The following is a 121,896-nucleotide window of genomic DNA, read 5'->3' as shown; positions in this document are numbered from 1 at the left end:
CCCACGCAATCGTCTGTATAATATCTCCCTTTTTACTTTCTTTATATGATAATTTTAAAGTAAATCCTAGTATGTAACATGTTTAAGAATGGTCGAAAGTCTTGGCATCTCACCCTTTACTATAGTACAGCTTGTGTAGCCAGATCTTAGTTGGACTTTGTGTGTGTGTGTGTGTGTGTGTTTGTGTGTACTCATGCTTGTGCACTGCTAGATTAGAAGCAGGCATGGAAATAGTGAGGCACCAATGTCGACCCTTTGCCATGAAAAGCCTGTTCTCTGAGCTCCATGTGGTGACACCAAGGTTGCCATTGCACAAGCCTGCCTGCCTCTTCTGCACTCTGTAACACCAGTGTCTCTCAGTGTCCCACCAGGAAGCCATTTGTCAGTGGCATGTGTGGATCTCCAGGAGGCACAAGGTGACCTTGAAGGCCGAACACTGACCATATCACTTCTGACTTCTGTGCACCTTCCCCGTGGTCCAGCCTGCCGTGGCAGTTCCAAGCTTCCAGGAGCTGAAGAGAATGGATGCAACTCAGGTGAACAGCTCACTCCTCTTTTCCTTGTTAGCATCTCTTAGCTACACAAAGTCGGGGGCAGGGGGGATTCTGCTGTGACATTTCCACACACATATGCAAGGCATTCCAGTGGGTTCTCCCACTGCCACTCTCCTTGACTCCTTTTACTCTCCAGTCCCTTGTTCTGTTTCCACTATAGTCTTCTTTTTTCACCCCACTGTTTATTGTTACTCCATGTTTCTTCCTCTCCTCCTCCTCCTCCTCCTCCTCTTCCTCCTCCTCCTCTTCCTCCTCCTCCTCTTCCTCCTCCTCCTCCTCCTCTTCCTCCTCCTCTTCCTCCTCCTCCTCCTCCTCTTCCTCCTCCTCTTCCTCCTCTTCCTCCTCCTCTTCCTCCTCCTCCTCCTCTTCCTCCTCCTCCTCCTCTTCCTCCTCCTCCTCCTTTTCCTCCTCCTCCTCCTCCTCCTCCTCCTCTTCCTCCTCCTCCTCCTCCTCCTCTTCCTCCTCCTCTTCTTCCTCCTCTTCCTCCTCCTCTTCTTCCTCCTCTTCCTCCTCCTCTTCCTCCTCCTCTTCTTCCTCCTTTTCCTCCTCCTCCTCCTCCTCCTCCTCCTCCTCCTTCTTCTTCTTCTTCATGGGTCATGGGGCTTGACCCATGCCCCTGAGCCACAGCCCCACTTCCTGTTTTCTAGTGCTTAATTGGAGATAAGAGTCTCATGAACTTTAGTATCTGGGCTGGCTTTGAACTGAGGTCTTCAGATCTCAGCCTCTTGAATAGCTAGGATTACAGGCATGAGCCACTACCCCCAGCTTTACTCCATGTTTTCTGTGACATGTAGGAGTTTGGGATTTTGGTAGTCATGATTTCTTGTTAATAGTCTTTCTTCATTCATTCATTTTTCTTCTCTATTTTTTTTTGCCAGTCCTGGGCTTGAGCTCAGGGCCTGAGCACTGTCCTTGGACTTTCTCAAGGCCAGAGCTCTACCACTTGAGCCTCAGCACCACTTCTGGCTTTTTTCTATGTATGTGGTACCGAGGAATTGAACCCAGGTATTCGCCCATGCTAGGCAAGCACGCTACCACTAGGCCAAACTCCCCGCCCATTCGTTCATTTTTCTCTCCTACATGGTTATTTTTGTTTTCTTTTTCTCTTCCAGTAGCTTTGAAGGTCTACATTTAATTTTTGTTCCATTATTGGCCACCTATGCTGTGTTAACACACAGATAACACACTTCTGCTAGCATCCCAAGTTTTTGCCTCTGTTATCGCCTAAGCAGGCACAGCTGTCCACACCTCGGGTTTGATGCAAATCATCTCGCTGCTGCTCTTGTCTTCCTTTCTTTTTTCATTTATGCAGTTATCACTAACTCTGCCTGCCCTTCTTAGTTAGGAAGCAGCTTGGTGTGCCCTCTGCAGTCCTCTGCTGACCCCAGGTGTCCTTTGGGTTCCAGGGCTGATTTTATGACCTCATTCCAGACGATTCTGGGTAAGGTGGTGATCCTGCCCCACCTCTGCCCTCCAGTGTCAGGGCTGGTCAGGGTTAGCACCCACCACTGGTGGCATTATGTGAGACTATAAGCACCCCTTATAAATAACAGCTCTCTCTGGCTTGTCTACTGCCACTGTTGTCACGTGTCTTGTTAACTTTCTGAAAGTCTGCTACGTTTGGATGGAGATCTGTGGGCCGTGGCACACAATGACTGCAGCGTCTGCCCTCTCAGCCTGGGGGTCTGATGCACCATTGTTCTGCTCAGTTCTGGGAATGGGACCATGAGAGGTTCTGACTCAAAGTCCATTTCCTTCAGAAGATTCTGCAAAAAGACCACCTGCCATATCTCCTAGCATTTGGAGAGACCTAGGAGAAGGGACGTGGCACTTTGGTTCTCTTTCCTTTGTGAGTAACCTGTTTCTATCTTTTCTCTTCCATCATTATGTCTCCTCCTCCTCTCCCCCCTCCCTCCATTGCCTTTGGATTTGAGATTTTTTTTTTACTAGGTAGCAGCTGTTTATTTGTTCTTTTTTCTATCTGCTCTGTAAATGACTACGCTAAGAACATGAAAACACACATGCTCAGAGGTGTTTTGATCTCTTTGTTTGCTTCCTTCTACCTACCTTTTTGTCCTGGAATACTGGAGGTCTCCCTGGAGTCTCCCCTCAGTCTGCTCCTGTGCTCCTTTGCTTTACCTCATTATTTCCATTTTTCTGGGTCTTTGACCTGTACATGGGGAGATTCATTCATGCAGACCCAAAGCCTTCTCAGCAGAGTTTTGGTTTGGCTCTTTCTCAGATCAGCAACAAAATAGTTAATATCTGTGGTCATTTTCTTATAGCAAACTTTTCTTGTTTCATGGAAGAGATACTCCCCTGTACATCAACTCAAGATTATGAATTTGAGCATGTAAAAATTATTCTCTTCAATATCTTACCTAACTTTGTTCTCACAGTTACTCATTTATTTATTCATTTCTGTGCTTAGCTCTTAGGCTTATCAGTTATCTTATCATTTTCTTTACATTAAATTTGTTCAGCGATCTCCAAGCCTTGTCTCTTTTTCAATATATTTTGATGAGTTTATGATATTTTCATCAATGTATACAATGTATCTCTTTTTGTCAGTCTTGGGGCTTGAACTCAGGGCTTGGGCAATGTCCTTGGGTTTTTCTCAAGGCTAGTACTCTACCACTTGAGGCACAGCACTACTTCTGGCTTTTTCTATGTATGTGCTACTGAAGAATTGAACCTGGGTCTTCATGCATGCTGGGCCAGCCCTTTACCAGTAGGCCATGCTCCCAGCCCTACAATGTACTTTGATCACATTCAGTGTCCTTACCCTTTTGGGGGGGGGCAGGCCTGGGTGCTGTCCCTGAGCTCTTCAGCTCAAGGCTACCACCCTACCCTTGAGCCACAGCCCCATTTCCAGTTTTCTAGTGGTTAATTGGAGATAAGAGTCTCACAGCTTTGTATTGCCTGGGCTGGCTTTGAACCATGATCCTCAGATCTCAGCCTCCTGAGTAGCTAGGATTATAGGTGTGAGCCACCTTGCTGGCCCTTTACCCTTTACCCTTTCTTGTCCCACTACTTCCTCCCACTAATCCCTTCCTTTGTCTCCCTTCTACTTTCACATGAGGGAAAATGTGCAGTATTTGCAGTATTTGTCTTTCTGAGTCTAGCTTTTTTTTTTTAAATTTGTTGGTCATGGGCTTGAATGCTGGGCCTGGGTGTTGTCCCTGAGCTCTTCAGCTCAAGGCTACCACTCTACCACTTGAGCCACAGCTCCACTCCTTGTTTTCTGGTGGTTAATTGGAGATAAGAGTCTCACAGACTTTAGTGTCCAGGCTGGCTTTGAACCAGGACCCTCAGATCTCAGCCTCTTGAGTAGCTAGGATTACATGTGTGAATCACTGCTGCACCATTGAGTCTGGCTTATTTCGTGTAACATGATGATTCCTAGTTCCATCCATTTTTCTGCAGATGACATTATTTTATTCTTCTTTATGGCTGAATAATACTCCATCGCATGTATGTACTATATTTTCTTTATCCATCCATTGGTTGCTAGGCACTGAGGCTGTGAGTAGTGCTGCAGTAAATGTGGAGGGGCACTGTATCTGGGGTGTGCTGTAAAGGGAGCACATCTTGGCAGTGCTGTGAGTATGAGCCCTAGGCTCTTCTCTCAGACTCCTGGAGCAGGTCCCTGCCTTTACAGGAACATCCTTCTGAGCACCACCTTCCTCCAAGGATTCTGAGCAGCCTTCTGCTAACCATGTGCCCTGTTCTGCTCCAGCTTCCCCTGCTCCTGAGCTGGCAGCTCCTGCCAGGCTTTGCAGATGGACCTGAGGCTTCTGCCTTGTGCTCAGTCAAGCACAGCACCTTCCGTGTCCTCCTCCCTCTGTGTGTCTCCCAGGAACGAATAGGCATGGTATGCCTTTCTGGTGGATTCAGTGTTTGTGCTTCTCTCTGCTGCTGTTTTGGAACCAGAAGAGCTCGATCCCAGAGCTTCATTTGCTCTTGAACTTGTCTCTTCAGAGGCCCCCCCTCACTTTTTCACAGCTGCTTATGGTTCCACTGCAGGCCAAGGCTCTGCTGGAAGCTGCAGAAGAGGCTGTTGGTTCTGTTTTCTTCATGGATGCCAGCCTGCTCCTCCCCCGTGGGTCCCAGGCTGAGTTCCTGGTGAACACATTCCCTCAGTGATGGCTTGGGCTTTCTCAGAGATGCACCTATATCTGGATCCTAGATCTGTCACCTGAGTTCCAAGTCCCTGTGCCACCTGCCACCTGGACTTCTCCATCTGTGTTCCACAGAATCCTTCACATGAACATGTTTAAGCTCTGGCTCTCTCAGCTTTCTCAATTCTTGTGCTGTAGAGTCTTCTTCAACCAGAAGGGGTGGGGGCCATCAGGGGGGAACTCAAATTACTTTACAAATTACTCCATGAACTTATAAATACACAGAGGGCTGAGTGGTTGAATGAGCTGTCACAGGAGGTGAGGAGGCAGGGCAGGCCCATAATAATTTGCAGCATCTGGTCTGATGCATTTCCTATTGAACATACAACTGCTGGTTACAGGAGCCAGTGCTGTTCCGAGATGTGTGTGTGGACTTCTCCAGGAAGGAATGGCAGCTGCTAGACACCACGCAGAGGCTTCTGTACAGGGACGTGATGCTGGACAACTACCGGCACCTGCACGCCCTGGGTGAGTCCAGCCCCCAACCCCACCCATGACATCCAGCACCTGCATGCGCTGGTGAGCCCAGATGACTCCCCCTACCCCCGACATCCAGGACCTGCACATACTGGGTGAGCCCAGACGACTCTCCCTACTCCCGACATGCAGCACCTGCATGCACTTGTCAGCCCCCTGTGACTCTCAGGAGCCCAGTTTCCTGTCTTTGGATCCAAATCCTTACAGAATAATACCTTGGAGTTTGGGGTCCTAAGGCACTTTCAGGGCACTGGAGAGAATATTGCGTTCTCACTTCCCCGGTAGCAAGGTTTTCACCAGAGGCCCACCTCCCAGGGCAGGACAGCCAGCTGTCCCCCTCCAATGGGACACTGGGTGGCTGGCTTTGGTGAAACCCAGAATGACCCTGTCATTGTGTGCTTAGCTCTTCTTGTACTTCAAAGAACCTGAACCCTAAGCAATTTTGCAAGTCCCCTGTTGTTTCTCATCCAGGACTCTGTGTTACCAAACCTCAGCTGATATGCAACCTGGAACGAGAGGAGGAACTGTGGATAATGGAGAGGGAACCCCCAAGTCACAGCCACTCAAATCAGATGCAGTCAGGTAGGAAGACGAGGGAGAATCTACATCCTGGCTGGCCAGGGTGTGGATTCTGTGCAGTGATTAGAAATCCCCTGTGCCAGGCTCTGGGCTTTGAGAAGGGAGTAAAGGGCATGATGACACACTTCAGATCTCAGACCTCTTCCGCATAGACATTCTTTTGTGTCCTTGAGTGTTGGGCGGGAGGGGGGGGGCGGAGAGGGAGGCGGTTTGGTGCGGGGACTTGAATTCAGGGTTTAAGTGCTGTCCCTTAACTTTTTTTTCTTTTTTGTCAGTTGTGGGACTTGAACTCTGGGCCTGGGCATTGTCCCTGAGATCTTCAGCTCAAGGCTACTGTCCTATCCCTTGAGCCACAGCACCACTTCTGGTTTTCTGGTGGTTAACTGGAGATACAAGTCTCATGGACTTTAGTGCCCTGGCTGGCTTTGAACTGTGATCCTCAGATCTCAGCCTCCTGAGTAACTAGGATTATAGGCATGAGCCAGCATGCTAAGGTTGGTGTTCTATCACTTGAGCCATAGCTCCATTTCTGGCTCTTAATCTGGACTTTTGTGTGTGTGTGTGTGTGTGTGTGTGTGTGTGTGTGTGTGTGTGTGTGTGTGTGGTCTGGCTTTGAACCACAACTCTCAGATCTCAGCCTTCTAAGTGGCTAAGATTGCAAGTGTGAGCTGCGGGTACCCAGCTGGAATGGAATTTTGAATGAAGGGAAGAAGAGAGCTAGTGATTGGGCAATTTCTAGACTAGAAGAGTGAATTCCAAGCTTCTGAGACAAGACTGTTTGGTGTGATGAGAGGAAGTTCAGGGTGGTGGAGTAGCTTGCAGACCTGAAGAGAAACTTAGAAAGAAAAAAATTTGGGGTCAGGGGTTTTGCCTAGTATGCATGAAGACCTGGGTTCGATTCTTTGGTATTACATATATAGAAAAAAGCTGGAAGTGGTGCTGTGGCTCAAGTAGTAGAGTTCTAGCCTTGAGAAAAGTCTAAGGACAGTGCTCAGGCCCTGAGTTCAAGCCCCATGATTGGCAAAAAAAATAGGTAAGTTAACAGGTCACAGAGAACACCTTCAAGTGTCGTAGGAGAAGGTCAGTAATGCAGAGCACAGGATCAACAAAGACAATGCACCATCCGTCCAGAATGCTAGGAGGCTGGAGGGTGCAGTCCCAGAGCCCTGGTAGCAAGGAGGTAAGGAGGAAAGAGGAGATTCCAGTGTGGAGGTGCACAGGGACAGCCAGCACGGCCCCTTGTCTCTTGAAAATTATCCCAAAGAAAATGGAACCAAGCATCAATTCCATTCTCACTAGATGCAGCTGAAATTGCAATGTGAAAAATAAATAATAGAATTTAAAGCTGAAAAACCTGCCAAAAGCAGTGAAAATCAGGCTTACTCGTGAAGCTAGAGAAACAAATGGTGTAGGACAGTGCTCTAAAAAATACATTAGCATGTATTGTATAGACTGTACTTATCAGATGGGCAAATTTCACTTTTAAAAGGGTTAAGGACCATGGCTCAAAGGGATAGAGCTTGCCTCACAAGTTGGAGGCCCTGCAGGCCAGTGCTGTAACCATTTAAAAACTGTGATCAGAATGAGTAAACCTCACTGCAGTAGGACAGAGAGTGGCAAGGACTCACTGCATGGCCTGGGGATGCTTGTGTCCTGAGTAGAATGCAGGACACATGAAGCAAAACTGCAAGGGAACGTTGTGACTCAAATGAAGTAGCCCTTCTTATAGGAGCAGACAGACTTGGAAACTTGCAGATGATCTCTTGAACTTCTGCAGTGAATGTTAGTACAAGAATCTAGCATAAAATCCAAGCATATAGGTTTTGTGAGCTATTGGCTTTTTGTTTATCTACTGGGGGAAAGCCATCTTTGTAGAGGAAACCAGTACTGAGACTTGAATTCAGGACCTCACACTTGCTTAGCAGACACACCTATCACGTTAGCCATATCACCAGTCCTTTTTGCAGTCATTATTTTTCATTTAGGATCTCATGTTTTTGCTTAGAGCTGGCCTCAAACTGTGATCCTAATACCTAAACCTCCCAGTGGCTGGTATCACAGGCACGCATCATCATGCCCAGTTTGTTGGTTGAGATGAACCCTTGCTACCTTTTTGCCCAAGCTAGCCTCAATGGTCCTCTCTATCTCAGCCCAAAGTATCTGGAATTGCATGTGTATGCAGGTCCAAGGAAAGTTATAAGACTCTTTTAAGTGTACAGTTGATGTTGCTGCATAAAGTGTGAGCAAAGAAGATAACAATGATCACCCATAGATCAAATTGCTTACAACAAAGACAAACGGTAAGCCAGGCCCAGTGGCCCATGCCTATAATCCTAGCTATTTGGGAGGTAGAGATCTGGAGGATTGTGGTTTGACAACAGTAGGATTTCATGTGTTCCATCATCCCTGCTATGCAAGGAAGCACAAGGCTACACTCAAAAGCAAAACACTATCTCAAAAACAACCATTTCACAAAGGAAAGACAGCCTCAAGTGGTACAGCCCCTGCCTAGCAAGTGTGAGGTCCTGAATTCCAACCCCAATATGACTAAAATAAAATAAAATCCCGCAGCCAGGAGTTCGGCTTAGTTGTAGAGATCTTGCCTAGCATGCATGAAGGCCCGGGTTTGCTTCCTCAGTACCACATACAAGGCAGAAGTGATGCTGTGGCTCAAGTGGTAGAGCTCTAGCCTTGAGAAAGCCCAAGGAAAATGCTCAGACCTTGAGCTCAAGCCCAGGACTGGCAAAATAAAATAAAATACAATCCCAAGGTTAATAAAAGCCCTTGGAGCCCATTGAGTAGCTAAGTGCTTGAGTTATTACAGGAAAGAGAAGAAGAAAACAGCATAAATCCAGCAGTAAAAGCTAAGCGCTAAAGACTTCCATTCATACTAAAACCTTCACAGAGATGCACAGACTTGATTCATCACATCCAAAATGGAAGAGGGATGAAGGTGTCCTTGGGGAGGTGAATGGATAAAGAGAGGTAGCACATCTGGCCAAGAAAAGAAAGCTGTCAAGACACACGGGACACAGAAGAAGCTTAGAAGAGTGAAAGCAACCAGTCTAAAAATGCTACATACAGGATCCTCCAGCCTCACGAAAAGCCCGACCTTTGAGGTGGTCATAAGGATGGGTGCTGGCCAGAGCTGGGTGGAGGACAGGGAGCTGTTGGGTGTGATCTGCTCCTCAGACACCTGTCACTACATATCTGTCCTGATCACAGAGCATGCCGGACTTCGTGTGGGCCCCAGGGGAAGTCAGGGCTCAGGGTGGCAATCGTGTGCCCTTGTCACAGTTAACCTGGATACACAGAGCCTCTCCCACCTTCCATTCCACTTTACCATAAACCTCAAGCTGCTCTTAAGAAAATCAGCTCGTTTTTAAAGAATCAGTTTTGTGGCAGGGAACAGGTGGATACCTGCAAACCAGCACTGAAGGAGGGAACGGAGATTATCCTCAGGAGGGATTCTGATTGTTACACCAGCATCAGAGTGGGGAGGTAAACTTCTCTCTCTCCTCTGTGTTTTACACACTCATATGATGTGGTTTCCCAACCACATGGAGATGTCTTCAAACTTTAGGACACAAAGGCTTTTCCTAATTTTCATTTGGAGATTGGAGTACAGAAAGGAAGAAAGGAGAATGGTCAGAACTATGTAGATGGAATAAGGATGCTGCTCTGACTGGTCTGAGAGAAGAGTAAGGATCTCATCCCTGGTGAGGGTCCACATTTAATGCTTGCTCTGACCCATGCAGAACCTTAATCCTCTTTGTCTTGTTGTTCAGTGTTTCCTGTCTTTGCCTCATTTTGAATACCTTCCATCCTCTGTTCCCAGATCACTATTCCTTGTGTGTTTTTAAATGTATTTTTGTTATAAAGGTGATTACAGAGGGGTTACAGTTACATAAGTCAGGTGATAAGTACATTTCCTTTTAGACAGTGTCACCCCTTCCCTCATTCTCTCCCAGTGTCTTTGTGTTTTATTTCAAGTTCTCTTGAAATAAACATGTTTATAACAAGCCAAAGCTACTACTATTTAGTTTCAGCTCTTTCCCTTTTTCTACTACAGAGTGTGTCTTTGTATTCCTATTACTGAACCAAAAGGCTTGAAGAAAGGTTTTCTTAGGACTGCTCTCTTCCCCAGAGAGTGTTTCTACAACCCTAGAATCAATTCAGCATACAGGAAAAAAAATCGTAAGGACTATGTTAATGTTGGGCTCTTGTGGATCACACCTGTAATCCTAGCTACTTGAGAGGCTGAGATCTGAGGATCATGGTTCAAAGCCAGCCTGGCACAAAAGTTGTGAGACTGTTATCTCCAATTAACCACTAGAAAACTGGAAGTGTCACTGTGGCTCAAGTGGTAGAGCGCTAGCCTTGAGCTTAAGAGCTCAAGAACAGTGCTCAGGCCCTGAATTCAAGGCCCACAACTGACAAAATTTTAAAAAAAACTTATAACATATAGTTTATTTTTCATATTTCTAGAATCCCGGAGTGCCAATAACATGAAAGGAGAAACACAAGAAAGTGAAGAGAAATATTTGAGACCAGTTTTATTTACCCACAACAAAACACAGAAAAAAGAAAGAAAGAAGAGCTTAAGAGAATCAGTTAATAAAACCACAAATTTGGTATCCTCAAGAAAAATAGCCTGTACATGCAACTCATTTGGAACAAGCTTGAAAAGCATTTCAAAATTAGTTATCAGTCATGGAAACCATGTAAGCAAAAATTCTACTGCTATCAGAGGAGGCAGATTTCTTGACACTGAGCTGGAGGAAGCCCACACAGGAAGGAAGCCCTGTAAAATGCATCCAAACCAGAAACCTCACAGTTCTGATGAGGCTCTTGTTCATCATCGGAAAAATGTGTCTTTGGAGCCGCTTCTTGACAATACTAATTGTGGGAAGGCCTCACACAGAAAGACAGCCTTTGTTACAGGTGAAAAAGTTCCTACTACAGAGAAACCATCATCAGGTAAGGACTGCAGACTAGTCCTTAGGAGAACATTAGAGCTTGATTCTAGTCCCAAAACCCTTAAGAAAAGAACATCAAGTGAGTCCAGCGAGAGTGCGAAATCCTCGTGCATCAGCTCAAGACACAAAACAACTCGTGATAAATGTAACAAACAGATGGAGGCCACTGAGAGGAAGTCACACCTTCCCCAACAGGAAAGGATGCTCACAGATGGCTGTGATGGCCATGAGCGAGCCTGTGTCAGGGCCAAGGCCACTGACCATGGGGTAAGTGAGGAATCTCTCCATGAAAAATCAAGTGACACCACAGGAATGCCCAGGACGGGCCCTGGACAGGACAGCACTTCTCAGGAGCCACTCCCGACTTCCAAGGAGAGAAAAAACGCAAGAGGGAAAAACTCTAAAGGTAGTAAAGATAAGAAAACCTCTCTCTTAGAGTCTGAACCCACTCCACAGGGGAGACCACGTTGGGAGAGAGCCCCTGAGGAGGGTAAGGAGAGTGGGGATGCTGGAAAGCGGGACACCTGCTCAGGCCAGAAGTCCCAGGCCTATGGTCCACGTGGGAAAAACTCTGGAAGCAAAGCAGGCCTCACCCAACACCAGAGCACACATAAGGGGAAAAAGACCTTTGAGTGCAGCGAGTGTGGGAAATCCTTCTCGGTGAAGTCCAATCTCACGGAACACCAGAGAACACACACAGGAGAAAAGCCACACAGCTGCCTGCAGTGTGGAAAGTCATTCTGCCAGAAGTCAGCCCTCACGGTGCATCAGAGAACTCACACAGGAGAGAAGCCATACAAATGCAGCTCGTGTGGGAAAAGCTTCTGTGTGAAATCAAACCTCACTCAGCATCAGAGAACCCACACGGGAGAGAAGCCCTACAAATGTAGTGAATGCCCACGATCTTTTGGTGTGAAATGCAACCTCGTTGTGCATCAGAGAACTCACACAGGAGAAAACCCCTACAAATGTCCCACGTGTGGGAAAACGTTCCATGAAAAGTCAGCACTCACAAAACACCAGCGAATACACACTGGGGAAAAGCCCTATGAATGTAACGAATGCAGAAAAAACTTCAGCCAGAGGTCAGCCCTCACGAAACATCAGAGAAAAACACACAAGAAGAAAACATCCACCAATACCTGCCCTATGCAGAAAGAATCCTGCAGCCAGCCAAATGCCCTGAGTACCAGCGAAACTGGAGCACAGAAACCTTAACAGGCCAGCATGAGCCACAAAGGCTTCATAAACAGGCTTCATGACTAGGCGCTGGGAAACTAAGGTCGATGTGCAGGCATGTGAGTGTCTTGATGGTGTGAATACTTTCAACAGTACTAAAGAACATGGGTGGAAATGACCTGTGGGATTTCCAGCAGAGGGGGAAAAAGATGAATCACTAACATGGAACCAAGTAGAGCATCAGGAACTGTATCCAGTTTGGTTACCATCTTAAGTCGTTTAGGAATGATGCTGGGTACCAGTGGATCACTCAGGAGGCTGAGATCTCAGGGTCACGGCCCGAAGCAAGTTGGGCAAGTCTGTGAGACCCTTATCACCAAAAAGCCAGAAGTGGAGTTGTGGCTCAAGTGGCAGAGTACCAGCCTTGAGTGAAAAAGCTAAGGGACAGTGCCCAGGCCCTGAGTTCAAGCCCTAGTATGGGTGGAAAACAATTTTCCCCCAGAAACTGTCATAGGCTTCCTCCTTCGAGGACCTCCCTCCAACTCACTTCCTGTGGAAGCAATGACTCTCTTTGTCAGCCTCGTGCTGAAACAACTGATCTTTATTCTCAGGTGGAGGGGCTCTAGTGGGGACAGCAAGCTAACTCCTGGGCAGGCACCAGGTCACCAGGTACACTGCAGGCTGGAGGAGCCCAGCATGGCTTGCTGCTCATGCAGGATGGGGCAGAGGCTCTGTGCCTCCCACTGCAGTCTGAGGAAGCCAGCAGATGCAGGTAGCCACACCAAAGGACCCAGGCCATGGGAGAGGAGGTAGGAGATGGGAAGGAGCCATGACAAATTCCCCCACCCCTCTTTCCTCAGGATGCTCTCAGACAGAGCAATCCACACAAGTACTTGGAGAGCGCAGGGGACAGAGCAACGGGCTGCAGCTTGCTGCGGCCGGTCCCTTTTCCCTGTTCTCCCTGAGGCTGCATCCCCACAAGGTGTTAGCATGGACATTCTTGCCACAGGCTCTGGTTTCTCCCAGGCTAACACTAGACACTCCTGGGGAAATAGGGAAAGAATAAGAAAATAAGTTGAAAAAAAGCAGGAAAAGAAAACATCATTATAGAAGATGGTTTTTAGCCATAGGCAAACAGTTAAAAATCTAAATACATTTCTTTGAGGAACAAAAACAATAAATCTAAAGGCAAGCAATAGAAGCTTGTTCGGATGGTTAAGGAAAGAGCACACTTGTTACTATAAAATGAAATACAGAGTTGTCAAGGATGGTAGCTCATGGCTGTCCTCCTAGCACTTAGGGAAACTGAAGCAGGAGGATGAAGAGTTCTAGACCAGCCTAGGCTACATAGTTACATTGTCTTAAAAACAAAATAAGTTTTATAAAAGACAATATGTTATGATGTTGTTGGAAAAGCTAAGAGCCAGACTCACTGGCAAGTTGTGCCTCACACGGTCCAGTATTGAAGAACCTGCCACTGCTATGCCACCCTCAAGTGGCCAGAACTTCACAGAGCGGCATCCTCTCCTGGGGTTGCAGTCATCAGAGATTATTGCCTCTGCCACCCAGGGCTGTGGAAATGGAATCTCCAAGCAGAACTCGATTTATCTCATGGCTCACGTCCAATCCATTCTACAAAGGTCAGATATACACATCTGAGCTGGGAGAGAGGCTGGCAATTCCAGTCGAACTCCTATTCTGGAGAGGCAGGGCTTGTCCCTGTGAGCTGCCCCCATGAACTGCCACCCACCTCCCTCCTTCCTGTGACCTGACCCTATGGAAAAGGGTCATTGAACAAGACAGGGGTCTCCTACAAGACAAAGCAGATCAGCCCTCAAGGGGAGGATGAAAGATAGTGGGAAAGAATAAAGAAAGGCTCATCAATAATTCTGTCACAGTTGACTTTGGGAAATAGAATATAAGCTGTCTAGAGGAAATACAAGGGGAGCTACCTACAAAATTAAATTTTTCTAGTGGCTACGTTCAAAGCAGTAAAATAAAATATCTGAAATTAATTTTAATGATATTTTATTTCATCCAACACACCCAAAAGGCTTCAATAGATAACCAATATGGAAGTTCTAAGTGTGATCTACTAAGTCTTAGAAATTCAGTGTGTATTTTAGATATTAGTCCACTTCAACTCAGAGTAAGGCAATATCAAGTGTTCAATAGTTTGTGGCTGGTGTTTGGGACATTGCTAAGATAGAGGAAATTAAATCAGGACTCAATTTTATATCATTAAAAAATGGATCCCACTGGGGCTAGGAGTGTAGCCTAGAGATAGAGTACTTGCCTAGCATGCACAAAGCTCTGGGTTCGATTCACAGATACACAAAAAAAAGCTGGAAATGGTGCTGTGGCTCAAATGGTAGAGTGTTAGCCTTGAGAAAGCCCAAGGACAGTGCCCAGGCCCTGAGTTCAAGCCCCAGGACTGGCAAAAAAAAATGGATTCCAGGCTTGACTTAAGGTTAAAAATATAAAGGCCAAGCATCCATGACTCATGCCTGTAATTCTAGCTACTCAGGAGGCTGAGTTCTGAGGACTGAGTTCTGAGGCTAAAAGGCGAGGGAGATTTTAATCTCCATTGAACTACTGAAAAGCTGAAAGTGGAGCTGTGGCTGAAGTGGTAAAGCACCAGCCCTTGAGTGAAAAAGTTCAGGGACAGTGCTCAGGCCTTGAATTCAAGCCCCAATACCAGCACCAAAAAAGAAAAAGACAAAAGAGGACCAAATCTTCAAATAAACCCCAGAAAATATAGATGAAAACATAATACTCTGTTGTATGAACTTTGCCTCTGATGAGAGTTCTTTCTCCAGACCAAGCATCCGATCAAGACTGAATATCCTTCTAAGCACTGAGCTGCTATAGACTCAGTATATGACTGACCAACTGCTATCATTAAACAATTCATAGAAGAGCAAATACTAAGTGTCCAAAGATGCAGGTCCCCGAGAGAGTGAGAGAAATACAGATCCAAGCCCTCACAGCCCCTCATGTTAGTCACATAGGCCAGCAAACAGAGTGTGTGTGAGCTAACACCTCTGAATGGGAAGGGACGCGCTTCACCACAGCCCTAGCACCTTGTGGCAAAACCGTCTGTCCGGATCCCAGCTCTGTGCCTGGGCGGTTCCTCACCCTGAAGTCCCACGCTCAGAAATCCACCCCGTGGAGACAGAAGAGCAGAATGGAGGTGGATGTTCCAACCCACCAGTGCTCATGATCACAGTGGGGAAAATCCTAAAGCAAGGTGGAGCACAGGAATGGCCCAGAGACAATTGCCTCTGCCTCCCGTTTTTATTCTCTCTTCCTGGGGGCACACTAATCAGGCAGCGGAACTTTGCATCTGTCCTCTGGGGCTTCCAGCATGGATGAATTCACTTCTTCCATCTATTTTCCCCCCACACTGCATTGTGGGAGGACTCTGTTTTCCTGCTGCCATGACAACATAACCTAGAGGGTAACATGTAAAGAAAGAACCTTAGCCAGGCCCAGGCAGTCCGGGCCTGTGATCCTAGCCACTGGGGAGGCTAAGATTTGAGGACAGTCAGGGAGACTCTTATCTCTAATCACACACACACCCCAGAAGTGGAGCTGTGGCTCAAATGGAAGAGTACAAAAGCTAAGGAAGAGTGTCCAGGCCCTAAGTCTGAGCTCCAGCACACAAAAAAATAATAAAAAAAAATACTTGCATATCAGTTGGTAATTGGCAGCTGAGTCAGTCCCCTGATGGTTGTCACTTCCCAGCGGCCCTGGCGTCTTCCTTCAGCTCCCTCCCCTCCCCTCGCTGGGGAGCAGTGGGAAAGGAAGGCGCAGGACTGGCCGCGTGGTGGAAGGGTAGCAAGTGTGTATTTGCGGACCTTCTCCAGGAGCTGCTGTCCTGAGCTGCTGGGACTTGTTCCTCACTGATTGCTAATATTGTCCACTACTAATTAAGATGGCTTGCTTCCCTTGGAACCGTGTTCTTATTGCTGGAGACGCAGCTCCTAGGGTTAAACCAGCTCAGGCTGGCAACTTCTCTCATTCAAACGTGCACAGCCTCCCTGAGGTACACATGAAAAGCCGCACACCCACCAAGTCCCAGCGTGGTTACTGTGCTTTAAAGCATCACTAAGCTAGGGTATAACAGTACAAACCTGTAATCTCAGCAATTCAGAAAGTAGTTAGGAGACTGGAGGTCCCAGGCCACCTCAGGCAAAAAGACAAAACTTTCTAAAATAAACGCAAGCAAAAAGAGTTGGCAGCATGGCTCAAGTGGTAGAGTATTTACCTATCAACCATGAGTCTCTGAGTTCAGTCCCCAATACCACACGAAGAAGAAGGAAGAGGAGAAGGAGGAGGAGGAGGAGGAGGAGGAGGAGGAGGAGGAAGAGGAGAAGGAGGAGGATGCTTGGCGGTGTGCTATCTTGAAGTGAACCTCATTATTAGTGTATGTGCAGGGGGCACTCCAGACTGAAAGAAAAGCCTTGTAGAATGCTGGCCCCCAAGGTCAGAGTTCACTTGCTTAACCTACTTAATAGCTGTATGGCCAATGACTTAATCTCTCTGTGCTCCACTTCCACTTGTGAAAAATGGAGGTAATAATAATAATTCCTAACTCAGAGGGTTCGGGTGAAAGTTCAATTAGATGTGGTGTGTAAAGCCCCTAGGAGTAAATAAATTACTGTAAAAACCCTTCAAACAGTGCCTGCCCTCCACCCCAGCGTAACATTGGTAAGTGGTAGCTATTATTTTTATTTACTCTGTTAGCTAGGAAAAAATTTGAAAGCCTCAGTGGATATGCTTCTACATCTTTCTGCCCTGTTACACACACACACACACACACACACACACACACACACACACACACACACACACACACACACACACACACACAGTTGGGGGTGGTTGTAAGTGGTGTCTTGTGCCAGCAGGGGGCGTGAGTTTCTCACAGGCAGCCTGGACCAGAGCCCCTGGGACTCTTGTGTTTTCACCCTCACACAAACACCACAACCCCTCATTCCTGGAAAGAACGATCTTCTCCAATTAAGTTACTGTGAGTTATGTGAGCCCCCGTCTGCAGGAGCCCAGGCTAGACTGGCTGTCTGCCTTCTGCCCTTTGCTTCCCGCTAAGAGAACCAAGTCACCATGAATTTTCTTAATGACGCTTTATTCGCCTGTTCCAGCCATTTTTCTTCCCTTTCTTTCTGAGGCAGAGACAGTGAAACGTGGCGGAGAAGACACAGGCCTTGAGGTTAGACAGAACTGGCTTTGGATCGAAGCTCTAGTTGTCTAGGGAATAACCCAAGCAAATGTCACAGTCATGGGTGGGTGTCTCAGTGTCCTCGCTTGTGGAAGAGTATGAATGGGATTTAGAAGAGTGTGAGGTTGAGTCAGCTGAGTTTACAGAATGAGATTCCTGGGGGAAGCTGTCCCTACTGGGTAACACATGTGGGAAGACGAGGCACGAGTGCAGAAGTCACACTGGCTTGGGAATCAGCTCCATGGTTGGGCCTGGGTCTCTTTGCACCACCCAATCTCAGTCTTCCTCATGTGTGAAACGAATACACCAATATCTACAGAAAGTTGACTGTTTTAAGACTGAGACTCACAACCAATGCCGGTTCTATTGCTGTTGGCAGGTATATGTAGATTGTGTCATCTCCCCAGTCTGGTGGCAGTGACTGTCACAATCATTGTGTGTGGAGATAAAGACCTTCCATTTACCCATGGTCTATTTTAATTAATGTCATTAAAAATGCAGAGGTTAAGTGCCAGTGGCTCATGCTTGTAATCCTAGCTACTCAGGAGGCTGAGATCCGAGGACTGTGTTTCAAAGCCAGGCTAGGTAGGAAAGTCCATGAGAACTCTTATCTCTAATCAACCATTCAAAAGCCAGAAGTGGAGATATGGCTTAAGTGGTAGAGCACTAACCTTGGACAAAAGAAGCTCAGGGTTAGTGCTCAGGTTGAGTTCAAGAGCTCTAATCCTGAGTTCAAGCCCCCCCCCCACACACACCCCGGAAAAAATAGAAAAAGAAAAGGCAGTGAGTAAGAAATGGACATGTGTACATTCTAGGTTCTTAGGGTCCCCTGAGAACTAGACAGCCGACATCTCTGTTGTCGTGGAATTTAGCACTGATGTCAGAGTCAGAAACTAGACAACACCGTAGGAGAGCTGGGGGGAGAGGCGGGGGCGGGGGCTAAGGGGAAGGAGAGGGGTGGAGGGGCTGGATTCGTGGAGACAGTGGCCCGGGAAGCCTGGAGAGGGATGGAAATGGATAGAGGAAGCTCACAGGTGAGGGCTGGGGTGGGCCTCCTTGGGGCAGCAGGGCAGTTAGGGCCCGGAGCAGAGGTGGGAAGATGCTGTATGCGCAGTTTGGGAGACAATCAGAATGGGGGCAGAGGAGTGGAAATGGATGAAGTCATCGCAGTAGTCGCATGCCAGGTTGTCCAGAGCATTGCCGGCCATGGGGAAAGTCCCCACCTCTCTAAAGATGGCCTGCCTTACAGCATCCATGTGTGCTCAGGGGCTGGGGGAAGCCACGAGAGGAAGTGTACAGGTGTCAGTCATATCCGCAGTGGTGACCAACACCCGAGCCCAAAGGGTTGCTTTGTCTCACATGTTGGAGGTATCAGATTATAGTGGTGGGTCCCATGGCTTTAGGCCTGAGCCCACACATGGTGAGTACCTGCCAGAGGAGGCCTGCCCACCTCATGCCCAGATTTGGAAGGGAGTGAAAGAGGCTGGGATCCCACAATCCCACAATGGCCTGAAGACCTCCCACTATGTCCTGCCTCCCAACATCACCACGCTGAGACCTTCAACACGAAGCTTTCGGGGGATGTTTACAATCCAAACTACAGCTCTGCAGAAGCAAAGACGCTAGGGAAGAGAGAGGAGACACAGGGTCCCCTGGCTAAGTAGCAGAGGGGCCGGGGTCCATAGAGAGGGGACAGAAGCCAGAGCACAGCGGAGTGGCATTGATGCAAATGGCACTGTCATTTTCCTTTTCCCCTCAGCACACACTATGGAAACAAGGTCATCAGTCCAGCAAGAGGAGGTGAAGGCAAATGATGAGAGATGCCAGAATGCTCATGGGGGAGGGGAGCAGGCTAGCTGGGACACATGTACAGAGGTGCTGTCCTTATGGAAGGACCCGCCCCAGTCATCGCTGACCCAGGAGTGGACTAAGTGATGAGCTTGATTAAGAAGATTTGGGGGGCCGTGAGTTTGGCCTAGTGGTTAAAATGCTTGCCTAGCATACATGAAGACCCGGGTTCGATTCCTCGGTACCACGTACATAGAAAAAAAAAGCCAGAAGTGGTGCTGAGGCTCAAGTGGTAGAGCTCTAGCCTTGAGAAAATCCAAGGACAGTGCTCAGGCCCTGAGCTCAAGCCCAGGACTGGCAAAAAAAAAAAAAAAATTAAAAAAAGAAGAAGAAGATTTGGGATTCGGGGCTGGAGGTGTGGCTCAGGTGGTAGAGTACCTGCATGGCAAGTGCAAAAGCCCTGAGTTCGATCACCAGTACAGAAAGGGGTGGGGATGGCAATTTTCCCAGTGAGAGAGAAGGGTGAGTGGGTGGGGGGTGGGGGGAGGCCCAGTGGATTGGGGAACTGGGAGGACGATTTCAGTCTGTTCCACTTTCATATGCCATTTTAGGGGAACTTAATATAAACCACCCACATCATAAACATGGGAAATAAAATAAGAACACTTAAAAGGAACCGAGCATCTACTACCTGCCAAGCACTGTACTGAGAGTTGTATGTTTGCTAGCGCTCATGTAGCCACCATTGTTAGAAGAATGCAAAAGGAATAGGCCAGACTCTTCAAGAGGCGTGGACTGTTTATTGAGGAACGACGAGGGGCACAGACCTTCCCCTGGGACTGGAGGTTGTGCGTCCCAGCTGGGATAGAAACTGGGTTTTATGAGATCTGAGCAACTAGGCAGGAATGAATGCAAAAGCCATTAGGTCAAGGGAGGTGGTGGGGGGGTGGGCTTTCTGGCTAGACCCATGATGGGACGTTTACAGCCTGGCTTCACAATCAGAATGGGGGCAGAGGAGGGGAATGGAGTGCGGTCACTGTAGGAGTCAGGCAGTCTGCACTTATCTTTGGTGGCCTGCCTGGAATCTGTATACATCTGGGAAAAAAAGTCAATCCATATAGGATCCTCGTATACACAAAAAGAATGGGCCTCGAGGGGAGCCACACGGAGTTATGAGAAAAAGCAGATTCCCATCAGTCATGAACATCCATTAAGGCTGGATAGACAGATATTCCCCCTCATCGTACGGTGTACATCTCAGGGAGATCCAGCCACCAAGCCCACAGAGCTGATGTGTGTGTGGCCAAGTCTGGGGTCTGAGCTCCTGTGCACTGCCAAGTGCCAGATACCACCAGTCAGCTGCTCCTACTGGATCTCAGCCTGAACACAGGATGTCCCACCCTGAACACAGGATGTCCCACCCCGGCTGCCCAGTAGAGAGCCAGAATGATGATGGAAAGATCGGGAATGCTTCCTTGTGTGAGCGAAGCTGTGGATCTGTGTCTACGCTCCTTAGGTAGAGGATACCTATGTTGCCATAACTTGGCCAACCAGACTCCAGCACTCTGACCTACGTAAGTTCTAATCAAGAAGAGGAGAAAAGCCAAGGGGCACTGGATTCATAAGCTTTGTTACATAACAACTCTTGTGTACAACTACTTCAAGATAATGAAATAAAGACAAGCTGTTGTATGGTGAGAAAACAGAGAAGCCACATTTTGAGAGGTCAAATCGGGAGTCTTTATTAAAAGGCTAGTGACTCACTGCATGGTGGACTCGTCTCAAATACCAGCAGCCCTAAACAGACCCTTTTTTTTTATTATTTTTGCCAGTCCTGGGCTTAAGCTTAGGGCCTGAGCCCTGTCCTTGAACTTTCTCAAGGCTAGAGCTCTACCACTTGAGCCTCAGCACCACTTCCGGCTTTTTTCTATGTATGTGGTACCAAGGAATCGAACCCGGGTCTTCATGCATGCTAGGCAAGCACTTTAACCACTAGGCCAAACTCCCGGCCCCCCCTTTTTTTTTTTTTGCCAGTCTTGTGGCTTAAACTCAGGGCCTGGGCCACTGTCCTTGAGCTTTCTCAAAGTTAGCACTCTACCACTTGAGCCACAGCACTACTTCCAGCTTTTTCTGTGTATGTGGTACCAAGGAATGGAACCCAGGGTTTCATGCATGCTAGGAAAGCACTCTATCACCCACATACCCACCCCATTGCACCAAACTTTTAAAGGCAACAACTACAGGCTTGGGGTGGAGACCAGGCCTTCACAAAAGCAGACCTTATCTGGATATCCTCTGGCAGAAGCTCAGGTACCAGAAGAACTTTTCCACCTAGGGAAGATAGGCCTCAACCTTCGTACAGGGTAGACAGGGTATACTTAGAGGCTACTCAGAGGTTGGTGATTCAAGCCATTTAGGGAGCAATGAAGAAAGAAGTGATTCTCTGTGCGCAGCATTCCTAAGGCCATGACATCTGCATTTCTCCTGGAGCTGGGTATCTGCATTTAATGAATGGCTTCCCTCATCTCTAGATCTTCCAGCACTGGGTGAATTCCGTCCCCCCAGCAAAATGGGTGTAAGGAGTCTTAGACCCAGCCTTGCTTCAATACATACTACAAAAGAAGAGAAGACAAAGCTGGAACCCACCTGGCCACCTAAATACCCCGTGGGCATCGGCAGTCTTCGATCTTTTCTATACCTGGGTCTCCAGCTCCAGCTCCGCAGGAGTGGTTACTATGACTGGCCCTCGAAGAAAAGGCTAAGAATGGTGAAGCAGAGGTGGATGATTCACTCCTGGGAGTAGTGTGGACTGAGTGGGGCTGGGGCTGTGGTGAGGTGGGAGAAGGAACCCAGGACACACAATTTAAGAAGGCTTCTCTCAGGCTAATATGAGAACAGGACCAGCTCTAAAATAAAAAGGGGAGACAAGAACAAAAGTAGCCCTCAAAAACAACAAAAAAGAAAACTTAAGGATAATCTTCCCCTCACACAAACCTCCTCCCCCTCCAAATTGATTATAATGGTCATTTATTTGCACACAGTATTGTGCAGAAAGTGAACCACCCAGGTCAGCAGGAGCTTTCTGCTCCCTGGGTCCTTTGGGGATCCTGTCACCTTCTCATTTGGTGGCTCCATAATCCTGTCACCATCACAGTCAAGGAGAAAAAGGAGGAAGAGGAGGGGGAGGAGGATGAAGAGGAGAAAGAGGAGGAAAAGGAGGAGGAGGAGGAGGAGGAGGAGGAGGAGGAGGAAGGATCCTAGACTTCACAACCTGAGGTGTCATACATTTCTTCCAGGGCAAGAATACAAACTGGTATTTGTTACCAGGGAAACTGATTTGGAAGGCAGGGACAAGGGACGTTGGTGGACAGGCAGGGACACTCCCAGCGCTTACAACTCAGTGGTCCAAGCCCATGCAGTGGGCAGAGGATGGAATCTAAGGGAGCCGAGTGGAATCCGAGTTACAGGCTCCAGGCTGGCATAGCTGTGTCTTTAATCTTTCTGAGCTTTGGGTTCCTTGTTTTTAAAACTATGCAGTTACCCCAAGTTACTCAGGAGGCCGAGGTCTAAGGGTCACCGTTTGAAGCTAGTTCACACGAAAGAGCCTGTTAACTTAGCTCCAACAAACAAGCAAAAAGCCAGAGGTGGAGCTATGGTGTAAGTGGTAGTGTGCTTGCTGAGAGTGAGAAGACTACCAGAGTGCCTGGGCCTGAGTTCAGGCCTAGTTCAGGCCCACCCCCCCCTCCACCCCCACCCCCACCTCCACTACCAACCCCCCCACCAACAAACCCCCACCCCCACCACTACCACCACCACCCCCACCACCAACCCCCCCCACCAACAAACCCCCACCCCCACCACTACCACCCCCCCCACCAACAAACCTCCACCCCCACCACCTCCACCACCACCCCCACCCCCTCTCCACCCCCACTCCCACCACCCCCACCCCCCCCTCCACCCCCACCCCCACCCCCACCTCCACTACCAACCCCCCCACCAACAAACCCCCACCCCCACCACTACCACCACCACCCCCACCACCACCAACAAACCCCCACCCCCACCATCACCACCACCACCACCCCCACCCCCACCCCCACCTCCACTACCAACCCCCCACCAACAAACCCCCACCCCCACCACTACCACCACCACCCCCACCACCTCCACTACCAACCCCCACCCCCACCACTACCACCACCACCACCACCCCCACCACCTCCACTACCTACCCCCACCACCACCAACAAACCCCCACCCCCACCATCACCACCACCACCACCCCCACCCCCACCCCCACCCCCACCTCCACTACCAACCCCCCCACCAACAAACCCCCACCCCCACCACTACCACCACCACCACCACCACCACCAACAAACCCCCACCCCCACCATCACCACCACCACCACCCCCACCCCCACCCCCACCCCCACCTCCACTACCAACCCCCCCACCAACAAACCACCACCACCACCACCACCCCCACCCCCACCCCCACCCCCACCTCCACTACCAACCCCCCCACCAACAAACCTCCACCCCCACCACCTCCACCACCACCCCCACCCCCTCTCCACCCCCACTCCCACCACCCCCACCCCCACCCCCCTCCGCACCCCCACCCCCACCCCGGTGCCGGAGGCTGCTCTGGAGAGGGAACGTGGCAGCGCTCTGGGAAGGGGTCGTGCTGGTCTCTGCTCGGCGTCGCTGCTCGGGTCGCCCGTGTCGTCTCCGGAGGCTGTGCCTGGAAACCAGACGGGGGAAGCGGAGGCAGCGCGGCGGCCGTCGGGTCTGGAGGAGGAAGCGGGCGGCCGCGGCCGGGCGCCGTGGGGCGGGGCGGGGGAGGGGCCGGGGAGGGCGGCGCGGCCCCGACCGTCCACGCCGGTCCCCAGCCCAGCCGGCCCACGGCGGAGCGCGCGGGACCCCCACTGGGCGGAGGGGCGCCAGGGTCAGAGCTTCCCCCCCGCACTGTGTGCGACTGAATAATAATAACGGGTAAGAAGGAGGAGGAGGAGGAGGAGGAGGAGGAGGAGGATGGAAGCTGCCCGGCACCCGCAGGGAGGGACAGCGCGGTCCCGGGTCGGGCAGCCCGCGGGGAAAAGGCACCCTGTCTCTTTAAGAGGCCTCCGCCGGGGGGCGGGGCCTGCCGGCGACCCCCGGCCCGCGCTAGCAGCGGGGCCCGCCTCTTTTTGAGTGACGGACCACTTGCCCAATTGAAGAAAGAAACTCCTAGCAAGACCGCAGAACGGACTAATAGACTCCCAGGAAGGGCCGAGGGGGGGCGGGACCCGGGAAGGCGGGGCGGGCGGAGGCTGGTGGGGCCGCGGCCGCGGAGACCCGGGCGCTGGAGCGGGGCCTAGGTCTGCGCCCCGGTGAGTGGAGGGCGCGCGGGGGCCGCGCGGGGATCCACCGGCGGGGGGCGGGGGCGGCAGGAGCAGCGTCTGGGCGAAGGGGAGGCCCCGAGGCCACGGCCCGGGCCGCTCCGGGCGGGGGTCTGGACGGCCGGTGCCTCGGGCCTCGGGGGTCGCGGCCTGGTGGGGCCGCGGGGTGGGGTGGGGCCGGGCGGCGGCACCGGGGGCGGGGGCGGGGGGCCGGGCAGGATGGGGCCCGGGGCTGAGGACCGTGGGGACGGGGTGCCGGGGTTCCGGGAGCCTCGGGAGCCGCGGGGCCCTGCGCGGGTGCAGCCCGGCCCTGGACGCGGGGCGGGCGCTGCGTCCTCCCCGGCCCGGCCCGGCCCTGCCCCGGCCCCGCGGCCCCAGGCTCGCCCCGCCGCGCAGGATCCCTTCCACACGGCCCAGTGTGGGGGCTGCAGCCCTGGTTCCCGGCCCCGGGTGAGGACGGTGCCTGGCTCTGCGCCTCCAGCATCTCACCCGGGTCAGGCCCTGTCAATGGTTACTAGAAAACAGCAGGCCTAGGTGTGCAGGGAGGGCGGTGTGCGGCTGGGCACCTGTGGGGAAAGGACACCAGCTGTGTGCGCGTGCGCGCCAGAGGGCCAGACCACCCTGGACAGAAAGCCCAAGACCTCCTGCAAAACACAGCAAAAAGACCTGGAAGCATGGCGCGAGTGGAACAGCACTTGGGGGTGAGGCCTCGAGTTCAAATCCCGGTACTGCCAAGGTGATGACTAGTGGGGTGAAACAGGCCGCGTATGTTATTCTAAATGTCCAGTAGCTGTTTTGGGAATATAGACGGCAGATGTAATTAATTGTAGTGCTTTTTCACTTCGTGTAGTCCAAATGTTACCATACCGTGTAATCGGTGGGACAGATAATTTAATGGCCTAGCTCTTGGGGATGTGCATATTTTGTAGCCAGGACAGCCCATCGCTCACTGTAATTTAGCATTGCTGTGTGCCATGTGCCATGTGTCTAGTGTTTCTTCGCCACTTGGAGGAACAGCTGCGTTTCACTGATGAAAATAATGAGGTGCCCATGTTAGGACTGTGTGAATGGAGAAGGTAGACTGAGACCTGGGTCCGTGAATTAATTAGGCTACCCTGGGATCTGCCCGCGGGTTCTCTACCACTTGAGCCACTTACCAGCTGTTTTTGAGCTATGGTCATGAGACTTTGGGTTCCAGGCCGGTCTGTGGTCCTCCTGTTTGTGCATCGGGAGCCCTGGTTGAGATGGAATCTCATGAACTTTTCTTTATTGGGGCTGGGCTCGAGCTACCATGTCCAGTTGAGGCTGGTGATTCTTTCTACTTCCTAAGCTGCTTCTACAGGAAGTCAGGTTTAGTCTTCTAATGGCACCACTGTCTAGCATGTTGTAGCTTGTTCTGTGCTTTGATAATATCTAGGTGCTATCAGTACCATCTGCCCCAAGTGGCTACAGGCAAGCGTATTTAATGCAGTTGAAGAAAAATAAAACCTGCACTAGACCTGTCCCACGTTGTCTGTGGTCCAGGCACTCAGAGGCTGAGGCCGGAAGATCCTACAAGTGTAGGGATTCAAAACCACACTAGGCAACATGGCAGGATGCTGAGAAAACCCTCAACCAGACACGTCCTTCTCTGACGCACTCACTTCCCTCAGTCTAGCCAGCCTGGTCCCCAGATCTGGCTGGAAAAGAAAACTTTCTACACTTTAGCATCTCCAAGGTTCTGGGGACATTAAACTTGTTCCCAGATTGACCATGTTCAGTAGTCGTTGAGTATCTCCCCTAGGCCACCAGACGTGATTGGAGAGTATCAGTTGCCATTCATCTTCACGTGCTTAGCACAAGCACTTGGAAAGACAAAGCCAGGCTACATAAAGTGACCTGTAAGTGTGGTAAAGAACCAGAAGACACTGTGCGCCCAGAGCTACAGAGTAGCCTTATGGCCAGGCTACATTTTTATTGATGACTGACGTGTGAGCTGTGGGCCTCTCTTCTTACTCTGCTTTTTAAAATGCTCAAAGCTGGTGCTCTGTCACTTGAGCCACAGCCCCATTTGTGGCTTTTTGTTAGTTAATTAAAGTCTCACAGATTTTTCTATACCTGGACTCTCTTTGAACTTCAGTCCTCAAATCCCAGCCTCCTGAGTAGCTAGGATGACAGACGTAAGCCACAGATACCTCACGTTTGCCATTTACTTGGAGATGTGTCTCATGGACTTTTCTGCTTGGGCTGCCTTCAAGTCGTCACCCCCCAGATCTTGGCCTCCAGTGTATGTGGCAGTACCAGTGTGAGCCACAGGCACCAGGCTGAAGTTATGGGGTTATTGTGTTTTAATACTGAATTTGAACTCTTACAGTTTCCCAGCCCTACTATGTAGAGGTCATGTGGTTTATTTCCCTACCTGCCTGGCTGCTTAAGGCATTTGTTGGCTTAACTTGAGTCACAAGAAAAGATTACCAGCCACTATGTTGGCTGGTTCTAGAACTGTAATAAAACTTCCCTATTTTCCACAGGAACAGTAATGACAATAGAATGCCGCCATCAAATTTCTGTGCTTTGTACTGATTTTCCTCTGATGGCCTTTCATTCTTTCATTTTGTACACAATATATCACTGGCAGGGAGAACTTTTTTTTTTTCTTTTTTCTTTTTTTGGTGCTGGTACTCGGGCTTCAACAAAGGGCCTGGGCATTATCCCTTAGCTTTTTTTGCTGAAAGGCGGCACGCTGCCACTTGAACCACAACTTCATTTCCAGATTTTTGGTAGTTAATTGGAAGTAACAGTGTCGCAGACTTTCCTGCCTGAGCTGGCTTTGAACCATGATCCTCAGATCTCAGTCTCCTGAGCAGCAAGGATGACAGATGTGAGCCACCGGCAGAGCAGGTGTTTTTATCCTGGGGAGGTGTGGTTCCAGTGTTTTTGCCACTCTGAGTTCATGCAGTGAGACTTCTGCTTACTCTGTGCCGGTGTGGAGCTCTGTGATATGTGGAGCTTTACATATATTATTCGCTTTAATGTTCACAGTGCTTTGTCAAGTTGGGCTGCTTGGGTCTCATCCTTCCTTTACTGATTAGGGAGTAGTTAGAGCTTAGAGCTGGGATCCAGCTCCAGGCCTGTCCCTCTCCGCTAAAGGACAGTGCTTCCCAGGATGTGGAGTTGGGAAAGGCCCACCCCTGCAGAGAGAGAACTGGGAGTGGGTCTGGGCCTTTGGTCTTTAAGTGGTGGCCTGGTGTGGCACTGCCAGCTCCTGGACCTCCATTCCTTTTTTTTATGAAGTGAGAGGGAGGACTTGGCCTAATTTATGAGAACAATGCTGGGTTGTTGTGGCCTCTGCTGAAGGATTCCAGCCCACAGCCTGGGTTTCAGCTATAACCCATGTGTTTTCTCAGCCCACCACACCCTGCCTTCCCCAGGCTCTCTCCCTGGCAGCCAGTGTTCTCTGATCCCTTGGGCAACTTTGTTTTTGGTGCTGGTTCTGGGGTTTGAACTCGGGGCTTGGGCGCTGACCCTGTTCTTTTTGCACAGGGCTAGCATGTTACCACTTGACCACAGCTCCATTTCTGGCTTTTCTGGTCATTTATTGGAGCTGAGTCTCATGAATCCTCTGTCCAGGGATGGCTCTAATCTGCAGTCCTCAGATCTCAGCCTCCTGATTAGCTAGGATCACAGGTACCTGGCTGTTGAACAGTTCCCTAAACCTTGAAGTCGGGCATCAGTAGATTATAGTCACGCCTATAATCTTAGCTGCTCAGGAGGCTGAGATCTGAGGACTGAGGTTCAAAGAGAGCTCAAGCAGAAAAATCTGTGAGACTTACCTCTTACCAGCAAAAAACCAGAAGCAGAGCTGTGGCTCAAGTGGTAGAGCCTTGAGTGAAATAGCTAAGGGGCAGAAGCCAGGCCCTGCATTCAAACTCCAATACTGGCACACATACCAATCCATAAATAGCTCATAGTTATTTATTTTTCCTCAGCCTGTGTTTGTTTGCATTTCCCATACAAGGAAAGGTCTGTCACCACTTCTGCCCTCTGAATCTGCCACCTGGGTTATTGAAGTTAGAGATTTAGAAAGGTCTAAGTGATGGGCAATCCCGTCAGGGAGTGGAATTCTGTGGGTACAGCTCTGCACTGGGTGTGAGCTGCAGACAGTGGACAGTGGGGAAGGAGAGTGGGCTGTAGAGGCCTTGGCCACAGGTCGATCCTGGAACAGGAGCCCTGACTTGGCCTCCATTAAGCGTCATGTACGGAAGGTTTAACAACAGCATTGATGTTACACAAACACACAGGCTGCTGGACCACTTGTGTGGTCACAGGCACGGCTTAGGTGGAATCGGGAGGGGTTTGTACGAGACCAGGGCAATGAGCAAAAGTGTGGCTGGGGAGCTATCAAGAGGAGTGGTTCTCTGGGGCTGGGGCTTGGAGATGGGGTTGGTGTTTTGGGGTTGCGCAAGCACAGAGTTCGTAGCCAGGCAGAGGTGCAGACCAGGAAGAGCAGGGTGTTTGAGACACCGGTGGTCTGGTGAGCTGAAAGCCAGTTCCTCCGCAAAGCCACCATGAGGTAGGTGTGTGAGTACAGGGTCCCCACAGGTGTCTGCCAGCCAGTGGCCCTTAGTTGGATTTGGGAGAGTTGGTGGGCAGCAAGAAGACCCCTTCACTGCGGGTGGTGTGGGTACAGCCCCGAGGCTGTACTGTGCGCTGCTGCGTGGCCTCTGCAGAGAAGATGGTGTTGTGGTCGGAAAGAAGGGTGACCTGCAGTCACCCTTCGAGGAAGGCTCTCACCCCGTGTTGCAGGAAACGCTGAACCAGACGTGCCCAGGCCTCCCCCACTGAGTCACAAGGAAAGAACAGAACAGAAGGCACTAGCCATGCCCTTGAAGGAATGGGGGAGGCAGAGCTGGAACCTTCTGGCATTCTCCATCACAGATTCCTTCTGTGAGGGGAAAGCTCCTTCACCTCCTCACTAACATGGGGTCTCTAAGCCCTGAGGCTTCGCTCAGATGACTGACAGCGTTCCCAGGGGGCTTTCCTGATGGCACCTCTTTGAAGCCACTGAGAAATGCGGCACGGAAGCCCAGCTCTGTGTTCTCTTGTTCCTCTCTGCTGTGTCCCTGCAGAGCTAGGCTTCAGATCTGTGTGGGCCTCTCCTGTTCCATGGCCTTTAGAATGTTCCAGAGTATTGTTATATTTGTTGGGCTGCACAGAGGGTGGGAGGGGGCTGGGGGTGTAGCTCAGTGGGAATTTTGCCTTGCACGACTAAGGAAAGGGACAGATAAAAGAGGGAGGATGGGAGGAAAAGGGAGGCCCAGGCTGAGAGGAGCCCCTTTGGCTTGGAAAGGGGCCCTGGGCCTGGATGTGGAAGCACCTCTCCCCCTCCTCCCCTCCCCCGGGCCTTTGCTAGAGAGCTGCTCTACCGCTAAGTGGCAGAGCCTCAGAGTGGCTGTTTATAACCTGAGAATTTTGCAAGGTTGCAGTTGTTTCAGCCTAATTTCCGCTTCCTTTCTAAAGTGAAAATGAAGAGTTAAGCAAGCTCATGTTCGAAGGAGGCCCTTTATGCTGGGATTACTAATTACCTGGAAATGTTTCCATAGGGAAAAAACAGAAGAGATGTTTCCCCCTTTTAACTAGACTTTTGAGTGCCAGTGGGGTCCTCCAGGAAGTCTCCTCCTGTGTGAGGCTGATGAGGGTAATTACAAATGTGAGACCTGTGCTTGGAGGGACCTGCAGACAGCCTCAGGGCACTGCTGCTGGGAGCTCTCCCCAGCTTGTGGCAGACACAGCTACTTCCTGTTCCTAATGGAGCCACGTGCCATGCTCAATATTGACACCACAGGCCCGGCTGTGCCTGCCCGGGGAGGAGCCAGTGAAGAAGGTGAATGGTATGATGGGAGGATAGCAGGGTCTTTCATAGACGTATGGATGGATTGCGAGAATGGGCTGGGGGGCCTCTTTTCTATGGGCTTTGCTGGGGGAAGGAAAGCAGAGAATGCTAGAGCTGCTGACAGCTGAGCTGGCCTTTGAAGCCTTTTGACTGTCATTGGAAGGCAGGGGAGGTATGAAGGTGTAGAGACATGAAAGAATACAGCCAGGCATGATAGGGCATGCTTGTAATTCTAGCATTTGGGAGGTCAGCGCGGGAGAATGGTGTTAGAAACCAGCCTGGGCTACAATTGCAAGTTGGAGGCCAGTCCAAGCTACATAGTGGTATCTAGTCTTAAAATATAAATCAAAACCCCCCACATGAGGTAGGGAATCAAAGGACACAGAAATGGCAGGTGGTTCAGGAAGAGTGGCTCGGCTGCGGATGGAGTATCACAGAAGGAAGCATACATGGCTTTCTTTGGACCTGGAGGACTTTTTTTTTTTTTTTTTTTTTTAACAGCAGTGATCTCTTGTGAGCCGCATGGGTCTCAGCACCAGTATGCTTTGTTGTTAGATACAAAACAAGACATTTCTGCAGAAGACTACCATGGCTCAGGTGTAGAGCCACCTGCTTTCACCGGGGGCCCAACATCACCAGACCAGGGGTTGACTGTGTAGTGTGGCCAGCTCTGGGCTCTGCAGACGCCCCTGAGTTTTCTCTGCCTCCGTTGTCTTGGCAGGGCTGCTGCGTGAATTGTGTGAGTTAATATGTAAAGGCTGGGCCAGGGGTGTGGCCTAGTGGTAGAGTGCTTGCCTAGCATGCACAAAGCCCTGGGTTTGATTCCTTGGTACCATATACACAGAAAAAGCTGAGAGTGGTGCTATGGCTCAAGTGGTAGAGTACTAGCCTTGAGAAAGCTCAAGAATGTTGTCCAGGCCCTGAGTTCAAGCCCCAGGACTGGCAAGGAAAAAAAAACAGGTAAAGCCTTGTTCATGACAGCGTTGTTAGCTAGCATTCTCTTCCTCCTCCTCCAAGGAAATATGGTAGAGAGGGAAGGGAACTAACTGGCATCATAAAACCTAGCCAGTGTTGACAAAGCTCATAGACCCTCCTCCCTGGTAATGGTGAGGGTGCCCAACGTCTCCTCCAGTGGAACTTGAGTCTCCCCTCTGCACTGGAGGAATGCTTCCTGGGAGCTGGGTGGTGCCAGGCTGGGTAATGAAAGTAGGTACTGCAGAGTCACTGGAGGACTGTCTACATGGTTTGCCCTCAATCCAGTAGTGTCCGTGGAGGCCAGTGACAAGTCTCTTCTGCTGTCCCTTATAGATGGACTTTCTTCACAGCTTATGCCCCACTTAGTCTTGAGCTTTTTTTGCGGGTGATGAGCAGAGGTGCAGACCCCCTTAACTGAAGGGCTTTCCTTGGCAGGGCACAGGGCTTGTCAGGTGGCCTGGCACAGGAAGTGTGGCATGGATCTGGCAAGCCTGCATTGCCCTCTTTCTTGTCCTGGGGTTTTGTGCTTTCTTCTTCCAGGAGTCTGCCTGGCTGTGTATTTCTGCAGTGGCCTCCTGTAGCCCTGTGAGTTTTGCTTCTCTGTATCTTTGGCATGTGCATGGCTCGGGCTTTGCCATGGTTCTTGAAAGCTCTAAAACTGTGACTTTAGTGCTCTGGCATCCAGTATCACTTTGCTGCTTTAACCTGTGTCTTTTCAGTTCCAGAGAAAGAATTAAATTAGTCCAGCTAAAGTTGGACGCCTACCTCCGTCCCATCGGCTGGGCTGGGGCTGGAATAGCTGACCTGTGCTTTGTCAGGGGTGAAGACTGGCTGAGCACGGGAGTCTTTCAGATCATCTGCGTAGTTGTACATGTCCATGCTTTGCACAGGGGTGTGAATTTCTGGAACAGCCACGACTCACTCAGTGTCTTGCTGGGTGTGTGTGTGTTCACATGTGTATATTCACTGGAGCTTGATGCATCTTACTATATATGAGTTACGCCTTCAAGTTTTAGAAATGACCTGCCCTCGGTGCAGTCCTGCTTTCCAGATGCATCGGCTGCACACTGAGGATGCAGCTTCCTGCTGTGCCATCCACAGCCCTGGCACCAGCCTGGCATGAGAACTCTACAGTGTTTCTCCAGAAGCTGTGCTGTGGGCTAGCTTCTTTTCTGGCCTATTGTGTGCTTAGGAACCTAAAAGCTGCACGTGAATGGTTCTACCTGGAGCTGTGCGAGCTGTGGCAACTTTAGGAGTGTCGGGCCTGCTCACTGGAAGCCCTTTAGACTCGATGTGGTTAGAATGCACAGTAATTGAAGCCTGCTCACGGGGCGGGGTGACCCTGGTCAAGGTGGCTCCAAGTTCTGTCCACCCTGCCATTGGTCTGCTGATGATCATGGCCCTTCACCGAGCTGTGAGCCTCACAGTGTGCGAGTGTGAGCATGTGCATGTGTACACGCAAGTGTGTGTGCACTAGGACTTGAACTCAGATCCTGGGCATTCTCCCTTACGTTTGTTTTTTTTTTTCTTCTCTCAAGATTGGCCCTCTACCACTTGAGCTACAGTTCTACTTCTGGCTTTTGGCTGGCTAATTGGAGATAAAAGAGTGTCACAGATTTCCCTGCCTGGGCTGGCTTAAACTAAGATCCTCAGATCTCAGCCTCCTGAGTAGCTAGGATGACAGGCGTGAGCCATGGGCACTGCCTTGAGCTCCACTATTGAAATGAGGTGACAGTCTTGTGCTGCTGGGAGCACGGAGGAAAAGGAGGAAAAGCACTTTGCAAACCATTTCTTTCTCTTTCACATGTACATGTCCTGGCTTGGCGGTTACTTTTTACAGCTCATTTCTGAAGCAGTCCACCCTCTGTGCAGCCTGTGGGTGTGCAGGGATGGACTTTCTCCCTGTCACGGAGAGGTTTATACCCATCAGGCTGTGAGAACTGACATCTGTTAGGGCTGAAAATTGATGGCATACAGGAACAATAGCTTAGCCACACGTGTGCCTGCAGAGGCTGGTGGTCTGTTCGTGAGGACCAACTGCACGAGAAAACCTCCAGGGTGCAGAAAGGTCTTTTTTATTAAGAGGATGGCTGCTCCTGGACCTGTAGGCAAGAAGTATAAGTACACATTGAAATGATCCATCAGCCAGCGGCCTCCTTCCTCAGACCCCAGAGAGCGTGCGCACAGTGCCACTAAGCCACTGAGTTGCCTTGGATACCAGTCACGTGGCCCCTCTCCCAGACTTGCTCAAAATGATTTATTTCCTTTGATTTTGGAGAGACGTGGGGGAGGGCTCAGAGGCACTTGCTGGCCGCTTCCTTAGCAGAAGGGTCTTTGTGGGGAGCCTCCCCTGTGCCCAGCACTGCCCTGGAACCCTCAGCCCTTGGCCTTGGCAGTAGGGACAAAAATAGCATTTCCTGTCCTGATTTTTCTTTCTGGCCTTGGCACCTTCCCACAGAAAGGGGGCTCCACATTGGTCCTGGGGGGAAGGAGATGTAGTTATGAGGAGGGAGGAAGAGGGATGGGAGGGAGGGACAGACATACAGACAGAGGAGGGAACTTGGGCCTGGTGACTGGCTTGCCTGAGTTGCCTGACTGCTTCAGCTGACCCCTGAGCCAGGAGAAGACTGTCAACTCTTTTATCTGTCTCAGCGTGTACTTCCTGCTCCAGGATGGGAATTGGTAGTAAATCTGCTCTTCTACACTGAGTCATCCTGACCCCTGAACTCCTGACCCAGGGGCAGAGCTGGCCACTGGCTGAGCTGACCTAGCTCTATGCTAATTCTGCCCCGCTTGCTGATCCCATCTAAAGAGACAGCGGCCTAGGGAGAGGCTGAGATGTGCTCTAGAAAGGTCCACACCCAGTTGGTCCCTGTGTTACTTTGGTCATGTTTGGTGACGCCCTTCTCCATTCTTACCAGGCGGCTGTGACTGTGTATGTGACGCGGAGAAGTAGAGCCTCCTGGGAACCATGCCACCACCATCTGACATTGTCAAAGTGGCCATTGAGTGGCCAGGTGCTAATGCCCAGCTCCTTGAGATCGACCAGGTATGCTCCCGAGAGGAGCTGCAGGGTGGAAAGGAGGGGGGCATCTGGGGTCTGGCACATGATGTCTGCAGCGGCGGGGTGGGGGGGAGGCTTCCTCCTCCACCCACTCTGGGCCCCCATGTGGCCCGAGGGTGCTCTCCAGTCACATCTGGCCTGAGTGGCTTGTGGCTGCAGGTGAAGGGGCTCTCCCCATCTCACTACGTATGTGTGTCTTTCAGAAACGGCCCCTGGCGTCCATCATCAAGGAAGTCTGCGATGGGTAGGTTGAGTGACCTTGTTTTCAGTGGTGGCAGCTAGCACTGAAGGAAGCCACTGGGCCTAGAAGAGTCTCCGTAGGCTCTCCAGAAGAGCAGGGCCTGTGCGGGCCCTTCCTGGACCCCACCCTCAGGGAAGGCCCTGAGATCTGTGAACCTTGGTTCATTCTCTTCAGTTCAGGAATGCCCACAGTTTGGGTGCTAATAAATTAGCTCATTGTCACAGTTCCACCCAGAGCTCCGTTTTCATTCTGCTGAGCCCTAGACAGGCTACTCGATCTGTTGAGCAACTCTTCATTTTTACTTTATTTGTTTAGTTTTGCAGTTCTGGCATTTGAACTCAGTATACTTTGTTAGGCAGGTGCTCTGCCACATGAGCCAAACTTCAGCTCTTTTTGCTTCATTCTATTTCTAATAGTCTTTCATATTGGCCTTGAACTGCAATCCTCCTATGTATGCCTTCTGTACACCCTGGATTATCTAGGCTTGTGCTGCTCTGCCTGGCTTGTTGGTTGTTTCTAGAGGAATGATCAATGGCATAGACTCTTTGTCTCACACAGGTGGTCATTACCAAACCCAGAGTACTACACGCTCCGATATGCGGATGGACCCCAGCTCTACATCACTGAACAGGTTAGTACGGAGCCAGGGGCAGCACGGGCGTTGCTGCCAGTGACCCACCCAAGGAGACAGCACTGTCCAATGTACTTAGCTCCGGTTCTTGAGTGAGGAGCTGCTTTTTCTGGACAGAAGGTCTCCGAATTGTCCCTCAGAATTGAGCACCCCCCCAGGCCCCCATTCGCTGCAGGGATTCCAAAGTGTACAGCTGTTCACTTGGGCAGTCTTTGCCTAGAGCCTAGGTACAGCCTGCATCCTTTATATCATCTTCAGATGGCTTGTGGTACCTACTAAAATGGGAGTGCCAAGTAAGGGTTGTTAAGTTGTATTGTTTAGGTTATCATGATGCAGAAAATCTGATGTTCAAAAGCAACATTTTGCTGGGCACTGGTTGCTCATACTTATAATCTTTGCTACTCAGGAGGCTGAGATTTGAGGGTTACAGTTAGAAGCCAGCCTGAGCAGGAAAGCCATGAGACTCTTACCTCCAGTTAACCAGCAAAAAAGCCAGGAGTAAAGCTGTGGTCAAAGTGGTCAAGTGCTACGCTTAAGCTTTAGTGCTTGAGCAGGCCATGAGTTCAAGCCCCAAGACTGGCAATAAACAAAAGCAACTCCTTCCCCCCTACACATATTTTTAATTAACCACTTAACTGGTTATCTATGGATGGAACCTGAAAACAAGAAAAGCCAACTATAATTTAAAATGACCACAAGCTGAGTGTCAGTGGCTCACGCCTGTACTCCTAGCTACTCCAGAGGCTGAGATCTGAGGATCACAGTTTGAAGCCAGCCTGGTCAGGAAGGACCTTGAGACTTTCATCTCTCAAAAGCTGGAAGTTACTGTAGGTCAAATGGTAGAGTACCAGTATTGAACAAAGAAAACTCAGGAACCACACCGAGACCCTCAGTTCAAGTCCCAGGACCTTCACACCCCAAATATGAAACAAAAAGTCGTCTGTTTTCCTTTTGTTTTTTTAGATTTTACTAACATTGATTTTTTACATCATATTTCAAATGTCAAGTTTAACAAATATTCAAGAATGGATTCTCTATATGTAATTACTGGCACATAAATTTAAGAACAAAATTAATTAAGCTGAGAGTTTGTATGTCGTAGGTAAATATCAATCTATATAATATAACATGTCATAGAGTATATATCCCATCATAGATTTTTATGTGCATGTAGTTTTATTAATATCTCCAAGTTCATGTCAATGACCTTGAGTACCGAGTATTGAGTCATTGCTCTTGTACTGTTTGGATCTAATATCCACATATCAAGAAGACCGTGCACCTTTTGTTCCTTTGGTCTTGACTAATCTCACTCAGCATGATTTGCTCTAGTTCCATCCACTTCCCAGCAAATGCCATTATTTTATCTTGTCTGTTGGCTATGTAGAATTCCATTGTATATATGTGCCACATTTTTTGTATTCATTCATCTGTAGTGGGGCATCTGGGTTGTTTCCATCACTTGGCTATTGTGAATAGTGCAGAGATGAACATGGCTGAGCAGGTGTCCTTATCATAGCCTGGGTTGTGATGTTCAGGGTAGATGTCCAGGAGTGGTATGGCTGGGTCATAGGGAAGGCCTATTTTTTAAGGAACCTCCAAGCTGTCGTGCAGAGTGGCTGAACTAGTTTACATTCCCACCAGCAGTGTAGTAGGGTTCCTCTTTCTCCACATCCCACCAGCATTTGTTGTGGTCTGAGTTCAGAATATTGGCCATTCTGATTGGGGTAAGGTGCTATTGTTTTCCTATTTTCTTTGTCACATTTTTGTTTTCTTTTTGCTCCCCAGACACGAAACGATATTAAAAATGGGACAATCTTACAACTGGCCGTCTCCCCGGTAGGTCCTCCTCTTGCTTAGGGAGTCCATTAACTTAACAGTGCATGCTGGTCAGGAGTGTAGGGGAGGCACAGAAGTGGAGGGACCAAGGGTGGAGGGAAACACTGGGAGAGCAAAGGTGACATCGTCCAAAGCAAGAAATGCTCTCTTTACGTGACTTCCATAACTGTAACCCTTCTGTACATCACCTTTATAATAACGATAAAACCATTTTAAAGTGCATGCTGGGAGTTAGTGGTGCATGCTGGATATGCAGTAAAACACACTACTACAAAAACAGGTAAAACATTGGCTGAGCTCAGTGATGTACGCTTTGAATGCCTACACGTTGAGAAGCAGAGATTGGAAAGATCATGGTTCAAGGTCAGCCTGGGCAAACAGGCCAGGCATAGTGGTGCAGGTTCTAATCCCAGGTATGGTGGGAGACATGAGTAGACGAATCACTGCTGGAGGCAGCCACACAAGATCCTGTTTAAAAATAACTTAAGCCAAAAAGGCTGCAGGCGTGGCTCAAGTGGTAGAGAATCAGCATAGCAGGTCCAAGACCTTTACACGTGTTAAGGCTAGCGCTCTACCACTTAAGCCACAGTGCCACTTCCACCTTTTTCTGTGTATGTGATACCAAGGAATCAAGCCCAGGGCTTTGTGCATGCTAGGCAAGTACTCTATCACTAGGCTGCACTAGGATGCCAGGGACATCCTAGCCTGCTCTTGTTTTCTTAATGAGGGAGAGCAGACCCTCTGAGAGGGAAGTCAGGCCCGCCAGCATCGCAGGCGGTGTGTTGTTGCCTTAATGCTTGGTTTCATGCATCATAGCCAATGGGGTACACACAATGTGGTAGGCACAGCCAGTGGGGTAGACACAGCTGGTGAGGTAACCCCATTTGCAGACAGGGAAACTGAGGACACAACTTGTTGCTTGTCATACAGCTGGCCGAACCTGCTCTTGAAGCCTGGCCTGTCTGACGCTAGACAGGCCCCCATTTCTCCGGACTTCATCCCATCCTCCAGAGCTGTGTTCCTTCCCAGTGGGGAAGGAGCTGGCCAGCAGCAGCCCAGAGTGTTGTCTCCAGAGCAAAACTGACATTTAGACTGGAAATGTCTGTGCATGCTACAGCCAGGGCTCTTCAGATTTTTCTAGCTCCTGACCTTTTCCCCACCTTAGGACCTGGTGGATTTGCGCAGCACCGAAAGTCATGTGCAGTGACAGCCTTCTCTGTCCGGGAGAGGGGCCGGGGGAGGGCCCTGGCCTGACTCCTTGGCTGGCAACAGAACTGGGCTTTAGTCACTTGCCAGGCACTGAGAGGAAAGATGAGGGGGGAACATTTTTGCCTTTAAGGCTTTTTAGAGCTGAAAATGTTCAATTAAACAATAGGGAGGGAAGGGGAAGAGAGAGAGAGCAAAGAGAGGAGGAGGGAGGCCCCACTGGGCAGTGTCCTGTGGTGGAGGGAGGGAGGACTGTGCCATCTTTATAAAGAGGATGTCCATCCTCATTTCCCAGGACTTGGAGAGAAAGTTTTGTTTGTTTGTTTGTATTGTCAGGCTTATCACATTGTAGGATTAGAAGGGACCTGAAGGGTCATCAGATTAGGTTCTGTCTCTGGTAATCTCCTAGGACAGTGACAGGAGCTCTGTCCCTTCCCAGATCCTTCTGCTGCTGATGGGTTAGTGTTAGAAGACTCGAGTTATGACAGGGTCTGCTTCTCTGGCTCACTCTGCCTGCTCCATAGACCAGAGGGACATAGACAATATGCAGATTGGTTTTGGTATCCTGGAACTCCTTGATTGACCCCATAAACTTGTATTTAGCAACTTGTAAGCCGTGCGAAGACCTGATTCCACAGAGAGGCCCCATGGGCTCTCCACGGCAGTCACCTGCCACAAGGAGCAGATGGCATGTGTTTTGTCCCTGATCTCACAGTCCCGGGCCGCACGCCAGCTGATGGAGAGGACCCAGTCATCCAACATGGAGGCCCGGCTGGATGCCATGAAGGAGCTGGCCAAGCTCTCTGCTGACGTAACCTTTGCCACCGAGTTCATCAACATGGACGGCATCGCTGTGCTGACCAGGCTCGTGGAGAGCGGGACAAAGCTCTTGTCCCAGTGAGTGTTACCAGGGATATCACACTAAGCGCCTGCTGTTTGCGTTGCAGGAGTCACATAAGGACTCACTGAGCCGGGGGCAGTGGACTAGGTGAGCCAGCAGAGGCTCATGGGGCTTGCACAAGTCAGGTGACGGTGTGAACACTGGCATGCCCCCTAAGCAGAAAAATAGGGGCTCTAGAAGTCAGTCCATAGCAGACCTGGCAATTGTATAGGAACGCATGGCCTGCCAGGTGCCAGTCGCTCACACCTGCCATCCTAGCTACTCAGGAGGCTGAGATCTGAGGACTGCACTTCAAAGCCAGCCTGGGCAGGAAAGTCTGTGAGAAGACCCTTATCTCTAGTTAATCACCAAAAGGCCAGAAGTAGAGCTGTGGTTCAAAGCGTAGAGCACTAGCTTTGAGCAAAATACAGGGCCTGAGCTCAAGCTACAGTGCTGGCACTAAAAAAAAGAAAGGGAGCCGGGTGCCAGTGGCTCATGCCTGTAGTCCTAGCTGCTCAGGAGGCTAAGATCTGAGGATTGAGGTTCAAAGCCAGCCCAGGCACAGAAGTCCATGAGACTCTTATCTCTAGTTAACCACCAGCAACTGAAAGTGGCACTGTGGGTTCCACATGGTATAGCTCTAGCCTCCAGGAAAAAGAGCTAAGGACAGTACCCAGGCCCTGTTCAAGGCCCATGACCTATCAGAACAAACAGAAAGAAAGGCAGGCAGGCAAGATAGGCCTGACAAGGGTCCAGACGCAGACTGGACTGTTGATTATCTCCCAGGTGCCCCCTTCCCTCCCCACTCCAGGCCCCTCCCACCACGTGTGCACAGACACCTGCCATCATGTCTGTTTGCTGCCCATTTCTCCACCATCTGCCTGGACCCCCTCCCCAATATGCACTTCAGGGAGAAGGAGACCGGAACTTGGTTCCCCTTTAAGTACCCCTCCCCCTCCCCCTCAGAGTGGAGTGATTGTGGCAAGGCTGCACCTTGTGGCCAGTGGCAGGTGACAGATACTTAGGGTTCTGTGTGAGCCCGCAGAGCCTCAGCAGGCACATGGGGAGTCGGAAATCTTCTCAGCTGCATCTTCAGCAAACCAATCAATGGATCTTAGGCATTTGCTTTACATTTTGGATCTTCCAGCTGCATGGAAGTCCGGAGCCTTCAGGAGCCATCAACTGCCCCGCAGTCTCCCAGGAGTGTGGGTTAGACTAGCCAGGCCTTAGTTTACCATCCTACCTTGCAGTGTTCGTTACTAATGGGAATATGTCTGAACATGCTGGAACGTAGAATAGGGTTTGTTAATTACAGAGCACTGAACATCTGTATGAAGAGTACAGGTGTGGGGGGAGGAACTGGAGACCGCACCCATAATCCATTCCTACCAGTGTTACCACGAGGGCTCTGCAGGCAAGGCAGCCTGTCCTGGCCACGGCGCTGGGAGGCTAATCTGTGGGACGACTCCGTTTTACTGAGGCGGAAACTGAAGGTCCAAGGGATAGCTTTCTTTGCTAGTAAGTGGTCGAAGAGCAACTGAACCAGGTTGAAGCCTTGTACTCCTTCTCCATGCTGCTGCAGGTAGTATGGGACACGAGTGTAGTCGGAGGAAAGTCTTTGGGAAAGACTGGAGTCTCTGTTCTGTGCAGCAACACGGAGAAGGCTAGCGTCACAGCCAGAACCCGCTTGTTCTCAGCGAGCAGAACCTCAACTGAATCTGCTCTGCATCTAGCCAGGGCGACACACAGACACCTCCTGTGGATTGTGCAGCTGATGGGTGTTTACACTGAAGTCTGCCTTGTTGTAGTTGCTGTCACACTTGTGTTCCTAGATCTGAATCTTTGTATTATTTTGTGTGTGTGTATGTGTGTGTCGCACATGTCTCAGCTACAGTGAGATGCTGGCATTCACCCTGACTGCCTTCTTAGAGCTCATGGACCATGGCATTGTCTCCTGGGACATGGTTTCAATCACCTTTATTAAGCAGGTGAGGCCTCCACTGCTCTGTCTCCTTCCTCCTTCAGCCACCAGGTCTGTGGACACTAGGGAAGACAGGGATAATTCCCCGGAAAACTGTCAGTTTTGTCATCCCTGAGGCCCATGCTTCTCCTCCCCAGGCTCTGATCTGTGGCTCCTGAAAGTTCACATTCTACTTTACAGATGGATTTTCAACCTGAAGCGTTCTAACTTGACAAACTCATTATACGTTGACGGTACCACACCTAACTGAACATCCTGAGATCAGGCTGCTGCTCTCAGGCCTCTGGTTCCCTGTCACTGAGGCAGGCCTAACTGGGGCTCAGCATTGGAAGGGCCTGTGGTCATCACTAGCCCTGGATAAGAGCAAAAGTTCTAAGTAGTTTCTCCAAAGTCATGTAACTTGTGTGACCCTGAAAAGCAGAAACAGAGCGAGTAGAGCCAGACCACAAGTCAGCAGCCATTGTCCTCTCAGGGCACAAAGTAGAACAGGCTCTAAACTGAAGGTGACCCGAGTAGAACCATCGGTGGGTCTTGGAACGAAACAATCAGCCAGCTGCTATCCTCCCTGAGTCTCCAACCTGCTTCCCTGCCTCTTCCTTCCTGATGGATAAAAAAGTGTGCTTGTTACACGTGCTTTCTATTCACAAATCTACAAGGTGTAGCCTGTTTGAGTTGTGGGGGGGGGGCACTGAGCGGGTAGAAGAGTACTTCTGGTTCTGACAGAATGGGTAGCATCCATTCAGAAAACTGAGCTGAAACCAGAGGCTAGTGTTAGATCCCCCGTCCTAGGACTGCCTGGCTTGGTTTGGAACAGTGGGGACTTTCAGCACAGGGGTGTTTGAGCCAGAGCGGACCATCCACGTGCCTACAAGATCATTGAGGATTGAGAAGACAGGAATATGAAGATGTTTGAAGGTCTTTTCCATCTCCAAGTCTGACAGTGTGGAGGGAGGAGGTCTACGTCAGGAGAAAAGTAGATGAAGATAAAGTGAAATCCCAGAATTGACAAACTCTTTCTTTTCTCATGCCCACATTCTTATTTTGAAAACAGATTAAACTCAGTTCTGGAGAAGACATAGTCAAGTGGATATTGTATCTGAGATGGGGGGGTGGGGGGAGCTGTCCATACCTAGGTAACCCTGGCACATTGGCTCATTAACCTGACAACTGCCACGTTCAGGCAGCGTGCTTGAAGACAGAGCCTTAGGACTGGTGCTAGACTGGGTTGAGTGGCTGAGGGCCTGGTTTCCTTGGGCCCTGACTCTTCCACTGAACATGCCCCTCTCTGGGTCTAGATTGCAGGGTACGTGAGCCAGCCCATGGTGGACGTGTCCATTCTTCAGCGGTCCCTGGCCATCCTGGAAAGCATGGTCTTGAACAGCCAGAGTCTGTACCAGAAGATAGCAGAGGAGATCACCGTGGGACAGCTGATCTCACACCTGCAGGTGTAAGAGACCCCGCCCACCCTCCCCTCTGTCTGTTCTTTTCCTCCTCCTGTCTCGTGTAACATCCATGCTGCGCTGATTCTTCAGGACCTCTTCCACACAACTGTCAGAAATCCTCATGTAGTTCAGGCCCACTGCGCCCTGCTCTTCCTGGAGAAACTCACTCCCCATAGTCCTTACGCTCATCTGGAGACTTTCTTACTCGGTACCACCTGCATTAAAGGCTGCTTCTCCCAGTGGTCCAGTAGGCTCTGTTTGCACCTTTGAGAATGACACATAAAATGCTGTATTCTCATTATGTGTTCTTCTGAAACTTTAACCCCTTAGGGACAGGCGTTCTTGCACTCTGATTTAATAGAAGCTCATTTTGTATCTGTTGAATGAACCTTCTGAACCCTCAGGGTACCATGGCACCATAAAGCGTGGGTATATGTGTGCAGACCCAGGCTCTGCAGCATGCAAGGAAGGTCTCTGTCATCAGCAAGCTACTTCACCTTCCCCAGCCTCAGTTTCCTCCTCTCGAGATTGGGGTGGATCCCACCCCCACTTTGCAAGCTGTGGGGCCCAAAGGAGATGGAAAGAAGCACTAGCAAGTTTACCTCTCCAGGCTAAGTGTTCATTAAATACAGGGCTTCTCCCCACCACTTCCTTTTCTTTTGTCTCAGGAAGGCAAAATTGACTTGTGCACAGAAGAGTGCACCCTTGGCAAGCAGGCACCTTTTGTTTATTTTTAAGCCCGCTTAACACATCCCAGCACATTTCCACAACGAAGCCCTGTAGAGCCTTGGAGAATGTTTTCTTTCCCCTCCGTTCTTCCTCTTGCTCCATTCCTTCTCTCACTTCCATGTGGGAGGTGGTCAGAATGTGGCCAGCTCCCCTCGAGGGTTCCGGGGGACTCCGGCACCCCCAGATTTAAGGGCTGATTTCCCACCTATCCTGGGGAAAAGAGCACAGTGACTTCTTCGCAGCTCTGATGTCACCTTGTAACCCTGAAGGAACTGGCCACTGCTAGTTGTCCACCAGAAGAGCTCATCAGGCTGACAAGGGCGGAGGGGAGGTTGGAGGCCTGGCTGCAGGGGTTTTTCTGGAGACCTCCCACCTTCCCTCTGCTCCTCTGTCTCTAATGATGACCTGGTTGACCTCCCTGAGGACAGTAGGGCCCGTGGAACTTCCCAGAAGTCAGCTGTGACGCTCTCAGGTCGTGCTGTCACTCGCATATGTATTTCTGTAGACCCTCCCGCCTGACCAGAAGGCCCCTCACCCTCCTTCCCGAGGGAAGGAGCTGCCTGTGGGTGCTGTGGGAACAGCTTGTCCGGTGCCAGTTCTATAGGAGTCCTGAGAAGAGTTGTAGTTACTGTGCTCATTCAAACTAAAGCAAGATACATTTACACTCAAAACTCAGAAAGCGGGGCTGGGAGTTTGGCTTAGAGGTTGAGTGCTTGCCTGGCATATATGAAGACCCGGGTTTAATTTCTCTGTTCCGCTTACATAGAAAAAGCCAGAAATGGTGCTGTGGCTCAAGTGACTCTATCCTTGAGAAAGCCCAAGGACAGTGCTCAGACCCTGCAGTCAAGCCCCAGGACTGGCAAAAAAAAAAAAACCCTGAAAAATACAGAGAAGCACACAAAGTGCTCTGGTTGCTTAGTATCCCACTGCTAGTGGTTAATATAACCAGTTCAATGTCTCGTCAGTCTTTTTTTCTGTTACTTTTAACAAAGTTGGGATTTTATTATATGTGTACCTTTGCTTTTTTTTTTTTTCGGTCGGTCATGGGGCTTGACCTTGGTCTGGGCATGGTCCCTGAGCTCTTCAGCTCAAGGCTAGTACTCTACCACTTGACCAAAGCGCTGGTAATTAATTGGAGATGAGTCTCTCACAGACTTTCCTGCCCGGCTTGGCTTTGAGCTGAGATCCTCAGATCTCAGCCTCCTGAATAGCTAGGATTACAAGCGTGAGCCACCGGCACCCGGCTGCTTTTTCTTGTTGAATAATATATATTGAACATTTCTCCAAGTCAAAGACACATCTAAATCTTTTTTGCATCCCAGATGCCTTCAGAAATCCAACTGTGGACTCACTTCTATGGAAAACATGGTCAACTAAATAAATGGGATAGAATAATTTCATAATTTTGGTTCCCTGTGTCTGTGTGTGCGCGCATGCCTGTGTATGCTCACGTGTGTGTGTGTGTGTGTGTGTGTGTGTGTGTGTGTGTGTGTGCGTGTGTGTGGTACTGGGGCTTAAAATCAGGGCCTTAGCTTTTTTGCTCAAAGCTGGCAATCAACTGGAGCCACAGTTCTACTTCCTGCTTTTTGCTAGTTAATTAGAGATAAGAGTTTCACAGACTTTCCTGTATGGGACTGGCTTTGAACCTTGACATTCAGCTCTCCACCTCCTGAGTAGTTAGAATTACAGACATTGAGCCACGGGTGCCTGCCTTTCTGTACCATTCCTGAAGTTTACATATTGTAGGGATATAAACCAACTCTATGAGTCTTATGTTAAGAATTCTTTCCCTAAAATAGAATTTTAATAGCTAATTTAAATTCTTACATGTTAAACAGTTGCTAATGAGAACATTTAGGTTACTTAATGGGTCTTTGTATTTTTATTAGTGCTCTAATGGCGTTACTTCTTGATATATCTTGTATAGCATTCTGTTTACTGTCTTGGATGTATTCCTATTGTGGATTGGCAGGTCAAGAATGTGCCCACTTGAAATGCTTTTGAGACTTAAGCCTTGGGTTATTATTTGATGAGTCTGTAAGTAATTGCTTCAAGCTGTCTGTGAGCTTCATCTCGCTGTTCAGCCCTCTGATCTCCCTCCTTATCTGTCTCCATTGACACAGCTCCAACCAGGAGATCCAGACCTACGCCATTGCACTGATTAACGCGCTCTTCCTGAAGGCGCCTGAGGACAAGCGACAGGTCTGTGGCTGCCTCTTCAAACTTGCTGCTTGGGCTCTTATAGGAGAATTCCCACTGCACCAACTCTTTGCTGGGCAGAGAGCAGAGATCCAGCCGTTTTTCCCAAGAGCTCCTCCTCTTGGCGTTCTGTGGCCAGAGCCGAGCAGGGTGGCTTTGGCAAGGAGCACTTACTTCGGGGAGAAGATACTTGTGGGTGTTGGATCGGAGCTGGGCCTGAAAGCTCTTCCTCTAGAAGGTAGACTGTCAATATTTCCTACTCTGTGGGCCTCACAGACTCCGCGGCAACTCTCCAACCTGGCTATCGTAGTCTTGCATAATAGGTGAATACAATCAGGCCTGCTGTAGTGGATCTTGGGTAAGAGAATAGGGAAGGGAAAACACTCTGGTGTCATTGTTAAGGTCAGGGATTGGGAATAAATAGCACTCAGCACCAAGTTTTATCCTTAAAGTCCTTTGAACTGAGTTCTAAGCCTCTTTCCTCCTTTCCTTATTAGCTGTGTGACATACCAATCCCTGGGCCTCACTGGGCCTCAGTTTCCTCACTGGGAATGTGGGGATGGTGACACTCCTGGCCTCATGAGGAACAACATGGCTCCATTTTACAAACGAGGGCACCAGGAGTCACCAGGCTTGGGTACAGGCGCCAATTCCTGGAACCCAGGGTTCTAGGACGCAGTGCTTTTCCTGCCTGTGGTTGGGCAAGTGTTTTATCCTCTTGGAGTCTGTTTGTAAAATGAAAAGATCAGATTAAATGATCTCTAAGGGCCCATATAGAACTGCCACTCTAGGTCTCTCTGCTAAAAGCCCAAGTCATGTACAAAAGTAAGACTTTCTAACTCTGTCACTGTCATGGGCTCGGTGAGATGAATTCCGAGTGGGATTGAGTGTCAAGATCTCGGTAGATTCTGGAGGGAGGAGCAGGAACACGTCTGTGCTTTGTCTGTCCTTGTCTGTCTTGGATGGTATAGCTCTGTGAATCTCCTCCCATCCAGTCCTTGTCTGAATGTAAGCCACAAACTCATTGTGTCTGCTTCTCTCTGTGCTCTTTGCTTTCCGCCGGCAGGACAAGCACCTTAATCCTCTAGATCTGCCTGTCACTGTAAGTAGCACCACTGTGTGGAAAGGGCCCGGCCCTTCTCAGAGGGAAGGCCAAGGCGGGCATGTTCAGGGAACCCAGTGCCCAAGGAAAGGTTACAGACTGTCTGTCTCACTGTCCAGACCCTCAAGGGAGCACCGGAGAGGAGAGTCCCAGAGGTGAGGGATGTCTGCCCGGGGAATGGAACCCAGGCTTTCCTGTGATTTCCCTTTTCCTGAGTCCGTGGCTTAGCTTAGGGCAATAGGGGCAACAATAGTCTGTGACAGCTTTTGTCTCGCTCCTGCCATAGCTGTGTCTCCTCTCAGCTGGCCACGTGAAAGCCCTTTCTGGGCTCTTCCTAAACAATCAGAATTCAGAAAGGTTCGTAGTTCATCAGAAGTGTGTGTGTCATTTCTTGGTTAGAGGGAACTTGGTTAAGGGAGGCTAGCTGTCCATAGCTGAATCTCAGGCAGTATCCTATGGCTGCCAAAGAAGTTTCCAAGCCACCTTTTCTGCCAGTCAGCATGTGATCAGGGTGCACAGTAGGTCTTCATGCCCCTGGCAAGATCAGGCGTTTGGAACATGGGTAGGAATGTATGAGGGAGAGAGACGACAGCACTTGGATACAATCTCCATGGAAGAACAGCAGTTCCCTGGGGTCCGTGGACTTAGTCTCTAGAGTATGGGAAGGAAGGAAGCCAGGCTGCGTTACATGACGCTCACCCTAGGGGGGAAGACAGAGGAACTGGGAAAAACTGGCAGAAAATGTAAAAGCATGGTGACCTGGGACCCTTTTGTTTAGGGAAAACAGCTCCACATGTCCGCAGCTCCTCTGGGAAACAGGACACGGCCAGGGTTGTCACTGGTGTTCTTTTAGATGATGCCAAGGCCTTTGCAAGACTAAGTTATAATTGTTGTGGTCTCGTCAGAATGAAAGGAAATGTGCATTTCTGAAAGATTTGCAGAGAATGATGAAAATAACAGTGCTCATAGAGCCCTTAAAATGAAAGTTTCTAAAAGGTCCATTTATATAGGATACTTTCTTTACTGCCAAATCTGAATTGTGGGACGTCTTTAATGGGAATCTACCCATACACCCTCCCTCCCCCCCCCTGCAGTGAGCCAGGTGGCTTCAGTGTGGGTATTGTGCGGTAGGGCCACAGCGCCCCGATTGAGCCCTGCCTCCGTGGAGGCAGGGGCCGTGTGGCTGGGACCCTGGGACCCATGCTGCTCTCTGCTCTGCGCTGCACAGTGTCCATTGCCCGGCTTCCTCATGGCAGCGTCTCATCAACAAGCCGTCTGCGTTGATTACACCATCAGGAAGGAAAACTCCATTTGAGTCATTATGCACTCCTGAAAAAGCAAATGAGAGTATGTTTTAGAGGATGGTTAGTGGACTTTCTGTTCCATTCACCTCCTTGTCATTCGAAAGGAAATGATTTCAGAGGAAAGGCCTAGAGCTCTTGACACCACTCCCAGGAGACTGGTCAGGTCAGAGTGAGGATGACAGCCCTTCCTGACACTCCCCTGCTTTTCTTCTAGGACATGGCCAACGCATTTGCGCAGAAGCACCTTCGCTCCATAATCCTGAATGTGAGTTCCTGAAGCATGCTGTTCTGTGCTAACGTTCCTGCAACATGAATACCAGTCGTGACTCTGACCATAGCTGGGCCCCACTGTTGAGTGGGGAGGGTCTCCTTAATCTGGAAAGGTTTTTCTTTTTGTGTTTTGTTTTTGGTTTTGTTGGTGGGCTTGGACTCTGGGCCTGGGTGCTTCCCCCGAGCTCTTCAGCTCAAAGCTCTCACACTACCCTTGAGCTATATAGCACTACTTCTACTTTTCTAGTGCCTAATTGGAGATGAGAGTCTCTGGTCTTTAGTGCCCCAGCTGGCTTTGAACCTTGATCCTCAGATCTCAACCTCCTGAGTAGCTAGGATTATAGGCTTTGTGGTTTTGTTTTGTTTTGTTTTTTTAATTGATGCTTATTGTATAATCTGAATGTGTCAACTAAACAAGAACATTTGTTCAGGCTTGCATTTTCAGGGCAATTTTTTATTATTAAATGTTTTAGTAAAGGTGTGAGTTAAGTATCTGGTGGGAACAGTTCAGGGGTTTCTGAGGTTTTGGTCTGTTTATGTGTGGTACTGAGGCTTGAACTCGGGGACTGAGCACTGTCCCTTAGCACTTTTCCTCCCAAAGCTGGCATGCTACCACTAGGGCCATAGCTTCACTTCCAAGTGTTGGTGGTTGATTGAAGATAAGAGTCTCATGAAGTTTCTTACTGGGACTAGCTTTGAACCACAGTCCTCAAATCTCAGCCTCTTGAGTACTTAGGATTACAGGCATGAGTGCAAGTGGGATCATAGAAAAGGGTTTTCTTGTAGCCTTCTAGGCAGAGGTGTCTGGGAGGAAGCTCATCCCACCAGAAATTGCAGCATTTCCAGGGAGGAACTGAGGCTATCTGAATGCTAACCACAACTCTAAAACGTTTGTCTAGGAGGCAATGTGAGAGTAGCACAGAAGAGGAGAGGGGTTGGCCTGGCTTGCACTGGTCATAGATGTGAGTCATGTAGGACACTTGGAGACGAGTGTCCCGTCCAGACCTGGTGCCAGGACAGTGGCCAGTGCTTCCTAGAGACTGGTGGTCAGAGGAGAACAGGAGCAGGGACCTGGCTTGCAGGAGGGGGTCAGGAAGCCTTTCAAATAATGTCTGCAGGCGGGCCTCGGAGCCAGGAAAGGCTGTGTGCCTGGGCAGAGTGGGGCAGGCAGAGGACTTTGCTGACAGTGGAGAGGCTGTATAGGTGGCTGATCAAATTCAGCCTCTGGCTCCTGGTCCAGGACTAAGATTTTATGAAAGGGCTACGTGTTTGGTGGACAGGGGAGGAGCAGGAAGAGGAGAGGCTGAAGCAGAGCTGTTGGAGTTGGGCCTGGAAAGACAGCGTCTTCCTGGTTACCCTGGGGTGATGTGGGGTAGATCAAAGAAAGCAATTGTAGCACTTGTCAGAAACGAGAAAGCAGAGAAACCACAGTGGAGGAAAGGCCAGGTATGAAAGGCTGCGTGTGGGCTTGGGAGTGGAGCAGCCGGGCACTGTCGCCCTGTCCTCTGATTCCGAGCAGCTGGGCACCCTTTGCTGGCAAATAGGAAAGGCCGTGGCATTTGAGAATAAGTGTGGCAGGACTTAGGTCACTTCAACCCTCTGTACATCAGCTTTACAGTAGTGATACAAATTAAAGAGAAGCTGGGTGGTGCGGGAGCTCATGCCTATAATCTTAGCTACTCAGGAGGCTGAGATCTGAGGCTCAAGGTTCAAAGCCAGCCCAGGCACCAGAGGACCTAAGACTCTTATCTCCAATTAACCTCTAGAAAACAGGAAGTGGGGCTTGGCTGAAGGGTAGGGCGGTAGCCTTGAGCTGAAGAGCTCAGAGATAGTGCCCAGGACAAGTTCAAGCCCCAAGACCCACAAAAAAAAAAAAGTTAAAGAGAATGAACCTGTTGGAGTTGTAAGAAGGCTGAGTGTAAGAAGGCTGGGTAGGGTGAGGGAGGCGACAAGAGAGTGAGGCGTATCCGTGTGTAGAAATGTCACAACCCTCATGGTACAGTGAAGGTGCGCTGGTAAAACTAGCGCATGTGTCAGCTGCTTAACCCCTACCGGCTGCCCACCACCGGCCCTCCCTGCTGGCCACGGGGCACAGCCCCACCGCCAGAAGGGCAGGAGGTGCCCAGGCAAATGCTGGCCATGGGGTGCGTGGACTCCGGCACACTGCCGGGCTCCTCCTCTGTGTGGGGCTGAGGGCTGGGGGGGCGAGGGAGCCTTCTAGGGAGCACCTTAGTTACTTTTGAGACTTACATTAATGGGATTAGAAGTTCAGCTCATTTCTGGACAAACCATTTGAACAAGGAACAATTTCTATAGAAGACAATTCAGCTGAAATCAGGACTTAAAGCTGCCAGAGAATGGTCAGCTTGAGCTAGAGAGAAAGGAATGAAAACCAAGTGCATGCTTACTCTCACCAGTCTTCAGAGCTGTCTGTTGGTGGAGGGGAGGGTGGAGGAGGGCCTGGGGACCTGCAGGTCAGGAGGTCAAGGTGGCAGAGAGGGAGGAGTACAGGAAGAAAGGATGAAAGCAGCATAAGATGTGGTATGAAGAGGCCGTCACCGGTGGCTCCTGCCTGTAATCCTAGCTACTCAGAAGGCTGAAGGCTGAAGATCACAGTTCAAAGCCAGCCTGGGCAGGAAAGTCCATGAAGACTCCCAAAAAGCTGGGAGTGGGAGCTGTGAAAGTGGTAGAGTGCCAGCCTGGAGCTTAAAAGGTTGGGTCCTGATTTCAGGCCCCAGAAAGGAGGAGAGGAGGAGGAGGAGGAGGGGGGTGGGTGAGAGGGAGCCAAGCTGCCGCTGCCATCCAGCCTTGGCCTTCCATCCCACCCACCCTGCCCAGAGGAATGGACCACGCCCTTGGCCTGCAGTGAATCATCTCTGCTTGAATGGGATGGTTTGAGTTCAGCCTCTCCTTCCGGGGGTCCCCGAGCTGGAGAGGAAGTGTTCCCTGCCCCAGGCACTTTATCTCCAGAGTGGATGTGGAGAAAAAGTCAGTTCAGCCCAAGCCCCCTGCCTGTGCCTTTCCTAGCATGTGATCCGAGGGAACCGCCCCATCAAAACAGAGATGGCCCATCAACTGTACGTGCTTCAAGTTTTGACCTTCAACCTTCTGGAAGAAAGGATGATGACCAAGATGGACCCCAATGACCAGGCAGGTGCCATGGGCCCTTCTGTTTTCTCACAGCCGTGGTGCACCCCAGCCTCAGTCCGTGCAGGGCAGGCACGTGTGTGAACTGTGTGCCGCTGGCCTGGGAAGTCCAGGGCTGCCTGCTGGGGAATCTGGGTCCTGCCCTCTTCCACCCTGTGGCGGAGGTGATGCTTGCAAGAATTCACCATCTGCCCCACCGCTTCTCTGCCTTGCTGCCTTGGCCAACTGATTCACCTGCTGCCTATTTGTTCCAATTCCAAGGCTCAAAGAGACATTATATTTGAACTGAGGCGGATTGCATTCGATGCTGAGTCTGACCCCAGCAGTGTCCCTGGAAGTGGGACCGAGAAACGCAAAGCAATGTACACGAAGGACTACAAGATGCTGGGATTCACTGTAAGTGCATGGAGAGTGGCTGGCAGCAGGCTCCCTCCCTGGTGGGAAGTCTGTATAGCTCTCCTTCTCTAAAGGGGCTCCAGAGTGGAAGGCAGCGCGGCTAGGTGCTTGCTCTGCAGGTTAGTGACACATGTTCATCCTCTATCCTGCAGAAACAATCAGCAGCATGAGGGCCAGGCGGTCGGCATGGTGGGTAGAGGGAGCGGCAAGGGTCTCTGCAGAGCTTGAGCGGTCATTTCACGGTAGAATGTGGCTGGCCTGGGAGGCTAATGTGATCAAGTATGTATACTGCACACCTGCTCAGTGCCTAGCAGCTCGCCAGGTGCTGGGGTACAGAGGTGGCAGGCAGCCCAGGTCCTGTTCTGCTGCAGGAGCCCAAGGCCTGGCAGGAGACATGGGCGGTGGCCAGCCCTGGGTCCAGAGTGAGTGGTTGGCAGGAAGCTTAGGGAGGAAGAGTAGCTGCCCCAGGCTGTTCCGCGCAGGGACTCTCCGAGCCACCTCACCCTGGGCATCTTGATTCCCAGAACCATGTCAACCCTGCCTTGGACTTCACCCAGACGCCTCCTGGAATGCTGGCCTTGGACAACATGCTGTACTTGGCTAAAGTCCACCAGGACACCTACATCCGTGTAAGGATGGGGAGGGCGGGCTGGCTCCTCACTGTGGTGTTCGTCGTGCCTTCCTCCCTGCCTCCCTGATCCTCCCTTTCCTCCTCCCCCAGATCGTCTTGGAGAACAGCAGTCGAGAAGACAAACACGAATGCCCATTTGGCCGCAGTGCCATCGAGCTCACCAAAATGCTCTGTGAGATCCTGCAGGTCGGAGAGCTGCGTAAGTCCGAAGCCCCCTCCCCTCCCTCAGCCAGCCTCATAGCCAGAAGCCTGGTGAGACTGGCTGTGGTCAATACTTAGAGACCATCAGGACTGGCTGGACTTGTGGGGGGTTCTTTTCTTCCTCCTCCTCCTCCTCTTCCTCCTTCTTCTCTTTCTCTTCCTTCTAATTTTGTGTGAGTTCTAGGGCTTGAACTCAGGGCCTTGTCATTTTGCTCTTGACTTTTTCACTCAAGGATAGTGCGAGCCACAGCTCCTTTGCTAGTTTTTTGCTAGCTAATTGGTGATAGGCTAATTAGACTTTCCTGCCTGGGTTGAAGCTGAACTGTCATCCTCAGATCTCAGCCTCCTGAGTAGCTGGGATTACAGGCCGGTGGTGCCTGGGTCTTGTTTTCTTTTTTAATAATTTAATTTTTGACTGGCATGAGCTGATTTGTGGGAGCCATGGATGGCTATTGCTTTGTTGGAGCTTGCAGTTCAAGGCCTGTCCCAGAACTGTCACCTGCAGGTTGGCCTAGCATGAAGAAAGCGGGAAAGGCTGTCCCACTTCTCCATCTGCTCTTGTTCCTGACCTTGGCGCAGAGAACCCAGTTCTGGACAGGAGCTCAAGCCCCTGGGGACAGAGCCGTACCCCTCTGTGTCACTTCTCTCCCACAGCAAACGAGGGGCGCAATGACTACCACCCCATGTTCTTTACCCATGACCGGGCGTTTGAGGAGCTCTTTGGGATCTGTATCCAGCTGCTGAACAAGACCTGGAAGGAGATGAGAGCGACCGCAGAGGACTTCAACAAGGTCAGGGTCCCCACCAGGCCCCCAGCCCTTGCCACCGCCGTCAGTGCCCAGCGGATCCCTGCTTGGTCACGGGGCGGGGGGAGCTGCAGAGGCTGGCTTCCCCTGCGACCCCAGGGCTTCATCTGTGCACTGAGGCCAGCACCTGCCCGCCCTGTCCTCCTCAGGGGTCAGGGCAGAGAGCACAGCAGACCAGCCACAGCCTAACATGCGTTTGCTGTGTGGAGACCCTGCTGGAGCTCTGTGAGCCACAGACATTAGACTAGGTGGGTGCGCGGGTGGGCAGGGACGGCGTGCTGTGTGCAGCACTGGCCGTGGTTGTGGAGTACAGGCTTGGTGCTTTTGAAGAGCAGAGAACTGTACTTGGCCCTCCCTGCTGACAGGCTGGGAGGTGGATCATGAAATCCTTCCAGTAAACCTTGGAAAGGAGTCGGGTGTGGGCTGAGACGGGAGGCTCATGAGTTCTGGCCAGCCTGCGCTCTACATGCAAGACCCTATCTCAAGAAAAAATGGGGAGGTGGGGGGAAGCCTGGAAAATACAAAGGAAAAAAATTAACCACATTCCTCCCCACCCAGCAACAGCCACATTTTGTTTCCCTCCAGCCTCCTTGGTGCTATTATGGGCCACCCTGTTTTGTCTTTTTTTTTTTTTTTTTTTTTTTTGGTCAGTGGTGGGGTTTGAACTCTGGGTCTGGGTGCTGTCCCTGAGCTCTCCAGCTTATTAAGGCTGCCGTTCTACCCCTGAGCCACAGTGCCACTTCTCCTTTGCCAGTGGTTAATTGGAGATGACTCTCACAGTCTTTAGTGCCTGGGTTGGCTTTGAACTGTGATCCTCAGATCTCAGCCTCCTGAGTAACTAGGATTACAGGTGTGAGCCACCGTGCCCGGCCCTACTTTGTCTTGGATGGTTGTGGGATTAGAGAACTGGTGCTAGCACCATTTGCAGGTGTTACACTGTGACCCTCTTCCCATGGCCTTCTTCTTAGCTAGGATGGCAGGCATGTACCACCACGTCCAGCTCAGTTAGTTGAGATGGAATCACAGTAACTTCTTGCCAGGGCTGTCTTCAAAGCACAGTCTTCCCAATCTCTACCTCCCGAATAGAATTGTACACATGTGCTGTGCCACCTAGTGTATCAGTAGTACTCACTGGAAGACACGTCTTCCTTTCTCCCACTTTATAGAGACGAGGGGATAGAGGTCTGGGGTGTGGAGTGACTTGCTTAAGGAACAAATGAAGAGCCAAGATCAGAATTCATTTCTGACTTGAAAACCCTGTGCTGATTCTGGACCCTGGGAATTAGTTGAAGCCCCTGTCACCATCTGTCACTTGGCCCGAGTGTCTCTTAGAAAATCAGAACTCGGTGGCGCCTGCTCAGCCCAGGGCTCTCCGGGCAGAGCGGCTTACCTGTTCGCGGAGCGGCTGTCCACCCATCTGGGCGGTGGTGTGAATTGCCCCCTCACCACCAGGTGATGCAAGTCGTCCGCGAGCAGATCACCCGGGCTTTGCCCTCCAAACCCAACTCCCTGGATCAGTTCAAGAGCAAACTTCGCAGCCTGAGCTACTCAGAGATCCTGCGGCTGCGCCAGTCAGAGAGGATGAGTCAGGACGACTTCCAGTCCCCACCCATTGTGTAAGTACCAGCCCCCAGGGGCATCCTACAGGGGCATGGTGAGGGAGGGGAGGACCAGCCCAGAGGCCTGCCATCCCAGACCCTCTCTTACGGCTGCGTGCGTGCGTGCGTGCATGCGTCAGGGAGCTGCGTGAGAAGATCCAGCCAGAGATCCTGGAGCTCATCAAGCAGCAGCGCCTGAACCGGCTGTGCGAGGGCAGCAGCTTCCGGAAGATCGGCAACCGTCGGAGGCAAGGTGAAGGGAGGTGTGCCCCGGGCCCTCGGGCTGGCATGCCATCATCATCATCCTCCCCCCATGCCTGGCGTGCCTGCGCTCACCTGCGGGGCTCCTCCCGTTCCAGAACGGTTCTGGTACTGCCGCCTGGCCCTGAACCACAAGGTCCTGCACTACGGCGACTTGGACGACAGCCCACAAGGGGAGGTGACATTCGAGTCCCTGCAGGAGAAAAGTAGGTGCACTTCCTGGGGGTCACCTCGGCCCGGTGTGGGGAGAACCAGTCCTGGCCCCGGGGGCTTCACCTTCAGTGTCTGGTTGCCAGCACGTCACCGCTGACCCGGGTCCTTAGCCATCAGATTTTGTGGAGAACCTGTGTGCTCGTGGGCTGCGAAGACTGTTGAAAGGCGATGGTTAGGAACAGAAGTTCCCAGGCCAGATCCTGAGTTCAAATCCTGATGCAATTGCACCTAATTAGAAGTCATGTATTACTTATTGTAACTAATCGCAAGTTGTTCCCTCTTCTGCCTTGCTTTCTCCTGGAAGATGGCAGGTACCCTTTCCTCCTCTTAGAAGAGAAGTGCCCAGGGAGGGGTGTGAGATGCCTAGAAAAGTGGGTGGCCGCGAAGGATTGTGGCTCTGGTCCCGCATCTTAGGAAGGCAAAGCCAGGTGATACCCTTTCCCCTCCCCCGCCAAACTTGAACACACCTCACCTTGGTGTATAGACAGTGACCAAGGAGGAGAAAGGAGTTCCAGGCCACACTGCCGTAGCAGCCTGCACCAGCGGGAGAGCCTGGGAGCTGCAGCTTCCGGGCAGTCTGCCCAGGGCTTCCTTCCCACTACCTAGGTGGACACTAGCCAGCTTGCAGCACAAGCTTCCAGACACTAATTTCCATCATTTATCAGTTCCTGTTGCAGACATTAAAGCCATTGTCACTGGGAAGGACTGTCCCCACATGAAGGAGAAGAGCGCTCTGAAGCAGAACAAGGTAAGTGGAGAGGTGTCCTGAGGCCTGGCGGCTGACAGAGACCTCGCAGTGCAGCCCATGTGGTGTTCTAGGAACCGCTCACTCTTTTACTGTTTCCCAAGCGTTGCATTAAGATGAATTTTGAGACTGGGCATGGAAGTGTATGCCTGTAATCCTAGCACTGAGGAGGTTGAAGTAGGAAGATGATGAGTTCAAGACTAGCCTGGTCTACATGGTGAGACTCTCAAAAAAAAATTCATTTGTGTTTTTTTGGTCAATATGGGGCTTGAACTCTGGACCTAGGTGTTGTCCCTGAGCTCTTCAGCTCCAGGCTACCACCCGAGCACCCTAGCTCAAGGTTCAAAGCCAGCCAAGGCACAAAAGGACCTGAGACTCTTATCCCCAATTAACCTCTAGAAAATGGGAAGTGGGACTTGGCTCAAGGGTAGTGTGGTAGCCTTGAGTTGAAGAGCTCAGGGACAACACCCTCGCCAAGTTTAAGACCCACGACCTACAAAAAAAAAAAAAAGTAAAGGCTTATGTGTGTATGCGTGCACATATGCGCACACATACGCACTCATTTTATTTAATTTAGGATCACAATGAGGTCTGCATATTTTGATGAGTTTTTTTTTTTTTTGTGGTCAGTTGTGAGTCTTGAACTTGGCCTCAGCACTGTCCCTGAGCTCTTCCAGCTCAAGACTAGCATAGCACTTTTCTACTTTGGGTCACAGCTCCACTTCTAGTTTTTGAGTAGCTAATGGCAATGAGAGTCACATGAGGATTTTTCTGCCCAGGTTGGCTTCAAACCATGATCCTCAGATCTCAGCCTCCTGAGTTGCTAGAATTACAGGTATGGGCCACTGGCACCCAGTGCAAGTTTTTTCCTTTATAAATTCTCCCTCCGTCTTCCTCATCTCTTTCTTTTTTTAATTTGTAGTTTATTAGTTGAAGAAACCAGGTTGCTTGTTCAGTAGTTTCCCAGAGTGTGAGTCTTGCTGATTTTCTCCCTGCGGTACCGACTCGTTTCTCTGCCCTAGATCTTTAAATTGGTAGAGGGATCTGGAGGTTTGGTTTGGTTCAGGTTTGACTTTTTTTTTTTTTTTTTTTTTTTTTGCAAGGCCATGTACACAATATTGAGTTCTCCCAAGAGACCCATAATGTCTGGTGTCTCCGTGTCATGTCAACAGCCTGCGGCTATTCAGGACCTCCTTCTGTTAGCAAGTTCAGGTCTGCAAGCTGGGGTCACAAGCGTGTGCCACCACACTAGTTTCCAGTACTAAGGTCTTACATCTCTTTTGTGACTTGGGCCCTCATGCCCCACCCTCCACCCCTGCACAGGGGCCTCGGGGCCCGGTGCTTCACACCCAGATCCCTGCTCCTGCTAATGCTTCCTCTTTCAGGAGGTGTTGGAACTGGCCTTCTCCATCCTGTACGATCCCGATGAGACCTTGAACTTTATCGCACCTAATAAGTACGAGGTGAGCCATTATGCCATGTGTGCACTGTGACCAGCGGCACCACCGTGGCTACGGCCAATGGAGGCGGGACAAGAGGGGTGGGACCGGAGCGGGTGGACAGGAACTGGCAGAGCACCGCTGATGCAGCGGCAGGGCAGTTGATGGAGACCTGTGGACACTGGGCTCAGCATCCCTCCAGTCTTCTGCCTCCTGCCTGGCCTCTCTAGAGCACAGCAGTGCTCACCATTAGAAAGACGGGGTCAGAGTAAAGTGCGGTGGCTCATGCCTGTGATCCCAGCTACTCGGAAAGGTTGAGATTTGAGGATCACGGTTCAAAGCCAGCCCAGGCACTAAAGACCAGGAGACTCCTATCTCCAATTAACCACTAAAAAAACTGGAAGTGGTGCTGTGGCTCAAGGGGTAGGGCGGTAGCCTTGAGCTGAAGAGCTCAGAGACAGTGCCCAGGCCTAGAGTTCAAGTTCCACAATCAACAAAAAAGGAAGGAAGGAAGGAGAGGGAGGGAGGGAGGTGGGAAAGAGAGAGGAGGAAGGGGGGGTGGTCTAGTTGCTTCCTGAGCACCAGGAAACTACTCTTTTCAGTTTCTTAGTGGCTTCTTGCTAACGGGACCCAACAGGTGGCCCTCAGAGCTGCTGGTGACCTTTAAAGCAGAGGAATCTAATGCAGACGGGCTCAGAGTTCCACCTGCAGCCCTGGAAGGTGTTGGATGTTAAATGAGTAACTGGAGGCAAGATGCCATGTGTTTGGGACAGGCGTGTCCCCTCTGAAGGGACATCAGGGAGAGCAGCCTGGGCTGCCAGTAGAGGGCGTGTGTGTGCGCTCGCACCCTAGTAGGGAAGTTTGAATTCAGGACCTGGAGGTGACCCCTTGACATTGTCCCTCAAGACTGCTGCTCTAGCATTTGAGTCACAGCTTCCCTTGGAACTTTATGGTGGTTAATTGGACTCAACGACTTTCCTGCCTAGGCGGCCTTCAAACCAAAAGCCTCAGCTCTCAGCCCCCTGAGTCATGAGGATTTCCAGGTGTGAGCCACACCAGTGTCTGGCTTTTACGAGGTAGTCCAGTCTTGAACTCCTGATCTGCTGCCTCATCCCCCCCCCCCCCGTTTATTCCCGGTGTGCCCCACGAGCCAGCCCAGTGGCGTTTGTAGGAGGCTCTGAAGAACAGGCAGGTACAGAGCAGGCGGGCAGGGCGCCGTGGGTGGACTGCAGAGGGAGGGCAAAGAGGTGTGCTCTGCCCTCCCCTCTCATGGAGAGACCCTCCAGCTTAAGGTCTTAGTTTTTGAGCATGAAGTTTTTAAATTTATATTTGAAACAAATTTGAGGCCTTTGGGTGCCACTGCTGTGACTGTTTGGGGTTTTAGTTTTTTTGACCTCTACCCCTTCAGCGTCTGATTTCAGGAGCAACTTTTTTCAGGAGGGTAGGTGACCTCTCTAGCCTGTGTCTGGCTGTATTTATTATTTATTCATTGCAGTTTTTAGATCACATCTCGTAGTATTTTAAGGACTTTTCATGTTAACCCCCATAAAAAGCAGTCGCTTGAGGAAGTGAACGACCTCCCAGCCATCTTAGTGAACACCCCGATTGGCGTGGCGCCAAAAGGGCCACCTGTGGCTCCACGTGACATGTCACACCTTGCTGCCCACAGTACTGCATCTGGATTGATGGCCTCAGTGCCCTCCTGGGGAAGGACATGTCCAGTGAGCTGACCAAGAGTGACCTGGACATGCTGCTGAGCATGGAGATGAAGCTGAGGCTGCTGGACCTGGAGAACATCCAGATCCCCGAGGCGCCACCTCCCGTCCCCAAGGAGCCCAGCAGCTACGATTTCGTCTACCACTACAGCTGAGCCGGAGCCGAGGCCGCAGGACCTGAGGGAACCGGGGCCCAGGAGACACACCCACAGTCTGGTGCCTTGTCTTTCACCTGTACAGAATCTGTAGTCATCATGGGGTCTGGGAATGCCAGCCTCTCCTCAACCTGCCTTGGGCCGCCCAGAGCTGCTCTTGGTCCAGGAGTCACGAAGGCCAGGATCTCTGCCCTTCTCAGCACTGCAGAGCCTGTGAGGAGCGGACCTCTGCCTTCAGCCCCTACTGACCTTCACAGCAGCCGCTCTTCTTTTCTTCCTGCGCCTGCTCTCTGGTTGGCTGGACCCCACATGAGCCAGAGCTGGCCCAGAAAGGCTGCCCGCAGAGCCCAAGTGGGCTGGCTGTGCTGAGGGCATTGAGAGGCCCAGGCCTGAGACAGAGATCTGAGGGCAGGCCTTGAGCCTGGGTTTTTGTCCTCACGAGGCCTCAGTCCAGCCTCCTCTGGTGCCAAGATGCTGCTGCTTCTGAGCTTTGGCTCTAACATCTCTGGTTTCTAGAGCTGTTCAATTTCTCTTGCCCTTGCAGGTATCAGGGCAGATGGGGTCTTTTCCCATGAGCTCAGTCTCATTCTGGCTAGACAGAGACCTCCAGGCCAGGTCCAGCCCCCCATCTCCAGAAATGCATCAGGGAAAGCCCGGCTAGGGCCTGGGCCTACACTGGTGAGGTCTCAAGAGTCTACAACCTCCGCCCCTGGGTTTAGCTTTTTCCTTCTAAGGGCGTACTCTCCCCGAGTTTCCATCCCCTCCAGCCTGCTTTCCTTTGGCCTTCCAGACTCCAGGAAGTCTGCCTTCCCTCCCTGTCCTCCCTGGCATCGTGGTATCTGCCATTGGCCATGAATTCAGAAAGCTGGCGGAGAGCCCATGCGTTAGTATGGTGGCATTCCATTCTGGTATCCTGGCATGGTAGGTACCACCCAGTGAAGAGTGTACTTTATATTTTCTTTACTCTAGGCCATACTTACGCAAACATGTATATATATTTATAGAAGATCTACCTATCCTAGGATGGACTGGGGGGGGCAGAAAATAAAACTGAGGGTTATAAAAAAAAATATATTGCTTCCAGATGTAAGGCAAGAGTGAAACCAGAAAGCTACCAGGAGCTTCCTGTCAGTAACAATGTTTTCAATAAATACCCTTTGATGTATCAACCAGTTCCTATCAACAGGTATTTCTCTACACTTACTCCCTGCCCAAGAGCAGGGGTCACCTAGCAACCTGGGAGTCTCAGAGCTCCAGCTGGATCCTGTATCCCTCCCTGTCCTTCCCTCTGCACGCCCACCCTGCCCCCCCCTCTCTCTTTCTCACACACACACACACACACACACACACACACACACACACACCTACCTGCTGGCTACAATGCTCAGATTGTTACACTGGGATGAAGCATTTCCTGCTTGGCGGGGACAGTATGCTTGTTCTACACCCCTACGAACATGTCCTCCCTCTTTTCCCTGCCAAGGACACAGCCAGGGAACAGCATGAGCACTTGTGCCTTAAAAGGAGACATGTTCTGCACCCTGCGTGTGGCCTGTGCTTGGTGCCCAGCCTCACCAGCTGGTGACCTGGGCTGTTGCTGCAGTCTGCAGCCCTGGCAGCTGAGAAGCCTGAAAATAGACACTTCCTCTTGCCACTGAGAGAACTGGGTGAGGGCAGATTCTTTCAGAAGGCATAGAAAGTGCATCCAGTACAGGCCCAGTGAAGCCAAGACCTTGGGCTGCAGTGGGCACCATTGTAGGCACTTGGGAAGCATTGAACTGCACTGAATGCCTCCCTGGGGCCAACGGGCACTGCCAATGGCAGCAGTTTTCTAAAGCATTGCTTACCCTGGCCTGGAGCCTTCTGTTCTGAGGGGCCAGGATCCCAGCTGGGTCACTTGCAAGGATCCATATTTGCAGCCCTGGCCTGTCGGACTTGATGGCTCTCCCTGTCTGAATGCTTTGGGCTGACATGTTGGAGCCGCTAACAATCTACCTCTTGGCTACTTAGCTCTCTTCCCCCCCCACCATAGTTTTTGTGGCCACTCCGCCCTCCAGCCAGCCCGGCTGGTCCTCTCGCCCTCTCTTGATGCTGCCCTCCCCGCCCCTCGGCCGCGTGGACGTGAGATGGTGAGATGGCCTTCCCGCGCGTGCGTCCGCTTGTCCAGGGATGCTGGGGAGTCCTCCTCCCAGGCTTGCCCGCGGTCGCTCACCGCGTGGACCGGACACCGCGCCAGGACGGGGAGGCCCCCGCGGGCAGGGCCAGCGCGGGCAGACCCTGGGGTGGGCGGGGACCCTCGGGCGGGCGCGGACCCTGGGGCAGGCGGGGACCCTCGGGCGGGCGCGGACCCTCGGCGGGCGCGGACCCTGGGACTGACGCGGACCCTCGGGCGGGCGCCGACCCGGCGCAGCCCCGCCCTCGGCCGCAGCTTCCGGCGGAAGTGGCCCTCCCCGCCGCGGAGGGCGGGCTCGGCTCGCACTTCCGGCAGGAGGATCCCTGCCCGGAGCTCCGGGGCGGGCGGAGGTGAGTGGGTGCGCGTGGAGGACCCCGCGGAGACCCCGCCCCGGCCCGGCGCGCGGCCCGCCCGCGCCGCCCCGCTCCTGGCCTCAGTTTCCCCCGGGTCCGCGAGGGCGGCCCCGGCTGGGGCCCGGGCGGGGACGAGCAGGGAGCACGTGGGCAAACACGGAAACGTCAGACGGCGGGAGCGCCGGGCCCGGAGGCCCCGAGGCCCGAGGCGGGGCGGGACGGGAGGGGCGGCGGGGCCGGGCCCGGGCCCGGGGGGCGTCCCAGAGGTCGCCTGGGTCGCCTGGGTCACCCTCTGTGGCTGCAGCGGCCAAAAGAGGAGCAGGGAGGCCGCGGGTGCACGCAGTCCACGGCCTGCAGACGCCCCAGCGGAGCCCCGGCCGGAGGGGAGAGCCGAGGCCCCTCCTGAGGCCACCCCAGCTTTGATGTCCCCGTCACCGGGGAGAGGTCAAATCCACAGGTCCAGGTCTTCCCAGGCCTCGACTTCAGAGCTGGCCCTTGGAGTCGCGGTGGGTGGTAAAGGGAGCTGCCCCTCCTGCTGAGGCATGGCGGTGTCCGAGCAGACTTGGTGTAAACCCTGGCTTACAAAAGGGGACGCAGACACCTGGCTTGGAAGCCCCCGGAGGGTGCTGAGCCGGCAGGTGACAGGAGACGCAGCCCTCCCAGGTGCCCTGTGACCGCCGGTATGGAGTAAGCAGTGGGCCTTGCTAGCTTTCCTCCCTCTTTTCTTGCTCCCTGCTCCAGTGCCAGCCCTCTCTCGAGCTTCACCCCTGCCCCCAGCTAACGTTAGTTCCTTTTATTTGTTCAAACGTAGGGTAAGGATGTTTCTAGCCTCTAATAGGCGGGGGCCAGGTATGCCTGCTAAATGAATGCTAATACGCAGGACGGGCCTCAACCCTTGAAAATTGACCCAGCCTCCAGCACTGGTAGTGCCAAGATTGAGAACTCTAGTAGCAGAAAAAGAGTGGGCCTCGTATGTATGTGTGAGGCCCACACACGTCACTCCCTAGTGCAGGCTGGCAGTGACAAGAGATGCAGAAGGACCCTGCAAGGGGCTGCCACAGAGGTTGGGAGGAGCAGGGGGTGGTAAGGTGGGCGGCGGCGGCAGTGACTTGGGTTTGGGGCATTTTTGAAGATGGCAGTGCTGGCAGTTGGGGCTCAGGGACTGGGCGTCAGGAGTGAGAACAGGGCTTTTGACTGCGCCCTGTTTGTGGGCAGCTGTGTCGCTGCTGGGCTGCAGAGTAGAAGGAGAGCAGGACTGGCTGGGGTGGGGAGGCATTGGAGACCGGGGTCAATACTAGGCACTGACACTGAGCATCCAAGTGAAGAGGTCAGATCAGCAGTGGAATGAATGGGTACATATGGGGGGTGGACAGGAGTTGCGCTGCCCCCATCCCCAGTCTACAGGTTCTAACTCGCCTTACATCACAACCACTTTATTTTTCTTTTTTTGTGGGTCATGGGCTTGAACTCTGGGCCTGGGCACTGTTCCTGAGCCCAAGGCTACAACTCTACCACTTGAGCCACACTTCCAGTTTTCTGGTGGTTAATTAGAGTCTCATGGGCATTTGTGCCCTGGCTGCCTTTGAACCGTGATCCTTACATCTCAGTCAGCCTTCTGACTAGCTGCAGGCATGAGCCACCCGTGTCTGCCTGTCACAACCATTTCATAACTTTTAATAACTGGAAATGTAACTTAGGATTAGTGAAAACTGCCTACACAGAATTTTTAAAAGTCAGTGGTGCCCTGACTATAATTTGGAAGGAAAGTAATTGACAATAAAATCAAACATGTTCCATCTGTAAGCTCTGGGTACGAGGGTGCTGGAGGCAGTGCAGCAGCCGGCGCGCTTCCCCTGACTGGAACATCTGGGTGTGTGGCTGCCATCCGTGCACCCAGCCCTGGAGTCAGCAGCTTAGACACCATGCTGCGGTCGCTGTGCGTGATGCGGGTTTCCTCACGAGGGGTTGAGCCCTCCTCAGTGTGCCTAGTACTTGTGTTCCTGGCAGTTTCAGGAATCAGTAGAGCTTCCTGTTCATAACCAGGCTAGGTTCTTCAGGTTCTGTAGCCACAGCCAGTGTTCTACCCACATGAATGTCCCACCATGCAGACCTCTGGTTCCTGCACCTTGTGCTGGGATTGTCCCCAGGAACACCCCAGGTTCCAAAGCCTCTCTGGAAAGACCCACGGCCCGGGACCCCCTCAACCCCCAGCCTGTGGGAAGGACAAAGGATAGCAGGTTCCAGGGGGCCAGGGGATTCCTGATCCATGACCCTGGGAAGGCGTAGAGGTGGCGTTTCAGCGGGGTGGGAGATGGTGAGACAGGAGGCAACACAAGTAAAACAGACGCAGTTGCTTCTGTGGTGTAGTGGTTATCGTGTTCACCTCACCCAAGTAAAACAGGTGTGCTGAGGTCGGACCCTCACCACCAACAGGCACAGGTGGATGGATTCTCAGTGCCCCTTAATCCGGGTCACCGGAATGCCAAGGAGTGGTAGTGGTTAGGCTTGGTAAGACCCTGAGATGAACACCTCACAGTGAGTGACTGTTGGGGGCTAGGGCAAGGTAGATTTGGGGGTTCTAACCTTGGCAGGTCAGGCTGAGCCTGTGCCAGGTGTGCCTGTCCTGCTGCACTCCTGTCCCTGCAGGGGACACAGACAGGACACAGGCCCTGGGGTGGAGCTCTGTGGGACCCCCACTCGCCTAGCATGGAGGAGGCTCTGGTTTCCATCCGTAGCGCTGGACAGATACATAAATCCCACCCTGCTCGTGTGCTGTGGAGGGAAAGTAGGGGATCTTGGTGAGGGGGGAGCAGGGTACAGGGGAGGCACTTGAGTAAGTGATGTTTGATCTGAAGCTAGGCAGGGTTTCTGTTCCTCCCAGAAGCAAGACCATGGCATCTGGTGGGCTGGGGGAATGGAAAGGCTGTGTTGAGAGCCTGGGGCTGGATGGCCCAGCCCCACCGGAGCTGCAGTAGGGTGGGCAGTGTGGTCTGACTGGTCAGGCAAGCCAGCTGCAGAGGTCAGCCTGGGAGAGCAGTGAGGAGGGAAGGGCAGCCCTCTGGGCTCACGGGAGAGGTGGCCCACACAGCCTCCCTATGCCCTTGGCCTCAGCCACCAGGGCCACCTTTTTTATTTTCCAGCAGCAGCAGAGCTGAGGATCTATGAGCCCAGTGTCCTGCCAAGCATGGAGCAGGTGGGCTGAGGCCCCAACCCGGGCCTCCAGCCACCATTCCCTGCCACGGCAGTGAAGAGGGCTTTGCCGGCTGGGACAGCTGCGCGTTGAGTCGGTGTCCCCGCCGTTCCCGGAGCTGGGGTGCTGCAGCCTCCACGGATGGGGAGGTGGGCCCTCGACCTGGCCTTTGTGTGGAAGGCCGTGCTGACCCTGGGCCTGGTCCTGCTCTACTACTGCTTCTCCATCGGCATCACCTTCTATAACAAATGGCTGACCAAGGTAGCTGCAGGCCTTGCCAGGGCTGGGGCTGGCAGGGAAGTGGCTGGAGTTGACCCAGCCCTGTGGGCTGCCACATCTTTGGGTGACTTCCCCCGCTGGGACCGGTGTCTCCCATCTGCTGCCCGGGGGTCAGGGTAGACAGGGATGGGGGGCTGCACGACAGCCTCGAGAGCCCGGCCTGCCTTGTGCCCTGCAGAGTTTCCACTTCCCCCTCTTCATGACCATGCTGCACCTGGCTGTCATCTTCCTCTTCTCTGCCCTGTCCAGGGCGCTGGCACAGTGCTCCAGCCACAGGGCCCGAGTGGTGCTGAGCTGGACCGACTACCTCAAGAGAGTGGCCCCCACAGGTGCGGCACACCAGCACGGCAGCATGCAGAGGAGGGGCCTCCCCAGAGACTGGCTGGAGGCAGTCAGGAAGATTTCCTGAAAGAAGGGTCGGGCCTGGCAGGGGGCGCTGGCTGGCAGCTTGCAGGTGGGGAGGGCTGCTGGCAGTGTCCTGGACACTGAGAACACCACTCTGCGAGGGAGGAAGGAGAGAGAAGGGTCCAGGTGCCCTTTAAGAAGTGCGGTGTTTTGCCCTCTGTGAGATTTCAAATGAGTTAACAGATAGAAGAATACAGGCAGCAGCCAATCGGGAAGGAGTCCAGCCTTGGTGCTGGGACAGACTCACCCCTACGTGTTGACCAGTGTTGACTCTTTAGCTGCTGGGGGAGGAGGGCAGTGGTTTCCAGACAGGGTGTGAGAGGTGCCTGGCCCCTATCCGGGCACGCTGGCTGAGGGTCCTGGGCCCACTCTGGCCGCGATACCTCTTGTCTCACAGCACTGGCAACAGCACTTGATGTGGGCTTGTCCAACTGGAGCTTCCTCTACATCACCGTGTCACTGTGAGTACTGGCCACGCCCTGCCACCTCCCTTCAGGCTCAAGCTGTCTGTCCAGCTGGCAGTCTGCGCACCTGGGCGATGGGCCAGCCACTCCACCAGTCTGGGACCAGCCCTTGCTCTCTCAGCTCCTCCCTGGCACCCAGCAGCTCTCCGGAAGTCTCCACTCCTCCGTAAGCCCAGTGTAGAGGGTCGCCGTGCCTGCCTGCTGGGCAGCAGGGGGGAGCCAGGGGCGAGGGCAGAGCGGTCCTGCCCACCGTGGGGAGGGCCAGGAGGGCAGGCTGTGCAGGAGGTGGTTCTTCTCTGGTGTCTGGCCTCAGAGCTCAGTCCTCCCCACTCTGTCCTCATCCTTCCTTACCTGGTCTTAATGAAAGGATTACTGTGACCCCCGGCCTCCCCGTGGCTACCATCAGGCTTCAAATTCAGCCCTGAAAGGCCCTTGTCAGGCAGAGGACTTGGGCCAACCCTGGAGGTCCTCAGAACCCAGCTTGCCTGCTGTCCCTGGGGCAGGACGCTTTGCCCTCTTCCAGCCCACTGACCTGAGTCTGGCATCTTCTCTGGGTGGCTGTCAGCCCCGGGCTCCCGCAGTGCGTTGTGGGTAATCTCCTTCCAGGTACACAATGACCAAATCCTCTGCTGTGCTGTTCATCTTGATCTTCTCTCTGATCTTCAAGCTGGAAGAGCTGGTGAGGCCCTGCCCCATCCTTCTGCCCTGCCTCCCTTCCTTCTGCCCTACCCCCCCCCCCCCCCCCCCCCCCGGTGACAAGCTCAGCCCAGGTCGCAGCAGTGCCCTTCTCTGAGAAAGGACCTGGGCAAGAGGCAGTGGCAGCATGCGGGGCAACCAGTGGGAGTCCTGGCGAATGGAGAGTGAGGCTCGTCCGAGCCCAGGGGTCCCTAATGCACTTGGCCAAGACCCTTGGTGCCTAGGCTGGGGGTGTTTGGGGCCTGGGGCAGGCATCAGAAAGCACCGCACTAGTTTAGATATTGGCTGTCTCCGAGTTAAATGCCATCCGTGCACACATCAGTGGGGATAGTCTGGCCGGGCCCCAGGAGGGGCAAGGGGGAAAGGCCCTGGGATCTGGATGTGCTGAACTTACCCTAAGTCCCTGAGTCAGCCATGGCTCCCCCTTGCTCCCTAGCGCGCAGCCCTGGTCCTGGTGGTCCTGCTCATTGCCGGGGGGCTCTTCATGTTCACCTACAAGTCCACGCAGTTCAACGCGGAGGGCTTCGCTCTGGTGCTGGGGGCCTCGTTCATCGGGGGCATTCGCTGGACCCTCACCCAGATACTTCTGCAGAAGGCGGAGCTGGGTGAGAATGGGAGAGGGCTGCACACAGGCAGGTTAGAGGTTGCATGGGTGTGGGCCAGGCCTGATGGCACCTGTCCCTGTCCCCCAGGCCTCCAGAACCCCATCGACACCATGTTCCACCTGCAGCCACTCATGTTTCTGGGGCTCTTCCCTCTCTTTGCCATATTTGAAGGTATGTTGCATTTTCTACTTTGGAGCCATCTTAGCACAGGGAACCCAAATCCTGCCTCTGAGCCCAGGCTGCTGCCAGCCACTTGGTCACCAGGATCAAGGGCACAGGCCCTCTTCAGCCATGGCTTTAGGCTGGACAGACACACAGACAATGTGGTTAGAGTCGTGTGTGACAGTGCAGCACAGGAAATCTGCGTAAAACATGGGACAACATTGCCATAACAGGGCGGAGGGGCACTGGAACCACTTGTATTGTTTTAATCCTCCCCAGACCACATGGGCAGTGCCGTTACTATCCCCATTTTGCAGGCAGAAAAAAACTGAGGCACAGAGAAGGGAAGGTCCCAAAGCTTGTAGATGAGCCAGTCAGGTGCAACAGTCCCATTCCACAAGACTAAGTGACATCGCTGCACAAGGCCTTGGACTAGGGCAAATGTGCGGCCTGCTGCCAGGCAGGGAGCCAGTGGGTGGTCACCAGGGCTTCTAGGAATTGGAGACTGGAGCGTCGTCCCCTCTGTCAGCTTGCAAGGATGCAAGACAGACAGGAAGACCTGTATGGGCTGGGCGGGGCTGGCCACCCTCCTGCACTGTTTTGGGATTAGTTTTTGTCCCCTGCTTATTTATCCTTCCTCCTAGAGTCCCAGCTGTCCTTGGGGTCATTATAGAACATTCCATCCCACATCCATCTAAGTTTCAAGCAGTGAAGCGTCTCCAAGCTCCCTGAGAAAATTATTCCGCAGTCCTGTTGTCCAGGAAACTTCAGTTCCTTCAGAGCCTCGTGTTTTTCCTTTTAAAAATCTCTCCCTAGCCCTTCATTATGCCCCTGTACCGGTGCCAGGCTCACCCCTCCCCGGGCATCTGCAGCACAGACCAGACCTCATCCGAAAGCCCCTGGTCGTCCAGCCCCACTTAGTGGAGCTGCATGGATTTAGCTCCTTTAATCTTTTCTGGTAAATTAATCCCCCAAGCTCCTTCATTACTTATGTTGCTCTTCCCCCGAATTCCCTTCAATTTGCCAGAGCCTTTGCAGTGCTGCTGAGCCCAGCACCAACAAGATGTCCTACATTGTAAAGCTGCTGGCCCGCGGGGGGAGAAGGGGCTGGCAAAGAAAGTCCCAGAGTTCTTTTCAGCTCCCTGTTCCCACAGGTGTCTGTTGTGCTGCGTGTAGGGGTAGCTTCACCCCCTTACTGATGCCCAAGGAAGCCAGCGCAAAATGTAATGTGTGCTCTGGTGGCAGATTCACGTTGGTGTGTGTTTTCTTTTTAAAGATTTGTTTCTTGTTGGGGAAGCCAGGTACCCGTGGCTCATGCCTGTGACCCTAGCTATTTGTGGAAGCTGAGATCTGAGGATCAGGTTTGGTTCGAAGCCAGCCCAGGCAGAAAATTCCCATGCGACTCATAGCTCCAATTAACCACCAGAAAACAGGAGCAGCACTGTGACTTAAAGAGCTCGGGAGCAGTGCTCAGGCCCCAAGTTCAAGTCCCATGACTGTGGGGGTGGAGAAGGTGGTGATGAGAACTGAAGACACGATTCTGCTTCAGGCCTCTTCATTGCCCATCCGTCCAGGTCCCAGTCGGCATCTGGGCTTCCTCAGGCGGAGGCCATCTGTAAGGACTGTTACTGCTGCCCACTCTTTGCCCTGATGGTCAGCAGGTGTTCACAGCGCCACTGAAGCGGTTACAAAGCCTGGCTGGCTGTCGGGAGGGCAGCCCGCGGCCCTGCGCCTGGCCTCCCGCGCTCTCTCCCTCCCGTTGCTTCCAGGTCTCCATTTGTCCACATCTGAGAAAATCTTCCGTTTCCAGGATGCAGGGCTGCTCCTGCGCGTGCTCGGGAGCCTCTTCCTTGGCGGGATTCTGGCCTTTGGTCTGGGCTTCTCTGAGTTCCTCCTGGTCTCCAGAACCTCCAGCCTCACTCTGTCCATCGCTGGCATCTTTAAGGTACAGAGCAGGTGGCCCGGGCCTGTAGGCCCTACCCTGTAGCCCCTCCGTTAGGTGAGAGTGCTGTGCCCCCTCTGGAGAGGCCTCGTACCTGTATAGACACATTTTGCCTTGAGTGCAGTGCAGTGCTAGTCACGGGGCTGAGAGCTGGGGCCCAGGTTCGGTTGGGGTGTGGTGCGGTTGGGTGGTAGCCTGTGGGAACCACTGGGTTTCACCCCTGGCTGTACAGAAAGCATGAAGAGCTCATGGTCAGTGGGCAGTGCTCACTGCAGCCCGGCGAGAGACAGCCGTGCCCGTGTCACTGTCACCTGTGGCCCCGTTCTCTTTTCTCCCCCTCACCCATTTCTCCAGTCTGGCATAGATAGAGAGGATTTCCCCTAAAACCCAGAAATGCAGGTCTCCCAGCATCTCCTGGTTATCACCAGCCTAAGCCTGGGCTTTAGAAAGAGGGCTCTGCAGCCCCGTTAGTCTGTGGACGGCAGTGTCCTCAAGCCCAGTACACACAGCACGCTCCAGCTCTCCTGTCCTGACAGCTCTGTGGAAAGCCCCTGCAGGGCTGCATCTTGGCCAGACAGACCCTGGCCTTTGACCTCTGCCCGGCAGCCAGCCTGACCTGCCCAGCGGGGCCGGGGGGGGGGGGGGGGGGGAGGGGGGGGCGGGGACTGGATGGAGGCTTCAAGTCCTGTCCCTCCTCCTCCTCCTCCTCCTCTGCCCACAGGAAGTCTGCACCCTGCTGCTGGCAGCTCACCTGCTGGGCGATCAGATCAGCCTCCTGAACTGGCTGGGCTTTGCCCTCTGCCTCTCGGGAATATCCCTGCATGTAGCCTTGAAAGCCCTGCATTCTAGAGGTATGGAGCCTTCCGGAAGCCTCAGCTCTGATGTCAGCCCACTTCCCTGACGCAAGCACCTGATTGCCCTTCCACCCTGTGGCCCCAGCCCCCACCCACTGGCTGCTGGTCTGCCACCAGTTCTTGGGGGACAGTGGGTCACCTCAAGAGGGCACATGCCCTGGCTCCATGAGTCACTGTGGTCTGTCTGTCCCCAGGTGACAGCGGTCCTAAGCCCCCAAAGAGCCTGGTGTCCAGCCCGGACCTGGAGCTGCTGCTCCGGAGCAGCCAGCAGGATGAGGACGCAGAGGAGGGGGAGTACTTTGTGGCCCAGGGGCAGCAGTGAGCACCCCGAGGACCTGCAGCTCTGCTCCACGGTCTTCAGAGCCCTGGCACCGTGAAGCAGAGCCCATGGAGAGGCTCCTCTGCCGAGAGCAGGGGCCTGCAAGTTGCCGGGCCAGACTCTCCAGTGGGCCTGCCTGTGTTTCCGGGCCCCTGCCCTTCCCTCTGAAGCTACAGTCTGCCCATACTGTGGTAGGAGCCCTGTCGGAGCCCCGGCAGTGAAGGGTGGGGATGGGCTCTCTGCTGCCCGTGGGGCAGGGGAGGTGGCAGTGCTCACTCTGGCAGTCGGGGCCGGGTCCTTACCATTTGGATTGTGCTCACAGAAAGCAGATGTGTTTATCGTATGGAAATAAATGTCACAGTCCACACACACCCCTGCTTGTTCCCTGAGCGCAGGGAGGGCCCCAGCAGCCTGACCTGCTGCTCTCAGGCCTCTGTTTTGAGCCTAGGCCCCCTTGGGACCCCTCTACTCCTACAAGCAGAAAATAAAGGAGTACTTGCTGAGATGTTTTTAGTGCCAGTCTGAGTAGCTGTGTGACCTTTAGCAGATCACTTGGCCTCTCTGTGCTATGGTTTTTCCTTCTGTGAAATGAGATTTTCTAAAGATTCTTTCATCTGTTGCCACCATTTACTTTAAAAGTCCCTTCAGTAACCAACAGGCCAAGACCTACAAAAGAAAGGTAAAGAACTTGCTAAGTCGGTGGGGATAGGGAGGGTCTGTGGCCTGTCTGAGCCTCGCAGCAGGTGGCGCCACCAGCCCATGTCGTGATTGCAGCGTAGCCTGGGCTACCGCCGCTCCACGCCCGGGCTGCAGAGGGCCCCGGAGGACAGCGGGCCTCGGTGAGCCTGATGGGGAGAGCCAGGACGACTCGTGGGCAGCAGCCACCTGTGCTCTATCCAGTCCAGCCAGGCAAACCTGGCACCTCAGAGCCCAGTTTAAACTTCTTTACAGACAGAGTCAATATTTCCTGTCTGGGGACCATATGGTGTCCGTCACACCTTCCCCACTGCCATTGTGACAGGAAGGCAGTGTGGCCTTGTCCCCTGGAAACCCGACTTACAAGACTGGCAGCTTAAAGTCTGTGGCTCATGTCCTTGCTGTGGGGGCTTGGTTGGGGGTGGGGAGAGTGAATCTGGCTGGAAGGCTGGGACACGGCTAGAAACCCACCTAGCACAGGACTCATTCAGAACAGGGTCAGCTTCGGATCCCTGCCTGCTCCAGCTCTTCAGAGGCCCGGATTAAAGAGCTGTGTTCCAGCCCCATGACAGACGTGGGGAGAGGCTGGGTGGAGGGAGCAGCCACCCGCTGGCTCAGGTGGCCAAGGGCTCCTGTGTGCTCCCCGCCACCCCCTCTCCTCCCTGGGGCGCAGAGCTGCCTGCTGTCTTGTGCAGTAATTACAGGGTGTGGAGCAGAAGCCCTCACAGCACACGTGTTGGGTTCAATGACAGCCACTCACTTCGCAGCAATTACCAGCCAGGCCTTCAGGAGGTTCCCCCACACACAGCCCGCTCCATCCCCTGGCCTCCCGGGCTACTCTGTCCACCCTGGGCTCTGCGCCCTCCTACTACCCATGCTACCTGCAGCCACTGCATCACAGGGCTGCAGCATCACCATGGCAACCTGTGCGCAGGTTGAGGGAGCTGAGGGTGCCGCTGGTCTCTCTGAGGCTGCTGTGTCTGTCCCCAGCTCCCGGGCTCCTTTCTGCAGGAGGTGGGGGGCTGGCCTACAGGTTCAAGTTTTAAGTGCTTACATGCCCACTCCTCTCCCAGGAGGCCATGGTGGGAGGAAGGTCAATGCTCCCAATATACTAGGATGCCTGCAGTTGATGCTCGCGGGGAGAGGCCCTGCCACGGGGCGGGCGAGAAGTACCTGCATCTTCATTCTGCTCTTGTCTGCCTCAGGGCCCAGGGATCATCTCCATTTGTGTCTGCCTCAAGATGCTCTGAAAACCCCAGTGGCTCCACGACCCCTGGAGAGGCCCCCCCGCCCCCCCCCACACACACTGGCTTAGCCTGTGTCAGGAGCTGGTGATGGGCTGAACGGCCCCCAGGTTGTAGTCCAGAGAAGCAGAGGTGGAGCTGCTGCTGATCCACTTTAGGCAGCAGCATTCAGGGGGTGCTTGGAACCCCCATTCCATCTTGAGGAAGAAGTGGCCGAGGGGGACACAGCATCGCCAGGGGCTGCTCACTGGGCCCCCCTGGGCCTCCACGCGACTTAGTCCATCCCTCCCTGCCAGGTGTAGCAGCAGTGAGTGAACCACCCACATTGTGGTTGGAGACACTAAGCCTACCTAGAGCAAGGAATGCAGCTCCTCGGCCTCTACCTCAGACGCCATGAGACCCGGAGATCTGGGTCTGTGGGCCTGCTGCCCTCCGCTCGGCCTATGCGCTTGTTAGAACGTGGGAGTGGCAGTGGTGTGCCTGCTCACAGGCAGAGGTAAAAATGAGTGCAGAGCCGCCAGGGCCTTCCAGCACCAGTCGTGCCACAGAACAGCAACGGAGCTCTATCTTCTGAGGCCCCATCCATCCTTGCCACAAAACCTGGCACAGGTCCTTGCTCTGCAGAGGGGCTGCAGCCGTCGTTGACCAGGTGGGGGGTCACAGGTTTGACCGTGGAGATGATTTGCTGTTCCTGCCCCCACCACCCGCCCTGTCCAGCCTGTCCCTGAAGACACAGCCTGACTCCACCAGACCCGCCTCCTCCCCCCCTCAGAGGAACCAATGAGCTTGACTTCTAGTCCCACGATTATTTACTGTTTCCTTGGCAACTAGTACATTTCCCTATGCAGGCCCCCAGGCGCGCTGGCATCTGCTGGCGGGGCTGTGCCTTCCTCTGACTCTGATGAGAACTCTCCTGCTGGGGACAATAGAGGGACAGAACAGAGGACCAAAGAGAATGCATTCACATGCATTCGGTGAGTGTTTCTCCAGCATCTACAGCACTCTGCCTTCCTGCTCTTTGCTCCTGGCTGGAGATAATAGAAGTCATTAAAACCCTGTCCCTGTCCTCAAGGAACTTCTTCAGGGCTTTTTAACCCAGCAGGTCCCTTGGAAGCAGACTGAGAAATGCAGAGGAAAGCCACACAGTTACTAGAACATGGAGGGATGGAGACCAGCCAGACTCAGCAGAAAGAGAAACTGAGCTTCGAGGGAGACCCCACCAGGCCACAGTCCTCCCTACCAGGCACTGGAACAGAGGTCACCCCTCGGGACCCAGAGGTGGGTGAAAGGCTCAGACCTACCTCCGAAGGAAGATGGGACTTGGGTGAAGCAGTTTTCTTCAAATCAAGACAATTCCCCAAGTGATTGACAGCTAAGGGCGGTCATGTGCTAGCCATGTCCCCTGTGTCCAGTGGGGGACAGCCTCCATTCCCAGAGTGGAGGGCTTGGGCTCCCAGTGCCCACCCTCGCCAGGCCTTAGCCTGGCTCCAGGAATCCCCGAAGAGGACAGCTACAGATGGCATGAACGTGCACATGTGGTTTTCCCAAAAGGGGAACGTAGACATGTCTAAAACCTCAGTAGAACCAACAAATACGCAAGGATGGATGGATGGGTGGATGGATGGGTGATGGATGGGTTGGTAGGTGGGTGGGTGGGTGGATAGATGGATGAGTAGGTGGATGAGTGGATGGATGGATGGATGGATGGATGGGTTGGTGGGTGGGTGGATGAGTGGATGATGGATGGATGGATGGTTGGATGGATGGATGGATGGATGGATGGGAGGATGGTAGTGGATGGAATGATGGCTGAGCGGATGGGTTGAGAATTGGGAGGAGAGGAGGTGAATGGATAGTTGGTGAGTGAGGGCCTGGGTGGGTGGAAGGATAGATGAATAGGTGGATGATGGGTGGATGATGGATGATGAATGAGTAGATATCATAATAGAAGAAAGGCTGGGAGGCACAGAAAAGGGAGTAGAAGCCAGTTCTGTCTGGATCTGTCTGGGTCAGAGGAGAGAGGACCTCCAGCAAGAGCTCATCCTTTGAATTGTGTCTTGAAGACTAAATAGGAGTTTTGCTAGGCAGACCAAAGAAGAAAGGCAGGCACATCACACAGAGAAGAGGGGACTCGGCGCAGGAGTGGGGGCCGGTGAGAGTAAGACCTCTTTGCCGCCCACCTGTGTGACTAGGGAAAGACAATTCCCAACGACTCCTTTCTCATCCTTTCTTCCGTCCTGCAATCCGCTCTGTAATCACTGCCGTTGGCAGCACTGCTTTCCATGGAAGAAATCTGCTCCGCTCGCTTGGAGAGGCTAAGTTCATTAGCCTCATTAGCCACCAAGCAGGGAGCCCCATCCCCCAGGGCTGAGCCTCCCAGCACCCCATGCCTTCCGCTCCCCCACCCCACTGAGCCACCAGGGATGGCACTGGGTCCACCCTCCAGGGCTTGGGGCTCTCCAGTTGGGCACAGTAATAATGTCCCTCCACCGGGGCCAAGGAGCTGGCAGGGTGGCCTCGTGCTGGTAACATTTTGCCCTAGGAGGGTAACATTTTGCGCCTGCCTCCTGTCCTGTTCTGGGGCTGGCCCATGAATTAAACATGCCCTCGTGGTTAACTCAGTAATGCTTTTATTAATAGTTAATTACTCGACGCGCACTGGGGAAATGAGACTCACTCAGGCCTCGTAAATTAAGGCAGTGATCTGGTGAAGAAAGCCAGTGGGAGTTTATTACCCGGCCCTTCCCCTGCTCTACCTCTGGGCTTGCCATTTAGTGGGGCTAGAGCAGATGTGCAGGGCGGAGGGGTGAGAGGACAGGAACCTGCTGCAGGGGGAGCTTCCACCACTTCCTCCCAGGAAGTATGGGGGGGGGGGGGAGCTGAGAGAAAGGGCCAGGGAGCGGGAAGGAAGAGCCAGCTGGGAAATGGTATCTTACACCTTAGAAGCTTGTCAGCAGCCTGTGTTTCTGTCAAATCCCAAGGTTCAAGGCAGTCTCCAGGGATTCCCAGATAGGACAGGTGAGAATTCCTCCACTTGTTCTGTGCCTGGACCTGGCAGCTGTGTGGCATCTCCCATACAATCCACCAGCACCCTCACTCAGCCAAAGCATTCCTTGAACCCATGGGGCTCTCTCTCCCTCCCTCGCTCCCTCCCTCCTCTCATTTTCCAGGTGTCAAGGTTTCTTCTCCTTCTAGGCTTCTGCTGTGCTGTGGCTACTTTCCTGTCCAGATTCTGTGTCCAGGCTGGACTAGCATCTCTTCCAGTTTGGCCTGCTTTTTCTAAATTGAACTTTCTCTCATGCTTAGTTTCCTGGGAGATGGAAGCCACCACCTTAGTCTTCCAGGAAAAGTGAGCCGAGGCTTGCCCTGTGCCTGTGTGCCAGAGCCTGTCCCCACAGCTTGCACTCCTTAACTTTAACTTCCAGTCCTGTGATGCCACCTGTACCCATTTCCTCCTAGAAAGTGAGGCTGATGAAGAAAAAAAAAAAAAAAAAGGAAGTGAGGCTGATGGCAGCAATAGCTGTGCTGAGGTTATTCTGTGGATGAAATAAACGTCTTAGAACACTGCTTAGCTGGGAGCTGGTGCTCACACCTGAAATCCTATCGACTCGAGAGGCTGAGAACTGGAGGATGGAAATTTGAGGTCAACCCAAGCAGAAAAATGGCCCCAAATCATGCTGATGTGGCTCAAGTGGTACAGCGCCAGCCTCGCAAGCCCAGTACCAAAGGTCCAGTACCAAACCAAAGAAAAAACTCACGAATTCTAAGTGACCCCTGTGCTTCTTTACAACCATGCTTCTGCTGGATACTGTTCCGTTTTACAAATATGCAATGAGGTTTGAATGCTTTTTGTGTAGGGCTTGAACTCAGGGCTTGGGCACTGTCCTTTAGTTTTTCTCTCAAGCTGGCCACCTGAGCCACAGCTCCACGTCCAGCATTTTGGTGGTTAATTGGAGGGAAGAATCCCATGGACCTTGCTGTTGACCTGGCTTCTGATCATGATCCTTAGATCTCAACCTCCTGAGTGGCTGGTATTACAGATGTGAGCCACTTACGCCACGTGTTGCATGGCTGCTTTGGCTTGCATGAGAGGACACAGTCCAGACCTCTGCATTGCCAGATCTCCACATTTCCTTCCATGGAGGCAAGAAATGTGCCCAGCCTCAGGCTCCCTCTGTTTCTACTCACAGAGCCTCTCCCAGGCTGTGCAGGATGGGACATTAGGAGTCCAGGCTGTGGGGTTGTTCTGGGCTGGCATGGGTGCAAATCCTGCTCTACCCCTGCATCAGGGGAGCCTGTTTCCATATCTGGGTAAATAAATAAGCTCATGGTGACACCGCCTTCCTTGGACGACGATGCCCAGAGCAGGGGCAGATTTTTGCCTCATACTCAGGCTAACAGGCAAAGGTCTCTGACCGGAGAACCACCAAAACCACACTGAGGCAAGGACGCAGGGGCCCAAACTCGAAGCCACCCTAGTGAGGGAGAGGCCATAGTCTACAGCTCACCGTTCATATGTAATGTGTAGCTTCCAATTTAAATGTCACTGCTGCCAGCGGCTGACCCCAGCTCCCACACAATGGGCCACGAGGGGCGTCTCTGCCGCCTCTTCATCTTCCTGGCGGTAGCTGACCAGAGGGAGGGAGATTTGGTTTCTTAAAAAAACTAAACAGTTGTTGAGCACTCTGGCGTTGCCTGGGCAACAGCCTAGGGGGAGAGAGAAGCATCTTATTGTTTAAAGTTATTCTTGCTGGATTTCAAAGGTCTGCTCTGAAAAGACCGGCATTCTCCAGGCAGGGAGGCCGCTCCTTCACATGGCCCAGCAGTGCAGCCGCTCCAGCCCCAGTGCCAGTCGCCCCAGGCTGAGGAAGGGTCAGGGCTGTGCTGGACCTCAGGGGGCCTGAAGCAGCTTCCTGCTGGTCTCTGCATAGTCCTTCTGGGCCTGCAGGACCCTGGTGTGAACTTAGGCACAGACTCAAAGATGCCCAGGATGGTCGTGGTGGGGTGTGTGTGTGTGTGTGTGTGTGTGTGTGTACGCGCGTGCGTGCGCACAGGCGCATGCGTGCATGCATGCCAGTCTTAGGGCTTGAACTCAGGGCCCTGATCCGCCTTTGAGCTCTTTTTGTGTGTTCAAAGCTAGCACTCTACCTCTTGCTCCACAGTACCACTCTCTGCTTTTTGACGGTTAATTATAGGTAAAGAGTCTCACCGACTTTCCTGTCCCAGCTGGCTTTGAACTGTGATCCTCAGACCATCAGCCTTCTGAGTAGCTGGGATTACAGGTGTGAGCCACTACTGGTGCTTGGCACCCCCTGCTTTTCAAGCTTCTCCTGAATTAGGTTACTAGACACAGGACAGGGACTTACAAGTTCAGCTCCACAGAAATACATGAATTTGGAAGCTGGGACTTTGACCACCCACATGGCAGAGACAAGTTTCCAGGCCCAGCCAGGGGCCTGGAAACAGTGTGGCCATGAAGCCCGTGGAAGGCAGCATGTCCCTCTGCCCCACCCACAACACTGCGTTGTGTTGTTTGCTCATCTCTCCTCCCACGAGACCAGCAGCTCCCTGACAGCAAAACTATGTCTATTCCCTTCTGTGTATTCTTCTAAGCTGCCTGAAAATCCTTTCAGGAGACAGGCAAATTCTGAAAATCCAAATGAGATGTACATATATTTTTAATTAAAAATGTTTGAATAGTGAATATATACACATGATCCAGAATTCACAAGGTTCTCATGGGATAGATGCTCATGTTTTCTGGTACCCAATGTCCTCATATGGGGACATTCCTATGGGGACAATCCTTCCAGTGAATCCTTCCAGCACTATTCTGTTACACAGATACAAGTCAACATCGAATAGGATAAGTCATGCATATTTCTGGTTCCTTTGTCTAGCATGGGACCCAGCCCATTGTAACAGAGTGATAAGGGATGGATGGATGAATGAGCGATGGCTGGGTGGATGAATGGATGAATGGAGTGGATAAACAGGTAGATGGATGGATAGATGGATGAATACTTGGGTGGATGAATGGATGAATGAGTGGTTAAATGGGTGGATGGATGGATAGATAATTGGGTGGATGAATGGATGAATGAGTGGTTAAATGGGTGAATGGATGGATACTTGGGTGGATGAATAGGCAGATAGGTGGGTGGATGGCTGGGTACATAACTGGGTGATTGAGTAAATGAATAGATGGACAGGTGGATGAATGGATGGGTAGATGGATAGGTGGGTGGACGGATGGATGGATGGATGGATGGATGGATGGATGGATGGATGAATGGATGGATGAAAGGATGGTCGAATGAGTGGATGGTTGAGTGAGCAAATGGATGTATGTATGTATGGGTGGGTGAATGGATGAGTGGATGGATGCATGATTATTGGCTGGTGGGAGGCATCTGGGTTGATAAATCATCCACTGTACTCTTGTGCACTTACTGGTGGTTTATACTATCAGGTCTCCCCTCTCATAAGTGTCCAGGTCCCCCAATAAGAAGTCTTTGAGAGGGGCCGGGAGTTTGGCCTAGTGGTTAAAGTGCTTGCCTAGCATGCATGAAGACCCGGGTTCGATTCCTCGGTACCACATACATAGAAAAAAGCCGGAAGTGGTGCTGAGGCTCAAGTGGTAGAGCTCTAGCCTTGAGAAAGTCCAAGGACAGTGCTCAGGCCCTGAGCTCAAGCCCAGGACTGGCAAAAAAAAAAAAAAAAAAAAAAAAGAAGTCTTTGAGAGAAGGGTGAGAGGCCCAGCTGCAGACCCGTTGAATCTGCAGGGCCTTCTATTCCAATAGAGCTGTTCCGTGAGTAGTTGGATCTGTAATGGTTCTCAGTAAGATTGGAAGACCCAGATGCAATGGCTTGAACCCATTACGATTTATTTTCTCAAGATGGGATGTCCAGATGTAAGTTTAGCCCTCAAAGATGTCAGAGTCAAGGATTCCAGAATTCCCTGTAGCTTCCCTCCTGGTCCCTAAATTGCTCTGGGGAGACTTCAAGTTTCCTGCCCATGTTCCAGGAAGGAAGGAAGAAGAAGAAGAGGGACAAAGGCATGACTCAGTCTCCTATAAAAAGCCTGTTCCTGGAAGCCCCACCTGATGACTTCTAATCAGATCTCCATGGCAACCCCAACTGCAAAGGAGGCTGGGAGATGTGGCCTTCAGCTGGGCACATTACTGCCCCAGACAGTGTTGAGATGTTGTGTTTGTCAGGAGGAAGGGGGAGAGGAATTAATGTGGGCAAGTGGAAGCCTCTGGCCACTGGGGAAAGGCACGAAGCAAAGCAAGAAAGGCTTCCGGCACGAGTCCTGTGGGTTCGAGCCTCGCCTCGCAGTGTTATCTTGAATACAATCGCTTCTCCCACCTGCGTTTCTTCACCTAGTTTCCTGCTCCCCCCTTAGCCATCATATGGTGGGTGCCTTCGTCTCCGCCCAACATCCAGAGATTGCTGATGGCCTCACCCTTGCTCAGAAGCTCCCCGCGGTTGCCCTTCCTCCTCAGGGCACCAGGCCTTGTGTCCTTAAGTCCTTATGTCCTGTGTGATGGCTTCGCCCCAACCACGCTGGCCTTTCCTCCCAGCCTCAGCAGTTCCCGGCCCATTGCAACCCTGACTTGCAGTTTTGCTAGTCTGGAGGCACGTTTGCCTCCTCCAGGGTGAGTGCTGATCATATTCTGATTCCCTGGCCACTCCGCCTCAATCTAGCCCTCCCTTGCCCTTCTCAGAAGGTCATCCTCTGGGCTCACAAGCCTCCTGGATGCCCACCGAATCCCCGAATGCCTTTTCTCAGAATAAGGTTCAGAAATACACAGGAAAGGCAGAAGTTTGTAAAGGCAGCCAATTATGTTTAAATACAGTTTTCAAAATATTTACAAAACAAACGTGATAGGGTACCCTAAATGCCTCCTTATTAAATGACAAGTGGAACAGTTCCATTAACTGCCATGATCTCTAGGCAGTGATAAGTGCCAATGCTATTTTGAAATGTTTACAGTGACCCATGTGATAGAAAATATCTACATGGTGCTTGTGACCAAGTCACAGGCCCTCTTAATATTATGTGGCATGTCCCTGGCATTGATAATGGCAGAGAAACGTTCTATTTCAGGTAGAGACTCTGAAGTAACGATGTCCTAGCTTTCCCTTCTCCCTCACTGAGCACCTGATTTCTGTCTACAGGTTCCTTGTCAGGGCTGGAGGAGGGGGTCTGCTTCTTTTCTTCTTTTGGAAGTCCCTTCCACCGTCTGACATCCTGCAGGTACATGCTCACTGGCTCACTGTCAGGTCCTCCCCCAGACAGCTGAAATTTTCCTCGTCCTGTTCTCTGCTATGTCTGATACCTGGAATACTGCCAGGAACACAGCTGACCTGTGAAGGTTTTTAAATAAATGAGCAAGCAGCCGATGAGGTTGGAGCCAGGCCTGACGGTGAATGCCTGGAATCCCTGCACTAGGGAGACTGAGGCAGGGAGATGGTGGATTCAAGGTTGATGATCTGGGCTGCGTGGCAAGTTCCAGGACAGCAGGGTGACATCATGAAACTGTCTAAAAAACTTACAAACGGACAGAGAGACAGAGCCATGGGAGCTTGACACGAGGCCTTACATTCCAAGCTCAGAGCATACTGGGTTCACTGAGTGGATGCCCCCAGCAGGGGAGGCCAAGCTGAGGGAGGGGAGACTGCCAGAGAAGCCAGGCTGGCAGGTGGGAGGGGAAGTGAGGGGACCCTGGGTGATCCTTGCTCTGCCCCCAGGCAGCTGCCAGGAGGATCTGGGGAGACACTGCATGACCAGACCAGCATCCATGATGGGTGTCAGCAGCCCCTTAGCTCCCTGAGCCCCATCTCCTCCCTCCGGCCCCCCTGGATGTTAAACTGGGACCTTGGAGAAGCTGAGCCCCGAGTACGATCATCATTCTTCATCGTTACCCAGACAGTAATGGCATGCCAGGGGACGAGGGAGAGGCTCCTGGGGCTTCGGAGGAGAGGCTCAAGGCCTAGACCTGCCTTGGGGACATCCTCCATGGCTCCTCCCTCCCCGCGCCTCGGCTCGGGTTACCATTCAGGGGCAGTGTGCAGTGTGGCATGAGCTCGGTGTGATCCAGCTGCACCCTGTCCTGCTCCAGCCCTGTGTTCCTCACTAGCTCAGCCCCCAGCACTGAGGTGGGGGGTTCTGATTCACAGGCCGGGTATCTCCAGTACAGGGGAGCCAGACACAGGGTGCCCTCAAGTCCAGAACACTGGGGCTCGTAGCACTTTGTCCTGATAGGGAGCAAGGCCTGCACTTGCAGGGTGGCCCAGGCCACAGCCACCACCTCTTGTGCCCGTGTGGGCAGCGGCAGGCCAGGAATAGAAGAGCTTCCTGCTTATGGAGGGAATATTCTTAGCGATCGCAGGATCCTAGGGGGACGGGTGTCCTAAAATGGATTCCACTGCCAGGGGCTCCAGAGAAGAGCCGCACCGCCTCCGCCTCCCTCGCCAGCTCATGATGAGCTCCTTGGAAAGGCCTGCAGGACAGGAAGGAGCCCCATTTAATGCCACCGTCCCGAACTTGAACGTGAACCCACAGTCAGGCCACACCTGCTGACTGGAAGGTACAGGGCTGGGGTGAGGGTGGTGGTTCCAGATGAGATGAAGGCAGAAGCTGTGAAGAGGGGTGTCTAAGCCAAGGGAAGGAATGGACACAGCTGGGACCTAGACCCGAGACCCCTGCACCACCGGTGACATACAAGATGGCATGGAGGCAGACCTTCTGGGCCATCAAAACCAACCTGTGCAAGGGCCCATGGCTGTCCTTGTTAGTCCTGGTCTCCTGCAGGCCCCTCAGCCCCCCGGGTGCAAGGGGCCCTCACCCCTTCTTGAGATGGGGCCTGGCATTGGAGACAGCCCAGGGTCGGGCTCCGCGTCTGCACCCCCAAAGCTGTGGGCAGCAAAGGTGCTGACTCAGCAAACTTTAATTTATCTCCCAGGCCAGGGGTGCGTGTGAAGCAATTAGTGAAATAATGGTTATGTCGCACTAAAAATTATTTATAGAGTCACCGTGCACACAGCTGTGATTAAATTAGACAACCAGGGGGATTTTAACAGCGCGAGGACCGGCCATCCCAGGCCCAGGCTCCCGCTGGCTGGGGGCAGGGTGGGGGAGCTGAAGCACTCCTGACCCCAGCACAGCGTGGGGCTCTGCACAGGCAGGGGTGCAGGGAGGGGCTCTCAGGAGGAGTGGCCTGGGACTCAGGGTCCTTGCACAAAGCTGCAGCAGGGGCTTCCCGCATTTGAGCGTTTGCTGCAAAGACCTTTCCAATACCCTCTCCCCCCAAAATGTGAGAGCAGTCGTGGGAGCTCCTGACCTCAGTACGGACCTCACCGTGGCCCTGAGAGCCAGGCCCGCCTTTGGAAGTGTGACTGAGGGCTAAGGACTTCCAGCTCTGTCTCCCACAGGTGGCTCAGGAGAAGGTTGATCCAGCCACAGTCCTGACACCCACTTACAGTGTAACGCTCCCCAGTTCAGGTATTGGACAGGTGACACTGAGTGACGGATACTGGCTACCATTCCATAGTTGTGTTTACTGTCTTACATCTTTATACCTTCTCATTTCTCCCCTCCAACGTGTTATTGTAAAGAAGCTATTGTTCCCACTGTAGAGATGAGGAGTCAGGCTCACCGAGGCCAGGGTGCTTAGCCACAGTCACAGAGCAGCGAGGCAGGAAGGTTTTCTTTTTCTCTTTTTCTTTTTGTGTTGCTACTGGGATTTGAATTTGGGTCCTTGAGTTCTCACTTGGATTGTTTTATTCCTCAAAGTTGGTGCTCTATCATTTGAGCCATGTCCCCATTTCTGGCTTTTTGGTGGTTAATTAGAAAAGAGTCTCATGTTGGTTTGTTTCCTGCCCTGGCTGGCTTCAAAGCAGAATCCTCAGATCTCAGCCTCCCGAATAGCTGGGGTTACAGTGTGAGTTCCCAGCCCCTAGCAGAGTGGTGTTCAAGGGGCCTGCCGGGCACATGAACGAGGATGGTGGTCCTTTCACTATCTGTTCCAGCAGGGGCAGGGTCTTCAGGGTGCCAGCCCTGAACTATGATGCCACAAGTGAGAACTGCATTGAAGTGGGCCAGACATTCAGGCAGAGCCTGGAAGCACTCACGGTGTGGTTCACTGGTGCCTAGATCCCTGTAAGAGAGGAGACCAGGTTTGGCATGACTCCGGAGCTCTGGAACCCAGAAAGCCATCACTGCCCCAGCTGCCCCAAGGCCTGGCGTAGACAATGGGGGGACCAAGATAACAGCTGGGCCATTAGGGGTCACTTGGGGGCTCTGGGTAAGGTCCATCTCTGCTGGGACAGCCCTGAATGTGCAGCTGGGACCCTGTCTCCGGTTCTGGAGAGCAGGCTCGGGGCCTGGCCCCCCAATTCCCTGGCATGCCCATCTCTCCCTGCTCACCTGAAGATGTCCTCAGTCCAGTCACAAAGGCTCCAGTCTCGTGTGGCTCTACCTTTTTCAGTTCTCCCTCTCCTCCCTCCCTCCTCCTCTCCTCCCCTCTTTCTTCTTCTTCCTCCAGCCCCTCCTGTCGATCTCCTCCCTCACCCCTTCTCCCACCCCCAGCCAGTTGCTTCTCCCCCTCTGCTCTGGCAACTGAGCCCTCTTCCAGGCACAGCTGGCTCTGTAGATGCCTCTGTCCAGGGCAGGCTCAGTGTGTCCATCAAGCCTATCAGGGCTGGACAGAAGAGGGCAGAGCCATGAAAAAGCAGGGTGGCCCTGGTGCCCAGCGAGAACAGCCTCTGCCCCACCAGGATGCCCCCCCCCCGGCTTGGCTGGTATGGCACCTCTCTAAGCCACAGCTGCTGGGTGGCTCCCTAGGTGCACCTGGGGGGGGGCAGCCCTTCTCCCTGGCCTGTCCAGGGCCCGTTCACTGCCTCTGGCCACTTAGCATGCAGCCCTGGTTGTTCAGGCTGCAGCAAGCAAATGAGATTAGCTCGCCTGCTAAAGCAAGTCCCCACTCACCGCCACCCACAGCCCGCACAGACACCAGCTGTCACGAGCCTCCCACAGCCACTGGTGCCCAGCCCCAACCCCTGCCATGTCACCCCCATCCAAGCTGGTCAGGGGTGGTGGCAAGGGGAGAAAAGGCCTGGCCTTGTAGCCCGCCACCTTGCCAATTCCTGTTGCCTCCCCCCGACCTCCAGAATTAGCCGGGGTGGGGGGGTCACTCTTTGCTTTGTAGCTTGTCCTGTTTCCTGTCATCCAGCCTCATGGGAGGGGACAGAGCCACTCAGAGCAGAGCCTGCCCGCCCAGCTGCCTCCACACAGCCGCCCCTGTTCCCATGCCATCCCCCTACCCTGCCCTGGGCTGGTAGGGAGAGCAAGCAGAAGGGGGGCAGGCAGAAGCCAGCCTGCTGTCCTTCCTCTGCCTCAGTGGGGGGCTGCCCCAGCCCTTCCACCTGAAGGAGGTTCAGGGGACCTGTGGAAACTTCCATCAAGGAGGAAGACTTTCAGGCAGCTGGCATTATCAGGCTGGCTCCCAGGGAAGGCATGCACCCCTTGGTGCCAGGCCTGGCTTTCTGTGGGCACCACTTCCCTCCAGAGCTGGTGTGTGGTTCCGACTGGGTCGTGACTGTGCCTGCATTCCAGAACCACCGAGGCCTTGCTCCTGACTTTCCAGGCCTTCACCCCAACCCAGCCCCGCTGGCTCGTTGGCAGGGCTCATTTGAGGCAGGTCTGTGGGTCCTGTGCCGGTGAGCACGCGCAGAGGGAGGAGGGAGCACCCGAATGCAAAGGCAGCGTGGATTAGAAGCCCGTCATTGGAAATGGCTTTCTTATCACGACACAGCCTGAATTGCCAGGACCAACTCTGGAAATTGAATTGCCTCCCCCCCACAGCCTCCCCTCTGCTACCCCTTTCCTCTCTGGCCTCAGGCCCAACTCTGGAAGGCAGATTAGGAGAGGCCTAGAGCCAGATGCAGGAGTGCCAGGGATGCTGGGGCCCCTGGGGTGGGGGGGGGGCAGAAGCTGGGGAGTGAGGAGGTGGGGCAGCAGCAGCCACGAGGCCAAGGAGGAGGCCAGGCAGAGCCGGTGGGGAGATGGGAGAAGTCTCTGGATCCCACAGGCCCTGTGTCCGTCAGGCGGGAGTTCTGGCGGCCGGGTTGTGCCCACTCCTGGCTGGCCCCTCTCCAGCCTCCACCTTGGCGCCTTGACTGGGCCCTAGGGGAAGGGCCCTGAGGGCTGAGGCAGAGCCCTGGGCTGGAGCCCACGCACTTGGAAGCCACTGCTGTGAGTTCCTGGCAGAGCCAGGCTGCAGGTGGTGGGGAATGGCCGCTGCGGCCCGGGGGCAGCCAGCTGTGTAATCGGGCAAGCTCAGGGGGGCAGAGTAGAGGGTGTGTGGGGAGGGGGGCCTGGTCCAGTCCATCTGCCTCCTGTCCTCGCCAGGCAGCTTGGAGCTTGAGGTAGGGTGGGAGCTCAAAGACAGTCCGGGGCCCCAGGAGCTCCCAGGGCCTGTGTAGGGTGACCTTCCGCAGCTCTGGGGTCAGTGCTCTGGAAGCTTCCCGCCATGTCCTCCCGGCCTGGGGTGGTCCTGTAACCCCCTCCTGAGCAGTATACCCCACCGCCTGAAAGTCTGGGCCCTCCCCACCCCTCTCTCCTCAGCCCCTCCTCTGAAGGGGTCCACCAGCAGAGCTCTGTTTAGCTCCCCCCAAGTACACGTGCACCCCACACTTCCTGCACGAGGGCACTCAGAAGTTACTGCATCGCGAAGGCATGTTGTCCGCTCCAGACACTTATCCAGCCCCCATTTCACAGATGGAAGCACTGAGGGTCAGACCGGAATGGACTGGTCCAAAGTCACGTGTCTCCCCCCACCCTTGCTGGCCCTAGACTCTTGGTTTGGCTTTTCCTAGTCCCCAAACTCACCTGGCCAATTGCAAGGCCCCAAAGTTAATAAATCAAGGTGACTTTGGGGACAAGACTCGGCCCATTTCTCCCTTGTCCCTCCCATTTGCATAATCCTGGCTGGCAATATGATAATGATGTTTGTTAAAGACAGAGCACAATAAATTAATACCGTTAAGTTGTTACAGCAAAATGCAAAGCAGGTAATTTACTGCCAGTGAGGAACGGAGCCTTTAAACTGTAATGGATTAACTTTCCCAGCAGCAAATGTGTCCCCAGAGGAGGGACGGGGGAGGCACAAGAGGGGCTGGTCGATGCCCAGGGGTCTGCCTGCCTTGCCCATCAGGACCCTGGGGGTGTCCAGGCCCCATCTGGAGCCTCACTGGATGTCAGCCTTTCTTCCTCAGTGGTGAGGGGGTCACCTAGGCCTGAACCTGGCAGAGGGAAAACGACAGCAAAGGAGTGGGGTGACGGGGCTTCATAAGCACACTCACTCCGGGCCTCAGAAGGAGCCCTGTGGCAGCCCTTGGCCTCCACTTCCTCAAATAATAGAGCCCTCTGGGCTCAGGGGAGGCCCCAGTCTACACCATGGCCAGGAGAGGAGGGTCCTGGATTTGGTGTGGGCCAAAGGGAGGAGGAGGAGGAGGAAGAGGAAGAAGAGAAAGAGGAGGAGGAGGAGGAAGAAGGGCAGGTCAGGGCTAAGGCTTAGACCTTGCAGGGTGACACCCCCCCCATCCTCAGATACTGGAGGAGAGGAAGGGGCCCCAGAAGGGGAGACGCTGGCAGGCCATGGAGTGCAGATCGGGCCTCTCAGGGAGGCCCTCCATTCTGGACCAAGACAGCTCGGCTGGTCCCGAGGAGGATTGCAGCAGCCTCAGCTCAGGGCAGGCTGGCAGGCGGGTCTCAGGGACCCCAGCAGAATTCTAATTTCCCATTTATCTCTGCAGCTTCTCTGGCAATATTAAAGGGGCGAAGCTCTGCAGTCGGCTCCCAGGCTAATTGGATTTGGGCCTCCTCTCACTCCTGGTGAGGGAGGGGCAGCCCTGTTGGGGGAGGGAAGGCTCCTGGACCCGGGCAGACACCAGCAGACACAGGCTCAGGCCCGGCGGCTGTGGTCCCAGTGCTAAGTCCCTGGGTTGCAGTCCTGGCTGCTATGTGGTCTTGAGCAAACCTCTGCCCCTTTCTGGATCCCATTATCCCAGGTCAATGATGGGAAAACCATGCCCTATCCTTTTTTTTTTTTAATGTCCTGCAGCCAGGCCCCATTCGAGCCTCTACTACCGGAATCCTAACCCAGGCCAGTGCCCTGCCACTCTGACCCATCAGCATGTGCTGACCCAGGCTCACTCACCCAGGATGCAGCCAGCTCCTCTCAGGATTGTAAGGTGGCTAAGACCCAGTTTTGGTTGCCTGCTAATGCTCCCAGGTAAGGATGGCATCCTGGCACCCATTTCACAGATAGGGAAATGGAGGCCTGGTCTGGCATTGCTTTTAGTTGTAGAATTCTGTCACTCCCACCATCAGCTCCTCTCTATCCCCTCCCGCCCCAGCCTTCGGGCCTCGGCCAGGGCTGAAAGCTGGACTTTCAGACGCTGTCTTGTGATAGTGGTGACTGCTAACCCCTTGGTCCCCTTCCCTGAGCCGAGGCCTCCGTCCAGCGTGCTCTAGGCCTGCCTGGTCTGGGACCGTGCCAGTCTGGAATGGGGGGAGCAGGGAGAAGCAGTGAGGGGAGGAAGGGGCTCCAGATCCCTTTCCCATCAGGCCTGTCACACGTGGTCCCTCATGTCATCTTCATGGCCAGGCTGAGCTGGGGCTAACACTCGTGTTTCAGAGATGGAGACGGCTCTGTGAAGGGCTCCTGTGGGGATGGGCTGAGCTGAGATGCAAACCAGATCCGCCTGGTGCAGGACCTGAGATGGCTGACCGGGGCCTCCTTCACATGAGCCAGACACGGCAGGGAAGATGCCGCCCCACCTCCCTTCCGGCAGGAACTCCTCACGGCCTGTCCTGCAGGATGGGGAGAAGGCAGGATTCTGAAACTGGAATAAAGTCCGGGCACTGCCAGGCTCAAATTCATTCTGCCATCACCTCTGGGCCTGCCCATGCGACGAGCTCTTCTCTGCTCTCTGGACTCAGGGGTGGTCAGAGCAGGACAAGGCTTCACTTTCCATAGGAGGAGACTGAGGCCAGGGTAGGGACAAGTGAGTGACAGGCCCAGGACTGGGCTAAGTCTCTGGTGATCTGCCGGGGTCAGCCAGGGCCTTGGCTCTCCTTCCACTCTCCTTTTGCCTCAGGTGTCCGGCCATCCCTCCCCCTGAGGCCAGCTGGACCAATGACCCCCAAGCCCTTTTGTAGTCTGGCCCATGGCAGGAAGCAGCTGGAATAAATGTAAAGAGACCCCCCTCCGAGGCTGCTCTTGCTGTGTCCCCTGTCCAAATGTTAATTTTCCCAGGTCCTTGATAAATCTTCCTGTCGGCTCCATCCGCTCCAGACATAGATTTCATCTTATTGAGAGGTGACACTTCTGCCCTTTGGTACCAGCTATCAATTTCAGGCGGAGAGACGGAGAACAACAAAGAACCAGCCTGGCTGAACCCCCACAGCCTCCAGTCCTTCCCTTCACCTCAGGGGCCCACCCGCTGGGCTGGCTGCCCTCCCCTCCCAAGGAATCCCCACCCACCCACCTGGCCCTGGCCCAGGCACCTCAGTGCACACCTCCCTGGGGAGTGCCTAGCTCCCTCAGTCCTGGCAGGAAGGGGAGGGGACTTGGGTATGTCACTCTCCCTCCCAGGACCCTGGTGTCATTCAGCCTCTGATCCACATGGAGCTTGGTGACAGGCCTGGGAAGTCCCCTGTGCTGGCTGCTTTTCCTGCCCTGCTGGTAGGGCCCCTGGCATTGCCCCCCCCCCCCCCCCCCCGCCACATAGACTGCTACCCTTGAATCCTTTTCTCAGGGCAATCCAAACTAAATCCATTTCCAGGTATTTGTGAGCTCAGAGTACATCCCTGAACTCTGGCCGGCTCATGGGGACTGACCCCACACACTGTCTACGACATGGTAGCCATTGTGTGTTTCTTGCTGAGATCCGTTATTCACAAGCTAGGAGATAGCTCTGGGAAGGCTGCCCCCGTTTCACAGATGAGGAAAGGGTGATATGATTCACCTAAAGTCACACGGTCAGCAAACAAGAGTCAACATCTCAGCTGGGTATGGCGGTTCATGCCTAGAATCCCAGCTACTCAGGAGGCAGAGGTAGAAGGCTCACAATTGGAGGCTAGCCCTGGGCAAAAGCATGAGACTCAATCAAAAAGTAGGGGTGTGGTTCAAATGACAGAGCACTTGCCTAGCCAAGTACAAGGCTGAGTCCTGGGGAAAACCAAACACATTGTAACTATTCAGTCTCCTAGACTCCTAAGACATTCATGCAGGCAGCAGTTATGAGGTCTGATTCACTATGCCATTATTCAGACAGAGCCACCAAGAGATGAGCTCTCCCCTGCAGGAACTCCGGGTATGAACTCTGCTGAGCACACACCCACATCCCCAGCCTGTGTCACCATCTTCTCAGAAATTCTCCCAAGACAGCCAGACAATTCTTAGGCTCATAGGCAATTCTCAAAAGCCAGAATTTTCTAAGTAAAACAAAACAAAACAAAGCAGATTTGACAACATAAAATATTTAACTTCTGTAAAAGCCGAAGGGGGGAAATGGTGCAGGTTTAAGAGACAATGTTTGCACACTGCAAGTCAAGGGCTGATAGCCTTAACAGGCAAAGAGCGTTTGCCAGTCAATAAGAGAAAGATAATTAAAAACTGGACGACAGGTGTAAGCAGAAGATGCCAGTCCGAGGAGTCAATGGCAGGGCTTGGAATTTCTTTGGGTCCTGAGGGTGCTAAAATTGCTATTACTTGTTAAATAAAGGCTTATTCATTATTAAAAAGATCCGTTCATAGTGTGGGTCACACATTACTGCTTGTTAAATACTTAAAAGTTCTGGGAGCCCTCCCAGATGCCTTATTTACATTTATGATCATGGAGAAACGAGTGCCAGGCCCCTGGCCCTGTTTTGGGCCCCATGTATGTCCTGTCCCCGCCTCCACTCTATGCCTGTGGTCCCTCATCCCAAACATCATGGCTGTAGAGCCAAACTGTCTATGGGTAGGAGGGAGGGGCGTGGCTGGGGAGTCAGGGTGCCTGGCTTAGGCCCTGCCCTTGACCCTGGCTGGCTGGGTGACCTCTGCTCAGTTCTGGACCTCAGAGTTCTTTCCTGTGAAATGGATTAGGTTGGCTTCAATGACATCTCAGGTCACTTGTCACAGTGAGAGAATGAACCGGACTCCTTGAAAAGCCCTTTTAGGTGACTCATTTACTGGTGTGGGAAACTCAAGGAGAGCAGGATTGTTATGAAGCTCAAGCAGGATTGGAGCTGGGATCTTCTCTTCCTCCTTGGAGAATCAGAGTCAGACACAGAGCAGGCGCCTGGCCTCCTCTACCTCCCATGCTGTCCTGTCCTCCTCCTCCCCTCTGCAGGCCCTAGCCTTCTCCTGGACTTTCTTCCCTCATGCAAAAGCTGCTCAACCCCCTAACCCACTCAGAAGGTCTGTCTGCAACAGGTCCCAAGGGTGGGAGGAGCTAGGCCTGTCATGTGTCCTCAGAAAGGGTTTCTGGACACCCGCTGCTCTGGCCTCACTGCCTTGTGCTGTGAGTCCTTTAGCTGTGTCCGCTTTCCCACTGTGCCCATGGAGGGGGGACAGGAGGAGGTCCTGTGTCTGCCCACGTGCTGACCACAGTGAGGAAAGCAGAGCTTGGACCCAGTTCTGTCACTCACTGGGCAGCTCCAGGCCAGCCTGGTCACCTCTGTGTGTCTCAGTAACAGGCTATTGTGAGGTGATAAATTAAAGGCATTTGCACAGGGTCCAGGGCCTGGAGAGAGGCCAGCGAGAGTAGCTACTATAGTTATCTGAAAAATGGGATTAATAATATCTACCTTAGGGTTCTTGGAAGGGATAATGACATAATGTATCTGAAGTGCTCTTTTGCTCATTTAGTGACCGCCCAGGCTGAGAACAACAATGACAGTGGTGGCTCAGCAGATGAGGGGGTTGGCTCCTGGAGGCTCTCAACACTCACCAGGGCCATGAGAGCCCCCGCCACGTCGGCCTCCCACTGGGGGCTGACCCCAGCTGAGGCCACCGTGGTGGGGGGGAGGTGGAATTGTCCAAGCTGGGGACACAGAGTGAAGACAGGGTGGGGGTGAGAGCCTGGAACCGAGAGAACGCCCATGATCAATACTAAGCCAATCTCCTCAAGATTACCCCGGCCTCCGGACCCGACCGGGAAGAAAATCACTGGGCACGCTGGGGACATGAGAAAAATGCTGCAGATTACAGCTGGGGATGTACTGAGTGAGAGTAAGTGAGTCTGGGATTGTTTGCTGCAGTAAATAATTCATCCACTTTAAATTTCCTTTTTTCCTTTCTTTTTTTTTCTTTCTTACCAGCTCCTTCCCTCCCTTTCACCAGCTCCCTCCCAAGTCCACTCTTCTCAAAGCTTCTGCTCCAGCCTCTGTCCATGCCACCCCCCAAGCCAGCAAGGAGCTCATAATACAAACGTTTGGAGACTGTTAATGACACTAATCGCCTTTTACTGTTAATTAGTATCACTGCCAAGGAAAACTTTGTTAATGAGGTCAAGGACCACCCAAGCCGGGAAGCCTCACGAGGACAGCTGAGGTGGGGGCTCAATGGGCCAGTGTGGCCAGCAAAGCCCAGCCTACTGCATGTAGCAGGGCAGCGTGGCCTGCGACAGCCCCTGCCATTGGGGACCACGTGTGGCCGGAGGTGGCTCTAGCCCTGGCTCTAGGCATCTCCAGGCCTCCATTCTCCTATCTAGGACTCAGCTCTGTGACTCCCAGGCTAGACGGAAGCCCGTGGGGAGCAGCTGGGTGTGTCTTCTCCATGCACAGAAACTGGGCCTCCAGCAGATGGGCAGATGCACAGCTGACCTCGGACCTGGGGACAGAGACGCTGTCCCCTCCTCCGGAATGAATAGTAGGTAACCAAGAGAGTGCACGTCCTGGACTCCATGACCCCGCCAGCAGTCTTCTGGCAGGGTGCGTTCCTGCTTTGGAGTTTTGTTTGTTTTCTTGCTTTAAGTTTCTTTCGTTCTTGTTTTCAATTACTCTTTTCATCCCCATTTTGCAGATGAGAAATGCAAGACACAGAAAAGGTCAAGTAACTGGCCCAAGGGTACAGTACAGTGAGTATCGGAGCAGCCTGGTCCACAGCCCAGCTGTTTGAACCAAAAACCTTCAGCAGAGAAGCAAAAAGCCAGTTCAAACCCCACCAGAGCCTGTGTCTTCTCTTCTGGAGCGTGAGCCTTCCAAGGAGTTGGTGCATCTTCTTTTCTTTCAATGCACCAGCACCCAGCAATCCTGCCTCTTCTTCTGCGCGTGCGCAGCTCTTTATCAAACACATAGTTAGGGTCCTGTCTGGGCACACTTTCAATCCCCATACATGGTGTTCTACTGTGTTCAGTCCACTGACTTTTCCTCCTTTATTGCATGCTGAAAGGCCAGCCATGACACACTTCTGGTCTTTCTCTAATAGCTGCCAGGACTCCCCACAGTGCGGGTCTCCTGCGCCTCCCCACCCCACCCCCTCAGTCATCCCTGCCCACACCCTTTCTAGCCTAGCACCTGGCTGGTGCTGGCTTCCACCTCTGCCAGCATGAGCAAGCCTGGGCAAATGTCCTTAGACTTGCCCCTGGTGGGCAAGATAAGCCCTCTGACATTTGTAGTTCACAGAGGTTTTGAGCAGAACGTCTGGGCTGTGAGGTCAGTGGGTACCCAGTGGTCATGGAATCCTGGATCACTCACAGGGGGGCCTAGCCCATCTTGGCATGCACAGGAGGACTGGGTTACATGTTCGACATCTGACAGGCTGCTTTCCCCATCTCTTGGTCTCCTAAGGATCTAGCCACTAACAGGTTACACGTGGCCCACTGGGTCTTCAGTGTCTATGTGCATTCATAATCCCCTTGTCCAAACCCTGCAGGAAGGGGCCAGAGACCGAGGCTCAAGTTCCCCTTTCTAAGGCAGGATTTCAAAACAAAACAAAACAAACAAACAAACAAACACCCCTGGGCTTTGAATTCAGGGCACTGAGCTTGTTAGGCAACTGCTCTTACCACTGACTATATCTCCAGACACTGGTCTCTTTTCTCAGGATGATAAGATCTGCTTTCGCTGGGTTCTTCTAGCACAAGATAAGGACTTACATTTGTTAGATGAAGTTTCACTGTGCAACCCAGTCTGGCCTCAAACTCAGCACTCCTACCTCAGTTCCCCAACTAGCTGGAATTACAAGTCTACCCTATCTTGTTTTACTTTTGATTTTTTGTTTTTGCCTGTCCTGGGGCTTGAACTCAGGGCCAGCACACTGTCTCTGAGCTTCTTTTGCTCAGGGCTAGTGCTCTACCCCTTAGCTGAGCTGGCTTCAAATTGCAATCCTCAGATCTCAGCCTTCTGAGTAGCTAGGATTACAGGTGTGAGCCACTGGTGCCTGGCTCCTATCTCGTTTTTGAGACTGAGTTTTCATAACTTTTTTTTTGTCCCACTAGCCTTGAACTCCACTCCTATAGGAACCGCCCCAGGAGCTGGGATTTCAAGCATGTATCGCCATGCTCAGTGAAGATGCTCACTTAAGAAAACGTCATGCCTTTATGAAATAGGCTCATAACTTTCCATGGGTGCCAGTGGCTGGGATGTGGTTCTCCTTATCTGACAGATGAAGAATCAAGGCCCAGAGTGTGGGACTGACTTGTGGAAGGTCACACAGTGAGCTGAGGACCAAAAGGCCCCAGAGCATTCATGATTTCAGGGTCTTTACCCTCTGTGTAATCAAATTTATCACTCCTACCTCAGACAGCTTTCCTGCATGAATCTGGAGAGATGAGCTGAATTGCTTTTGACTACTTGGCACAATGCTAGGTTTTGCAGACATTTAATTAAACACTCATTAATTTTGATTCTGCAGTTTTCTTTTTGTATTTTTTTTTCATTTTGCATCTTGAATTTTCCTATGGGCCCTCGACAAAGGCTTGAGCACTACCCGTGGTTCTGGGCCATGGATAGATGGAATCCAGGCCTGCCTCTCAGATACTGGCCTTTTAGAGACCCCTGGGCCATGGCGGGTCTGGGAAGCAGGACTCAGAGGGGCCAGTGATCCAAGATCTACCCCCGCACACGGGCTCCGAGTCTACCAAGAATGGCCTGAGGTGGCCATCTCAGTCCTGGGAGAAGCTTCTCGAGTGTCTGCTCCATTCAGGGATCTCTGAACCCAGGAGCAGCTGGGAGGGACTGGGGCTTTGTTTCGTTTTGCTGTGTGTGCATGGGTATCTGAGTGTCAGGATTCCAGCTTACAGCTCAAGACAAATCCATAGTGCCAGTGAATCCCTCCATCTCTTGAGTGCCTACTGGATGCCACCTTTCATCTCCCTGCTGCCTGTGGAGGCAGGCAGGGCCCAGGCAAGGCTGACCTGACACAGAGCACAACGAGTACTGATCAATCACTCACGGCTGCAGGGCTGGGCCCAGGGGACCCTTGGTTTCTGGGTGGTGGAGAGAGGAGGGCTCTTCCCCTCATGGGCAATGGAGCACTGCAGGAAGAGCATTTGGTCCTCAGGCTGTTGGCTGAGCAGCAGGGAAGTCTTGGGGTGTTTGAACAAACCCAGTGATATGGGTTCAGGTTCAAGTTCAGGTTCTGTCTCATTGTCTCAAGAAGAAATGGAGGCCCAGAGGAATGCCACCTCTGCTTGGGAGGTATCCCTGAATTTGGACCTGGGCTGGGTCCACTCCAGTCTCCAAACTGCTCAACATGAAGTTCCCGAGACTGAACTACACTTGCAGTCCAGTGGCCTCCGCTTCCAACTTTGCACAAGGCCACCCTGAGGCGCCCTCGAGACCCTCCAAAAGCTACTGAAGCTCAGGCAGTGGAAAGGAAAGGGTTAATTGGGCCCCAGCCCAAGGCAAGTCTGGCACCCCTCTCAGGGCTGGCACCTGCCTTAGCCTTTAATCTCCACAGGCTCCAGGTGAGAGGAGCCAGAGCCAGGCCTGCCAGGGACCCAGTCTTGGCTTCCCTTTGATTCCCGTGGAGACTGCATGCTCTGAGCCCAGAATCAAAAGCAGGCAGCAGCCTCCAGTGCCCCAGGCCCACCAGGATGGCAGCCTAGTTCCGCTCTCCCACCCCAGCTCCTGTCATGAGTCTCTGCCTAGGGGTGGTGGTGGGGGGTGACTTCTGCCAAATTCTCAGGGCCAAGTCAGAAAGTGGGGGTGGGGGGAGGCCATGGCCTCCGGGGAGAAGGGACAGTGAGGAACAAGGAGCCAGGGATACGACCCCTCCTAGGGGGTGGGGGAGGAGTTGCAGAAGGTGGGGGTTCTAAGAAGCCTAGAACTTGAACTTGACCTTTCCCCCGGAGGCTCTGGGCAAACCTTGTGGGGCTCAGGTCTCAAGGTGAGAGCTGTGGGAGGCCGGTGAGAAAAAGCAACGAATTTAAAAGGAATTAGTCAGGAGGAGGTGACAAACCCATTCTGAAGCAAGATGAATGGGTTTCAGTTGGCGAAAATGATTCTAATTTATAATCTGCTTCTTGCTGCCGCTCGCCAATTAATTCTCTATAGATACATAAATAGGCCGTGTGTTTGCTTTGCTTCAAACGTAATAAACATTACACTCTGTCCCTTTCTTTTGTGCCGGTTCCTGTCACGGCATTAGTCCCCACAGCTAATTCCTCACACCTGTCTTTGGCGCTCAGGGGAGCTGAGCTGAGTGGGGAGGAGGTGCCCGGCTCCAGGAAACTCATGGCACCGGGAGATAAATTACTGATCCAAAAGCTGCCGGCACCCGCAGCGCCAGCCAGCCTGGGCTCCCCAGAGGGAGAAAGGGAGATGTAGGGGAGTCCCCGCCCTCCTCCTGACACCCCCAGGTCACCAACTTCAGTATGGGCTTCCTCATGAGAGAAGGGATGGGGCAGCCGGCCACGCTTGGTCTCTGCTTCTTGTTCCCATCATCCCCTCTGGCTCACTGGGCACTGGACACCCCAGGCTATCCCTGCTTCTGGCTTTGGCCGGGGTAGGACCCCTGCCATAGACAGCCACCTCCTTTGTATCCTCTGATTATACCACCTTCAGCCAGAGATAGTTCCCTGGTCCCTTCTTTGTAAAGCAACACCCCTCTGTGTGTGTGTGTGTGTGTGTGTGTGTGTGTGTGTGTGTGTGTCTTTACTAGGGCTTGAACTCAGTGCCTTTAGATTTTTCACTCAAGCTGGTGTTCTACCACTTGAGCCAAGCTCCAGTTCTGGCTTTTTGCTGGTTAATTGGAGATAAGAGCCTCCATGACACTCAAGTCATGGCCTGGAACCTGGGTGAGAAAGAGCAGGAAGCATGAAATGAAGTCGAGAAGTTTCTAGAAGGGATATACAGGGATGAGGGCCCTGGGGAAGGGATGGCCTACCCAAGCTGTGGGAAAGAGCACAGCAAGCCCTGTCGGTCTTCGAGGAGTAAATGCTCTCCACAGAGCCACTTGAAAGGGCTGAGGGGGGAAAGGCTTGCAATTGGCTTTGATAAACCAGTTCAAGTTGGCTGCTTCAGTGAGGAAGCCCAGGCAGGTGTCGATATAGGGCCAGAGCAGGAAATGGTCTGGAAAAGCGTGTGTGAAGCTGAGTCCTGAGCCATAACCAAATAGCCAGAAAGGTGTGTGCTCACTGGGAGACCAGCCGGTTTCCACGGTAGAAAACCAAGGTCAAGAGAAAGCCGTCGATTATCAGCCCAGCCCACTGCGCAGACTCAGAAGGGACCGTACCCCTTTCAACGCGACCAGCCCTAGTCAGCGCTTCCAATCACCCGCTCTTTGTTTTCCTGCTGGCTTGAACTCAGGGCCTGGACACCGCCCTTTAGCTTTTTCACTCAAGGCTAGTGCTGTGCTACTTGGGTCACATTACCTGCCTGGCCTTATTTATTTATTTCTTTTGCTGGTTAATTGGTTAATTGTCTGCAGAGGCTGGCTTCAAACTGTGATTCTTAGATCTCAGCTTTCTGAGCCGCTGGGATTACAGGTATAAGATACTGGCACCTGGCTCAACTCTCAACTGCCTGCTCTTAAGGAGACAAGGCTTCCCACTGGGGCGGGAAGAGGGAAGCAGCCACAAGTTCCACACCTGATGCAGTTCAGAGGCGAGAGCGCCCCCAGTGTCTGGTGGGCAGGAGTTTCCCGGCAGGACAGAAGAGGAACGGAACTCCTGCTGACAGGAGTGACATTGTGGAAGCCCAGAGTCAGGTAGAAAATGGAAGTCGTTTGGCATTCCCAGGATAGGAGGTGCCAGAAGGAAGCAAGCCCTGAGAGAGGAAGCTGGCGAGGCACTGTCCAGTCCCTCGAGAGGAGCGGGGTGGGTGGGCCTTGGAAATGGCAGGGAGCTACTTTTAGACGGGGGCTCGGGCTCACCAGAACAGGGAGAGGCTCCTCAAGCACCTGGGAGACAAGACCCGGGAGGACGAGGCCCCGGCCCCCTGGCATGCTGGCCCAGCCCTCCCAGGGCCACCGTGGGGGACTTCCTATCACCCCCTTGCTGGTTTCCCCCCTCTCCCTCTTTTCCAGGTCAAGAATAGAACCTGTCTGCCAGTCCTCAGCAGTGTTTAAATTTAATGGGCCTTCATGCTTGCTTTCCAGCACCTGGGCTGGGCGCTCTGCAGCAGCCCTAGGGATAACAGGTGAATAATTCAGGGGGAGCGGAGTGTTTGAAGTGAGTGTTTTTGGGGGGAAGGGGAGGGGAGGGGCGCTCCAGGTGCTCAGGCCCTGCTCAATGATGCTGCTGTGTCTGTAGGGCCTTTAAGGAAAGCTCGGGGGACACACATTCCCATCTCCACATAGTCACCTGCCTCAGGGCTGCAGAAACTGGGCTCAGGCTGAAGGAGAGGAAGGAGGGGGGAGGCCCACCTTCCCTGGCTTCAGATCTGGGTCCAGAGAGAGAGAGAGAGAGAGAGAAAGGAGGGATGGCGTGTGCAGAAGTGGAGGGTGGGGCCACCGCTCTGCACCAGCTTCCATGAGGTAAAACTCCTAGCGCCCCGCTGCAGCCCGGTCTAGGGCCAGCTGTGCTGTCCGTGGTGCTGAAGCGATCTAGGTCGTCTTCATTTGGACCTGCTCTGCTCCCTGGCCCCTAACTTACCTGGGGATTGGACTCCTCCATGCTTACCCCACTCCACCTCACCCCTGCAAACAAAGTGACTTTCCATCTTCAACCATGGGGCCTTTCTCAGCATCTTGATTCATTCACTCCTTGCAACAAATCATTTCTTCATATGTGCTAATCGTGGGGCTTGAATTCAGGGCCTGGGCACTGAGTGTTTCTGCTCAGGGTTAGAGGTCTGTCACTTGAACCATATCTCCACTTCTGGCTTTTTTATGGGGGGGGTGTAGTTCATTCGAGATAAGAGTGTCACGGACTTTTCTGCCCTGGCTGGCTTTGAATGACAATCCTCAGATCTCAGTCTCCCGAGTAGCTGGGGGCTTCTGGGTCCACTGACATGGACAATGTGTTGCTGCCACAGGCTGGATCTGTGACGGGTACGGGAAGCCCTGGCCCCAGGTGCGGCTGCTAGTGATGAGGTCTGTACCCAGACAGGCCCCTGGCTCCTCCAGCTGACCCTTTGGGACCCTGCCCCAGCTCCCAGGCTCACTGCTCCACTGCCCCCCAGCACAGTAAGGGCCAGCTCTCTCCCGTAGCTGGCCTCACTGCCCCGGTAGCCTCCCTCTCCTAGGCCTGGCCCCAGTGGCCCTGGAGCGTGGAGCTCACCTGCTTCCCAGAGGGGCAGAGCACTGGGCTGCTCGGGGCCGCCTGGGGTTCCAAGTGCCCTCGGGGGCGGGGCTGGGGTACGCCCGCTGCTGCCCGCTGCCACCCTGGTGGGCTGGTGACCCCTCCCCGCGCTGACATTTCTTTGGTTGTTCATGTCACGGCCCTTCAGTCTGCGCAGTTTTACAAATGTGCTGGCGAGATGAAAGGCGCCGGGAACAGCGACTGGAGAGCAAGTTCGGAAAAGCTTTTAACTTCCAGCTCCCACGGACAGAGCGGGGGGGGGGGGGGGGAGCAGGAGGGCGGGGCTGGGAAGCAGGGGAGGGGGAGGAAGGCAGGACAGGAACGGGAGGGAGAGGGCAGGGATGGGGACAAGAGCCAAAGCAGGGCTGGAGGAGGGGGAGCAAGGAAGCTGGGGAGGGGGCAGGGGTAGGGGTGGGCAGGCTGGGCAGAGATACAGAAAGCCACAAAGAAGAGGACTGGACAGACAGGAGGAAACAGAAACCTCCAGAAAGACTGAGGCTAAGGAGGAACAGAGACTGACCAGGGTGCAGTGTTGATGCTGCCACATAACGCTGTGGGCTTGGGGGTGGGTGAGGGTGGGCGGGGTAGGGGTGGGGACAGGCGGGAAGGCAGACACTAGGCAAGGGTCCAGGAGCAACCACAACCCTGCTGGAGAGGACACAGAATGGGTGAAGAGTGCGAGAAGGGCAGCCAGGGTGAAGGGAACAGCCCGGGAGAGCAGGCAGGTGACCCAAGGACAGGGGCCAGGCTGCAGGAGGAGCAGGAGACAAATGTGGTTCTGTGGGTCCTGGGTGAGAGCAGGCGGAGAGGGAGGGAGGGCAGCAGAATAGCAGAGTGGAGAGCCGGGAGCAGTGGACACCCGCACACACATGCACATCCATGCACACGTGCACGGACACACCCCACACATACACAGAGGCCTCCATATAACATGCACACACATGTAGCTGAAGATGCATGTATATAACATGCACACACAATAGCTGGACACACAAGACACACGTGAGCCCAGAGACACGCATCACGTGCATATGCATAGCGCACGCACAGATGCACCCACTCCATACACAGACACACAGGCGCACGCTCATGTGCTCCCGCGTGGGCCTGCTCACCCCTCAGCAGGCCTTGCTGTTCCCATTGGAGCAGAGGTTAGATTCTCAACTAGGGCTAAGGGAACCTCTGGTGACCTTTGACGTGGGGTGGGGGAGGGGGCCTCAGGACTGTGGGGGGGCAGGAGCCGAACATGGCTCACTCAGATGCCATGCATCAGATGCCCACCGAGTACAAGGCAGACTCAGAGGCAGAGCATGGGCTCGGAAAGCCCAGCTCTCCCACAACCTGTGTGACCTCAGACACATTTCTTGGTTGCCCCGTGCCTCAGTTTCCCCGTCTATAAATTTGTAAGTTGACTGCCAGGAGAATCAAATAATCTATGTAACGTCTTTCACATAGGGCTTGACCCTGGCTAGCGATGGTTATCACCACCTCGTGGAGGAAGGGGCCTGCGTGGGGCAGAGCTGCTCTGCACAGTTCTTGCTCTAGCACACCACACTGCCTCTTGCTGCAACTGTCATGCTGCAGGGGTCCTGACAATCAGACCAGAGTATGGGGCAGACCCAGGGGCCGAATGTGTCAGCCTGCTATCCCCACAGGTCAGCTGTGTGTTCTTGAACCCCAAGATGCTTTGCCTCAGTTTCCTTGTCTGTACAATGGGATTCATGTCACTGTCTGGTTGCTGTGAAGACTTGGAAGCAAAATCATGACTGTCATTCTGATGGGCACACTGCTAGGGTCTTCGTGCCTAGCACAGGGCCTGGCCCAAGAGGCACTCAGAGAAGGCTTGCTGAAGAAGGTGGAAGGGGGGATAATAGTGGGGTGAGTCCGAAAGGATATTGGCAGAGGAAAAGCTACGGGAGGAAAGATCTGAATAAGAGTACCCAACATATGCATGTATCTACTGTGTGCCAGCGGATGTGAACCCAAGGGTCTCAGGCCTGCAGAATCTGTGAACAATTGAGCAGGGTTGACGCCAGTGACCACTGCTCCTGTCCAGCAGGGCCTGGAGGGGGAGGGGGAGAGGGAAGGAGAGCAGCAGAAGGGAGTCAGAGGAAGGGAGGGAGAAGAACGTGGAGAGATGCATCTAGAGGGGCTGGCCTCTGGTCTTCAAAAGCATGGGAGAGTGGAGGCTAAGAATAGAGAGGAGAGGGGAGGAGAGACCAGAAAAGGGGCAACACAAAGGCAAGGCTGGGAGAGATCAATGAGTGGAATAAACAGAGAGAAGGACTTAGGGGTGGGAACTGGCTGGCACGACGGAGAATAAATCTCAAAATAAATAAAAGAGTGATGGAGTTTAGCGGGAGGGGCAGCCAGCAGGAGAGGAGATTCCAATCACCAGGGAGAAACAGAGGAAAGCGAGGGTGTGTGGGGAGGAGGCAGGGTGGGATCAGGCTGGGGCAGTGGGGGGGGCACGGGTTCCTGAGGACCCGCTCTTGGGGGCGGGAGGTCTTACTATCTGCCATGAACTTGAGGGCCCAGTCTCAGATCCTGTGCGGGCTCAGTAGTGACCTGGTGAAGACAGGCGCACAAGTGCCCGCGCTCCTGCTACCCTGCACCCATCTATGTGACGGCCAGGGGAAATAAACCGGGCCAGAAAGACATCAGGCTGCCAATGGCTTGAGTGTGTGTACTGGGGCTTGAACTCAGGGCCTGGGTGCGGTCCTTCAGCCCTCTTCACCATGGCTGACTCCTCTTCCTCATGAGCCCACCGCTCCACGTCTGGCTTTGTGGTGGTTCTTTGGCGATAACCACCCCGGGCTGGTTTTGAACCCACATCCCAGATCTTGGCCTCCGGAGTAGCCGGGAGGACCGGCGGAGCGGCCGGTGAGGTTGATTTCTTTTCTTTGACCGTGGATCGAGCAGCCAGGCTTGGGAGCTGTTGGGGCAGCGCGAGGATTTTATGGGTGGCGTAAGTTCCCAGCAGCGTTGTTAGTTCCGCCTGCTTACTTTTACGGGCGGCAGGGGTGCCTAGTTCACCCCTGCAGGACAGAAAAGCCTCCTCACCTGCTTCTCAGGCGCCCCCCTGCCTGCCTGGAGACTCCAGGCCTGGCACCTGCGCCGGTCCACCTGCATGTCTACCTTAGGGATTGTTTCTGGGCAGCCCGGGGGGGGTGTGGGTTTGGGGTCCCCCCCCCTCGCCTGCACCCCGTCCGTGGCAGGCAGGCGGTGGTGGAGACCGGGGCGCGGGCGGGAGAGCCGCGGCCTCCGGGAGCTCCAGGGCCGGCAGGGAGGAGCCGGTCCCCGGCGGGGGGCGCTCGGGGCGCGCGGATCCGGGCTGGGCGGAGGCGGGGCGGCGCCCCCCCGGGCTCGCCTGGGACCGGGCGGCGGGGGTGGGGGCGCCGGGACCCCCGGGGCGAGCGAGGGGCGCGGCCCGCGGGCGGCGGGGTCCGGGCGGCCGCGGCGCGGCGCCCCTGCCCGGCGGGCGCTGCATTCTCCGCGTCTCCGCCAGAGGCTGCGGAAGGAGCGGTCGTCCCTTGCACACTTCCCCTAGTCAGACACGCACACTCCCTCGCTCCTCGCTCCTCGCTCTCCCTCGCTCCTCGCTCAGACACACGCGCGCACCCGCCGCCGCCGCCGCCGCTACCCTCGCCTCCCGCTCTCCCCGCTCCTCCTCCGGGCGGACGCCGGGCTCCGGGCTGCGGGCTCCGGACTCGCCCGCGCCGGGCTCCCGCCCCACGCAGCGTCCCGAGGCGGCAGCACCGGGGAGCCCCCGGGCCGCTCCCCGAGGTAAGAGCGCGGGGGGCGGCGGAGGGCGGCGGCCGGGCCGGGCGGAGGCGCCCCGCGCCCCGCGCCCCTCGCCTGGCCGGCCGGGCGGCGGGTGGGAGTTTCCCACGTCCAAACTTTCCCCGGCGCGGAGCCTCGCCTCGCCGCGGCCCTGGGCCGGGCTTCCCCGCCCGCGCCCACCCCGGGCCCCGTGCGCCTCGGGGACCCCCGCGCGGGCCCGCGGGCCCGGGGGAAGCGCGCGCGGCCTCCCCGTGGGGTCCCCGGCCCGCACCCCGCGCCCGCCGGCCCGGGCTCGGCCCCTCCCGGAGGCGGGGTCCGGGAAACCCCGGCGGCGGCGGCGGCGGCGGGGCGGGAGCGGGCGCGCGCCGCGAGGGTGCGGGGTGGTGCGGCGTCGGGGGGCGCGGGGGGGGGGGCGACACGCGCGGCTGCGGCCACCGCCGGGGTGGCGGCGGCACGGGGACGCCGTGGCCCCCGGGCCGTCGGGCGGGCGAGGGCCAGCGCCGCCCTTCCCCGGCACCTGCCTGGGGGACGCCGTCCCCGCCCGGGAGGAAGGACGGGTCCCCCGACGGCCCCACGTCCCCCACGGGCTGACCCTCGGGGCCGGGCGCGGAGCAGCGCGCCCACCCCGGCTTGCTCAGACCTCCGCTCCCTGTCGGTGACATGGGTGACACGGCGGGCCCAGGCCCCGTGGGGCAGCTGTCGTGAGGGAGCGGGGTCCGGGGCCCCCCAGCCGCAGGGCACCCCCTGGCGGCGGGCACGGGAGCGGCCGCCTCCCCACTGGCGCTTCTAGGGGACCCTCCGTCTCCTCGCATCCTGCCTGGCCCCCCAAGGTGCCAGCTGCGGCACCCAAAGGCCCAGAGCGCCCCAAAGGGACAGCGGCCGTGCCAGGCCCGGGCTGTGCCAGCGCCTGCTCTGCCCCTGGGAGCCGCTCGTGGGTCTCCCGCTGTCTGCTCGCCTCCTGTGGTCGTTGCCTCTGTCCTCCCGGAGCACCGCCTCTAGCTGAGAGGCCTCTCCGAATCCCCCCACCATTCCTGCCCCTTTTCTTGCCCACCAGTGCCCACGCCCCTTCCTGCTCCACGCCCACAGCCTTGTTGGGATTTGGCCTCTGCACCTGCATAACCACATCCTGTGATATTTGTCACTGTTCCCCTATCCATCTTCCTGCCTCAGTTTCTCTCTTCCGAAGTCACGGGCTCTGTCACTCCCCGCCCAGCCTCTTTGCCATCCCATTCCACTCCACTCCTGTCCTCACAGTCAGCCACATTCCTCCTCATCCAGGGAAGGCCACTGTCCCCCTCCACACACAGCCTGGGGCTCTGCACCCTTCCCCCGGGTCTGCACTCTGCATAGCCAGCAGTCTCTGTGCCAGGGCACCAACCCCTCTGGGTCAACCCTGCTGCTGGCTTCTGACTGGCACATGGGGCTGCCTTGTGCCCACCCCCAGCATCAGACACAGAGGCCAACGTCACATGGCAAGCCCTACCAGGAGCGGGGGCTCCTCCAGGCCGAGGTCAAGGTCCCAGAACTCCTTTGGTACCTTACAGGACTGCTGACACACATGAGCCTGGTCCAACCTGTCTGCTGTGCTGATAATTTTGCATGGCCTGCAATGATGTTATGAATATGCAAATGGACCTTGTCAGAAACCGGGGAAAAAAAGGTCCTCACCCCTGCCAGAGCCAGAAGCCAGGTGTCCCCCTCCTAGAACTTACCAACGCCCCTTACGTGTTGGACTGGGCTGTGGGAAAGGAAGCAGTCTCTTGCACTTAGACTGCAGGCAGAGCAGGAAGACACCTGCTTAAACACAGCATGAGGTGTTTAAGTTAGATTCCCCCGCTCCCAGGGGAGAGCAGTTAAATGACTTGGACAGAGAAACCCAGATAACCAACGCTGACTACAGAGCTTGGCCCCAAGAACTATGTTATGACCCTTGGCACACTGCTGTGTGTGTGTGTGTGTGTGTGTGCATGCATGCGTGCCCATATGTGCTCTCGTACCCACTATGGTCTTAGGATGTGTCTCAGGGGTCTGTGGTTGTGTCTAGACTGCATATTTCTGCCAGTTCCCAGGCTCCAAGTTCTCCTCCAGGCTTGATGGCTTCTTAGGAATCCCACGTTCTGCAGCCCCTCTGGGCTGGAGCTAGGTCAGGGGCCCCAGGAGGACCCCGCTGCTTCTGAGCTAGCAAAGTTTGGAGCAGGCAGAGCAGGCAGTTTGTTTGTCACAAGGGCGGAGGGGGAGCAGGGGGGGGGGGGGAAGAGGCAGCCAATTAAATTTCCTCTCCTCTGGTTCCCCCTCTTTTCTTCCATCCAGAAACTCCATTTGGAATTGCAGTCTCAGGGAGAGAGAGAGAGTGAGAGAGAGAGAGCATGAGAGAGCGATCGAGAGAGAGAGAGAGAGAGAGAGAGAGAGAGAGAGAGAGAGAGAGAGAGAGAGAGAGGAGAACTGTTTATATAACAAGCTCGGATAGCAGCTGGCATGGAGCAGGCAGCACAGGGGGGCCAGAAGAGGCCCCTAAGAAGCTGGCTGGGCTGGGGTCCCTGGGTGAGGGCACACCCTCACCCCCATCCACGCTCCTCAGGGTAGTCTTTAAAGCGAAGCTCTTCCCTGGAGGCTTCTGGGGTTCTGAGTCTGAGCTTTCTAGAGGAAGTAGAGATTTTTCTCACTACTGGGACAGATCCTGACCCCAACTTTTTCTCAGAAAAAAAAAAGTTGGCATATGGAACTTCCTGGTCTCTCACAGGCAGGCACAACGTTGACCAGGAGGCCAAGTTCTACAGGGGAACAGGGTTGTCACTGAAGGTGACACCGCTCGGCTGGTGGGGAACTGGTAGAGAACTGAGTCTGGTGGCCTGGCTGTCACGTACGTATGTACGTACGTGGGGCAGGTTGTTGATTGTCCAAGGGCGCTCGGTGTAGGAAGAGAGTGGACGCTGGTGTCTAGTGCAGGCTCAGCTCCACAGCTCAGGATACAGGCCCGCTACCCCTGCTGGAGGGAGGGCCACCGTCCCCAGAGGATGCCTCCTTTGTCACGTAAAGGGGGAGGGGTGTCTACATGACTCCCTCCTCATCACACACCCCTTCCTCTCACATCCTTCTCCATGCTCATTTGTGCCACTCTTCTGGGCACTCCATCAGACCAGGAATTTTCTGCCACCTATCAGCTCTGACCTCTCTCTCTCTCTCTCTCTCTCTCTCTCTCTCTCTCTCTCTCTCTCTCTCTCTCTCTCTCTCTTCTTCCCCCCTACACACACACACACACACACACACACACACACACACACACACATATATTAGCATAGGCCTGTAAACCAGCCTGGGTTGGTGCCTTGCTGGCTGTGTGACTGGCTCAATCACTTGACCTCTCTGATCCGGTCTCTTCCTCTGTGAAACAGAAGGAAAAGCAATGCTTACCTACCTTGGGTTGTTGTGATGACTGAGCATGTGTGGGCCCATGTGATGCTTAGCAATGGGCATGGCACACAGAGCCCTTCCCCCGCCCCGCACCAGAAAGCAGCAGGCACCCTTGCTTTGGCACCCTTGTTTGGCACCCTTGTTTGGCACCCTTGTTTGGCACCCTTGGGTTGAAAGCAGCAGTTTCCCTGTGTGGTTGTGATCTTGCTACCTGGGGAGTGGAGTCAGGACCACCAGGCTTGCCCGGCTCAGGCTTGCCCGTGGGATAGCCTTGGCCCTTCAGAAGGCCAGTGCACAGGACTAAGTTCTCAAACCTCTCGGGGTTATTGCTTCCGCCTCTCCCCACCTTCCCTCTGTCCTCTCCTAACCCTGGCTGGCATCTCCTTGCTGGCCGCCCAGCCTCCGGTTGCCTCCCACCGCAATCACAGGCGCAGCCGGCACGGTCTTCCTCCACCCCAGGTGGGACTGTGTCATCCGTTTGATGAAAACCTTGCCGTGGCTCCCCAACGCCTCCTGAATTAGGTCCAGACTCAGCACAGTGGCACTCGAGGTCCTTGTAATCTGTCTGCATCTCCCCTTGGCTCCCACTGGGCCTCCCTCACCTGCCCTCCAACTTGGCACGACCCCAATACTACCCCTGCTTTCTACCGGTCTAGCCAGCCATTCACCCTCTAGTTTAAAAAATGCGTTTACCTGTGTGCATCCAGGGTTCACTGTGAGCTGAGCCTCATGTTGAGTGATGGAGGCCCACGCAGCCTGAATGCTAGCCAGCAAGGAGGGAGTCCAGTGGTCCAGGGCTGGATAAAGGACCAGGTGCAAGCCGCCTGCTAGCTGAGTGACTGTGGGCAAAGCAGGCTGCAGTGCTGGGGGTGGGGAGGGGAGCATGGGGCAGGGGGGGAACCTGCTGCTTCTTTCTTTGGCTGAAGTGGATGGAGCCAGGGGAGAGAGGGCGAGGCACAGGGGACTCGGCCAAGCAGGCCAGCGGAGGCCAGTGCGGTGGGTCTGCGAAGCCGCAGAGACATGCTTGGCCATGCCCTTGATTGGTAGCAGGGACCTTGACGGGCTGGGACTGGTGACACTGGCCTTTAGAATCGTTCTCTGAGCTGGGTGGAGAATGGAAGGTCGGGGAAGCCGTGTTCCGGGCTGATGGTGGCTGGGCTTTTGCAGCTGGCTGTTTCGGACATGGGCTGAGTGGACATGGGACAGGAGGAATCTCCCCCCACCACACACACACACACACCAGGTTTCTGATTCAGGAGTTTGTTGGGCTTCACAGATGGCAAAGGTTGGGGGGGGAGGGCTTTTGAGAAGTGGTGGGGACCCGCTGGGGACAGGTACATGTGACAAGCTAGAGGGACTTGCAAGTGGAGGTGTTGGAAGGATAGTTGCGGGGTGGGGGCAGCTTCGGAACCCTGATGATGGGGCAAGGTGCATGGCCCCCAGGGTCCAGTCTGAGGATGCCCTCTGTCTTGGGGACAGCTGTACCCCAGAGAGCCCCATCTGCTCCACAGTGCCACTGCCCGCTGTGGGCTCTGGAGGTCAGCCTTGCTCTGATAGGTCATGGTCTCAGCCAGGGACCCCCTCAAGGGCCCCCTGGCAGCGTCTAGACACACGTGTGGCCCTCCTACAGGCATCTAGAGGGTCCTGGCCAAGTGCATCATTAAGCGTCCTGCCCAGGGTGCCCCCGCTCTGCCGCCAAGAACTGGGCAGCTCCCAGCACTGGCAGTGTGCATGTGGAGCAGGCTGGCCCCCCCGGGGAGACTGTGGAGGCCAGGGCTGGACTTGGCCTCTGATATGTGTCCGTCATGTCAGGTAGCACTGCATCAAGCATGGGTTTCAGGAGGGAGCCCCAGGCCACGCAGCATGGGAGCCCGGGGCCTGGTCTCTCGGCCTAGGCTTGGTGGAAGAAAGGGGGCAGCTCAGGGGAAAAGCTGTGGGGAGCCTCGAGGCTGAGGACCCGCTGCCACCCGCTGCCTGAGCGTAGTTCACAGCATCCTCTTTGTCTTGTCACCTTAAAGTCTGTCCTATATTGATCGGTGGGGTGTGTGTGTGTGTGTCTGCGCACGCGCGCGTGCATGCACTGGTCCTGGGGCTGGAACTCAGGGCCTGTGACTGTCCTAAGCTTTCTTGCTGGCACTCGACCACTTGAGCCACAGATCTGCTGTAGTCACTGGGTCCCCCAGACCTTCCTGCTTGAGCTGATTTTGAACCATGATCCTCAGATCTCTAGAATTCCGGGTATGAACTATCAGTGCCTGGCTTCCTTGCTTTCCTCCTCCTCCTCCCTGTCCCCTCCTTTTCCTCCTCCTCCTCCTCTCCTTCCTCCCTTCCACCTCCTCCTCTTGTTCCTTCTCCTTCTCCTTCTTCTTCTGAAGAACGGGCATGTTACAGGAACCTAACAACCTGTTGGCTAGGAGCCTGCGCTCTGGAGTGGCTTTGAATCAAGCCTGAGCGCTGGCTCTGCCGTCCATTAGCTGTGTGAGCCTCTGTTTATCTAGGTGGGAAATGGCTCTAGTCAGATGCAGCTTCTGAGCGTACACGTGGGGAGGTAGACAAAGGCCACATGGGGCTTTGCTTAGAACAGGATTCACTGCCGCATGCGTGGACATGTGTGCAGGCGTGGACATGTGTGCAGATGTGGACGTGTGTGCATGCGTGGACATGTGTGCATGTGTGGACGTGTGTGCAGGCGTGGACGTGTGTGCAGGCGTGGACGTGTGTGCATGTGTGGACGTGTGTGCAGGCGTGGACGTGTGTGCAGGCGTGGACGTGTGTGCAGGCGTGGACGTGTGTGCAGGCGTGGACGTGTGCGCGCCTTCGCACTCTCAAAAGAATTGTTTAGCACAAGCCCACTTGGGCTCAGCCAGCGTTCTGAGTATACCCTGTGGGCATCGATAGTGCTTTAAACACCCCTGGAACCTGCATTTCCCTCTCAGTACACGGCGAGCGTCTTGCCATTTCGATAAATCTCCATCTCCAGCATCATTTCTCTAGGCGCCGCCTGACTCCCATTGTGTGGCTGCTCTGAAGCACACTGAGGCGGCCCCGAGGCTGGACGTTTGGGTGGCTTCCAAGCCTGGCGATTACAAACAGTTCCACCATGGACTTCCTTGCACTTCACGCTCTTGTCCAACCATTTCCTTGGGGACAGCTTGGATGGCCATTGTTGGCAGGAGACATGTTTCCCTGATGAGATTTCATAAGTAGAAGTCTGTGGCTATCCAGGAGGGGGAGGAGGGGGAGGAAGGCGGAGGAGGGAGAAGAAGGGGAGGAGGGGGAGGAGGGAAAAGAGGGTGACTCTGGATGGAGGGCAGGACCCTGAATGGCAGGGAACTCGCTTCCTGGAAGGTAGCGCTCCGTGTTCAGGCAGTGGAACTGAAGGAGGCCTTGTTCATCTCTGTTGTCACTGTGGTACTTGCAGAAGGGACTGGGGTGGGGAGGTGGCCTGCCTGTGGTCGGTGGAGTGACAGGCTCTGGGCAGACAGGGACACAAGGTGGACAGGCTCTGGCAGGTTGATGGATGGGTAGCAGAGCAGGTGGGTCCAGGTCAGTGGGCAGACAAGATGATGGACAAGTGACGAGCCAGGCAGTCAGGTGACCAGACATCAGACGGAGGCCTCGCCACGGGGCCCACAGGAAGCAGAGGCTGAAATCAGACATTCGGGGACCACAGATGTTCCCAGATTGTGACCAGGCCTCCGGGCCTGCCCAGAGGCATTGGGTTGCATCCTGAGACCAGAGTGGCTGTGCCTAGGTCCTGGCAGTGTGGTTGGCAGGCCTTGGGGACTGTGTGCCGGTCACATCAGCTCCTTAGAGGCCCAGGGAGAGACAGGAACTTGCCCAGGGCTTGTGGTGGCTCCGAGGTGACTCAGTCTCTGTTTTATTTCTGTTCATTCCCACCAGCCTCTAAGGAGGCTGGAAGGGAGAGAGGAGGGGAGGCGGAAGTAGCCTCACAGGAGGATATGAACTGTCTCTGTCCATCCCACTGTGGTAACATGATCCGTATAACCAGAGGGCTTTGTTTGGGACATAAGCCAGCAAATCTGAGACATGTCACCATCCTTCTGCCTCAGCTTCCTCAAGGTCGGTAGAGAAAGTACTAAGGTCATAGAAGTACACCGCTTGACTTGGCCTAAGAGCTCCAATTGTGTGTGGTGTGACTGCTGTGCTGTCTCCCTTGAATTCTGTGTGTGTGTGTGTGTGTTCACGTGTGTGTACCAGGCTGTGTCCCCTGGGAAGAGAAGGCTGTGTCAGTCTTATTCTGCACCCTGTGCCACCGTCACACCATCCGAGATCCTCTTAGTGAAGTTGCCACACAGTAGGTGCTTCATAAATGCACCTTGCTGAAGAGGCTCCATGGCTTGAGCTGGTGAGGGGCGGTGCCCGGAGGGTGCTGGAGTTGATGATGAAGGTGCTGTGGTACTGGAGGACTGGGGTCGCGGGGTGAGCAGGACAGAGGAGGCGTGGTGAAGGTGAGTGGCCCTGAGCATGAGGACGTGAAGGGTGGGGAGGAGAGGGGCACAGGGGCACAGGGGCACAGAGGGGAAGGCTTGGCAGAACTGCAGCCGAGGAAGGCAGGCAGCAGGCGCTATTAAAGGGTGCGGATGGGAGCTGAGCCGTGGTAAGAGCAGGGCACTGGCAGGATTTTAGGATGGCCTTAAAGGACAGAGAAAGGAAGGAGGGGCTGGGCAGCTGGCATCACCCAGGAGACCAGTAGGGGCCTGAAAGCACTATGGGGAGCAGGGACTCAGGGGACAAGCACTGAGGAAACAGGATGACCCTGGCGGACACTGCTTCTCCATGGAGACTCCAACAGAGAGGGAAGTCACCAAGGTCACAAGCCTGGGTGTCTAGGAGAATTGGGCTTCACCGACCCAACCAGGGAGACTAGAGATGGCAGCTGACTTCACTTAACCACCCAGCCCTGGGGTCGAAGCCATCCATCCTTCCATCCATTTATCTGGCCAGGCTCCCTCCTACCGACCCACCTCCATTCAAAGGTCTATCTGTCCACAGTGCACCAACCACCTCCACCCAGCCTTCCATCCATCACCCTCTCCCCTGGGCCACTAGCCCTCCACCTCCCTGCCTCTCTTCTCATCATCTCACAGCCCCATCGTGAGTCCACTCACTCACTTGTCCACCCGAGATACCCTTCTTGTGAGCCTCCTACATGTATGAACCAGACATATATGGCTTAGACGTCTGGAGATGCCTGATAAGAATGACTCACTGGGAAAGCCAAAGGGAGCCCTGTATGGTGGTGCAAGCCTGTAATCTCGGGAGGCTGAGGGAGAAGGATTGGGAGTTTGAGGCCAGCCCAGGAAAAATTAGAGAGACCTGAAAAAAAGAGGGGGAGCTAGGGGTGAAGCTCAAATGGTAAACCCTTGGCTAGTGAGTGTGAGGCCCTGGATTCAATCTCTAGTACCAAAAAATGAAGAAAATCAAGCCAAACAAAGGAACAAAAATTGAAGAGGAGACGTTTATGTCCTCAGAGCTATAAAGGAGTGCTTTGGCCTGCAGTTGTCCATGTTCTAGAGGCATTATCCACCAACGCCGTACTGTTGTATCCTTTACTTTTCCTTAGGTGTATGTGGAGACACCACGGCCTCCAGACCTCACTACAGAGCTGGGGGACAGAGCCCCATTCATCCTGGGGCCCTGAATCCTGTCATTGAGCCTTGAGACCCTCCAGCCCCTCCTGGTCACCTGGGCACACACCTTCCCTTCCAGAGCTCTTGTTGACCAGGGGAGTTTCCAGCTCCCCCCCTATTTTCCCAAGGGCATCCAGCCCCTCTGAAGGCTCCTGTCCTCCAGTGCTCTGAGCTTGGGCTCAGCTCTCCCCTGGGCCATTAGCCCTCCACCTCCCTGCCCCAGGGTAATGGCTTGCCAGCCAGGGGGTGGAGGATCCAGGTCTGAAGCCATCCCTAGGTCTCTCCATGCACACACTGGGCTTTAGGGTGGCAAAGAAGCTCCTAGATGGAGAGTCTTCCTCTCAGCCAGCTCAGGATTCTGGACGGTGGGGGAGAAGGGGATTCTGGGATGGCTGGGCTGCTGGTGGGCATCTCTTGGCTCTGGCAGCTCAGCTCGGCTTGGCTCGTGGGCTGGGAGAAGCGGAAGACTTGCTGCTTTCTGGGTTAAGGAAAACAATCACAAATTAGAGAAAATGCTTTGGGAGATGATTCCGCTGCTCCAGAGGGAGCCTGCCTCGGGAGGGAGGAAAGCGGCCTCTAAGCAGCGGTGGCTCTCGGCCGAAGCCTCATCCACCAGCTCGAAACCAGCTCGGACGTTCAAGGCCCATCTGGTCGTCTGACATGAGCCCTTGCTTGCCCAACCCTGTGAAGCTGTCGCTCCAAGGCTGAAGTCCCGTGCAGGCCTCAGTCCTTTCGTCCCACTCAACCTGAGCAAGCCACTGCTGCTCAGTTGTTGCTCTGACAGGCGCTTTGGGGACACAAAAGCAGTGCCCTGAATGAATGGGCAGCTGAGGCAGCCAGATGTGGGCGTGGTCCTCACTGGATGAGGCCTTCACTTGTAAAATGCACGGAGTAAACCCCGTCTTGCTGCTTATGAGGGAAGTAGGAGGTAATTAGCACCCAGGGCCCTGCTCCTGTCCCCTGGCCCTCAGGGAGTGGCTGTGGACAGAGGCGCTCCGGGGCAGGCGCCTGGGTCCTGACGTAGGAGACGGTGCAGTGAACGTTGAATTCTGAGGCATCTCCCATCAGGTGTAACTCCAGCCAAGCTGTCTGCCCATCTGTCCGTCATCTGGTGGATCCATGAGGATGGCGCAGCCAGGCATGAGTCCCCTTCAGTCCTCAGTTTCCCCATAGGCAGGGTGAGTTGGCACCATTCTCCTTGCTTCTCAGGCTCGTGACAGGCGTTGCCTGAGTGACATACATGAAGTGCTTCGCACGATGCTGCTGCACCCCTGTCTCATGAGCTAAGAAAACTGCCGTTCTGGGTGCTGTTGGTTCGTGCCTGTAATCCTAGCTACACCGGAAGCTGAGATGGGAGGGCTGCGGTTTGAAGCCAGCCCAGGCAGGGATGTCTGCCACATTCTTATCTCCGATTAACCACCAGAAAATCGGAAGTGGCGCTGCGGTTCCAAGTGGTAGAATATTAGCCTTGAATGAAAAGCTTAGGGGCAGCACCCAGTCCCACAAGCAACCTCCTTCCTCGCCTTCCTCCCCAGGGAAGTGCGGGATCTGGGGATGCAGGAGGCAGATGGAAGGAGGCAATGGGCTTTGAGAACGGGGTGCCTGCAGAGCTGGACTTCTGCCAGCTCTTGTCCTGGCCTCTTTTGGGGTAGCGTGTGGACTATCCCAAGGCAAAAGAGGTTCTTCCTGGAAGCTGCCAGGGCACCTCTTTTAGAGACTGGCAGGAATGTTGCCCACAGGCATGACACTGGGGACAGCAGCAGGGAATGAGATCTGGGGCTCTTGACCACCCTCTCTGAGCCCTCTCGGGCCCCTGAAGGCAGGCTCCTGGAGCCCTTTTGGCAGTGAGAGAACAGGGGGCGGGATCTCGGGGAGCTCTTCACCAGCAGGCAGCGAGTGGGCTTGGGGGGGGACTGGCAACATCAACCTCTTCTTCCACTATAGCAGATCTGGAGCTAGCCCAGCTGTCCATCACGTGCCAGGCATGTGCTGGGCACCAGGAGGCTACAGGGGGCTGGCTCTGTCCCTGCGCTTGAGGAGTTTGGGATGAACAGCCCATCGCCATGGGGAATTCCAAGTCCCTCTTCTCCTGGGACCTGCCTCAGTTTCCTTCCTTGCCCTCTCTCGCTCCGTTGAGTCCGTGTGCTCCTTCTTCCTCCCAGGCCTCTCCCCAGGCAGGGGATGGAGGACGGAGGACAGGACGGAGGACGAGGGCGGGAAGGGTCTGGTGGAGGAGAGAGTTTGTACAAACTGGGGCTGGAGTGGGAACTTCTGATTGGTTGGCCAGGGCCATTCTTTTCCCTTGTTGCCATAGCAGCCATTTCCCGGGTTGTCAGTGATGAAACTCATAACATTGTTTTCAAATAATCCGTGTAATTGAAATAACAATTGAGCTGTTAACTCGTCTCTCACACTCAGCTAGGACAGTGCCTCCTCCCTCCTCACCCTCGGCCCTCCAAAGCCCTGGTCTCCTCTGGGTCCTCTCTGAGCCTCCAGCCTTGACCTTGAGGTGAGAGGAAAGCTGGGGAGGCCTGCCTTGGCCGGAGAATCGTAGCAGCGCAGGACTCCAGGGCAGGACCTGGAATGCCAGCCAGAGCCCTCCCAGTCCTTACAGGGACCCAGAAGGGTATGGATTTGAACTTCTGGTTTTGGTAAAAGTTGGTAAAGACTTGATCTTATCTGCGTCTCTATCCATCCCTGCCCCCTGCCGTGTTACAGCAGAAGAAAAGATCTGAGCACCCTACCACTTGAGCCACAGCACCATTTCTGGCTTTTTCTGTGTATGTGGTACCCAGGAATCAAACCCAGGGCTTCATGCAATGACTCTACCACTAGGCCACACTCCCAGTCCCTGTTTTGGTTTTTATTTTTATTTTTGCCATTCCTGGGCCTTGAACTCAGGGCCTGGGCACTGTCCTTGGGATTTCTCAAGGCTAGAGCTCAACCACTTGAGCCACAGCACCATTTCTGGCTTTTTTTTTTTTCTTCTACGTATGTAGTACTGAGGAATTGAACCTGGGTCTTCCTGCATGCTAGGCAAGCACTCCACCACTAGGCCAAACTCCTGGACCCTGTTTTTACTTTTATTTTTATTTATTTATTTATTTTTGCCAGTCCTGGGCTTGAGCTCAGAGCCTGAGCACTGTCCTTGGACTTTCTCAAGGCTAGAGCTCTACCACTTGAGCCTCAGCACCACTTCCGGCTTTTTTCTATGTATGTGGTGCCAAGGAATCGAACCCGGGTCTTCATGCATGCTAGGCAAGCACTTGAACCACTAGGCCAAACTCCCGGCCCCCTTACTTTTATTTTTAATATAACTTTTCAGAAAATACCTGTTGAATGGATGGACCTAAAAGAACATACCACCTCTCCTCATCTCCCCAGACCTGAGACTTGGTTTTTTGGACTCTTCCCTCCCTCCTTCCTTCCCTCCCTCCCTCCCTCCCTCCTTTCCTTTTCCTTCCTTCCTTCCTTCCTTCCTTCCTTCCTTCCTTCCTTCCTTCCTTCCTTCCTTCCTCCCTTCCTTGGGTTTCAACTCAGGGCCTGTCCTCTGTCCCTGAGCTTGTCTGCTCAAGGCTAGTGGTCTATCAGTTGAACGCTCCTCCCTTTGGCTTCCTTGGTGGTTGATTGGAGGCAGGAGTCTCATGGATTTCCGTGCCCAGGCCGGCTTTCCCTGGTGATTCTCCGATCTCAGCTTCCTGAGTAGCTACAATCACAGGCGTGAACACACTGAGCCCAGAGGGCCTCCTGAAGAGGAGATTGGGAGCATCTGAGGGGTCTCCCGAGAGAGGCTGCCCATCCCAACCACTAGCAGAGCTGGAGGGTGCCTGTTCCAGGCCCCCGACCCTCCCTGGTCCTCAGAAAGGACAGTGGGGATGAAAGGAGAATTGCCCTGCACTCAGGACCGCAGTCCACACAGACGGCTCGGACGGTGGCAGCTTCATAGAGGAGAGAAGTGGTTTTATGTATTTATTTTTCTAAACTGTCTGGTTGTTCTCCAAGTCTTGTCCAAGTCCGCAGGATGTGTGGGTGGCGAGGCTGCAAGCGCTTGCTGGCCTGGGGATGGGACAGGCTTGTGCCCTGGGCATTACAGGGCACCTGCCAGGTCTTAGCACCTTCTGACCCCCCCCCATCATCCCTCCACTCTTACCCAGTGGCTATTGAGAATCTGCTCTGTGCTAGGCTGTCCCTGAGGGCGTTAGGGTTTGGAGTCTTGGGCTCTGTTCCCTTACAGTCTAGTGAGAGGCACACACACACACACACACACGCACACACACACACACACGCACGCACGCACACACACACGCACACACACGCACACACACGCACACGCGCACACGCACACACACACATGCACACACACGCACACGCACACACACGCACACGCACACACACACACGCACACACACACACGCGCACCCTCACCCGTGCTCTTGGGCAGATGGAAGGTACCAAGGGATCACAGAAGGAGGCGTGGTCTGCAGCCCCCGAAGGAATTCATTTAACCCAGTGGAACAAATTTTGGGGTTCCTTCTTGGAGAATGGCTAGGAGTTGCCCTGGTGGATTATGGGAAGAGGAGCAGAAATGAAGACAGGCAGGCGTTTCCTGGGGCTGGAGGGTGAGTGGCAGGCTGGAGAGTGGGATCTGGGGATGGGCTGTCGCTTGCCCTAAGTGCCACCTGGACTCCGGGTGCAGTGAGCCCAGAGGAGCTGAGCTGGCTCTTTGAGATGCGGTTTTCAGGTAAGGTGACAGTGGCAGTGGCAGTGGCGCTTTGTGACAGAGCTGTGCTGACATTTGCTTAGTGGACTCTCAAAGCTGAAATGCTGTGTTTGTTGGGGGTTGGTTTTTGGCATGAGGAGGGGCCAGGCGGGGCGGGGCCAGGCCCCCCAGGACATGTGTGGGTGCTGCAGCCTGTGCCCGTGGTTTCGGCCTTGAGGCTGGGCTGGGCTGACCAGGGAGAGGCACTGTGACTCCTGTGCCAAGACCCTGGGGAGAGGGTGAGGGTCACGCAGAGGCAGCACAGGAAGTCAGCCCCCCCTCCCCAGAGTGCCCCTCGCCCCCCCAACCACGGCCCGAGCCACCCAGAGCGGTGAGCGCTGTCCTGGCCCCCTCTCTGCTCCTCTGGAGGTGCAAACATTGATACGCAGGGTGGTTCTCCCCAACCTCCCCCAGGGCCTCCGTGGGCTGTCTTAGGCCTTCTGCTGCCAGGCCAAGGCCCGGGCCTCTCTCTCCACCCCTCACCCTGCTTGCTGGTAGCCTCTGAGTTCCCAACACCTCGGGGTGGCTCTCCCTCCCCTCCCCTCCCCTGCCCTCCCCTCCCCTCTGAGGACTGGAGTTGAAGGTAGCCAGGCCCACGAAATGGACAGGGGGCCCTGGACCCGATGGTGCCCCCCATCCCCCTCACAGCAGCCTTGGGTGGCCCTGTCCCCAGCTAGGACTGTGTCCCCAGGGATCAGAATGTCCCTGGTAGGCAGCCAGCATTCCGGAACATTGCTGTAGAATTCCAGCTGGGTCCCCAAGCTGCTCCCGTCCATTCCACCTTCCCCGCATCCCCACCCTTCCCTCCCTTCTCCGGGCTGGACTAGGGACTTCTGGCCCCTCCCCCAAGTCCAGGCTGGACCCTGACTTTCAGTCCCAAACTTTAGCCTATTTCCCTAGTCCTGATGCTTCCTTCCCACCGTGACCCTAAGCCCCTGACCTGCTCCAGACCCAAGATTCCTAAACCCATGCCAGTTCTTCCAGGCTGACCATGGAGCCTGGAGCCCGGCAGGAAACCAGCTTCCAGAACCTTCCAGCACTTGTTCCCAAGCCCTGCTCTATCCCCAGGGCCCCGCTCACAGCACCCCAAGATGTCTGGGAAGAAGTCTGGCATTGGATGAGTGCCCCCCCCCCGGGCTTGGCCCCACGGTAGTCTGCTGGAAGAGACAAAGTAGACAGATAGGTGGACAGACTGTTAAAATCAAAGCTTCCCTTTGAAGAAATAACCAGGAAAATTGGGCACAGGGGTTCACAGCTGTGGTCCCGACAACTTGGGAGGCAGAGCTAGGAGGCAGGATAGGCTGGGCTAGCCGGGGAATGAAGTCACAGTCAAGCCGGATGTGGTGGTGCACCTCTGTAATCTCAGCCAGGCATCGAGGACTGAGGATGGCTCTGGGAAAAGCAGGATTCCCTGTCTACAAATGAAAGCAGCGTTCAAGTAACAGAGCACCTGCTTAGTAAGCTCAAGGCCCTGGGTTCAAACACCATCGCACAGCCTCTGAGCACACGGGCTGGATCCAGAGCCAAGCAAGGACAGGCCCTGTTCTCACGCAGTCTGAAGTATGGGGCCAGGAAGAGGCCTCTTGGTAGGGGCATATGAGGGTGACAGGGAAAGTCGGGGGGGCTATTTTCTCTCAGATTGTCAGGAAAGTGTGTGTGTAGGGGGGCGGTGATCAGCCACTTGAAATGGATTCTTACAGGAAGGGGCAGCAGAAGCCAGGTAGATGCCGTGGCAAGCATGTCCAGACAAGACCAGCAGGTGCAAAGGCCCTGAGGCAGGCCTGGTCTATTGAGGGAAGAGCCAAGGGCCAGTGTGGTTGTAATAGGAGATTGCAGGAGGACAGGAAAGGGACAGAGGGTAATGGAAGCTGGTAAAGTTGAGTCTTCCAAGCCTTCTTGCTCTTGAGGAAGAGGAGATGCCAGAGCTTCCGGGAGTGTTCTGGTCTGGTTTCCGTCTTCACACCTTGAGGGCAGTCTGCAGGGGTGAGGGCAGCGGCAGGGGGGTGGGCACTCTCGGGTGAGAGCTGCGGGTGCTGAGACTGGTCAGCTGCCGGGTCTATTTTAAGGCCTCTGGCCGGGTTTGCAGGTGGGTGCGGTGCAGGGCGTGAGATGAAGTCAGGCTGGAGGTGTGGGTTCCTGCCGGGGACGCTGGGAGGGGAGAGGCGCTGGCGTCTGTCTGTCCATCCACCCGTCCGTGCTCCCCATTATCCAGGCCAGGGGTTAGGGCGGAGGACGCAGGCCTCGGCCTCTGCGTTGTGGACCCCCGCGGTGGGCGGCATGAGGATGGGAGGCTCTGGCTGGTACACAGGTGCTAGAGCCCAGTGGACATGACTGGGGAGGGGCATTGCAGCCAGAGGAAACAGCGGTGCGCCAGCTCAGAGGCCTGCAGCCACCAGCACGAGGCAACCGAGTCCGTGGTGTCAGACCTCGGACTTGCTGTAGGGACAGGAGCCCCTTGGAGAGGACCCCCGGCCCCCTCCCCGCTCGTAGCACTGCGCCCTCACTCCTCACTATTCCCTAACCGGTCCACGGGCTTCTCTCCCATCCCCCCATTTCCTTCCTACCACCCACGGGGGGCCCAGTAGAAGGTGTGTGGGGCGGGGTGGAGGGAGGCCAGACAGGCTGCTCCTCACTCACAGAGGCCTCGTAGAGTGAATCAGAGTGTGGTCCCTCCCTGGTCAGGTGTCAGCAGTTTCCACTGCTCTTAGGATAAGATCTAACATCTAGCAAGATCCAGGCAGTCCTTCTTGATGCAGCTCTGCTGGCCACCCACGGCTCTCGGAGTCATCAGCCTGCTACAGTCGATCCAGCCAACCCCAGGGCCTTTGCTCATGCTGCTCCCCCGTGCACCCCCAGCCCTCTAAGGAAACATGGCTGCAGTGTGCTTGTCCCAGAGGCTCAGGCGGGCCCCAGCTCTCTGTAGTCATTGCCATAGGTGCTTGTCACGTCACGGGTTGAGCACAGCAGTAGCTGACCAATCCTGAGCCCTCGGCTGTGTGAGTGAGTGAAGGTAGATGCGTCCCGGGGTTGGCCTGTGTCTTTGGCTGCTCATCACGGAGTGAGGCTTCCCACTCTACAGGATAGCCAGAGGTCACTCATGCAAGGTCACACCAGGGAGCCCACCCAGACAGCCTCAAACATCTGTCCTTCCTGCTTAATATTAAACTCCACGGGTGAGGGACCCTAGCCGTCTGGCTCACTCCGTCCTCCCCCAAATCCCTCAGAAGGCTTAGTAAATGTTTGTTGAGTGACTGAACGATGGATTGATGGAAGGAGTGAATGAATAAATGAGTAGGACTCTGAGCCGCGTGGAGCTCATGGTGTGGGAAAGCAAACAAGGAGAGAGGAGCCGTCGGCGGACGGAGACGGCTGGGTCTCCACTTGGCTCTGGGCTTGTGGGTGCCAGGGGTGTTCTTGCGCAGTGGAGAGGAGAGCTCAGACAAGTATTTTCAAAAGACCCCGTGGCTGGCTCCTGTGGAAGGGGGCCCAGAGGTGGCGTTCCTCTCTGCCCAGCAACCGGGCAAGATTGGCATTGCCCCTCCCACGTGGCCCTATTAGCATTCCGCATACAGCCGGGCTCCACAATTAACACAGAGGCAGAGTCATTCATTCTGACTGGCGGGCTGGCAGGGGAAGGGGGGCTCGTCGATGGGGGCCTGGTGCGCGGGGCCTCTGCTGGGAAGACATGCCACCGCACAGCGGCCCCCGAGATGAAAGCTATTAATAATGATCCTGCAAGTTCACTCCCATCAGTGTTTGTTTAAAGGTGCTCCGTACTCCAAGCTGCCTGATTTATGTGGCAATAACCGCCCTGGTCGGCTCGCACTTTTTAAAGCAGGGCTAATGGGGTGAGACCAAGCCCCCAGGGGATGGTGGGGGATGAGGCCAGCGCCAGGCTCAGACCTCAACTCCCTGCCTGGCGGTACCTGGCAGGCCCTGGCGGGGGCTTTGGAATGGAAGAGCTGGGGACCCCAGTTCAAGTCCAGCTCTGTCTCTGTCCCTCTCCACACCTATTCCAAACCCTGTCCCATAGCCTTGGCTCCAGGGTCCCTGGAGGCGCATACAGCAGGCGCTCCGTGAAGCCTCCGCTTTCTCTCCCTTCTCTTTTCCTGGTGGCTCTGGCCAGGGTCCCCTTGGGTGCTCAGGTCTAAGCTGGACTTAACGCTGAAACTTCTGCAGGTCTTGCGACAATAGTAAGAGGAGGAGGAGAGGGAGGAGCCGGGCACCGGGGCTCACGCCGTAACCCCAGCCTCTCGGGAGGCTGAGAGCTGAGAATCGCTGTCTGAGGCCAGCATGGCAGGAAAGTCCATGAGGCTCCGATGGCCCACCACAAAGCTGCAAGTGAGGAAGAGGGAGGGGACACACCTTGGGACCTCCCTCCTCCTCCTGCCTGCCACTGCCGGGCCCATGGGGTGGACACGAGGGCCACTCTCGGGGACACTGTTGAACTGGAGGGGAAGTGTGGGGTGGGGGGCAGTGCTCTGACTCAGTGGTCCACAACTCTACCCATCATTCACTCTCAGGAGACCGGGAACCTCCATCCTGTCCCTGGCATGGGGGCACAGGGAACGTGGGGGCAGAGTTTGGGAATGCAGGGCTCCCCCACTGTGGCATAGCTGCCATCTTGGGCTGAGAGTTTCTCGGTTGGGTGTGGCCGTCCAGTGTGCTTTGAGAGACCTCATAGCATCCTTGGCTCCCACCCCCTGTCGGCGTGTAGCGGTCCCTGCATGTGACAAGTGGAGATCTCAGACATC

General features: G+C 54.1%; 3 protein-coding genes and 1 long non-coding RNA gene across 12 annotated transcripts; all 4 read left to right on the top strand.

Annotated features, from left to right (window-relative positions):
* Window positions 1-422: 422 nt before the first annotated feature.
* Window positions 423-13,951, top strand: LOC150050563 (uncharacterized). The gene is made up of 4 exons (XM_090352465.1): window positions 423-536; window positions 5,077-5,203; window positions 5,684-5,794; window positions 10,280-13,951. Exons 1-4 carry the CDS (start codon window positions 522-524, stop codon window positions 11,986-11,988), a joined length of 1,962 nt encoding a protein of 653 aa, XP_090208591.1. The 5' UTR covers window positions 423-521; the 3' UTR covers window positions 11,989-13,951.
* Window positions 13,952-23,619: 9,668 nt separating this feature from the next.
* On the top strand, window positions 23,620-60,577 carry Elmo2 (engulfment and cell motility 2). 5 transcript variants are annotated; one of them, XM_090352463.1, is made up of 22 exons: window positions 24,273-24,357; window positions 34,135-34,262; window positions 34,481-34,521; window positions 35,077-35,149; window positions 36,938-36,988; window positions 38,910-39,091; window positions 40,963-41,062; window positions 42,351-42,502; window positions 45,350-45,428; window positions 46,492-46,527; window positions 48,046-48,096; window positions 51,129-51,251; window positions 51,510-51,644; window positions 52,169-52,273; window positions 52,366-52,474; window positions 53,131-53,267; window positions 54,735-54,898; window positions 55,021-55,133; window positions 55,240-55,347; window positions 56,020-56,102; window positions 57,485-57,562; window positions 59,208-60,577. In XM_090352463.1, exons 2-22 carry the CDS (start codon window positions 34,185-34,187, stop codon window positions 59,406-59,408), a joined length of 2,199 nt encoding a protein of 732 aa, XP_090208589.1. In that variant the 5' UTR covers window positions 24,273-24,357; window positions 34,135-34,184; the 3' UTR covers window positions 59,409-60,577. The 5 variants fall into 5 exon arrangements, with proteins under 5 accessions (XP_090208587.1, XP_090208589.1, XP_090208588.1 ...); XM_090352461.1 differs by lacking the exons at window positions 24,273-24,357; window positions 46,492-46,527 and adding an exon at window positions 23,620-23,774; XM_090352462.1 differs by lacking the exon at window positions 46,492-46,527 and having other exon boundaries at window positions 40,969-41,062.
* A 1,280-nt stretch (window positions 60,578-61,857) lies between these two features.
* Window positions 61,858-71,355, top strand: Slc35h1 (solute carrier family 35 member H1). Of its 5 annotated transcripts, none has more exons than XM_090352454.1 (10): window positions 61,858-61,931; window positions 65,075-65,385; window positions 65,582-65,732; window positions 66,206-66,269; window positions 66,879-66,951; window positions 67,405-67,573; window positions 67,661-67,744; window positions 69,505-69,680; window positions 70,399-70,528; window positions 70,726-71,355. In XM_090352454.1, the coding sequence occupies exons 2-10, from the start codon at window positions 65,266-65,268 to the stop codon at window positions 70,851-70,853; spliced, it is 1,095 nt and encodes a 364-aa protein (XP_090208580.1). In that variant the 5' UTR covers window positions 61,858-61,931; window positions 65,075-65,265; the 3' UTR covers window positions 70,854-71,355. The 5 variants fall into 5 exon arrangements, with proteins under 5 accessions (XP_090208580.1, XP_090208582.1, XP_090208581.1 ...); XM_090352456.1 differs by having other exon boundaries at window positions 61,895-61,931; window positions 65,046-65,385; XM_090352455.1 differs by having other exon boundaries at window positions 61,896-61,931; window positions 65,078-65,385.
* A 20,200-nt stretch (window positions 71,356-91,555) lies between these two features.
* LOC150050560 (uncharacterized) lies at window positions 91,556-92,977 on the top strand. Its single transcript, XR_016538729.1, has 3 exons — window positions 91,556-92,079; window positions 92,634-92,780; window positions 92,872-92,977. It is a non-coding gene; the product is annotated as an uncharacterized LOC150050560 (long non-coding RNA).
* Window positions 92,978-121,896: the final 28,919 nt, after the last annotated feature.

Source organism: Megascapheus bottae, chromosome 18 (assembly GCF_031878675.1).
Source record: "Megascapheus bottae isolate mThoBot1 chromosome 18, mThoBot2.hap1, whole genome shotgun sequence".
Lineage (NCBI taxonomy): Eukaryota > Metazoa > Chordata > Mammalia > Rodentia > Geomyidae > Megascapheus > Megascapheus bottae.
Note: the sequence above shows the minus strand (reverse complement) of the source record. Positions and strands in the feature narration are given on the sequence as shown.

Coding starts and splice junctions, on each gene's coding strand:
- LOC150050563 (XM_090352465.1), top strand. Junction 5,204..5,683: donor CCGGCACCTGCACGCCCTGG/GTGAGTCCAGCC, acceptor TTTCTCATCCAG/GACTCTGTGTTACCAAACCT. Junction 5,795..10,279: donor CTCAAATCAGATGCAGTCAG/GTAGGAAGACGA, acceptor TCATATTTCTAG/AATCCCGGAGTGCCAATAAC.
- Elmo2 (XM_090352463.1), top strand. CDS start 34,185: ATGCCACCACCATCTGACATTGTCAAAGTGGCCATTGAGTGGCCAGGT. Junction 35,150..36,937: donor AGCTCTACATCACTGAACAG/GTTAGTACGGAG, acceptor TTTGCTCCCCAG/ACACGAAACGATATTAAAAA. Junction 55,348..56,019: donor CGAGTCCCTGCAGGAGAAAA/GTAGGTGCACTT, acceptor ATCATTTATCAG/TTCCTGTTGCAGACATTAAA.
- Slc35h1 (XM_090352454.1), top strand. CDS start 65,266: ATGGGGAGGTGGGCCCTCGACCTGGCCTTTGTGTGGAAGGCCGTGCTG. Junction 65,386..65,581: donor ATAACAAATGGCTGACCAAG/GTAGCTGCAGGC, acceptor TGTGCCCTGCAG/AGTTTCCACTTCCCCCTCTT. Junction 66,270..66,878: donor CTCTACATCACCGTGTCACT/GTGAGTACTGGC, acceptor ATCTCCTTCCAG/GTACACAATGACCAAATCCT.